This window comes from Hippopotamus amphibius, chromosome 12 (assembly GCF_030028045.1).
Source record: "Hippopotamus amphibius kiboko isolate mHipAmp2 chromosome 12, mHipAmp2.hap2, whole genome shotgun sequence".
NCBI classification, from domain to species: Eukaryota; Metazoa; Chordata; class Mammalia; order Artiodactyla; family Hippopotamidae; genus Hippopotamus; species Hippopotamus amphibius.
The window spans coordinates 75,304,003-75,433,256 of record NC_080197.1 but is presented as its reverse complement, the minus strand read 5'-3'; the positions used below and the strand labels follow the sequence as shown (position 1 = coordinate 75,433,256).

The 129,254-nt window shown below is 51.3% G+C and overlaps 9 protein-coding genes across 16 annotated transcripts in view; 7 read left to right on the top strand and 2 right to left on the bottom strand.

Moving 5' to 3' along the window:
• Positions 1-17,112: 17,112 nt before the first annotated feature.
• COPS7A (COP9 signalosome subunit 7A) lies at positions 17,113-23,517 on the top strand. 2 transcript variants are annotated; one of them, XM_057703478.1, is made up of 8 exons: positions 17,113-17,222; positions 17,695-17,899; positions 19,746-19,821; positions 20,060-20,148; positions 21,225-21,427; positions 22,087-22,192; positions 22,354-22,505; positions 22,651-23,517. In XM_057703478.1, exons 2-8 carry the CDS (start codon positions 17,738-17,740, stop codon positions 22,688-22,690), a joined length of 828 nt encoding a protein of 275 aa, XP_057559461.1. In that variant the 5' UTR covers positions 17,113-17,222; positions 17,695-17,737; the 3' UTR covers positions 22,691-23,517. The 2 variants fall into 2 exon arrangements, with proteins under 2 accessions (XP_057559461.1, XP_057559460.1); XM_057703477.1 differs by having other exon boundaries at positions 17,188-17,335.
• A 15,539-nt stretch (positions 23,518-39,056) lies between these two features.
• MLF2 (myeloid leukemia factor 2) lies at positions 39,057-43,698 on the bottom strand. Its single transcript, XM_057702839.1, has 9 exons — positions 43,491-43,698; positions 42,837-42,914; positions 42,459-42,585; positions 42,169-42,204; positions 41,466-41,519; positions 40,945-41,073; positions 40,618-40,777; positions 39,845-40,060; positions 39,057-39,595 (listed from the first exon to the last, which is right to left on the bottom strand). The coding sequence occupies exons 2-8, from the start codon at positions 42,884-42,886 to the stop codon at positions 39,873-39,875; spliced, it is 744 nt and encodes a 247-aa protein (XP_057558822.1). The 5' UTR covers positions 42,887-42,914; positions 43,491-43,698; the 3' UTR covers positions 39,057-39,595; positions 39,845-39,872.
• Positions 43,699-55,445: 11,747 nt separating this feature from the next.
• On the top strand, positions 55,446-60,675 carry PTMS (parathymosin). Its single transcript, XM_057704145.1, has 6 exons — positions 55,446-55,610; positions 55,945-56,517; positions 59,428-59,499; positions 59,672-59,750; positions 59,891-59,952; positions 60,117-60,675. The coding sequence occupies exons 1-6, from the start codon at positions 55,446-55,448 to the stop codon at positions 60,165-60,167; spliced, it is 1,002 nt and encodes a 333-aa protein (XP_057560128.1). The 3' UTR covers positions 60,168-60,675.
• Positions 60,676-62,051: 1,376 nt separating this feature from the next.
• Positions 62,052-68,213, top strand: LAG3 (lymphocyte activating 3). The gene is made up of 8 exons (XM_057702604.1): positions 62,052-62,441; positions 62,744-62,891; positions 63,279-63,538; positions 64,165-64,428; positions 64,815-65,090; positions 67,069-67,311; positions 67,601-67,728; positions 68,009-68,213. Exons 1-8 carry the CDS (start codon positions 62,384-62,386, stop codon positions 68,147-68,149), a joined length of 1,518 nt encoding a protein of 505 aa, XP_057558587.1. The 5' UTR covers positions 62,052-62,383; the 3' UTR covers positions 68,150-68,213.
• An 8,924-nt stretch (positions 68,214-77,137) lies between these two features.
• CD4 (CD4 molecule) lies at positions 77,138-100,672 on the top strand. The gene is made up of 11 exons (XM_057702282.1): positions 77,138-77,203; positions 83,332-83,437; positions 83,571-83,735; positions 87,286-87,288; positions 96,136-96,294; positions 96,708-96,941; positions 97,942-98,280; positions 99,035-99,235; positions 99,801-99,922; positions 100,271-100,338; positions 100,642-100,672. Exons 2-11 carry the CDS (start codon positions 83,389-83,391, stop codon positions 100,670-100,672), a joined length of 1,371 nt encoding a protein of 456 aa, XP_057558265.1. The 5' UTR covers positions 77,138-77,203; positions 83,332-83,388.
• Positions 100,673-103,020: 2,348 nt separating this feature from the next.
• On the top strand, positions 103,021-108,724 carry GPR162 (G protein-coupled receptor 162). 2 transcript variants are annotated; one of them, XM_057704293.1, is made up of 5 exons: positions 103,021-103,119; positions 104,683-105,985; positions 106,707-106,896; positions 107,495-107,652; positions 107,956-108,724. In XM_057704293.1, exons 2-5 carry the CDS (start codon positions 105,119-105,121, stop codon positions 108,505-108,507), a joined length of 1,767 nt encoding a protein of 588 aa, XP_057560276.1. In that variant the 5' UTR covers positions 103,021-103,119; positions 104,683-105,118; the 3' UTR covers positions 108,508-108,724. The 2 variants fall into 2 exon arrangements, with proteins under 2 accessions (XP_057560276.1, XP_057560277.1); XM_057704294.1 differs by lacking the exon at positions 103,021-103,119 and having other exon boundaries at positions 104,966-104,980.
• Positions 108,725-109,482: 758 nt separating this feature from the next.
• P3H3 (prolyl 3-hydroxylase 3) lies at positions 109,483-120,040 on the top strand. Of its 3 annotated transcripts, XM_057704289.1 has the most exons (15): positions 109,485-110,072; positions 110,990-111,142; positions 111,493-111,691; positions 111,768-111,899; positions 112,374-112,510; positions 112,915-113,004; positions 114,054-114,106; positions 114,227-114,294; positions 114,409-114,533; positions 117,406-117,507; positions 117,809-117,959; positions 118,178-118,295; positions 118,371-118,446; positions 119,226-119,366; positions 119,511-120,040. In XM_057704289.1, the coding sequence occupies exons 1-15, from the start codon at positions 109,575-109,577 to the stop codon at positions 119,664-119,666; spliced, it is 2,199 nt and encodes a 732-aa protein (XP_057560272.1). In that variant the 5' UTR covers positions 109,485-109,574; the 3' UTR covers positions 119,667-120,040. The 3 variants fall into 3 exon arrangements, with proteins under 3 accessions (XP_057560275.1, XP_057560274.1, XP_057560272.1); XM_057704292.1 differs by lacking the exon at positions 111,768-111,899 and having other exon boundaries at positions 109,483-110,072; XM_057704291.1 differs by lacking the exon at positions 114,054-114,106 and having other exon boundaries at positions 109,484-110,072; positions 114,237-114,294.
• A 148-nt stretch (positions 120,041-120,188) lies between these two features.
• GNB3 (G protein subunit beta 3) lies at positions 120,189-126,812 on the top strand. Of its 2 annotated transcripts, XM_057704295.1 has the most exons (10): positions 120,189-121,214; positions 121,474-121,560; positions 121,829-121,867; positions 123,203-123,309; positions 123,397-123,460; positions 123,577-123,739; positions 123,823-123,889; positions 123,974-124,175; positions 125,213-125,429; positions 126,216-126,812. In XM_057704295.1, the coding sequence occupies exons 2-10, from the start codon at positions 121,504-121,506 to the stop codon at positions 126,320-126,322; spliced, it is 1,023 nt and encodes a 340-aa protein (XP_057560278.1). In that variant the 5' UTR covers positions 120,189-121,214; positions 121,474-121,503; the 3' UTR covers positions 126,323-126,812. The 2 variants fall into 2 exon arrangements, with proteins under 2 accessions (XP_057560278.1, XP_057560279.1); XM_057704296.1 differs by lacking the exon at positions 120,189-121,214 and having other exon boundaries at positions 121,362-121,560.
• Positions 126,813-128,916: 2,104 nt separating this feature from the next.
• The window catches only part of CDCA3 (cell division cycle associated 3), a 2,118-nt gene continuing 1,780 nt past the window's right edge, over positions 128,917-129,254 (bottom strand). For all 3 annotated transcript variants that reach the window (XM_057704300.1, XM_057704298.1, XM_057704301.1), the window contains one exon: positions 128,917-129,254. This exon is cut by the window's right edge and continues 18 nt beyond it. In XM_057704300.1, the coding sequence (XP_057560283.1) occupies positions 129,117-129,254 (138 nt within the window). In that variant the 3' untranslated portion in view covers positions 128,917-129,116.

Genomic DNA, 129,254 nt, shown 5'->3' with positions numbered 1-129,254 from the left:
TCTTGGAGAATAACAGGGGAGTAAGGTGGGAGAGTCTGGGGAAGGGATTGGGGAAGTGGGCTGTGGGGAGAGATGTGAAGGGGTGATGGCCTGAGAGGGGGAAGGCTGGTGAGGCTTGAGAAGGGAGGAGAAAGGTGAAGAGGAAGCGGGTGAGGGGGGCTAGTCCTGAAAGAATGGCTGGGGGCGGGGCGCAGAGAGGATGGGCAGCTGGTGGATGCCAAGGGTGAGAGTAAAGGTCAGGGGGGGAAACTGAGAGGGTGAAGGGGTCACAGGAGCCAGAACGAAGGAGGAAGGGCAGGAGGGAGAGGAAGGAAAGGTCCAGGCAGGACGGGAAGTGGAGATTGTGGAAGGGGAAGAGAGAAGAGGGATGGAGGGGACCAGGGCTGGGGAGGAAAGAAGGGGTAAAGGAGAGAACATGGTACTGAGGACAAAATGACACAAGGAAGGGACAAGGAGCGGAAAACGGATACAGCAAAGATGGAGGAGTTGTAAATTGTTTCTTCCAACATAAAGGGATACGGAGCTACAGAGAGAGGCAAGGATGAGGGCCTGGTGGGAAGAAGGGAGAGGAAGCCGGGAAGAGAGCGAAGCTGCGGGGATGGAGGAAGGAGTGTGAGCCAGTGGAGCAGAGAAGGGCTCATCAGGGACATCTGTGGCCAGCTGACTCGAGGACCCACTCGCCTCTCCGCCTGTGCATCCCCCCACCCCCACCCCCGCCAACCAACGTCAACTCCAGTCCCCGGACCCCGCACCCCTTAGTCACCCCCTCCAGGAAGCCCGCAGTCCCCCGGCTGGCGCGACACCCCCACCCTCCCCTCGCTCCTCACCGACCTGTTGTGCGCAGGAGACGAGCTGGGGGTGGGGCGGGAGCCTCGGGCTGGGGGAACCGGGCCCCATCCCCAGCGCTGCCACGAGCCCAACCCTCCCACAGGCCCGCGCTCCCCGAACAGGGCTGGAAAGAGTGGGGGGAAACGAGGACCAGGAGGTAGGCGAGGGGACTCCGTGGGTGGGAGCGCCGAGAGCAGAACGGGAAGCCGAGGCAGGAGGATGCAAGGGGCCCGGGGCTGAGCCAAAGGCGGGATGAAGGCAGCCGCGGGGACGGTGACCGCTGCGCCAGGAGGGCAGGATGGAGTCGGGACCCGCGGAGGGATGGAGAACGCGGTGGGGAAGGCGCGCTTAGGGGTTGGAGGCTGGAGCCGGGCTAGGGACCACGCCGGGAGAGGCGGGGGGCTAAAGGCGCGGAGTCGGGGAGGGCAGGGCCGGGCTCCCTCGGGTGGGGGCGTGGGGGTCCCTCTCGCTCACCTGCATGCCTGGCGCGGCGGCGCGACGGCTGCGGGCGCTCGGGACTGCGCCGGGCGGGGGGGTCGCGCGAGCGGGTGGCACACGGGGCATGATCGGGGGGTCTGCGGGCCGCGGGGTGCTGGAGAGGGTGGGGGGCGGGCGCCCGGGGCGCGGGGTGGCGGCGGCGGGAGATGCTCGGCTCGGCTCGGCTCGGCTCGGGCTGCGCTTGGTTCGGCTGGGCTCGGCGCGGTAGCTCTGAGCGCTCGGTCTCCGCCTCTCCCCCTCCCGCACGGTTTAACCCTCCCGCTGCCGCGCCTCAGGAGCCGAGCCCCGGCCGCGTCCCAGGTGGAGGATGGGATAGGGTAGCGGAGGGTGAGCACCATCCGATTCCCAGGGTTCCGGAGGTGGACATCTCCACCCTTCACTCCAACTCCATGGACACCCATGGTTGCCCCAGTCAGTCTCTGAGATCCTGAGTCACCCAAAGCTCTGTGTCCCCAACTCTGTTTCGACCCTGCTGAAGAGTGCGGAGGCATGAGGTGGGGGTGAGGGTGGGAGTGAAGACCTTGAAGTTTCCCAACAGCTTGATCCCTTGATTCCATTCTGGTCCTGCTGCAGTGCATCCTCCCCAAAGCAACCCAAACGATCTTTCAAATAAGTAGACCAAGTTGCATTACTCAGCTTTTCTAGCACTCAGAATATGCAAACTCCTGACTGACTTACAAACCCCTGTATAACCTGGCCTCCAGGTAGCTCTCTGATTTCCCCTCCTAACACTTTTCATGCCCCAGCCACACTGGACCTGATCTATGTTCCTAGAATTAGAGGGTCTTAACCTGCCACAGGGCCTTTGCACTCCCTGTTTCCATTGCCCGGAATGTTTTCCCTTGGCTTTTCACAATGACTCACTCGTTTCATTAAAATTTCACTTAGATCCAATGTCTCCTCCTCTGGGAGGCCCTCCCTAATCTATCTAAATGCTCTTGCCCTGCCCCCATTCTTACCCTGTCATACCCCACCCCTCTCTTTCAGGTTACCCTGTTTTATTTGGGTTGCACTTCTCAGACACCACACTCTTCTAGTTTCCCTTCACCCTTACTGGCTCTTCCTTCTGCTCGACCTCTAAATGTTAGAGCTTCCTAGGGCTTAGTCCTTGGCCCCCTTCTTGTTCCACATTTTCTGTCCAGTGATGTCATCCAGTCCCAGGGCTTAAATACTATGTAAATGTCAGCGAGTCCTAAATTTATATCCAGCGCTCCAGACTCATTTATCCAACAGCCTACTTGACATCTCCACTTGGATGTCTAACAGCCATACAAAGCTCATGGGGCTAAAATAGAAGTCTTGAATTACCACCCCTGTCCCCCCCGCCAATCCATTTCTCCCCCAGTAGTGTTCCCCATCCTGGGATGTGACGGCTTCTGTTCCTTCAGGCTACAAACCTAGGAAACATCCTTCGTCCCTTTCCCTTTTCTCACTTATTCCCAACCCTGTATCAAATTCATCATCAAGTCCTGTGAGTTCTGCATCTAAAATATGTCCTGAACCCATCTCCTCTCCATCATTGTTGCTATCATCTTGGTCCCAGCCATCATCTCTCTTTGGAATACTGCAGTGACTTCCTAGCTGGTTCCTTGCTTCTGGCCTCATCCTTTACAAACTAGTCTTCACAATATCTAGCAACGTTTTGAAAATCTAAGTTATATCATATTCTTGATCACTTAAGAATGGCTTAAGCAGTGGCTTTTCATTGTACTTGGAGTAAATCTGAACTCCTTCTTAGGAGAGGCCCTCCAACTGGTCCTCCTCAATATTCACACAATGTGCCAGAACGGACTTCTTGATGGTCTAAACATCTGAAATAATCCTCTTGGCACCCCTGTACATTTCATTCCCTCTTCCTGGAATCCTTTGCACCCCCTCCCCCCACCATCATCACCTCATTGGCTCCCTCTTGACATTCAGCCACCCACTCTGTCTCATTAGTATGTTTCACTGTCTTTCCAATTCATCACTCTCTGAAATGATCTTCTATTTGTTTACTGTTTATTGTCTGCCCCCACCCCACCCCCACATACACTAGAGAACAAAGACCTCATTTGCCTTGTTCACAAGGTATCTTTTCTTGGCACCTGGAAAGTAGTAGATGCTCAATGTTTATTGCTTAGTGAACTTCACCTGGGACCCCTGACCACTCTGAACATCCTCTCTTCTGCTCTCCACCTGCCTTGCGGGTCTGTCTGCCTGCTCTCCCTGCTCTCTGCCCTGTGCCTTAATGCTTCAAGCCAAGTCTCCGCTCAAACTACCACCCCTGCAGACTCTTATCCTTCATCGCCTGTGTTATTACTATCATTAGCCTGACATGCTTGCCTGCCGGAAGGAAACCTGCTGTTCTGACCAGCATCTGCAGTGGCTGCCCTCCTGCTTGTCTGTCCCTGACAGCCCTTCATTCCGAGATCAGAAGAGTGAGCCCTCCTCCTAGTGTCTCCCAGTGGTCCAGAAAGACAGTGCACATTGGATGCAAACCAGGCCCTGTGAGGCAGGGTGTGCAAATCATACCATGTCCTAGGCCCCAGTGAGCCCTGGCTGCATGCTGAGGATATGCTGTAAGAGGACTCATTTTATGAGGGCCCCTATACTGCACCAGGTAATACAGATGGGTACTTGAGATATAGTTAAGGGAATAAATTTAGCCTTTAAAGTGTTTAGAATTCAAATAAGCATAGGTCACATTTATCAAGTGAATATTCACTACAAGTGTAAGTGCCTTTTACACTGAGGACTTTGGGTCATTATGAATTCTCTCTCATATTCCTGATTGATTCATCCTCTCAGTGACTTTTTGAACACCTACTACATGCTCAGTACTGTGTTACAGCCTGGGGCGTGGTGGAGAGCAAGAACAAAGTCATCACTGTCTTCATGGAGCTTAGAATGGAGCCAGGGAGACAATGAAACACAGAGTGATACATGTGTCTTCAGATGAATTCGAGGACTTTCCCACACTCCACAGTCTATAAATTGTCTCCTCCTGTCTGGCTCTGCTGATACCTTTATCATTATCTCTGGGCTCACTGGGGCTTCCCAGTATTTGTCAGGGTAAATTTCTGTCTGTTTCCTGTCCTCAAACGTCTGTGCTTCTGAACTCTTCTCACTCTCAGCTGATGGTCTCGCTTGTTGCTTTTATGAGAAAATAGAAGCAGGCAGAAGAGAACTTCCCCACTTGCACCACCACGTCCCAGCCCCACCTCTCCTTTGGTGGGGGATCCCAGGACTTTTCAACCAGCCAAAGCCATTTCTCCAGCAACTGTCCCTCCCTCTCCTGCAGTATGTAAACAACTGTAACTTCTCATAGCTTAAGCTTGAAATAAACCCTCTTTAGCTTCAGCGTCTACTCTTCTCTTCTTGCCGTTACAGCAGAGGTCTCAGAAGATGCTCTCTGTTCACCAGCTCTTCCACTTCTCCTCCCATCCCTTCTCTTCCTCTTTTATGAACGTAAACTTTTATTTTTGTAATTTGTTATTTTGAATTGGTAATATATTCCCATGGGCAAAAAGTTTCCAATATACAAAAAGGTATGTAGTGAAAGTTCTCATTCTTACCCCGTCCACCATCTGTCTAGTTCCCATCTTCTGCCTCCTGCGTGACTAATTTCCAGACATTCTTACAGAGTCTTTTTATGCCCACAGAAGCAAACAATAATGCAAGTTCTTAATCCCCCATGTATTTGACGTAGAGTTGCCATACTGTATACGCTGTTCTACATCTTTCCTTTTTGACTTGGTATATCTTTGTTATCTTGGTGTATCTCGTTATCAATGAATAGGGGGCCTCATCATCCTTTCACACAGCTCCATAGTATCCTGACATACGGACATCCTCCCAATCTCTCTTGAACCCACTCCCATCAGGCTTCTCCCCAAAGCATTCTGCTGAAACACCTCTTGTCAAAGCTACCTGTGACCTCCATGTTTCCAAATCGAGAGGTCAGTTATCAGTGTCATTTTACTTGGTGACCAGCAGCCTTTGATACAGGTGATTGTGTCCCGTTCTAGAAGCACTTTCTTATCTGACTTTTATGATACCGCACTGTCCTGATTTTGTGCTACCACACTGGTTCCTGGTTCTCAGTCCCCCTTACTAGTTCCTCTTCGTCTCCCTGACAACCACGTCCTGGCTTCCTCCTCCATCCATGGTCCCCCCCACCATGGGCTCTCATTACAGTCTCTGGCCTTTAAATATCATTTCTACTGATGACTGCTGAATTTCAATCTCCAGCTCAGCTCCTTCCCTTCTCCCAGACTTTTCTGTTCAACTGCAAACTTGCCCCTTCCTCCTCTCTTAGTAAATGGCATGTTCTTTCTTCAAGTCATCCTTTTTTTTTTAAGTGTCTATAACTGGCCAGTATTTTTAAAATTTAGCTTTATTAGATATATATACACATAAATATATAATGTTTACACTATATATAAATATAATTATGTATATAATTTGATACACAAGATAAAATACATATGTTAGTTTTAAAGCAGGAAAATAAAATAAATATCTGGGAACTCACCACCCAACCCAAGGACTAGAAAGTTACCAATAACTTGAATCTATGTAATTCCCCATCCTCCCATCCCCCTGCCTCCTCCTCCATTTAAAAAATTATCCTACTTTTTAAAATTTTAAAAATTGAAGTATAGTTAATTTACAATGTTGTGTTAATTTCAAGTGTACAGCAAAGTAATTCAGATAGATAGATAGATAGATAGATAGATAGATAGATAGATAGATGATAGATAGATGATAGATTTTTTTCAGGTTCTTTTCCATTATACGTTATTACAACATATTGAGTATAGTTCCCTGTGCTATACAGTAGGTCCTTGTTGTTTACCTATTTTATATATGGTAGTGTGTATATGTTAACCCCAAACTCCTAATTTATCTCCCTCCATGCTATTCCCTTTAGTAACCATAAGTTTGTTTCCTATGTCTGTGAGTCTATTTCTCCATTGTTTTTTAAATATTCTTTTCTCACAAAATGGATATAAGCTTAAAAGTATGTTTTCTAGTCTTGCTCCTTTTCAAGCTCTATAAAAATGGTGTTATATTTTATGTAGTTTTCTAATACAAGTTTGGTTTTTTTCACTCAGTATGATGTTTCTAAGATTTGTCCATATTGTTGCATGTGGCTGGAGTTCATATATTTTCACTGCATATAACGTGCCACTGTATGAATATATGAAATGAATCATAATTTATCTATTTCCATGTTGATGGATTTATGAATTGTTTCCATACTTTGCTATTATAAACATTGTTTCTATGAACGTAACTGTGTCTCCTGTATATGCACAAGAATTCCTCTAGAGTATATATCTAGTAGTGAGGCTTCTAGGTTGTGAGATGTAAGAATAATCATCTTTGAAAAAGAATGCCGAATCGTTTTTCAGTTGGTACTCCTACCATCATTATTTGAGTTCCCATTGATCTACATTCTCTCCAACACTTGTATATTTGGACTTAATTTTTGCCAATCCAGTAGATGTATAATAATATCTCACTGTGGTTTTATTTGGCATTTCGCTAATTACTAATGCAGTTGACCATCTTTTCATATACGTATCACCCTTTTGAGTTTCCTTTCTGGGAAATGCCTGATCATTTGGGTTGTTTATGCTTTTCTTATTGATTTGTAGGAGATGCTTATATATTCTGGATACTCATCTTTTGTCAGTTTTTTTTTTTGGACGGGGGGAGAAGCAGCAGTATCTTAGCTCCCCCACCAGGGATCGAACCCAGGCCCCAGCAGTGACAGTGCTGAGTCCTAACCACTGAACTGCCAAGGAATCCCCTTTTGTCAGTTTTATATGTTGCAAATCTCTTCTCCTTTGTGAAGGTATTTGTGACCTGTCCTTTCACTCTTTACATGATTATTTTGATTATCGAAAGTTCTTAATTTTAATAAAGGCACGTCTATCAACCCTTCATTTTATGATTATGATTTTTGTGTCTTTATAAAAAAAATTACTCTCTGCCCTTCTGGTCAGAAAGGTGTTTTCTTACATATTCTTCAAAAGATTTTAAACTTTTGCTCTTTAAACTTAAGTTCTAAATCTACCTAGGATTGATTTTTGTGTGTGGTGTGTTCTAAGGGTCTATTTTTCATTTTTTAATATGGAAAGTCAGTTCTTCAGCCTCATTTATTAAACAGTCCCTCTTTTCTGCCTGATCTGCTTTGCTAACTCTGTTATATATACATGAATCTGTTTCTGGACACTCTATTCTGTTCCACTGGTCAACTTTTAAAAATGCGCTCAAGTAACACACTTTCTTAAAAATCTAGATATCTCCTAGAGCAAACACCGCTTCACCAATATATTCTTCTTCAGGAGTTATCTTGTCATGTCTTGGCTCTTGCTTTATTTGAGAGTCAACCTGTCAAGTTCTACAGGATTTTGATTAACATTGCATTGAATACAAAGTCCAATTCAAGACAAATTGGTATCTTTTTGATATTGAAACTTCCTATCATGGATTTGGGATATCTCTCAATTTATTTAGATCCTTAATGTCTTTCAATAAACTTGTATCATTTTCCGCATAGAGATAATGCCCATCTTCTGTTTTATTTATTCCCAGGTACTTTATTGCTTTTCTGTTATGGTAAATGGTATTTTTTAAGACTGCACTTCAAATTGCTTTTTGCTGGTATATAGAAATGCAATTGATTTTCAGCATTGATTTCAAAGCCAGCCACCTTAATAAGCTCTCTTTTATGTATATTAATTTTTCTATAGACTTTTGGAATTTTCTACAAAAATGAGCACGTCACCTGCAAATGATGGCAGTTTGCTTTTTCCATTCCAATACTGTGCCTTTAATTCCCTCTGCTTGTGCTGTCAGGGACATTTAGTACAATGTTAAATACAAGCTCTAATAGCTGGTTTCTTTCTTTTGTTCCTGGTTTTAAAGGAAACACTTCCACTGTTTTCCCAAGAATGGTGTTTGCTATAGTTTTTTTTTTTAATTAAATTTTATCAAGTTAAGGAAGACCCCTTCTATTCCTAGTTTGGTAAGAGTCCTGTCATTTTCAAGGCCAGTTTTCATTGTGAAATATAATACAAAGACAAATGCAATGGGCACATAAAGTATATTGAATATTTATAAAGGGAATACTTATCAAGGAAATACTCATGTAACAACCATCCAGGCCAGCTAAAAGAGTCTTGCCAGTACTCAAAAAGGACGTCTGGGGACTTTCCTGGTGGTCCAGTGGTAAAGAATCCACCTTACAATGCAGGGGATGCGGGTTCAATCCTGGGGCGGGGAACTAAAATCCCACATGCTGCAGGGCAACTGAGCCCTGCACGCCACAGCTAAAGAAGAGAAAACCAACTACCACAACTAGAAAGAAGCCCGCGTACCACAATGAAGACCTGACGCAGCCAAAAATAAATAAAATACATAAATAAATAATAAATAAGCCTTAAAAAAAAAAAGGACCTCTGTGTTCTTACTCCATCATATACTATTCCCTCCTCACTGCATATAAGTCTTATTTTGACTTTTATGGCAATCGCTTCCTTGATTTTCTTAATAGTTTCCCTGTATGTGTGTACATGCCTTAACAATATAGTTTCTTTTGTCTGCTTTTGAAGATATATATATATATAATAATACTAAAAGTATTTGTTACATTTGTAGCAGTGAATTACGGCATCACAGGGCAACTTCCACTTTATTAGATAATGCTAAACGCTTTTCCACAGTGGTTTAACCACTTGTCCTCTCATTAGCTGTGTATGAGATTTTTCTCGTTGAAAACTTGTCAACACAATATTTTCAGGCTTTAGTTTGGGCTATTTTGGTGTATACAGTGATATTTCATTATGGCTTTAATTTGCATTTGTCTAATTATTAGTAAGGTTGAGCACCTTTTCATATATTTGCTGACCTTGTGGATTTCCTCTTGTGAAGTGCTAGTTCAACTCTTTAGTTCACATTTATAATTTTTATTTTTAGCATTTTTTTCTTACTCATTTGTGGGAGTGCTTTATAAATCCTTTGTCCTTTGTCCTGATAATGTTACAAATGCTTCCTTCTATTCTGTGGTTTGTCTTTTGATGAACAGATGTTCTTGATTTTAATGTAGTCAAATGTATCAATCTTTTCCTTTATGGTTAGTGTATTTGAGCCTTAAGAAAGAGTTCCCTGTCTTGAATTCATGAATAAATTCTTCTACACTTTTTTTTTCTTTGGCCATGCCACAAGGCATACAGGATCTCAGATCCCCGACCAGGGATTTAACCCTGGGGCCTGGGCAGTGAAAGCCTGGAATCCTAACCACTAGGCCACCAGGGAACTCCCCTACATTATCTTCTAAAAGCCTTTTTTTTTTTAATAAATTTATTTATTTTATTGGCTGTGTTGGGTCTTTTTTGCTGTGCATGGGCTTTCTTTAGTTGCGGTGAGTGGGAGCTACTCTTCGTTGTGGTTCATGGGCTCCTCATTGCCGTGGCTTCTCTTGTTGTAGAGCATGGGCTCTAGGCACATGGGCTTCAGTAGTTGCAGCACATGGGCTCAATAGTTGTGGCTCACGGGCTCTAAAGCGCAGGCTCAATAGTTGTGGTACACGGGCTTAGTTGCTCCGCGGCACGTGGGATCTTCCCGGAGCAGGGATCGAACCTGTGTCCCCTGCATTGGCAGGCAGATTGTTAACCACTGCGCCACATAGGAAGCCCTAAAAGCCTTTGAATTTGCCTTTTACATTTAGTCTGTAGCATAGTTGGGAATGATTTTTGTATGTGGCTTCAGAGAGGGGTTCAGTTTTATTTTTTCATATGGATACCCAGTTGTCACAGCAACATTGAAATGTGTGTCCTTTCTCTCCTGCTCAAACATGCAAATCTATCATAAATCATGTCTATATATGTGTGATTTTTATTTATGAGCTCTGTATTGTGTTCTAGTGGCCAATTTATCTGTCTTGTGCCATTACTACACTATCTTAATTATTATGACAGTAATTATATCCTGGTATCTGGTAAAGCAAGTCTTGTTCCTTTTCAAGAGGCTATTTTTGGCCTTTTGCGTTTCCATGTAAATTTTAGAATCAGTTACTTCATACACTCACAAAAGAAACCTGTTGGGATTTTGATTAGGATTGTACTGAATCAGTGAACCTCTTTAGGGAGAACTGACTTTATGGTATGGAGACTTCTAATCTATGAATGTGAAAAGCTCTCCACTTATTTTAGGTCTTCGGTGTCTCACATATTTTATTACATTTATACCTTGATATTTGATATTTTTCATAGTATTACAAGTGGTAACTTTTAAAATAATTCATCATCTGATTGTTGTTCATATATAAATATATTAATTGATTTTATGTTTTCTTAAGCAACCTTTTTAAATTCTTTTTTTTTATAAATTTATTTATTTTATTTATTTATTGGCTGCATGGGGTCTTTGTTTTTGCACACGGGCTTTCTCTAGTTGCTGTGAGCGGGGGCTACTCTTCATTGCAGTGCGCAGGCTCCTCATTGCAGTGGCTTCTCTTGTTGTGGAGCACGGGCCCTAGGCGTGTGAGCTTCAATAGTTGCAGCACATGGGCTCAGTAGTTATGGCTCATGGGCTCTAGAGCACAGGCTCAATAGTTGTGGCACACGGGCTTAGTTGCTCCGTGGCATGTGGAATCTTCCCAGGGCAGGGCTCGAACCCATGTCCCCTGCATTGGCAGGCGGACTCTTTACCACTGTGCCACCTAGGAAGTCCTTAAATTCTTATTCTAATAATTTATTTGTAGATTCTTTTGAATTTTCTACATATGCAATCACATTTTCACATTTTCTGTAAGGGATAACTGCTTCGTTGTTTTTAATTAATTTTTAAATTTTTTTTTAAGATTTATTTTACTATTTATTTATTTAAATTTTTGGCTACATTGGGTTTTCGTTGCTGCTCATGGGCTTCCTCTAGTTTCCGTGAGTGGGGGCTACGCTTCATTGTGGTGCATGGAGTTATTGCTGTGGCTTCTCTTGTTGCTTAGCACAGGCTCTAGGCGAGCGGGCTTCAGTAATTGTGGCTCATGGGCTCTGGAGCACAGGCTCAGTAATTGTGATGCACAGGCTTCGTTGCTCCGCAGCACATGGGGTCTTCCCGGACCAGGGATCGAATCCGTGTCCCTTGCATTGGCAGGCAGATTCTCAACTGCTTCGCCACCAGGGAAGCCCTTTTAAAAAAAAATAATTTATTTATTTATTTATTTGTTGGCTGTGTTGGGTCTTCGTTGCTGTACACGGGCTTTCTCTGTTTCTGTAGTTGCTGCAAGCCGGGGCCACTCTTCATTGTGGAGCACGGACAGGCTCTAGGTGTGCAGGCTTCAGTAGTTGCGGTGCATGGGCTCAGTAGTTGTGGCTTGCGGGCTATAGAGCACAGGCTCAGTAGTTGTGGCACACGGGTTTAGCTGCTCCGTGGCACGTGGGATCTTCCTGGACCAGGGATGGAACAGTGTCCCCTGCATTGGCAGGCGGATTCTTAACCATTGCGCCACCTAGGAAGTCCCGCTTAATTTCTTTTTTAATCTAATCATTTTATCTTTTTTTTTTTTTTTTTTATTCTTACTGCTCTGGCTAGGATCCCTGTCATAAGGCTAAACAGAATTGGTGGTACCAGGCATTCTTTTATCAGATTTACAAGTTCCCTTCTAGTTTACTTTCCTTTTTTTTTTTTTTTGTTTGACCACGTGGTGTGGCTTTCAGTGTCTCAATTCCCCGACCAGGGATTGAACCCTGGCCTTAGGGCAGTGAAAACCCAGAATCCTAACCGCTAGGCCACCAGGGAACTCCCACAAGTTCCCTTACAGTTTTCTAAAATAAAAATTTTGTTTTAACCACAAATGGATGTTGATTTCATCACATGCTTTTTATGTATTTATTGAAATGCTTGTGTGATTTATTCCTTTAATCTATTAAAATGATGAGTAAAATGAATATATTTCCTACTATTAAGCTACACTTAAATTCCTGACATAAATTCAAGTTAGTCTTGGTGTATTACCTTTTTTGCACTTTGCTGGATTCAGTTTGTGTGTTTTGGTTTTGTTTTGTTTAAAAATTAAGCTCTTTATTGGAATATAATTGCTTTACACTCTTGTACCAGTTTTTGAGGTACACCAAAGTGAATCAGCTGTATTTATACATATATCCCCATATCCCCTCCCTCCCGCTACTCCCTCCCACCATCCTTGTCCCGGCCCTCTGAGTCATCACCCATCATTGAGTTGATCTCCCTATGTTATACAGCAACTTCCCACTTTTGCTAGTGTCTTATTGAAATTTTTGTATCTCTGTTAATAAGTGAGATTGGCCTGCAATTTTTCTTTCTATTGGCCTGCAATTGCCCTTTTCTGGCTTAGTTTTCAAAGTAATTCTGGCCCCATAGGATGAGTAACAGACTGTCCTTTCTTTTCCTAATTTCTGGAAAAGTTTATGTAAGGTTAAAATGATATGCACTTTGAATGGTTGGTGCAACTTGCCTGTAGGATGTAATCTTTAACTCTTTCTTTTCCTTTTACACCTCATATCTCACCCATTTGCAAATTCTGTTCACCTTGGCTTTTTTTTTAATTTTTATTGGGTCAGCTTTAAATTAAATTCAGAATGTAACTACTTCTCACCTCTACTATTACCGCCTTCATCTAAGCCACCACCATCTCTTGCCTGGATCACTGGAGTAGCCTCCTAAATAAACTCGTTGTTTCTGTCCATGCAGCCATCACAATATTTTAAACATATGGGTCAGTTCCTGTTGCTCCTATGCTCAAATCCTCCACTGGCTGTCCATCTCACCCAGAGTAAGAACCAAAGTCCTTAAAATAACCCCAAAGGTCTGATATGACCTGGCCACTATGCTCTCTCTCCCTCCTCAGCTGCTATTTCTCTCCCTTCTCACTATGATACTGACCACGGTTCCTGGCCTTCTCCAATCAGAAATTGATCAGAGTCCAGACAAGACATTCAGGCAACACTTTATTGGGGCTCCTGTAGCTGCAGGAGGGAGTGAAAACAAGGAACAACTTCCCTTGCTCGCTCCCCTAAAGGGGGCGTGACCTTGTTCCTTATATGAGGTGAGGGTAGGGGTGTGTCCAGAGGTTGGGGAGGCAGGGTGGCTTAGGTGTTTTGCCCCCGCTTAGATGGTGTTGTGTGCAGAGGGCGTGCGCAGTACCCTGTTTTTGCTTTTGCTCCAGGCTCTTCAGAAGTGGCAGTTGAGTTTTTTGGTCTTTTTGTATCTCTTTGTTCATAATTTGCCCCAAGTGCGCATGCGTGCAGTTATTTTTAGTCCCTTATAGTTTCTTTGTATTTTGTAGCTCGAAGAGACCTGTGTCCAGGTGCAAGCCTTGCAGCACTGCAGCAAAGGCTCCCATGACCCAGCCTGTGTCAACTCTGCTCTAGCCACACAGACCCCCCCTTGCTGTTCCTCAAACTCATCAAGTATGTTCTCATCCCAGAGGTTTGGCACCTGCAGTTTGCTCTGCCTGGAATACTGTCCCTGCAGAAATCCATATGACCTGCTCCTTTTTCTTTTTTAAAAGTCTCTCTTCCATTGTCACCTTATCAGAGAGGGTTTTCCTTGCAACCATATACAAAAAAGCAAATGTCTCTTGCATTCCCCATCCCCCCTCCTTGTTTTGTTTTGCTTCACAATTTGCTCCTGACCACTTATGTGTGAACCAATGTATTTATTGCCTGAATCTCACCACAAGAATATAAATACCAAGAGGGCAGGTAGGTATTTTGTCTATATCCCTAGTAGTTAGAACAATGCCTGACAATAAGAGGTGCTTAATATATTCTTCTGAATCAGTGATTAATATTTTATTATGTGTCTGACTCCCTAGATGTCAGCCAGCCTCTCTAGCTTTATTTCAGTGCATCTTGTTTTCTACCCTTAGCATTAAAAACAGCACCTGGCACATGGCCATGTATATAACTGTTACTTAGTAACAGATGAATGAATAAATGTTACATCCTAGGTTTTGCTTAAGTTTAATTGGCTCCCATCCTCTCTGTGGAGATCTTTACTTTTCTTCCCACTTTCCCTTCTTTTCTCTTTCCTCATTTCTGTTCTTCTCTTTCTCATATCTACTGCTTCTCTTCTCTCTCTCTGCCCTTTCTAATCTCACTACTTTAGTCCACCCCCCTCTCCTTTCTTTCTCCAAGTTCTCCTTTTCTACTTATTAATTGTCCCCTCATTTTCTCCTCTTATTCCTCATTCTTTCTCATAAAACATCAGAATCAGAATTGGCCATAATCTCTTGCTTTGCAGATACGGAATAGGAGCTACCACAAGATGGCACAATTTGCTTTAAGGTCATAGCTAGTATAAAGCTGAATGAATCAGGACTAGATCTGATTACCTCTTTCCCCCTCCTCTCTTCTCTCTTTCATTTCTGCTTTTTCTTCTCTTTCTTAGCATAGTGTTGGAGTCAAACTTCCACTTTAATCTTAGTTCCATCACTTATACTAGTGACTTTCAGCAAATTATTTAAATTCTGTGATCCTTAGTGACTTCACAGGTTAACTAAGATATTAATGTGCACCTCAAAGGGTTGTAAAGATTAAATAAAAAGTTGAACAACCACAATATACACAGACCAAAAAACCCTACAGCTAACATCACACTTAATAGTGAGAAACTTGAAGCTTTCTAAGATCAATGTCCTTCAGTAGGTGAATCTATAAACAAACTGTGGTACATCAGACAATGGAATACTATTCAGAATACTAAAAAGAAGTGAGCTATCAAGCCATGAAGAGACATGGAAGAAACTTAAAGTGAAAGAAACCAACCTGAGAAGGCTACATACTGTATGATTTCTACTCTGATATTCTGGAAAAGGCAAAGTTATGGAGACAACAAAAATATCAGCAGTTGCCAGGGATGGGAAGTGGGGAGAGAGAAATAGGCAGAGAACAGAGAATTTTTAGGGCAAGGAGAATACTCTGTATATTATAATTATGGATATATGTCATTATACAGTTTTCCAAACCCACTGAATATATGCCACCAAGAGTGAACCTTTAGGTAAACTATGGACTTTGGATGATTGTGATGTGTCAATATAGGTTTATCCTAGGTAGAAAATGTACCATTCTAGTGATTTTTTTTTTTTTTTTTTTTTTTTGCCATGCCAAAGGGCATGCAGGATCTTAGTTCCCCTACCAGGATTGGAATCCATGCCCCCTGCAGTGGAAGTGTGGAGCCTCAACCACTGGACGGACAGGGAAGTCCCTGGTGACTGATGTTGATAATGTAAGTTATGCATGTGTGGGAGCAGGGGGAAATCTCTGTACTTTCCTCTCAATTTTATTGTAAACCTAAAACTGCTCTAAAAAAATAAAGTTTTTAAAACATTGAACAAATAAACACCTGGTACCTAATGGAACATATGTTGGCTCTTGTTCTTTCCTCATATTTTGCTTTTTCCTTCCCTCTTTAATGCATAAGGTTGGACTCATTCTTTGGTTCCTTGAAACTTTAGATGTTTTATTATACCTTTGATTCCTCCTCCTCATTTTCAGGTGTCAAAACTTTCATTTATTTCTTCTTCTTTCTCCTTCTCTGCCTCTTCCTCTCTCTCTCCTTTCCCTGTTTTTGTTTCTCATTTTCTATCATGAACCAAGCCATGTGGACCATAAACTTTGGGCTTAAAGTCCCTTCAGCTCCAGCAGTCTACCACTTCTAAGATTATTTTTCTTAATGTATGTTCTTTTTCCCTTTCTCTTTCCATTACTTATAAGTTACTTAACTTCTCTGGGCCTCAGTTTTTCCATTTGGGAAATGGAAACAATAATGGATTGTAATAGGCATCAAATGAATGAAGCAAAGCCGTTAGCTCAGTGCCTCGCACAAAGGCTCCAAGACGTCATTAACTTTGCTCTCATTTTACCTGCTGCAAGCCCAGTATGAAATATAAAACATTATAGAAATGTTATTTATTTTCTTTCCCCTAAATATCATGGTGAATTGGAAAGACGGCTCCAGGTTCGAAAAGACATGGGTTCCAGGGAAACCTCATAATTTTTATGACCCTCAATTTTCTCATCTGTTAAATGAGAATAACAATATATGCCTTCCCTTCACCTAGGGTTTTCTTCCTTCCCCAGGAATTAAAAGAGCCAACATATAGGAGAGCATCACCCTATAAGTACATGTTGTAATCATGATAAGATGGTTTCCTGGAGTCACAATGGGTATGCTGTATAGTTATGAGGATTCAATGGGGTAAAATTTTAACTTTAAAAGATGCCTGACCAATAGTAAGCATTCAATACATGCTAGCCATTACTGTTTCCTTTCCCGTTTCCACTCTTTTCTCTTGCTCCTCCAAAAAAATGAGTGGTTGCGATACCCAGGTGATCTCTGCAGCTCAACTTCTATTATTGTCTGCTTCCTCTCTCCTCCTCATCCCGTCCCCCTTTTTTCCTTCTCTCCCTCTCTTTGGATCACAGCTTTTCTCTCGCCTCAGGCACCCCGTGCAGCCAGATGTCCACATCTCAGGGAACTTAGAGCTGACACGGAACCAGCCGGGACCTGCCTGAGACCAGGAGTTCTCCCCGCATTTAGCGTCTAGCACTCGTCCAACAATAAAGTTTTATTGAAACAAAGCAGGAAAAAAAAAGGCGCCTGTCATTCTTTCCTCAACAGCCAATTAGAGAACAGAATGTCCGCGTCGCTCAGGGGAGCTTCAGCAGTCGGAGGCGAGGGCGGGGCATATCGCGCCGGAAATCGGCCCCGTAAGAGCGGAAGTACGGCCGGAAACCAGCCATAGAGTTTAGGGGCCAGAGCGACCCTGCAAGGAGGTGGCAGGAAACGCTAGGAACAGCTGCCGGAGGTGACGGAGCGGTAGCCCCGCCCGGTGCGCTGGAAGACGGAGCTTCCAGGTAGTGGCCCGCAGAATCTGACCCAGAGTACGACGGGGCAGCCGGCGGGAGCCCACGGTCCTCGGGCGGCCTCTTTAAGGGAGTGGGCGGAGCCACGTGGAAGGAATCCGAGGGTGAGGTCACGTGGTGCGCGGCACGTGCGGGGCACCGTGGAGATTTGAGGGAGCGTCGTGGTTGGGGTGCACGCTGTGTGACACCCTCCCTCTTTGCGACCTGTGCCTTGGGGTTCAACGGGGTGCACGTGGTGGGACTCTTGATAGGCGCAGGACTGGGGGAGGTGGGCGTGGCAACCTTGTGTCATCCGGTCCACCATCTAGGATTTTAAGTTTCCTAGATCCAGTGTTAGACTGCTCCATCTCTGATTCCTCGTTGTGAAAGTGACTCAGTGTCCCTGCAATCCAGCCCCTAGGCCTTGTGCTTTCCATCCTCCCCAGTTTAGGAACCTTCAGCTTCACATCCTTTTTCCTTGCAGCTCCAGACTTCCTGAGCCCAGGTCCTTCCAGCTCAGTGCAGCCATGAGTGCCGAGGTGAAGGTGACAGGGCAGAACCAGGAGCAATTTCTGCTTCTGGCCAAGTCGGCCAAGGGGGCAGCGCTGGCCACTCTCATCCACCAGGTGCTGGAGGCCCCTGGTGTCTACGTGTTTGGGGAACTGCTGGATATGCCTAATGTTAGAGAGGTGGGTTTCTGGCCTGGATAGCCCCCAGGGAAGCTTGGGGCTAAAGGTTGAGTTTCAGAACGGGTGGGAAGGGCTCATTTTGCAACCGCATAACCATTCATTTGAACAGGAATATGGTGATAATTAACCTACTAACTTCTGCAGTTTGCAGAAGTAAGTAGGCAAGTAAACCTCTTAATTCCCCCTTGGAGATGAATGATCTGTAAAACCCAGTATTTTTCATTTTTAAGCACAAGAGCCTGTGATTCAGAACAGGAGACCTGATACCAGCCAGTCTCCATCAGTGTCATATCTCTTTATAATCATATTACCTTGATCAGGTCACTTTTATTTTAGGGCCTAAATTTTCTTTTCTTTTTTTTTTTTTGTGGCACATGGGCTTAGTTGCTCCACGGCATGTGGGATCTTCCTGGAGCAGGGATCGAACCCGTGACCTCTGCATTGGCAGGCGGATTCTTAACCACTGCGCCACCTAGGAAGCACCTAAATTTTCTTTTTTAAAAATGAACCTGATGCTGCTCCTCATTATTGTTGTAGAAGCCAGATGAGGTTATAGGAAAGTGTAAAGTCTGATACAAATGGAAGGAATGAATGTGAAATTGGTATGACCTGTCCTCTCCCCTTTGCACCATATGCTAATTCACTTACGTTAGATAAGGTAGAAGTTATCTTTTTCCCAAAGACAAATGCGAAGATGCTAGGAACACAGCAGAGAGAACTGTTCACACGGAAGTGGCAGAGTTAAGAATTTAAAGTCTAGAGTGAGTAGGTTGACAAGATGTATGACAACAGCCCAAATCCTGAGATGCTATGACAGTGGTAGGTGGGCACTGTGAGTTAAGTTTTTGAGGGCCACCAATTGAGTCAGTGGATTTAGGCTTTCGGGATCCTTCTGGTCCAAAGAAAACAGGCTGCCTTCTTTCCCTGCTTCCCTCTGCAGTGGAATTATAAGAGAATCAAGGTGAAGGAAAAGAAGTATGTTTTGGGTGCCTGTTTAGCACTCTGCTAGTCATCTGGGAATATCAGAAAAGTACAAGACACAGTGCTACCCTTCTGTAACTTACATTACAGTTGCAGAGATAAGATGAATGCATATCCATGTGTAAATCATTTATTTAGCAAGTATTTATTGGCAAAGCCAACTACGTGAACAGCTCTGCTAGACCTAAGTGGGATACCGGAGTAATGGTATCTTGTTGAAAGAAAGATCTATAATCTTGCTGAAAAGAAAGATATTCTTAGGTAACAACCTTAGGTGGGCTTTGATTGACTAAGTGGGTAATCAGTGGTAGGAGGAGAGGAGGTCTGGCAGGACTGGCTTGGGTGATGGAAGCTCCCGAGTGAGGCCGGTCTGAAGCAGAGCCACAATCCCAGTGCCTGCCCAGATCGTGCAGCTGTTCAGAGAGTGAGACTGAGGTAGAAGTCTTTCATGAATTGAGGAGTACAGCAGACTCCCTAAAGATATTCAAAGTCCGAAATACTAAATACGTTCTAAGGACCAAACAACACAGTTTGCAATGTCTGGTGTGTGGTGTGTGTGTATGTGATGTTAGTTACTAAACACTTAAAGTATTCAGCTCTGAATTTAGGGTAGGAATTGGAGGCAGTTGGAGCAAAAGGGCATTTGGATTGGGAGGATGGTGTAAACAAAAGCCTGGAGGTGGAAATGAAGCCTTCCTATGGGGAGAGTGATCAGAGAGGCAGAGAGTTCCTTTTGGTGAGCAGGGAGAGCTAATGTTGGAGGGGAAAGCTGAGGCCAGAAAGTGGAGTTCAAACAAGGTAAGGTTGGAAGGGTGGAGAGAGAGGCCCTTCTTGTCACCTTTTTTCTTCCCTCATGTTCTCGCAGCTGGCTGAGAGTGACTTTGCTTCCACGTTCCGGCTGCTCACGGTGTTTGCTTATGGGACATATGCTGACTACTTAGGTAACAGGAGGGGCTGGAGGTCTGGAGACTGGAGGTGGGAGAAGGGCAGTTTACGGAGGGACTTAGAAGAAATTCCTGGGATACCTGACTTAGCTCCCTTAAGTATACAGGGTCAGGGTCAAGACCTGAATTGGCATGGAAAACTCAAAAAAAAAAAAAAAGGCAACGGAAGGAGGCTAGGGCTTTCCACAGAAGCGAAATCAGAATTCCCTACACTTTGTCTTTTTTTTTTCCCTAGCTGAAGCCCGGAATCTTCCCCCACTCACAGAGGCTCAGAAGAATAAGCTTCGACACCTCTCAGTAGTCACCTTGGCTGCCAAAGTCAAGGTGAGTGACAGTTCCCCCAGTCCTGAGCAGCAGAGCACCCTTCTGTATCTCCCTTCTCGAGGGCCCATCTGAAGGGAATGGCACTTGGACAGCCTTTGACTACCATGTTGCTTCTTCCTGCCCCACCCTCCACGCCCCTCCCAGGTCCTTATCCGAACCCCATTACTTGCGGTCTTTAGGGCTGAATATTATTCTGCTAGTTTTCTATTTTGTTTTTGTTTTCAGCCAACTTAAGTTCTAAGCAAAACACCTTTTGTGTTTGGGGTCAGAATAGCAAGTAGAAAGACGCTCACTGTCATTCAACAGCCCCCTCCCCACCCCCCATAAAGTCCCCTGCAAACAGCCTCGGCGTCCAGAGCTGGAACGAAGCTCACTCTTCTGGTGAAGTGCCAGCTTCTGCTCGCTGGAATAAGAAATACATAACCCAGGGAGTCCCCTGGTGGTCCAGTGGTTAGGACTCGGTGCTTTCACTGTGGTGGCCCGGGTTCCATCTCTGGTTGGGAAATAAAATCCCGCAAGCGGCACAGTACGACAGAAAAAAAAAGAAGAAAGGAAAGATATAACTCAGAAGTGTCATTGTATATCCTGTTGGGTTCCGTTTTTGTTAACTGTCCCTCTCCGTCCATCGGCATCACCTCCCTGTTACCTGACTGCCCGTCGTGTTCCTGGTTGTAAACTAGACTTTCTGCTGGAGACGCCTATTTGGGGGTAGAAAGAGTGTAGATAGTAAATCGAGTAGCCGCAGACCCCTCCCACACCGCATCCTCCCGTTACGTCAAGCTTGCCTTGACCAGGTCCGTGTGCTGAGCCAGAGGGTGGACATCCAGGCAGATGTCACCCTGTGGTGGGGGAGGGAAGAGAGTAGGGGCACACGTCTTTTAAGGTTGTCCTTCTCCTGTTGTTGTTTCTCAAGTGGGAATACTTTTATCTATTTTGCCTTAGAACCAGCCTCGCAGAGGAAATGATTTAGGAGTAGGAGTGGAGGGTGGGCAGTGGGGGAAGGAGGGAAGAAGAATCTTGGAAGCCCTTCCCTGCTGCAGAACCTCACAGACCCCAGCCTGCCCTCTGGGCCACAGTGTATCCCATATGCAGTGCTGCTGGAGGCCCTGGCCCTGCGGAACGTGCGGCAGCTGGAAGACCTCGTCATCGAGGCCGTGTACGCCGACGTGCTGCGCGGCTCCCTGGACCAGCGCAACCAGCGGCTGGAGGTCGACTACAGCATCGGGCGGGACATCCAGCGCCAGGACCTCAGTGCCATTGCCCGAACCCTGCAGGAGTGGTGAGACCTGTGTCCCAGCACTGCCCCTTCTCTACTCGCCCCAAGAAAGGGAGGGGTGCTTTGGAGGGAGGAGAGCTGGGCTGGGTGGCATCGGTGGAACCCAGGAGGATGAAGAGAAGTGAGCTCGTTCCTCCAGAGGCTTCTGAGGGAAGAACGGAGTGGAGGAGGGCCTGGGGGGCAGGAGGCGGGAGGCACGTCCTCTGTATAGTGAGTGGGGGAACGAGGGAGATGGTACTCTTGAGCGCACCCCTTGAGGGGTGGGTCGCCTCTCTCAGGCTGGATGTTGCCTCCTGGTCTGTGACCAGCACTGTCCACAGGCCACGGGCCTCTCCCACTTCTGCTTTCTCTGTGTTCTTGTCTGACCAGTTCATTAACACACCTTCTTTTTTCCCTCTTTAGCCTCTCCCGCCCTGTTTCAGTTATAGTTCTTACTTCGTTGCACATCACCCCAGGCACTTCTTTCTCCTCCCTTATCCTCCCCGAGTGTCCTTCTGGGTCCTGGGAATTGCGTCACAGGTGGTTTCCGGGTGCCCTGGCGAGGCTTCTAACTCCGACAGGGATCTGGACGCCAGGACCTGGGGGTCTTTCCGAGTCTATTTTCCGTGAGTCTTTGGTCCCGGCGCTCCTCTGCTGACCCTCCTCCCCACTGATTCCTGCAGGTGTGTGGGCTGCGAGGTGGTGCTGTCAGGCATTGAGGAGCAGGTGAGCCGCGCCAACCAGCACAAGGAGCAGCAGCTGGGCCTGAAGCAGCAGATTGAGAGCGAGGTGAGCGGGCAGGGGAGCGGGACAGTCCGAGCTCCTGCAGCCTGGGCCGCTTGTCCCGGGCAGAGGGCCGTGGACTGTGGCGGTCACAGACAGACCACGTGGGCAGGGACTGTCAGGTTCTGGAACCTCCCTAGTTTTCCCCACTCCTTTCATCCTGGCAGGTCGCCAACCTGAAAAAAACCATAAAAGTTACAACAGCCGCCGCCGCCGCGGCCACATCTCAGGACCCCGAGCAACACCTGACTGAGCTGAGGGAACCGGCTCCGGGCACGAACCAGCGGCAGCCCAGCAAGAAAGCCTCGAAGGGCAAGGGGTGAGCGGGTGCGGCGGGAGCCGCGCGCGTCCCGAGTGCCCTGCTGCTGCTTCCTGGTCCCGTCACCTGCTTGGGGGTTGGGAACAGGGAGCTTGCAGTGCTGAGGGCTTCCCTGCAGCCTCTCTCTCTCTTCCTCCCTTTCCAGGCTCCGAGGGAGCGCCAAGATTTGGTCCAAGTCAAACTGAGGGACTGTCGTTTCTTCCCGGGCTGTGGGGTCCTGGCTGCCTGCCCGCCCCTTAGGAGTCCTCAGAGAGCCTTCCTGTGCCCCTGGCCAGCTGATAATCTAGGTTCATGACCCGTCACCTCCCTTCTTTCCCCTGTCCCCAAGCATAGATCACACCTTCTCTGGGGAGGAGGCAAGTACAAGTCATGTTTTTGTTGGTACTTTTTGTTTCATGTGACTTTCTTCTGTGTCCCATCGTTCCCTCCCCCTCCCTGCCATGCTCTCTCCCCTGTTTCTTTAGGAGTCAGCATCTGCCCCTGTTTATTATATGTCCCTGCGTGAGTGGGGCTGCTGCGTCTCCAGCATAACCCACACGTGTTCCTCCCCCCACCGCCCCTGCCCTGCATGCCTCATCCCCGGCCCCCGCCCCCTGCCCCCAGCCTATTTGGGCAGCATCTGAAGAGCCCTTGGGCTCCCACCTTTATTCCCACCCCGAGAGTTGTGGGAGCCAGCCTGCCATTCTAGGAGTCACTGGACACTCGCATCCTAGAATCCTGGCCCTCTGCAGTTGCTCCCTGTCCTCCCTCCTCCCCTTGGGCCCTGGGAGTGCTGCTGCTTCAATGACCCCGGAGCCTCAGGGCAGCTGTTTCTTGAGCTGTTGGGAGATGGTTCTTTCTTGGCCGTGGCTATCTTAGAGTGCCTGATGGCAATCCTGGAAGGATTTATGCTTCCTTTTGTGGGTTTGGTGGGGAAGGGAAGGGGCTATAGATTGTATAAAAAGAGTATATATACATATATCTATATATAACATGACACAGAAATAAATCTATAAGAAGTCTATCTGCAAACACGCCCTGAACTGGTTTTCTTCTGTCTTTGGTATTTGTGGACCGGAAGAAGGCTCACTCCCAGTCCACTGTAAAGCAAAGTGCTGGAAAAAGAAGAGAACTGGGTACTATGTGCCGAGTCCTGGCCGCGGAGCCAGGAGAGTGAGATCCTGGGCCATTTGACTTTGGACAAATTGCTCAGTACCTTGGCGTCCATTCAGAAGCAATGGATGCTCACCGAGGACCAGCACGTGGTAGGTGCCGGAGATGCAAAATGATGGTCTCTGTCCCTGCTCTCTAGGAGCTTCACTTCAGCCTGTTTCCTTCCACTTTACAGAATGGTAGGGGGAAGAGTTGATAGTAAACTTCAGTTTTTGCATCAAAACCCCACAGGTCTCTCAGGTCTCAGTAAGAAGCAGCAGTCGGGCTCCTGTCCCGTGTCCGAACAGTGTCCTGGGAGGATTGGTCTCCTTGGCTCAGTGTGTTGCTGCACACGCCCTAGAATTGAGAAGCTCTAGTGTAAGGGACAGTTGGTCCCCCTTGTGCATGAGAGGCCATTGGCTCCTGAGGGTCCTGGTGTTGCCCGAGCTGCTCTCCTGAGCTTATGCTGTCCTCTAGGTGGAGATGTAGGACAGACTACTCTTTACTGGTCCTAAAGGTGTCAGTTGTAGAATTGAAAGTGGGGGTGGATCCTGAGTTTTTGGTTAAAAGTGGGCTGGGTGAGCCTGTTGTGTTGAGGGGCAGTGGAGACTTAATGGGACCAATCCAGTGAGCTCTGCCTCAGGAACTGACGCTTGTGGCCTCTTGTTTTAGTTTTGGCCTAGGCTAGCCTGTAGAGCCTTTTGCATCTTGATTCTAAGTCTCTACCTCTGAAATAAACCCCTTCTTCCTCTCATACTGTCCACCGTAGAAATCACTAACTCCTGTTGCTTCGGACCTGTGTCCCCTCCCTCTGTCGAGGCCCCATTTTTGTCTTGCACTTTAGTTTCTCACTTTCCTGCAAGCTGCTTCAAGAACTGCCCTGATGCCTCTATCTACTTCCAGCCTTTAGCGGGTGGCTCTGCAGCCTGGTATGGGCTGGGCTGGGACTGCCTGGTCCTACACCCAAAGAGGGAGGAGGGGCCGTTCACAGCCCCAGGGACATGGAAATACAACTTGCCTTTAATTTACGAACACTGGGCTCTTGGCTGCCAAGGCTTGGAGGTGGGGGAGTGGATTATTTGTGGGCTGTTTTTGACCATGGAATTTAGTTCAGGATTTAGGGATTCCATGCATAACCAAGTCTAGGGCACCAGGAGAATTCTCTGAACCAAAACATCTTATCACCACTTGCCCATTCTTACACACTGATCCCCACTGTACAGCAATCTCAGAGGAGCTTAGGGCTGGACCACTGTAGCAGGAGGAGGAAGAAGAGAACTTTTCTTCCTGTAAATTCAGAGGTCGTGCACATGGAACAGATGACACTTAGACGGTTAAGCCAAAGTCTCTGGAGCTAAAAACTGCAGTTGGACTAAGGCGCACCTTTATACACAAGAAGAGCAAAGACAATGTCTACAGTCATATTTCATGCGACCGCGTTAAAGAGGGGTTAGAAATTCTCTGCTTGGGTGCATCATCCAACCTGGGTGGAGAGAAGGGAGTTCAAAGGGGCGAGTCTAGGCAGTGTGTGAGTTCTCTGGCTGTATAACAAATTACCCTAAAACCGAGTGACTTAATGCATGTTTATGATCTTGGTTTCTGTGGTTTGGGACTCTGCACAACTAAGCTGAGTTCTCTGATGAGTTTTCAGGGTTGTTCCCAAGGCTACAGCATGGTGATAGTGAGTGCGTCCCATCTCAGGCTTCCAGTGGGAAGGACCTATTTCCGGGTACAGCCAGTGACTGTCAGCAGGATTCACTGCCTCTAGGTGATCAGACTAAGGACCTCATTCTCTGGCTGACTAGGTCAGAGGCCACCCCCTTCATCAGAGCAGCAAGAGCCAGAGAGACCGTATCAACAAGGGGAAATCACAGTCTTGTAACCTAATCATGGGAGAAACATCCCATCACTTTTACTAGTCACCAGGTCCAGCGAGCGTAGTGACTCTCAGAAGGTGGGGATCATTGTGAGGCGTGTCAGAACTTTCCTAGCACAGGCAGTGGTTCTGTGGCCCACCGGAATCATCAGGGGAGCTTTTGAAAATGCATACTCCTGGACCCCAGTTCCTGGTGAATTAGAATCTCGGATTGGACTGGAAGTGGGACTTCACCTCTCTGATTGGCTCAGCTCTGAGCTGTGATGGCCCGTTTATGTAAGCAGACTTGCCCAGGTTAGTGGCACCTCGGATCAACTGAGAAGGCTTCTTGTCTACTGCAGGGCCTTGGAGGATGTGTGAGGAGGCCCGGGGTCACCATCCGGGATAGAGGGATGCGCAAAGGTGAAACGTTGAGTATAGGGCAAGAGAGAGGACTTGTCCTGTCCTCTGAGATTCTTAAGTATATGGTTATATAATTGAAAGTGTGATAAACACTAAGAAGTATAGGGTGACATGAAAGCACTTACCAGGGGATCTACTTCGTGCCTGGTGTCAGGAAAGCCTCCTCTGAGGATGTGACCTTTAAACTGAAACTAGAAACCCAAGTAGCAGTTAACCTGATAAAGGGGAGGGAGGGTGAGCATTTTGAGTGGGGGGAATAGTGAGATGAAGGCCTAGAGGCAGAAAGGTTTCATCCTGTGACCTAGTGTGACTCCCCTAATATGAAATGCATAATTTGGGGAATGGGGTGGGGAATACCATCCTATACTTTTATTTATCGTTCATCTGTCCAATCAATTGGTAAATATATCTTAACTGAAAAATCTGAAATAATATAAACCATAATGCATATGTTATACATCCTGGACACTGGGATTTGGGGTGATTTTTGTCTTTTTGCCTGTCTCTATTTTCTAATCTTTCTATGATAACTGCTAATAATAGATAATATTTTTATTATCTTTTAAAATTTATTTTTGGCTCTGTTGGCTCTGTTGCTGTGCACAGGATTTCTCTAGTTGCGGGGAGCTGGGGCTACTCTTCATTGTGGTGCGCAGGGTTCTCATTGTGGTGGCTTCTCTTGTTGCAGGGCACTGACTCAAGGCATGTGGGCTTCAGTGGTTGTGGCACGTGGGCTCAATAGTTATGGATTATGGGCTCTAGAGTGCAGGCTCAGTAGTTGTGGCACATGGGCTTAGTTGCTCCGCGGCATGTGGGATCTTCCCGGACCAGGGCTCTAACCCATGTCCCCTGCATTGGCAGGCAGATTCTTAACCACTTTACCACCAGGGAAGCCCAATATTATTCATTATTAACAAATAATATTTATTAAGTGCTGACTGTGGCCAAGCACTGTTCTGAGTGCTTTATGTATATAAACTCATTTAATACACCAACAATCTTCTGAGGTTAATATCACTATTTTCCCCTTCTAAAGATGATGGAAGGGACTTCCCTGGTGGCACAGTAGTTAAGAATCCGCTTGCCAATGCAGGGTACATGGGTTTAATCCCTGCTCCAGGAAGATCCCATATGCCTTGGAGCAACTAAGCCCGTGAGCCACAACTAATGAGCCCATGCTCCGCAACTATTGAAGCCCGTGCACCGAGAGCCCGTGCTCCGCAGCGAGAAGCCACCTCAGTGAGAAGCCTGCGAACTGCAATGAAGAGTAGCCCCCGCTCACCGCAACTAGAGAAAGCCCACGCAGCAACTTAGACCCAACACAGACAATAAATAAATAAATAAATATTTTTAAAAATAAATAAAAATAAAGATGATGGAAGTGGTACAGAGAGATTATGTAACCTGCCTAGGGTCATACATATTACAAGTGGAGTAGGCATACCCCACTCTGTCTCTCTTAAGCTCCTGGACAGAATGCACGGAACAGTGATCCGAGATCTGTGATAAACAGTAAACAAAGTAGGGAACTCCCTGGTGGTCCAGTGGTTGGGACTCCACACTTTCACTGTCGAGGGCCCAGGTTCAATTCCTGGTCAGGGAACTGGGATCCTGCAAGCCAGGCGCTGTGGCCAAAAAAAAAAAAAAAAGGTAAATGGCAGCAGGGAGAAAGACACCAGAATTCAAAGTTACATTAAACCAGTGGTGAGTTTATCATTTCCCCGCCTCCAGTATTGCCCAAATTGGACTCAAAGGCAGCCCAAAACCTAGAAGTGTACACAGAGTGTAAACTGAAACAGCTCCCCTTGGAGCCCTCTGTTGCACATTTAGGGAGCAGGAAAGGGACTCCTAAGGGTCAGAGAGTGGAGAAATCCCATTTTTCTTTTTCCCCTCTCCCACCCCAGCCCCAGGGAATACTATGGTGGTGGTAGCTACAGAAACACAATGACAGCAACAGTGGTCTGGCAGGCATTTAAAACTCTAGGGAGGAGAACCCTTCTCTCCAGCCACAGGAACTCTGGTCCCAAAAAAGTGAGGCAAATCCCCTCAGCTTTTTTCTTTCTCTGCTCTCTTGGTACTTGGCCCAGACACATAGTGAGAAATGCCCCGCAGAATAGAGAAACTAAAGCCCCATGTTTTGGGCCAGAGGATTGGGAAGGGAAGCCCCAGAGAACCAGAAAGTGTCAAGAGATTGCAGAAAGGAGGGAAATCAAGAGAACAGCCCCATACAGCTCTGTGTGAACTCCTGGGCTCACCTCTGAGCTGCACAAACATGAATCTGACCCTGAACAGTTTAACTGAAGCCTTGTGAACTGAGCTACAGGATGGGCCACTGTCCAGGTCTGACTGGCCACTGGGTGGCACACATGCAGGACTGATCCAAATAGCACTGCGAGCTGAAAATTAAATTGACATTGGAACCACAATGCCAAGAAGACAGGTTGCTGTCTGAACCTAACCTGGTCGGTTGCCTGCAGAAAACAAAAAGATACTCTCTTTAGTATTTCCATAAGACCCAGAGTCTCAAAACAATATTAAAAAATCCAGGATACTATCTAAAATTACTCAGCATACAAAGAACTCTCCAGTAAAAGACAGCCAATCCGAAGATGACAGAGGTTTTGGAATGCAAAGCAAAGACTTCGAAGCAGTTAGTATAACCATACGGGAAGAAGAAAGGGAGAACGCTCTTAAAACAAATGGAAATATAGAAAGTTTCGGCAAAGAAGTAAAGGGTACAAAGAAGAACCAAATGGAAATTTTAGAACTGAAAAATACAAATAACCAAAATAAAATTGCTTGATAGGTTTAGTAGCAGAATAAAGATGACAGAGCAAAGAGTAAGTTTGAAGATAGATCAATATAAATTATGCAATCTTGGGAATTCCCTGGTGATCCAGTGCTTAGGACTTTCACTGCCAGGGTCTGGATTCGATCCCTCATCAAGGAACTAAGATCCTGCAAGCTGTGCAGTGCAGAAAAATATAATTCAATCTAAACAACAGACATAAAAAGGTTAAAAAATTATGCAATCTAAGCAACAGAAGAAAAAAGATTAAAAACACACACATATAGGGACTTCCTAGGTGGCGCAGTGGTTGAGAATCCACCTGCCAATGCAGGGGACACAGGTTTGATCCCTGCTCCAGGAAGATCTCACGTGCCACAGAGAAACTAACCCCATGTGCCACAACTATTGAGCCCATGTGCCACAACTAACTACTGAAGCCCACTCACCTAGAGCCCATGCTTTGCAACAAGAGAAGCCATGGCAATGAGGAGCCCGTGCACTACAACAAAGAGTAGTCCCTGCTCGCCATAACCAGAGAAAGCCCGTGTGCAGCAAGGAAGACCCAACACAGCCAATAAATAAATAAATAAATAAATAAATTTAAACACACACACACATCAGAGTCTCAGGGACCTGTGGGACAGTACTAAAAGGTCTAACACTTGTGTCAACAGAGTCTCAGAAGGTAAGGAGAAAAATATGGAACAGAAAAATTATTAGAAGAAATCACAGTTAAAAATGTCCCAAATTTGCCAAAGACAAACATACAGATTCAAGAAGCTTGGTGAGAGCGAACAGGATATACTCAAAAGAAATCCATGACCAGACACATCATAATCATTGCTGAAAATTAAAGAAAAATATTCTAAGAGCATCCAGAGAAAAACAGTGCATTTCATACAGGAAAACAATGACTCCAATTACTGCAGATTTCTTATTAGCAACTATGGAAGCCAGAATAAACTGGAACAGCACTTAAAGTGCTGAAAGAACACTGTCAACTCAAAATTCTGCATGCAATGAAAATATCACTCAGGAATGATGTAAGATAAAGACATTCTTAGGTGGAGGAAAAGTATGAGAATTTGCTACCACCAGATCTATATAAAAGAAATGCTAAAGGGTGTTCTTGAGACAGAAGAGAAATAATAACAGCAGACACTTGGGACATCAAGAAAAAAGGAAGAGCAACAGATGGTGAATACAGATTGTTTTCCTCTTCAGTTATTTAAAATGTTTATTACTGTTAAAAGTAAAAATGATGAAGCCATCCAACAGGGTTTTCAGTCTCTTAGGTGTAATACATATGACAACTACAACACAAAGGAGTGAAAGTAAAGGGACCTGGGTGATGGTCAAGTTTCTACACTTAAAAGGAATTGGTGAGATACTTGTTCTCAGCAGACTGAGCATATGATATTTTATAATCCCCAGAGCAGGGGTTAGTACACCATAGTCCACAGGCCAAATCCAGCCCACTGCCTGTTTTTGTAAATAAAATTTTATTGGAACATAGTTACAGTTAATTCATTCACATATCATGTGTGACTGATTCCACACTGTGGTGTCAGAATTGAGTGTTGTAACAGATACTGTGTGGCCTGCAAAGCCCAACATATTTACTATCTAGCCCTTTACTGAAAAAGCTTGCCAATCCTGCCCTAGAGCAACCACTTAAAAATTAGTGAGGGACTTCCCTGGTGGCATAATGGTTAAGAATCTGCCTGCCAATGCAAGGGACACGGGTTTGAGCCCCTGGTCAGGGAAGATCCCACATGCCATTAAGCAACGAAGCCTATATACTACAACTACTGAGCCTGTGCTCTAGGGCCCAAGAACCACAACTACTGAGTCCACGTGCTGCAACTACTGAAGTACGCATGCCTAGAGCCCATGCTCCATAACAAGAGAAGCCACAGCACTAAGAAGCCCACAGACTCCAATGAAGAGTAGCCTCCACAAGCCACAGCTACAGAAAGCCCACACACAGCAACAAAGACGCAATGCAGCCAAAAATAAATAATTTTTTTTAATTAGTGAAAAAATCACTAAAGTGGAATAGTAAATGGTACCCAAATAAACCAAAAGAAGGCTGGAATGTAGACATAGTGGAAATATAAACAGAGGACAAAGCAGAAACAAAGAATAAATGGATAGAAATAAATCCAAACATAATTATATTAAATATAAGTAGCCTAAGTATACGAATTGAAAGACAGAAATTATCAAAATGGATTTTTAAAAAACAAGGTACAACTATGTGTTTCATTCAAAAAAAAAGTTCTTAAGTATGACATGGGTGGTTTAAAAGTAAAAGATGGGGGCTTCCTAGGTGGCACAGTGGTTGGGAATCCGCCTGCCAATGTAGAGGACATGAGTTCAATCCCTGCTCCAGGAAGATCCCACATGCCGCGGAGCAACTAAGCCTGTGTGCCAAAAAACAACAACAACAACAACAACAACAACAAACAAAAAAAAACATTAAAAAAAAAATAAAAAAAAAAAGTAAAAGGTGGGAAAAGATGTACCATACAAATACATTAATCAAAGGAAAGCTGAAGTGACTGTAGTAATATCAGACAAATTAACTTCACAGCAAAGAAAATTACCAGGGATAAGGAAGAACATTGGAGAACATTGATAAAAACTTCTGTTTTCCAAGAAGATATAATTCTAAATGTTTCTGCCTCTGTAGAGCTTCAAAATACATGAAGCACAACCTGATAGATATCAAGGATAAAGTGGACAAGTCCACAATTATAGGGGAAAAAATGTCAAAACTGCTCTTCCAGTAATCAACAGAACAAGTAAATAGAAAATCAGCAAATACATAGAAATATATAGAACTGAATGATGCCATCAACCAAAAATAGGAACTGAGATTTATAGAACACTCCACCCACACAGCAGAATACACTTTTTTCCCCCAAGTACACGTGGAACATTTACCAAGATAGACTATATCCTGGGTCATAAAACAAACTCAACAAATTTAAAAGAGTTAAGGTCACACAAAGTATGTTTTCTGACCACAATGGAATTAAAACTAGAAACCAATAATAGAAAGATAGCAGGGAAATTGCCAAACACTTGGAAACTAAACAACAGACTTCTAAACCCATAGATCAAAGAGGTGGTCTCAAAAAAAAAAAAAAAAAAAAAGAAAGAAAAGAAAAGAAAATATTGTGAACTTAACAAAAAGGAAAATACAAAATATCAAAATATATGAGATGCAGTTAAAGAAGTTCTGAAGTCAACAATCTGCATTTCTACCTTGAGAAGGTACTTAAAGAAGAGCAAAAATAGCAGAAAGCAAGTAGAAGGAAATCACAAGCACAGAAAATAATGAAATTGAAAACAGAAAAAGAAAAAAATCAGTGAGACAAGAAATGGATTCTTTGAAATGATCAATAAAATCAATAAACCTCTAGCCATACTAAGCAAAAAGAAAAAAAAAGAGAGAGAAAGAAAAGAGAGAAGATACAAATAATCAATATCAGGAATAAAAGGAGATATGACTGCACATACCACAGACATTAAAAGGTTAGTAAGGGAATACTACAGATAATTCTATACAAAATTCAACAACTTAAACGAAATGGACCAATTCTGAAAAGCCACAAGCTACCAAAACTCAACCAAGAAGACAGATGTAAATATAAATGTACAACTATAAAACTTTCAGAAGATAACAGAAGAAAAGAGTAGTTACCAGGAGTTAGGCAAAGTGTTCTTAGATATGACACCAAAAATATGATTCATAAAAGAAAAAAGTGGTAAGTAGGACTTTATCAAAATTCAGAACTTTTGTATGAATTAGATGACTAAGAAAAAAAATATCAAATTGTACACTTTAAATATATGCAGTTTATTGTATGTCAACTATGTCTCAATAAAACTCTCTTTAAAAGAAAAAAAATTCAGAATTTTTGCTTTGGAAAAAATACAAAACTTTTCCAACATCGAGGAGGAAGAAAGAGAAAAACAAATATCATTTATTAACACAAATGTGCGGAATATAGAAAAATGGTACAAATCAACCGGTTGGGAGATTGGGATTGCCATATGTACATTACTAATAAGAAAAAAACTATCAAATTGTACATTTTAAATATATGCAGTTTATTGTATGAAAATTGTATCTCAATAAAAGTTCTCAAAGAAAAAAAAAAGAGGAGGAAAAGACGAACCACAGAATGGGAGAAAATATTTGCAAATCCCTATCTTACAAAAGACTTCTAACCAGAATATACGAGGAAATCTTAAAACTCGACAATAAGAAAATATGCACCCCAATTTTGAAAAAATGGCTGAAAGACTTAGACACTTCATCAAAGAGGCTAAAATGATGATAAATAAGCACATGAAAGGATGTTCAACATCATTAATCATCAGAGAAATACAAATTAATACCATGGTGAAATGTTTATAAATATCTCACTGTGAGTAAAAGGATACCCACACATCTAATAGGATGGGTAAAATAAAATAAAAACTGACAATACCTACTGAAGGCAAGGACACAAAGCAACTGGAAGTCTTCCTACATTGCTGATGGGAAAGCAAAATGGTGCAGCCACTCTGGGAAACAGTTTGACATTTTCTCACAAAGTTAAATATGCACTTACCATGTGACCTAGCAATCCCGTGCCATTTTACTCCTAAAGAAATTAAAACATGTCCACACATGTGTGCATGATTGTTATGGCAGTTCTGTTCATAATTGCCAAAAACTGGAAAAAACTGGAACTTGAACATTCTTTGACAAATGAATGGATAAACTATAAACACACAGTAGAATAGTACTCAGCAACAGGAAGGAGTGAACTATAATACACAACAACGTGAGTGCATCTAAAAGGTATTATGCTGAGTGTTAAGAGCCATTCTCGAAAGGCTATATACCACAGGAAATATCTTTATTCCCGGTTCCAGAGCGAGTCACATGAATTTTATAGTTTCCCAGTGCATATAAAAGTTATGTTTACACTATACTGTTGTCTATAATATGTGCACTGGCATCATGTCTAAGAAAATGTACATACCTTTAAAAATACTTCATTGCTAAACAAACAAACAAAAAACTTCATTGCTGGGACTTTCCTGGTGGCCCAGAGGGTAAGACTACAAGCTCCCAATGCAGGGGGCCAGGGTTCCACCCCTGGTGGGGGAACTAGATCCCACATGCATGCCTAAGAGTGCATGTGCCACAACTAAGAGTCCGCCTGCCACAACTAAACATGCTGCAACTAAGACCCAGCGCAGCCTAAAGTAAATAAATATTTTTTAAAAAATCCTTCATTGCTAAAAAATGCTAACCATCATCTGAGCCTGTAGCAAGTCATAATCTTTCTGCAATAGTAACATCAAAGATCACTGATCACAGATCACCGCCACAAATATAATAACAATGAGGAAGTTTGAAATATTGCCAGAATTACCCAAATGTGACACAGAGACATGAGCCAATTCTGTTGGAAAAATAGTACTGATGGACTTGCTCCGCGCTGGGTTTCTACAAATGTCCAATTTGTAAAAAAAAAAACCCACAGTATCTGTGAAGTATAATACAGAAGGCACAATAAAACAAGGTATGCCTGCGTATGATTTCTCTGTGTGACATTCTGGAAGTGGTACAACTATAGCAATGCTGAACAAAGCAGTGGTTGCCGAGGGTTAGGACTGGAGGGAGGGGGTGGCCACAAAGGAGCGGCAGCAGGGGGTGTGGGGGGGGATGGAACTGTTGCGACCCTGATTGTGGTGGTGCTCACACAAATCTCATATGTTCAGACTCATAGAACACACACACACAGCAATTTTATTGTGTGTTAAAAAAATATTGAGGGACTTCCCTGGTGGCGCAGTGGTTAAGAATCTGCCTGCCGATGCAGGGGACACGGGTTCGCGCCCTGGTCTGGGAAGATCCCACATGCCGCGGAGCAACTAAGCCCGTGCTCCACAACTACTGAAGCCTGCGTGCCTAGAGCCAGTGCCCTGCAACAAAAGAAGCCTGTGCACCACAACAGAGAGTAGCCCCAGCTCCCCACAACTAGAGAAATCCCATGCACAGCAAAGAAGACCCAACGCAGCCAATAAATTTAATATATATATATACACACACACATATATATATAGAGAGAGAGAATAAAACAGACATTCTGGGCTACTGGCATCCATCACTTGAAACACTATGCTGTTACTTGGGTAAATGTTAATATAAATTTGAAATTTTAAAATCTCATCAAAAGGGACTTCTCTGATGGAACAGTGGATAAGACTCGGTGCTTCCAATGCAGGGGGCACAGGTTTGATCCTTGGTCGGGGAACTAAGATCCCACATGCTGTAAGACAAAAAACATCAAGGAACTTTCTATTTAAAGGCCCCCCACGGTGAATCATGCCATACGGCACATTAGTATCAGTCTGGACTTTGAGTCCTGGCTCTTGAGTGCTGCTGGGTAGTTGTATGATATTCAACAAGTCACCTGTTACTTAAGCACTGAAATAGGAGCGGGGGGGTTGGATGGCATCTGTAATTGTTGCTAAGCTGCATTGGAATCCTCTCCAACCTCATGATTCTGCGTTAGTGGGTCTGGGGTAGTGATTCTGCTCTGCTGCCACTTTGGGGAACGTCAGAGAAGGCGATCTCAAAGGTCTATTTCAACTCTCAAATTGTTATTTATATCATATACTGGGTTTGCTTGAATTAAGGTCTATCTGTATTGAGAATCAGCTTCTGTCCTTGTGTGCCACGTTCCCTGTGAATTGGGAATTCCTCCCACCCCAAATCTAGGATATCTTTATGTTCGCCAGTGGTTTTCTAAGAATCTAGCTTTGTTTACTTTCATCAAACCACTTCCCACCTCCCTATTACACTGACTTTTCCTAGGGTATTTCTGCTCCTTCTGATAGAGACTCAATCCCATCTCTGCGGCCCTTTCCCATCCTCCAGCTTCTTGTGTCCAAATGTCTTGGCTGCAGACCCTCAGACACTTAGTTGGCCTCCCAGCTGGAGGACACTGACATCCTGGGGATAATGGTTCAGAACCTGCAAGCTGTCCAGCTGGCAGGTGACAGAGCAGCTGAAGAGGATGGGAGGGATGCTGGGAGAAACCAGGGCAGCACCCAATTCCTACCTTCAAGATAATTCTTCAGGGAAGAAGAATCACAAAGGGCAGAGAAAGCTGAAGGAACACTGACTGCTGACCCAGCTCATCTCAGGGATGGTCCAGGGGGTCGGGGTGGGGGGCAGCGGAGCCCGTAGGGGAAGGACTCCCTGCTTCTCCCTGTCTCCCTGGAGATACAATTTAAGGCCAGACACTGAGGCTGGGAAGGCTCACAGCCGTCAGCACTCTCTGCACAGGGGGGCTTCAGGCCCAGCTTCTACCACAGCTCTGCCAGCCTCTGCATCCCAGGCCCCTCAGGTACCCTTCCCTCGAGCCACTCCAGCTCTGTGCCCACCACCGCAGGCTCTCCCTGGGGACGGAGGGTAGTTGGGAGGCTCCTTTGGGGAAGCAGCTACGCCAGGTCTCTCCCTGTGCCCCGTCTCTGCACTGGTTTCTTACCTCTCGGCCCCTCCTGTGCCTAACTGTGCCATCTTCATCTCTCCTCCTAGTGCCACCTCTCCTGGCTCCCGCTTCTCCTGTCCGAAGACCTCACTGATGTCTGAGAGAGGGAGAGGTAAAGGCTACATTTTTCTTATGCCTGGCCCACTGTAGTGGCCTGGGAGAAGGAATCCTTGACCTTCGCTGCTCCCTCAGCCTAGGAATGACCCATTCCCAAAACTCAGAGCCTCAAGGCAGGACAGGTCTATGGAGTTAAATGGACTTGGAATACGGGGGACGGGAGGCTGGACACTGGGTTCTTCTTGTGGATCAGCTCCTGGTTCTCTGGGTAACCTGTTTATAGAACTTGGGCACTGGGCAGAGGAAGGGGACACTGGGTAAAGGGTGTTACTAGGACTTGAGACCCTGTGTTACCCTAAGAGGGGAAAACTCCCAAACTGCAAGCAGGGCTGGCTCAGCGCGGCCCCGAACATTTCTACATGTTGGTCATGAAAAGGTGAAAGATAACAGTCGGTAGCTGGGAGAACCGAGGGCTGGAGGCTGATGCAAGGCCGGAAGGATGATTTCCAGGCTACATCTGGAGGTATTTCCGGCATCCTGAGGATGGAACTGGGCATGAGGGCCACCCGAAAGCAATGAAGGTGCAGGACAGGGGCCGGATAATGGAGCAAAATCAGACATCTGTATCCCATGCACTGTGTCAAATGCCTCCTCTGTACTAACTTACCTCATTCTCATAATTCTGAGATATGAATCCACGTCCCCACTGCCACCAGCACCTGGGAAAAGGTCCATTTTACAAAGCAGGAAACCGACCCTAGATTAAGACTCTTCCCCAGGGTCAGAGGTAAGCAGTGGGGCCTAGGCTTGCTGGTGCCGGTCTATAGTTGTAATTTCACTCCTCTCCCTCACAGTCTCCCTCCAAGTACCAGCCTCTCCCAACCTGTAATTTTCTGGGGTGGAGGAAGTAGTCCAAGTGAGTCTGGCCTTGTCCTCTGGACACCTGTCAGGCCGAGGACTGGGGGTGGGGATTGAGGGGCCATTGTGAAGGAGACTGGGCCATTCTAGAGAGCGGACCCAGAAATAAAATGTTAGCATTCTTCCTGAGAGTCCTTTCCTGTGTCTGCTCCCTGGCCCTCACCCCACATTGCGGACACGTCAGGACCGTGCCTGGGGCTGCTTCTAGAGCATCTCTCTCAATTTTGCTAACACCCAATTTCCCACCACGTACCCTTGCTGAAAAATACCATCACAGGCCCTACGACTACGTGCTGGGTTGCAGGGTGGTCCTGACTCAAGAGCAGGGAGCAGCGGTGGAAATTGATTGATTCATGTGTCTGAAGCCAGGACCTAAATGGGAAAGCTTGTGAAACACTGGATGACTCACCTGGATTGAAACCAGGGCAACCCTTGCCCTGCTCCAGCCCCCACTCAGAACTGTGCCCAGAAACGTGGGCACTGGAAGTGGAGTCCAGGTTGAGAGGTTGGGCTTGAGCTGTAGCCTAAGATTTTGTAGTGAGAAGGGACCCCCAGAGCTGACATCCAGGTATGGGAGGGACCTGCTCAAGGCCACATGGCTGGGCTGGTGGCAGAGCTGAGCTGAGGAGCCGCCTCCTCAGGAGACTGACGACAGCTCCTCCCACTCCCAGAGGAAGGAATTCTGTACAATCTGGACAGAGCACACGTTACACTGGAGGCTGAGGTCTGTGGACGCTTTGATTTCTGTCATCTACAGTTCAGGGGCAGGTGGAGGTGCATCCTCTCTGCCTGTCTGACTTCTAGGATTCCTGGATTCTTTTAGCCCCTTGGTTGGTTCCGTTGACCCTCATGGTGCACCTTCAGTGGCCTGTTTACTGAGACTCAGCACCCGCCCTGGAGAGGATGTCAGTGCCTGGTTACCGAGCTCACCTGTGTCTCTGCTCGTTGAGCGACTAGACAAACCCTCTTGAATCTGTTTGTCCTTCAAGGACACAGGGAAATTCCTCTTCCCTGAGAGGGCCCGGAGCCTCGGGTGGGCTGTTTCTGCCTTTGATTTACCAACTGACAAGGACAGATGTTTACAAAGCAGAAACTGCCCTCTGACTCTCACAAGAATTTGCCATCACTGATGAGTCCCCAGGAGGGACAGGGAGACCCATTTGCTGAGCTGGGTTGAGCAGGAGCAAGTGTCTTGAGAAATTTGAGCAACCTGTGCCCGTCCAGTGCTGCTCAGGTTCCAGGCTAGTTTTCTTCTCTGGTCTCCTTCCCCAGGCTCAGGTTCTCAACAACGGGGGCTGCAGGGTTTGAAGGATGCTGCTGACCCGACTTCCTCCCCTTTGAAGACCTGAGTGGGGTTGTTAAGGCTCCTTCCTGCTCTGCACCACACGTGTTCCCAGCCACAGTCCGGGCCCGAAACAAGCCCAAGGGACAAGGGGCAGAAAACTCCTCCGGTGCCTACAGGCGGGCCCCACAACCCCCGTGATGAGTGAAGGTACAGTGAAAGCGAGGTAGGTGGCAGGACAACTGCCGCCGGTCTCACTCCCAGCCCAGCCTGGCCGCGTCCACTGTGGCTTCTCACCCACCAGAGCTCTGACAGCCCCACTGTGCTACCACTGAGGTGCTGGGCTTGAACTTGAGTTAAGAAGGCCATGCACGGAGACAGGGAAGGGAAGGTGACTAGAAGGAGACAGGAGGGTTGAAATGGAACAGCGAAAAGATCAAGAGTAAAGCCAGACATGACTCTACATCAACTATACTTCAATAAAATAAACTGATGAAAAAAAAGTAAAGCCAGAATCCTATTTGGTCTTTTTTCCATTCTCCTTTATTCCATAAACACCTAGTTACAAGTTGCACAAATCAAAAAATGAAGGCAGAGAAGGGTGTGGGGAAGATTTTTGTGATGTGTAGCGGGTGGGAAGGGAAAAAGGGTTGGGAACCGGTCCTCTCCCTCCACACACAGCCCTGGACCAGGGCTATGGCCCCTGCGGCAGGGAATCTGAGGAGGAGGTGGGCAAAGATCCAGGGTCCCTGAGGCCCCTAAACCCAGAGCTCACCCCAAAAGCTCCTTCAATGCATGGCAGGGGTGGAATGGGGAAGGGAAGGAGGTTCAGAGATGGAACAGCAAAGTGAAAAATCAAGTTAGCGGATAAGGAGGAAGTGGACTCACCATGGGAAGGAGAGTAAAGGAGGAAAAACTAGGTAAAGGGGCAGCGAAAGGTTCTCCCTGAGACCCCCAGGGAGAGGTGGGGGCCAGCTGGCCTGTTAATTTAATATTACATTGGGAGTGGGAGTTGAAGAGGAAAAGCTATTTCAGGGGATGATTTCTCAGCCTCACAGCCTGTACCTGGAGGGGGAAAAGAGAGGAGCGCAAGTCAAAAGGAAAACAAAATATCAAAGCCGGGGTTCGGTCCCATTCTCTCTTCCAGTGAGGGCATTCTTCTGTCTTTCTGTACCAATGAAAACTTCTGCTAGCAAAGGCGCTGTCTGCCGGGCGCCCGGGCTGCTTGTGCCTCAAGGCTGAGGGATGTGTGTGGTCCACCCGCCACCCCTCCCGCGCCTGGCACCTCAGCCGCCCCCACCCCGCGGTACTTACAAGAAGAGAGGCCGAGGGCCCAGGGCCCTCACCAGTCGTAGCGGCGGGACTGTCGGGAGGGGGAGTCCTCGGGTCCCTGTATAGCCAGGCGGGGAGGCCCCTCCGCCCTTCGTCCCCCACCCCCTGAAGCCTCGTGCCTCCGAAATTCCAGGGGGCGCTGCTGCCGGAACCGGGAGGTCTCCCTCCGCCACTCATCATCAAAGGCTGCGGCCTCACCTGAGGAGGACATGGAGCCCACACATGACACCTGGGTGACGCCTGGCTTCCCGAGGCAGACGCAGGCCTGAGCCACAGTCTCTAAGACCACATCCCAGGGCAAAGGCTGAAAGGCTTGGGGCGGGGGGGTGCTGGGGGAGGGAGGCAACTTATTTAGCAACTTTGGATTCAACATGGTTCCTGGAAACCCTAGCAGGAAATCAGGAATGGGATAATTACTTAGCTAAAGAGCACAGTCCCGTGCACACTGTATTTAATAAGTATTCGTTGATTTGAAAAACATAAGTAAAAAGAAAGGAAAAAAACAGATCCAGATGGAGACAGGTAGATTACTATCAATATCTGACTTAGGTAAAAACGTATGCCCTCCTTGATGAGGACGCTGCCAGCACTGACTTAGCCCTAAGCTGACAAAAAGGCTCCAGGTAAGTTAAGAATGTGGGGCTTGTCCATAGCCTTGCCCAGGAAACATCTAGGGAGGAAGGGAGAGAGAGCTGCTACCTCCTAGCTCACGGGACCGGGACTTGGCAGGCTGAGGAATGGGAAGGAAGGCTCACTTTCATCCAGGTTGATATAGTCCTGCCGTTCCTCCTGGTCCCCCGTGCGGTGGTTTCGGGAGCGCTGAAGGATATGAGCCCGGTCTCGGATGTGATGCCCGATGGACATCTGCTCCAGCCCACTGTCCGAGTCCCGCACAGTCCTCCGAGTCTCCCGGATCTGGGGGGAGGCAGAGCACAGCACATTCAGCGGCTCCTTCCACAGCCTGGCTACGCCAGCCCAGAAAGACCGCCCAGGACCCGATCCTGAAAAAAGCAGCCAGGTTTTCTATAGGAACTATTTGATCACACCTCCTCTGCATAGGAGGAAAGAGCCCTCCAACTCACCCCGCCTGGGGCCGAGCGCATCTCTGAAGTCTCTTGGTAGACCTTGGGGGCGCCGTCACCCGTATTGGAGTAGGAGATGACCGTGGAGGATGAAAAGGTCTGGCAGTTGCCTCCGGCTGTCATGTGCTCCTGAGGAGAGAAGGGAAGAGCAGGGCTGAGCGGGGAGCAGTTCGCCTCTGGAGAAGGGATCCCTCCCTTCAGCTGCCTCTGCCTGCCCATACCTTTCTCACAAAAAGTGAGAACTGAGAAAACACCGGGACTCATCATTACCCCCTAAATTCCTCTGAGTTCAACAATAAGCCAGAAGGACATGAAGAGAGGGAGCCTTAACTGCAGCCTTCATAAGATACACTGCTGCTTCCCACTCAGGACCCCACGCTCTCCGGGTCCGGTGGCCTTATCCAGCTTGCACGCTTCACAAGCACGCCCTTCCCCACTCCCGCCTCCGGGGACTCAAGGTGTCACCAGCCATCACTGGGAACAGGGCCGGGGAAGGGGATGGGACGGGGCAAGAATCTTACCATGTTCCCAATCATGTCGTTCATCATCCCAAACATGTCCATGAAGCCGCCCGACTGGAGCAGAGATGGAAAAGAGAGTCGGGAAGCAGGGCCACGCTCAGAGCAGGCTGCACTCAGAGGTTACCGTGTTCAGGCTTCCACAGGCTATGTGGCTAAGCGTTCCCTCTCTCCCCTTCCTTCACATCTGGCAGCTGCTAGTCCTCATTCCTCGTGAACAGGACGAGAATAGGAGCGCCTCTCTCCATGCTTCTCTTCCCATACACCGCCGCCCTCCTCCTCAGTCTCTGTGGCTGCTAATCAATCCCATTTTCCTTTTCTCCTGGCTGCCCTACTTCCTCCTACCTTCAGGAAGCAAACCAGCGTTACTGAATTCTAACCTATAAAGGGGTTGGTTCTGAAGCTGTAGAAAAATCTTCTACAAACCATCTCTAGTTGGGCCTTCAACAGCACCTCCTTCCTTAAAAGAACACATTTTGCCAGATAATTATATCTTTCTAATGGCATGGCTCCTAGAAGTACAGAAGCTGGGAAGTTACATCGTGAACTCATAGGACTCCGCACACAGCAGGCCCAGAGCTCTGTGAACACTATGTGAGGATTCTAGGGTTACCCATAAGGCTATCCAGAGAGGCACATTTGGAAATAATATCTAAGGGTATAGAGCGGGCCTGAGATGGAAGGAAGCAAGGAAATGAGGACTCACCATTCCCAGCATCCCGAACGGAGAGACAGTCCCAGCCTACAGGAACAGGGAAGGAACAGAAATGAGAGACCATATCCTATCTCATTATCATCCCAAACCAAGCTGATGGCTTTCACTGCTTTTCCATCCTCCTCTCAAAAGGATCACAAAGCCTGTTTTTCCAGACCCCTTTCCCCACTCCTAGAAGGCACTCCACTTGCTAACTTGGCCATTGTGCAAGAAAAATCAAGGGCTTTACTAACCAACCTGTAACCTTTTTTCAGGTCTCAGGTCTGCTGCAGCACCATTACCTGCATTCTGCGGCTGGCAGGCCTGGTCCCTGGCATGTTGCCATCTGTGATGCTGAGGAAGGGGCTGTATCCAAAGCCGCCTGACAACATCCGGTTCATGTGCTGACGGTGAATGGCAAAGGGGTCCCTGCGCAGGGAGTATACAGTGTGGGTGGCAGAAGGGCCAGCAGTCATCACCCTCCAACCCCCCTCGCAAAGAGAAGAGGCACAGGGAACCAGGGGCACAGATTTCCCCCTTGAAGTCTGAGCTGGGGCTGAGTGGCTACCCAGTAGGTGATCAGTGTCTGCGACGGGAACCCAGATGTCTGCCTCAACTACTCAGATACCTGAAGTGGAATGGGTGCGTGCTCTAGAGCAGGAGGGGGAGGGGATACTCACATCAGGAACATGGGGTCCTCGGGCTCCACGTCCCTCATGAAGCGGAACATCCTGATTTTAGCTCCAGGGGGCTCCACACTGTGAAGATGTGGAGGCTCAAATGTTGGAGGCAGCAAGGCTTTTTGCACACCCGCTCAGGGCACGGACTCTCAGAGCACTGTCCCTTCCAAATGCTGTAACTGGACCCCTAAACTCCAGGGAGACCCTTCTCCTGGGGTTTACCATCATCCTCTAAGGAGAGCAGAGCTCTTCAAACCTCTCTTCGAAGGACCACGGAAAATTTTTCTAAGCCTGTTTTCTGCCTCCCCCACTCAGAGCCATCCTCTTCCCAAAGCCCTGGACAGAAGCGCACTCCCCCTCCCCCGACGCCACCTTTCCGGATACGAATCCCAAGTGCCGGCCCTCCGCCCCATTAATGACCCCAACCACCCCGCCCCCTCCTCACACCCGGCCGCTGCCAGGCCTCCCCCAGGCGGGCCTCACTGTCCCTTCCGCGCCTGGCGGCGGCCCCCCCGAACCCTGCCTCCCTGCCGGGCGAGCAGGAAAGGCGGGCCTGACCCGCTCCCCTCCCCGCATCCCCAGGCTCCCGGGGACCCTGCAGACCCGCGGGCCGCTCCCGCCCCGGACCGGCTGCCCGCTCCGCTCGAGCCTCACCGGTCCCCGATCCGGGCTCAGCGGCCCATCCGGCCGGTCTCGCCTCTCGGTGCGCGGCAGGATCAGGGATTGCGGCCCGAGACGCGGGATTGGTCCGGGCGTGAGCTCCTCGGCCTCCCGCACCGCCTCCTCGCACAGCTGCCACCTCCGTGCCCCCCCCTCGGCCCACGGAGCCCGAACCCCAGCCAGGCCCGGGCGGAAGTGACGTCACGATGGGACAGCCCACCCCGGGGCCGGGCCTGCGGAGCTCCGCCTACCGGCGGGCGTGGGACGCAAGCGAGGCCGGCTGCCGGATGGCCGAGCTGGGGGCAGCGGGGTCCTCCGGGACCAGGGGAGGGGAGGCCTCGTTAGTAACCTGGATCTGGGTCCCGTGGCCCGGAGGAGGCTCCCTGTAAGGGTGTGGGGAGGAGCAGAGGAGTCCATCGCCGAGAGGGGAGGAAGAGGGAAGAGGACGAGGGCAGATTCCCATGGGGGAGGGCGGGCTCCCCGTGGGCGACGAGTTGGGGCGGATCCCTGGGGGGGGGGGGGAAGCATTAAGCAGATTTCTACCCGGGAAGCGTTCAACCCGAGAGGGAGGAAGGGCGGCAGTTCTGCGGGGGAGGCGCTAGGGCCAGTCCCCTCGGGAGGAGGCGCGTTCCAGGCAGGGGCGGGGTCCTCGGAGTGACGTAGGGGAGGAGGTGACAGTTCTGCCCAGGTCTTCCTCTGGCTTCGAGAATTCGGGCTGGGGCAAAGAGAATACAGGTTGGGGGGCCGGCCGCCAGGTGGCGCTCTTCGGCCAGGCTGGACCTGCAGCCCCCTTGGGAACTGGCGTTGGCGAGGCTCCCTAACCCCCCCTCAGTTACCCTGCTGTGAGGGTCAGACTGGGGAGAGGCCCTAGTTCTGAATTCTTTTCGTTTAATGCCAGTCTCCCATTTATTTTCTCTAACTCCTGTATCCTCAGAAGCTCCTAGTCCGCACTGATCTTTCTTGCCTCTAGTCAGGTAGGTAGGTAGGTCAAGGGTCCAACGTTTGGGAGGAGAAAGTGGTGGAGAGCTCCACTCACCAAGCTTACCCAGGGGCGGAGTTGCAGGCAGGCCTAGGAGACCTGACACGAAGGCCAAAGACTGACACTTTGACATACTAAATGTCTTGCATAAAATCTGACCCAACTGGAGAGAAGGGCCCTCCCCCTGGGTGTCAGGGGATTTGAACTGTCCTGGGTGGACTTTAGAACCAACTCACCCAGACTCCAGCTTTCCTGGTTCTTTACACTGGCCGCTGGCCATGTTAGTGCTCTGTGGGCCTGACACCGAGAGAGACTTGGGCCCATCCCCAGCACTTCCGGGGGGGGGGGGGTCCCTGGTGACTCAGGAAAGGGTGACTGGGAGTGGGGCTTCTCAGGTTTCTTTGGACTTGATCATTATTAAAGAGGAAAAACACAATAGTGGAGACAGAGGGGAACAGAGACAGAAATTAGAAGCTAGCACACTGGCAAAGCCAAAGCCAAAGACAGAATAAAAGAAAACGTGTTTCCCATTGATATTTCTGGGGAAGAGACTTAGCAAAATTTTTTGTCTTCCAGATGCTCTATCTCTGAACGTCCTGCCGTGCAAGTGGCCCTTTTCTTTCCTCTTGCTCCCAAACAAAAGCAGTTTGACATGTAATCAAGAGTTGTCTCAGGGACTTCCCTGGTGGCACAGTGGTTAAGAATCTGCCTGCCAATACAGGGGACATGGGTTCGATCCCTGGTCCGGGAAGATCCCACATGCGATGGAGCAACTAAGCCTGTGCACCACAACTACTGAGCCTGTGCTCTAGAGCCTACAAGCCACAACTACTGAGCCCATGTGCCACAAATATTGAAGCCCGCACACCTAGAGCCCATGCTCTGCAGCAAGAGAAGCCACTGCAATAAGAAGCCTGCGCATCTCAAGAAAGAGCAGCCCCTGCTCGGCACAACTAGAGAAAGCCCACGAGCAGCAACGAAGACCCAACAAGCCAATAAATAAATTTTTAAAAAGAAATAGAGTTGTCCCAGTGAGAGTTCTGCAGCCCAGACTTAATGAAGTGTGGGCCTCACCTTCTAGCCTCTGCCTCCTCATTTCATGTCCAGCCTTCAGCAGAGATGGATAGGAGATGCAGCTTAGCTTCTAACCTCCTCTTTTGGTCTTTTTCCATGACCTGGTATCCTCTACCTACTGCATTTAGGTGTCTAGAGCTCTTTCCCTTCTTCCTTGCAAGACTTAAGAATCTGATATCAGGGACTTCCCTGGTTGTCCAGTGGTTAAGACTCTGTGCTTCCTCTGCAGGGGGCACAGGTTCAATCCCTGGTCAGGGAACTAAGATCCCACCTGCCGCATGCTGCAGCCAAAAAATAACATTAAAAAAAAAATCTGATGTTAGTCATTTTTACCTTTGCATGATTTTAAATCAATTACCTCTCCTAGGAATATATACAAATGACAGTTTAGCATCTAACTGTGACACAAAGCTCCAAACCTGGGCTTTGTCTCAGGTTAAAAATCGATCCTTGAACAGGTAGGGTTGAAGGAGGAGATGCAAGAGCTCATTTTTCAGAGTGCTCAGCCATGGACCATATAGGTAGCCATCCACTTCAGGAATGGAAGGAATGTAATTTTACAAGTAATCTTTCTGTCCCCCAGACAGAGTTTGTGTCTGTCTTCTTTCTCCATCACCTGCCCATCCCTCCCCTTGCCTCCCTCCCTCCCCTCCTCCCACCCCTCCTCTCTTCCTCCCTCCCTCCCTTCCTTTCTTTCTTCCTTCCCTCCCTCCTTCCCTCTGTCCCTGCTTCCTTCCTACCTTTCTTACATCTCTGTCCAGTAAACTCTGATGAACACAAGTTCCTCAGTCATCAGAGTTTCCTGTAGATGATAAGATGTAGGAGGGAGGGTGAACCCTGCCAGGGGTGAAGCTGAACTCAAAGGGGATAAGCATTGTTGAGAAGGAAGAGAAAGTTTCTCTTCACTGCTTTATCTGATGGAGCCAAAGTCAGGAAGTCCTTGAGAGAAGTAGAGCTGGGTTAGAGAAGGAGCCCTTGCTAGATGTGAGCTCACACATCTGGAGCAATACCAGGGCCATTGGCTATTGGAGCAGAGTGAGGATGGAGCGATGATGGAGTTAGGGGAGACTGGATTCCAGCCTGAGCCAACGTGAGTGGATGTGACTGAGTATATATGTGTATGTGTATGTGTATGTGCACGTGTATTGGCGAGGGTGATGAGCCCTGACAATTAGCACTAAGTTGCCCCAGAGAGAAAGAGTAAGTTGTGTAGTGAACACCAGATCAGAGTGAGATTGAAAAATGACTCAGGAACATTTTCTTTTTTAAATCCAGCTTTTCAGTTTGTTTTATATCCACAGCCATTCAACAAATATTTATTGAATGCCTACTGTGTCAGGCACTGTTCCTAGCTCTGGAGATATAGTGATATACAGAGAGAAACATAAAGCAGAGTGGAAGTGGGGTAGAGGAACAGGCAAGCTGCTGGGAGGTGGTGATTGATTTTTAGGGTGACTAGGGATGGCCTCAATGATCAGGTGACTCTGAACCAGTTCAGAGACCTGAACCAGGTGAGAGAGAGCTGGGGTGAGGGCATTCTGGGCAGAGGAAAAAGCAAGCTCAAGGGCCCTGAGGCAGAATTATGCTTAGTTGTGTTCAAGGAACAAAGAAGCCGATGTGCCTAGACTGATGTGAATCAAGGGAAGAGCAGTAGTGAGAAACAAGGCACAGAGCAAGAAGGAAGACAGATTCTGTGGGACTTTGTAAGACCTACAAAAGGACCACTCTGGCTGTCGTATGGAGAATAGAACGTTGGTGGAACCACAGCAGAAACAGACGGACCTATTAGCATGCTGTAGCCATAATTCAGATGCCTTAGAGTGGGTTAGAAACAGTGGAGGCAAGGAGAAGTTGTCAAATTCTGCGGGGGGGGGGGGGGGGGGTTGTTTTTCTAATTTTTTGGCCGTGCCTCAGTGCATGTAGGATCATAGTTCCCTGACCAGGGATCAAACCTGCGCCCTTTGCATTGGAAGTTTGGAGTCCTAACCTCTGGACCACTAGGGAAGTCTCTCTAGGTATATTTTGAAGATGGAGTTAACAATTTGCTGATGGTTGGATGCCATATGAGGGAAAAGAGTCAAGAATGACTCCAAGGGCAGTTCCCTGGTGGTCCGTGGTTAGGATTTGGCTCCTTCACTGCTGTGGCCATGGGTTCAATCCCTGGTCGGGGAACTAAGATCCCTGCAAGCCTCGTGGCACAGCCAAAAAAAAGAAAAAAGAAAAGAAAAAAGAATGACTCCAGGGTTTTTTGACCTGGGCAACTGAATGAGAAATAAATGACCATTCTGCTTGCCACACTGTACTGCATACATACAGATGGGCTTGAGGACATATGAAAGTTGTGTCTGGCTGAAATTGTGATCCTGACCATGTGGTTACACAGAATAACTGAGTGGACAGTCTTCCCTTTATTTCTTTATTTAAAATGAGCACCACCTATTAATTAATTAATTATTGCTGTGTTGGCTCTTCATTGCTGCATGCGGGCTTTTCTCTAGTTGTGGCAAGCGGGGCTACTCTTTGCTGCGATGTGCGGGCTTCTCATTGCGGTGGCTTCTCTTGTTGCAGAGCACGGGCTCTAGGCATGTGCAGGCTTCATGCACAGCTTCAGTAGTTGTGGCTCGTGGGTTCTAGAGTGTAGGCTTAGTAGTTGTGGTGCACAGGCTTAGTTGCTCTGCAGCATGAGGGATCTTCCTGGACCAGGGATCGAACCCATGTCCCCTGCATTGACAGGCAGATTCTCAACTACTGCGCCACCAGGGAAGTCCCAAATGTATACTTCTTCTTCTTCTTCTTCTTCTCCTTCTCCTTCTCCTTCCCCTTCCCCTTCCCCTTCTCCTTCTTCTTCTTCTTCTTTTTTTTTTTTTAAGATTTTTTTGATGTGGACTATTTGCTTTAAATCTTTTATTGAATTTGTTACAATACTGCTTCTGTTTTATGTTTTGGCTTTTTGGCCACTAGGTATGTGGGATCTTAGCTCCCTGACCAGGGATCAAACCCTACCCCTGTATTGGAAGGCAAAGTCTTAACCACTGGGCCACCAGAGAAGTTCCAACAGTCTTCCCTTTAGAAGCTAGCCACCCAAAGCAGGAGGAGAACAACAGGAATACGTGAATCCTGTGCCAAGTTCAACCGTAAGATATTAGATGTCAGACCACCTTGGGCAGATAGGCTAATGTTAATGCTTGGCATTAACACTGGAGGTTTAAATCTTAAGAACTTCCTGTTGCCCATTGATCATGTCAGGAAGACATCCCCAGGGAGGTAGTATGTCTCATGATTAACCTGGGCTTTAAGGACTGAAATTTGTGCTACCTGTGTGGTAGTTCCTGTTGGTAAACATTTATGGAGCTTCTCCTATGCGCCAGGTACAGTGAAAGATGCTGGGGATGAAAAGACAAGTAAGACATGGTCTCTATCCAACAGGGTTCAAAGCCCAGTGAGGGTGGCCAACATGGAATCCATGATAATCCTGGGTTGAAGGCCGCCATAGGAAGATGTTTATTAAAAGGGAAAAAGTGGTTCAGAAGAGGGAGTGAGTGGCTTGGGGGGTGGGAAGGAAGCTAGGAGAGCATTTCAGGTGGAAGGGGAGACTAGTGCAAAGGCGCAGAGGCAGACCCCATTCGGGAGGAACTATGAAGAGTTAAAAAAAATACTGGAAAAAAAAAACTGAAGCAAAACTTTTGCAGAAACCTTGGTGAGAGCTAAGGCTACAGAGGTTAAAAGGGGCCAGAGACTGGAATTTACATATATCCACTACTATGTATAGAATAGATAACTAATGAGAACCTACTGTATAGCACAGGGAACTCTACTCAGTACCCTGTGATGACCTGAATGTGAAGGAAATCTAAAAAAGAGGGGGATATATGCATACGTACAACTGATTCACTTTGCTGTACAGCAGAAACTAACACAACATTGTAAAGCAACTATACTCCAATAAGAATTAATACAAAAAAAAAAGGGGGACCAGACCTTGAAGAGCTGGGTTTGCTTCCAGACTTTATTCTCTAGGCCCGGGGAAGCTATCAGAAGGTTTTATGGAGGGAGATGACAACAGTCTATTTGTATTTTAGGTAGAAAGGCAGTTTACGTACCTCAGCAAACATTTTCGACCTTCTACACTAAACCAGGTATAGACGTAGGTGCTGAAGATACAAAAATTCTTAAATAATGATTGACAACCCTAATTAATTAAGCTTAAAATCAGTGAGTGGTGTTGACCCCAGGAGCAGGGGCAGGACTGGGCTTGGAGAGAAGAGGAGGCACTCAGGGAATCTTTATAAAATGAAATATGAGGGATCTGGGGGGGGGGGAAGAAGAGGCAGTGTCTCAGATGACCCCCTGGTGTGAATGAAGGGGTGGGGGACAGGACCTTTAACTGTAATAGAAAAATGGGGGAGTTGCAGTCGGCAGGTGTGGGGTTGAGGCCCTCTGGAGGATCCAGGGAGAGAAGACAGAAGGGAACTGGGGTCGTGACTGGTGCTCAGGAAACAAGCCGGTGCTGGGGATATGGGGTTGAGAGTCATCACGGTTTGAGATAGTTGTTGGCGGTGGGACTTGAACCACTGGACATGCGTGATGGAGTCGCTTAGGGAAATGCAGTGAGAACAGGACCCCTGAGACCTAAGCCACCTGGAAGTGTTCAGTTGGCACTGCCATTCCCTCTTCCTGGTTATTAAGTCTTCCCTCGGCCTTTTACCTTCTGGGCAAAATAAGCCTCTAGCTGTCACTCCTGGTTCCGTCTCCCCTAGCCTTTTCATTTTCACTTTCCTCTCCTCTGGGTCAGCCACATAGTCTGTTTCATTTGTGAAAATGTGGAAATCCTGAGCAAACATGCAGCTGTGGTAAAGTACTGTCAATACATGACAAGAGCGGCCCAGGTGACCTTCCACCATGGCAGCCAGAGTTGCTCTTGACTTTCCATGTACAGAACACTAGGGATGGAAATGGAAAACGAGATTGAAAAAAAAAGGCAGTTTGGGGCCAAGGTCTGAAATGGTGCTGTCCAATATGGTAGCCACTAGGCACAGGTGACTATTTAAATTTAATTAAAATTGGGAATTGCTGTGGCCTGGGTTCAATCCCTAGTCAGGGAACTAAGATCCTACAAGACGTGCAGTACGACCAAAAAAAAAAAAAGAAGAAATAAAAAAAGAATGAGGTAGCCTTCTATTTAAAATAAATAAGTAGGGGCTTCCCTGGTGGTGCAGTGGTTAAGAACCTGTCTGCCAATGCAAGGGACATGGGTTCGAGCCCTGGTCCGAGAAGATCCCACATACTGTGGAGCAACTAAGCCCGTGCACCACAACTATTGAGCCTGCACTCTAGAGCCTGCAAGCCACAACTGCTGAGCCCGTGTGCTGCCAACTACTGAAGCCCTCGGGCCTAGAGGCTGTGCTCTGCAACAAGAGAAGCCACCACAATGAGAAGCCCATGACCAAAACAAGTAGCCTCCGCCTGCTACAACTAGGGAAAGCCCACATACAGCAACAAAGACCCAACGCAGTAAAAATAATAAGTAAATTAACTAATTAATTAAAAATAAAATAAATAAGTAAATAAATAAATTTAATTAAAATTACAGTAAAAAAATGCAGTTCCTCCATTGTACTAGCCACTAGCCAGTGGCTCGTGGCCACTGTATTGGAAACTGTAGATATAAAACATTCCCATCATCACAGAAAATTTTATGACAGAGTCAGAAAATATCTCTATATATTATCTTCCTTGTGGACTCTTTAAAAATATTTATTTTATTTTTATTTGTTTATTATTTGGTTGTGCCACGTCTTAGTTGTGGCAGGCATGCTTCTTAGTTGTGGCTCGCCAGCTCTTTAGCTGTGGCATGCGAACCCTTGGTTGCGGCATGCATGTGGGATCTAGTTCCCCGACCAGGGATGGAACCTGGGTCCCCTGCATTAGAATCATGGAGTCTTAACCACTGTGCCACCAGGGAAGTCCCCTTCTGGACTTTTTTGAAGACCTGTGAAGGCTTTTTGAAAAGAATGGTGGAGGGGAAATTGAAGGTAGTCAAAAAGTATAAACTTCCAGTTATAAGATTAATAAATATGAGGATGTAACATGCAACATGATAAATATAATTAACAGTTTTGTATGTTATATATGAAAGTTGTTAAGCGAGTAAATCCTAAGAGTTCTCATCACAGGGAAAAACATTTTTTTTTCTATTTCTTTACTTTTGTATCTGTATGAGATGATGGATGTTCACTTAACTTCTTGTGGTGAACTTTTCATGATGCAGGTAAGTCACATCACTATGCTGTACACCTTAAACTTATACAGTGCTGGATGTCAATTATATCTCAATAAAACTGGAAGGAAAAAAGAAAGGAAAGCACGCACAAGGGGGAGAAACTGAAAGGAGGGGAGTGGAGAACTGGGCAACAGCAAACTTTAAGTGTAAAAGTGAAGGAGATCATGAAGGATGGCACAGAGAATAAGAAAAGCCAATCGAAGAATCTGGAAGAGATGTACGATGGTAAAACCAATGATTTTTGCTGGGTAGAAAGTTCATGAGAAAGTAGGAAAGCCACAGAAATTGTGGTTGTGATGTTGCGTACCATAAAAGACAGACAGTGACCAACAGGACACCAGTGGTTACTGAGGAGATCCCAAGTCAGAGAGAGGCCACTCCTGCAGCATGCCCCATGCTTCTCCCACCTGCTCAAGGAAAGAAAGTTGAGAGGCTCTGAGACATAGTCTAAGGTGGGGTGTCGGGGCCAGGAAGCCAATGATGTATTGAGCTCTACCTCTTGGATGCCTAGCCTCGTGCTAGGTATCATGCCCAGGAGAAGGACGCACCAGTAAGGGTGGGGGAGTAAGGAAGGCAGTTTACTAGAGGGTTTTTTGTTTGTTTGTTTTTTAATTTTTGGCCTCACCACACGGCATGTGGGATCTTAGTTCCCTGACCAGGGATCAAACCCGCACCCCCTGCAGTGAAAGGGTGGAGTCTTAATCACTGGACCGCCAGGGAAAGTCCCTGAAAGGCAGTTTGGACTTGGGAACAAGGGACTTGCAATCAGGAGAGATGGGGAGGCACTCCAGAACAAGAGCACCCCTGGAGATGGGACAGGGTGCTGTCCAGCAGGAGAGAGTGCTTGATACCTGTCCCTTTTCAGATTGTACTTTGAATGAGCTCTCCCATCTCTTCCTGGAGGGCAGGGACCGGGTCTTTTCCATTCGGCTTTGTGTCTCCACCACACAGCACTGGGGCCCATCATCTAGAGGAAGCTCAATAAAAGTTTGTTCAAGCGCAAGAGTCCAAGCTTGCTATAGAGGCCAAAAGAATCTATGTCGTTTACATAGATGCGAGTAGAATACGATGATGGAGACAACCTGACGGGGCGTGTTCATGACAAACGTGGCTTTGTGTTGTCACGAGGATGATTTCTTTAGGAACACTCCTGTGGGTAACATACTCAAAGCAAACTTGATCCAAGTTAGGCTGGTTGAAGTCTCTCTCTAGGAATTCACCTCCTCTCAACTCTCCACTGACTTGAGTTTTGAAAAGATTTTTTTTTTTTAAAGCAAAGGAAAAATGAGGAACAGCAAACGAAGTCATTGGGAGTGGAATGGAATGAAGAGTGTAGTGAAGAGTGGAGAGGCCCAACTTTCAGGTTTCTGTCCTCCCATCCTTGAATGATAGCTAACTAGGCCTTCCTTAGCACTTTATGTATCCGACAAATAGGCAAACTGAAAAAGACCAGGACGCTGGAGAAGGGGAAGAATTTCCTTAAGAATGAGATGGAAATAGAGTTGAACATCTTCCACACAGTAATGAGGGAATTGCTAGGATGTCAGAAGTCATGGTTTCCAGGGGGCCTGGGCCTCCTCTCTTCTCACCTGGCCTCCCTTTTCCCACCTCCAGAAAATGTGTAAGAAGCATAGGTTTCTCCATTCAACCAGTGGAAAATTCAGTTGAACCGTAGACTAAAAGAACTCTAGGAATAGGCAAGCCTCCACAAGGCCTCAGAAATTTTTCTCTGGAAAGGAGCAAACACAGGCTGGCATCATTTAACACTCTTGGCCCCAGAGACCAACCCCAAGGAACAGGGGATGCCCTTTCAGCATCCCACTCATTCCAAATGCATCCTAAGTGTCCCGGCTGGCTTTCTTCTCACGAAGCCAAGACTTCAGGAGACTGATCTGTCGTCCAACCAGGCAGTGAGGGTTAAGGGGTGCTTCTCCCATGCAGGAAGGAATTAGATCCAGGCCTCCTGCTTCCTAGATCTTTTTCCCCTGGTCCCTAAGGACCCTAGTGTCCAAACTCTTAGATTCTCTAGGCTCTCCCTTGGGCCTTGGGGCAGGATTCCCATTCTCTGCCTCTCCATCTCCCTGGAATTTTCCACTGCAGCTGCCTCCGCTCCCAGACACCCCTCCCTGGGCAAAATTCCCGGCTCCCTCCGCCTCCCCTTCCCTAATCACACCTCATTCCCACCCCCGGCCCTCAGGCCCAGCCCACAGTCCAACCCACAGCCCACACTAACGCCGGTGGTCCTAGCTAGGGAAATGGGAGGCCAGACCCTTATAGAAGGGTGAGAGGGAGGGTCCCAGGCTCTCTCTAGGGCGGGGAGAAGGGACAGTGGAGGGGCTGGTCCCCTGTGGGGCTGGAGTGGGGGGAGTGGCCCTCCTCAAATCCCCATATAAGGCAGGGCAAGCAGTTAGGATCCTGGATTGGCTGATTCAAATGAGCATTCCACCTGGCAACAGGGTTTCTATTGGCTCTCAGGAAAAAATAGGAGGAAGGTGGATGGAGGTTGTTGGTGGCGGAGATTGGAGGGGGGGAGGGGAGTGGAGGTGACCGGAGTGGGGGGCGGTTACCAGGGCAACAGGGTAAGAGCCCAGCAGGGTGTCCGAGACAGCAGGCGGGGCTGGGGGGTGGAGAAGGGGGGAAGAGGAAAGGAGGGTGGGAGGGAGAGGAAAGAGACTGACGGGGAGGGAGCGAGACAGGGAGACTGGGGGGGGGGGAGGTAAAGGAGTGGGGGAGAGGGAGATAAATGAAGCAAGAGAGTACAGAGATGGAGAGGGTCAGAGATCGCTGAAGACATGAGCGAGTGTCTCAGAGAAACAGAGAGAGAGAGATGGAAAGATCTCAGAGAAAGATGGACAGAGTTCGGCAAGGAAAAATCTGGGTGGGGCTCCAAGATTTTTGAGGAGATAGAGACTGAGAAACTGATGGAAGAGTCAGAAAGAGAGACTGGGAGGTGTGGACACCAAGGGACCAAAAGATAGGGGTATTTAAGCACTCAAAGACTAAACGGTGATGATGGGTCAGTTGTCTTTTTTATTAAGAAAATGAAAATGATAAGAAGATGAAGACTAATGATAGCCAAATACAGGAGTGCACATACACCAAAGATATCTTTTTCCAAAGCCTAGCTTTCCATCCCATCCACCTTCCTGACCTTTGCTACACACCCCAGGCCTCCTGTGCCCTCCTGAAACTCCAAGCTTCTCAAAATGACCCAAAGATACTGAGAGTGAGGAAGAGGAGCTGAGGGTGTGTGGAACGGTGTGGGCTGGAACCCCCTGCAAAGGAGGCAGATATCCTCCAGAAAGGCTGGGGAAAATGGTACCAGAGGAAAGAGGCACACCAAGAGAGGGGAAATGTGGAAAATAAGGATGTGAAGAAGAGTTGAGGAAAACCAGCTAAGGATATAGGTCCGAGTGACAGACTCAGATGAGACAAGAACAGTGTTGCCTGGAGAAAGAGGGAAGGCAGAGATGGAAGGTAGAAGAGGGCAAGTGAGAAGAGAAGGGGTGACAGAAGAAGAAGAGAGATGTGAGACAGAAATGGACGAGGAGGGATGAAGATAGAAGGACCAGGCAAAGAAAAGTGAGGTAGGATGGGCAAATAAGAAAGGTCGAAGATGGAAAGGGTGAAAGGAGATTGGAGGGCCTCTGACTCCACTCAGATCACAAGCGAAAGCCAGGAAGGGAGGAACCCAGCAGGGGTCACAAAAGTCAGCCTCGGGCAGGACGGGGTGGGCGGCCCTTTCTGCTCCCTCAACCCCTCCCGAGGCCACCCAGAGAACGTAGTGCCCGAGAGGGGAAATCCAGCGAGATGTGGAAGTAGCTCCCGCCCTCTTCCTCCTCTTGAAGCTTCTGGTTTCTCAAATACCTGCCCGGCCTTTCCATCTGCTTCCCCCCACCCCATCCCTTGGCAAAATCCCAGGGCTTTTTAGGGAAGGTCAGTAGGATCCAGGCCATCCCTCCAGTCCGCCCCCAAAAGATAGACTCCCCATTCGCAGGCAGTAGGTCGGGATTCGGGGAGGTCCCTCCCCGCAGGAACCCCACCCCTTCCCACCTCCTCGCCCCACTCCTTTCTCCGCGCGACCGTAGTCTCTCCATTTCCCCCTCCTGGTCTAGTCCTCCCTCCCGCCTCTCGCGCGCTCCCTCCCCTCGCTTTCATCCTCCTATCCCCACCTCTCCAACCTCCGCTTTCATCCCCCTCCCCTCTCCTCTCCTCCCCGCTCCCGCCTGCCCCACCCCTGGGAAGCCCCTCCCGTCGGGCAGCGCCGCTTTATAAGCAGGTTCCCTGCCCGGGGGCGGCAGCGGCTGGTCGGCGGCAGCTCTGCGGGTGCGGGGGCGGCGAGCCGAGGACCAAGCGACCGCGGCCGGAGCGCGCCGGCCACCGCCCGCACCGCCCTTCCGCCCGCCCTCCGGACGGCCGCAGCCCTGCGGGTCTCCGCTCCGGACCCACCCCCGCCCCACCCCGCGCGCCTCTGCCGCCTCTTCCTGAGCCCCAGCTTGCCGAGCGGCCGCCGCTGCCGCTGTCGCCGCCGCCGTCGCCACCGCGCCAGGTTCCGGCCGCGGCCACCCTCCGCCGTCCAGGGCCCTTCCGTCCCGGCCCCGGGACCCCGACTCCGCGCCAGCCCCGGCCCCGGCCCCGGCACCATGTCGGAGAAGAGCGTGGAGGCAGCGGCCGAGTTGAGCGCCAAGGTACGGGCGGGGCCGGCGGCGGCCCGGCCCCCGCGCGCCCCCCGGGCTCCGCGCGGTCGTGCGCCCCGGGCCGCCCCCGACGGCCCCACGCTGCTGCCCGGGCTCGGGGTCCCGGCGGACCCCGCTGCGCCCTCCCCCCGCGCCCCAGCCTGGCGCTGCCTGCCCCGCTCCGCGCGGCTCGCGCCAGCGCCCTCTAGCTTCCCGAGAGCCGCGCGCCCGGCTCCCCGGCCTGGCCGCTCCGGCCCCGCGCGGTCCCCACCCCTCTCCGGCCGCGGCTCGTGCGCTTCCACCCCGGCCGGTGCCCGTCGGAGCTCTGCGCGTCTCATCTGCCCCCTCCCCCGCGCCCCTCTCCGGCGCCCCGTCCCCCGTCTCCCGTCTCCCCTTCCAGTCTGACCTCACCGTTCCTCTACTGAGCGGTTTGAGAGCCTCCGGTGTAAACAGGACTCTCCCGGGAGGCTGCTCCTCTCGGCCCCTCCCCTCGAGGCCCGACCATCTCTCGCTTCTCTCCACCGACAGCTACTGCCTCTATTTTCTCCTTTCCTCCTTTCCTTGCATCTGCACCCATTCCTGCCTCCACTGGCCTTCCGCTTTTTTATTCTCTATAGCCCTCCTCCAGCGTCTCCCCCCACACGTGAAGAATCTTGAAATCCTAAAAACCAGGAGGCCGGGAATAGCCTTCGAAAAAGCTGGGTCTCAGCATTGCATGGCATTGCATCGTGCTGCCCTTGCTCCTGTCAGCTCCCTTCCTTGGCTCCATCCCTTCGCCCTTGCCTCTCTTCCAGCCTTTCTCTAATTTCCCTAGGGAACCTGCTGAGTGTCGCTTGGGGAAATTAATTCGGCCAGGGTTTGGGGGCTGGGAGCCCAACCTTGGGTGGGGGTGGTTGCTGGAGGTCACAGAGGTCTCCCGGAGGCCGGTGAAGTGAAAGGGGGAACCAATGGGATTCAAAGCAGTGGGAGAGAGGGGCTCCCTGTGAGATCTGACAAGGTGTGTCAAGCGGCCCTCCGGTGGGCTGTGCGGTGGCATGTGACTTCACTGAGTAGGTGTCTTTGTATGTCTGAAATCCAGCGAGTGTGTGGGACTGCCCGTGTCAGTTACATGTGTGCATGTAGAGACATAGCTGTTCTGAAGCCATGTTGCCGCTTTGTGAGTGCCGGGTGGCTGTACTGTGCTCTTGTGCTGTCTCAAGAGTGTGTGCCAGAATGCCCAAACACCGGGCCATGTGTCTCTGGATCGCGTGGGCGCCCCTCTGTAGCTGTGTGTGTGAATCGGTGTCAGCCTGTGTCAGTGTGTGTGCCCGTGTTGAGTAAATGAGGCCAGAGAGCTGCTTAGCACAAGACCCAGGTCACATACTCTCCTGGAAAAGGGATCATGGAAGGACAGTGACCAGACGGCCAGGACCGGACAGGGGAGGAGAGGGCCCTGCCCCTTGGACTTTGGCCTCCAGTAGACACCCTCCCTCCCTGGCACTCACTCTCCCTCCCTCCATCAGCCCCGATGAGAAACTCAGGCCAGGGCCACGCAGACCTGACACTGGGGTCCCCAGAGAGAAGCTGACGATTGCCTGGCTCTCCAGGCCCAGAATGTAGGGGAAAGCCCACCAGGTAGTAGAAATGCCATACCCACCAGGTGGCAGAGAAATGAGGGCAGCGAAGTGGCATGAAGAAACCTAGCTGGAGTGAGAGGCGCAAGCGTTTTGCGCTCCCCATAAAGGGAGAAGGGAATTGAGCGTCCCTGCAAGCCAACCGCCCCGCACCAAACCTCTCCGCTGTCCCCAACCCTGTGCCAGAAAGGACACACCCTCCCAGGGTGATGCACTCACCCAGAAAACTTCCATCCACACGGAATCAGATACACAGAGTTGCACACCAACACCAGATCCGATCCGATCACTCAGAGACACCACAGTGCCTGCCAAGGGGTGGGGTGGTGAGAGGACTGGAATCTCAGTTGGAAGGGCCATGTGGTGTCCCTAGAGAGGGGACTCTTGGGAGCACCTCCCTGGGCCATATCACATCAGGACAAGACATCAAAGGTGTGCCAGCTGGGGTCTTGGGAAGGAGAGAGGGGCCCTGTGGAGGGAGGGGACTCTACACAGGTACCTTCCCCACTACTTTCCCATCCCGTCCACACACACCTTGTCTGTCTCTTCATCTACCAAGTCCCAGAGTCTTTCCTTTATCCTACTTCCCCCCTGGGAGTGGTTACTCCTACTCTTCTCCCACACGAATGCACACACCACACCAGGACACACACCATGGGTGGTCGGGAGGAGGAAGCCACCTGCACTGTTTTGGGCCAGGAGTGGGCAGAAGTGAGAGGGGGCCCAGGGAATCATTCTAGGGGGCTCTTCCTATTCCTGTAGTGTTGGGCCAGGTAGGAGCCTGAAGAGGAGGGGGGCACACAGACAGAGAGAAACAAAGGCTTTCGCAGCTGAGGGGGAAGCTGGGAGGGATGCCCAGGAGAGAGTACTCAGGAAAAGGCCCCAGAGGTAGACAAAAGGCAGAGCAGGGCCGGCAGTGGGAGGGGGCAGGCGAAGGAGGGACCTCAAGAGGGGGTGGGGCATCAGGGCTGCAAGCAGATGGAGGGGATTTGCTTTGCTGAGCTGAACTCTTCAGCCGGTGAGGTTGGGCAGAACTTGGTGGGGGTGCTGAGTGATTACCTTGACTGCCTTTTCCCTGGCTTCATCGCTTGTCTCCTCCATCGAGTCTTGGGGAAGGTGTCTGGTCTCAGCCCCTCTGTGGCTGTGAGGACCCTGGGACCTCTGTTTGGTCTCTAAGCTGCCCTGGCCACCTTCTCCATCTCCCACTCTTCTACGCTCACTGCAGAGGGAGAGTCGCAGCTGGAGGGACTTAAGGGCTGCAGATCATTTGTAGTGAGAGGAAGGTGACCTCTCTCTCTCTCTCTTGCAGGACCTGAAGGAGAAGAAAGAGAAGGTGGAGGAGAAGGCGAGCCGGAAAGAGCGAAAGAAAGAAGTGGTGGAGGTGCGGAGGGGTCACCTGCCCACCGTGCCCCCAGCTCCCTTCCTGGGGGCCCGCCTTTCCTTGATCCCTCCCACCCCCGCCGCCCCGCCCTCGGGCCCTCCCAGGCCCCTCGCCATTGGCCGTGACGGTGGGTGGAGGCACAGGGCCAGCCTGACGCCTCCCTCTCCCGCAGGAGGAGGAGAACGGAGCTGAGGAGGAGGAAGAAGAAACTGCCGAGGACGGCGAGGAGGAGGATGAAGGGGACGAGGAAGGTGGGGAGGGGCAGGGGAGGCTGGGCTCAAAGGAACAGTCAGGGTGGGTTTGAAGAGCTGAAGCAGGGCTGAGGGCCGCCACAGGGGGTCTCTGCTGGAGCTTCCGGCCCTTCCCCAATGACCCGTTTCTGGCTCCTCAGATGAGGAAGAAGAAGAAGATGAGGACGAAGGGCCCGCGCTGAAGAGAGCTGCTGAAGAGGAGGTTTGGGCTGGGTTGTGGGCTGAGGGGCTGTCAGGGATGCAGCAGGGCCGGGAGCCCTTTGGATTTGGACCCAGAGCCCGGTTGTGCAGGGCGGGGGCTGGAGCAGGACAGCGGGCGGTCCCTCTCCCTGTTGACAGCTACCCCAGCTCTTTCCCTCTCCACAGGATGAAGCGGATCCCAAGCGGCAGAAGACAGAAAATGGGGCGTCGGCATGAGCCCCCTGCCAGTGGGCTGGGGGTGGGAGGCCCCGCGGGGCCTGGAGGTGGGGGTGGGGACAGCCGAGCGCAGCCACTCTTCACCTGGCTCTCTGCTCTGGGCCCCGCGCCAGAGCTGCCACCCTCTCTCCCCAGCCTTGTCCTGCCGCCCCTCCAGACACTTGCCCCCTCCATCCTCACTGCCACCTTCCACCTCCTGACCTGCTCCATCTGAGCTCCCCAGCTGGTCCCCAGTTGCCCCCTCCCTCTCCCTCCTCTCTTCCTCCCTTCCGCCCCCCAGCCAACCCCACCCTCCTCTGGGAGCCTCTTCTTCCTAACGTCTGCATCCCAGCCTCACATCCTGCCCAGCCCTCCCCTGCCTGATCCCTGGGTCTCCCTCAGATCCCCTTCCTTCAAGACAGCGCCAGGCCGGGGTGGGGCCAGGGTTGGGGCCGAGCCCCGCAGCTGCCCCCCTCCCCTCCCCTTTTTGTATAATTTAATAAAGAAACGGTCGCGCTTCTGTTTTTAACCTGTCTCCTGCTTTCCCGGGGCGGAGCGAGCAGGGTGGCTGATGGCACATTGTGTCAGGACCCTTCCCCTCTATAAACACAGAGGCGCCTTCCTACCACCCACCCCTCAAGAAGACAAGAGCAGCGCTCCAGGGTGCACAGGGGGCGCGGTGTCTTTGAGAGCTGACTTGGGTCCTGGTTTTGGATTCTTGGGGATGCTCCTCCCAGCCATACACACACCCTTCCCTGCCAGCCCACACTAGGCTAGACACTGCTGAGCCCAGTGGAAAGCTACCAGCCCTATTGTGCTGAACCAGGCAAAGAAAGAGCCTCAGAAACAGGAAGTCCCGCCTCTGAAGTGGGAGAGGGCAGAAGGTCTGGGTCTCAGCCTCCTTGGACGGAGTGAGAGTTGCCTGGCACTGAGGAAGTGAGCTCCTGGTTGCGCAGGGAGAACTCCAGGGCCTCTTGTGGTTCCTCTGGCCTTGTCAGCCTCCGTTCCCTAGTTCTGCCTCAGTCCATCCTGAGTTTGATCTCTACTGCAGGATTTCTGCATTTATCCTCATCACCCTGCTTGCCCTCTCTTAGTTCAGAACCTCTGGATTGGGAGCGCCTGCTCATTGCACAGAGGTCTGAGCTAGAGAGGGTTGTGTGTGATTCATTGATACCATTCACCCCCAAAGATGAGAAGACAGCTGCAACTCACCCCCCGGGGGCAGGATCACACACACACACACACACACACACTCACAGCTTTTGTCTTCACACTCCCTAACTGATCTTGACAAATTGTTGAATCTCTGAGCCTGCCTCATTTTCCTCATCTGTACAATGGGGGATAATATTACATTTCATGCGTTACTGTATGCAAAGTGCCCACTGCAGTGCCCAGCACATAATGAAGGCACAATACAGTGTAGCTATTTTCCCTGTTGCAGGGGGTGCCCTTCTTCAGACCCACCATCTTTCAGGGTACAACAGAGCTTCTCAGAGTCCCTGGATGGTTGGGGAGGCAGGTGAACAAGGGTAACGAAGTCCCGGGAAGTTCAGGGAGTAAGGGAGGGGATGAGTGCCAAGGAAAGGGCTTGCCAAGGAAGCGTGTCTGTGGGACCTGGGGAGGCAGCTCGGGGTGAGCAAGTGGGTAGTCTGAGGCAGAAGAGAAGGGCAGAAGTTCCCCAGGAAAGAGAAGAGTCAAGAGGGTGGGGGAGGAGTGGAGGGGGCGGCGGGGACACCCAGGCCTGAGGAAATAAACAAGGGGAGCGCCACCACAGGGGTGGAGGGTGACGCTGCTGGGAATCAGCCCCCTCAGACTTTCCACTGCGAAGCGAAACCGTGAGCCCTGGGGTGCTGGGGGGGGCCAGGGGGAGGGGGAAGTGGGGAAGGTGGAGGGAAGGCAGAAGGACAGGGGCCAGGGCCCTGGGAGCAGCAGAACGGCCTCCAGCTCAACACAGCCACTTTGCCTCCACTCTGCTCTCCGCCAGCGCCTTGCCCCGTTCCCGGGGACCCCCACCCCACCTCACCCCCTGACCCCACCCTCCGGCTGCCTGACCTGGCCCGCTTTCCTCTAGATTCCAGCCTTGGTTCCTCCCTCTCTCTCCAGGCCTCCATCCGTCTTCTAGATTCTCTTCCTCCAACTCCCTCTTTGCAGAACCTCTTTTTGGAACATCACTCCTTCCCCACTTTCTGACCTCTTCCCTTTGGAGGGCTGTGTGGCCCAGACCTCAGGGGGAGATGCAGGAGGCTCGGTTCCCGGTCTGGCTGCTTCTGCATCTGCTACGGGCGGTGGCAGGTAAGGTGGGGACCACCCTCTGGGAGGATTGACCTCCAGACCCACAGCAGGGGGTCAGCAGGGAGCTCTCCATGACTGCGCAGATGCCAAGGTCCTTAGATTGGGTGGATTCTTCTAACACCTTTCTTGGGGCAGTCCTTCAGCCCCTCAAAGCCTCTCTTTGGTCTCCCGCTTGGCAGGAAAGGGGTAGAAAACCAAGGTCTCCCTCAGCCCTGTTTCTCCTTCGGAAAACAGTGAGGCTCCTCTTCTTTGAAGTCTCTTGGCTCATGGCCCCTCCCCTTGGCCTCTCTTTTCCTCCCCAGTGGAGGCTCCAGACCCTGGGGCAGAGGTCCCGGTGGTATGGGCCCAGGAGGGGGCTCCTGCCCAGCTCCCCTGCAGCCCCACAATCCCCCTCCAGGATCTCAGCTTTCTGCGAACAAGACAAGTCACTTGGCAGCATCTACCAGACAGGTATGCACCCCAAACTGTGGCAACAGGACCCCCAAATCCGGCAGTAAAGGCATTCAGATTTACAAAGCCCAAGCCAGCCCTCTGTGTTCTCCCCTGAGCTGTCAATACCTCTGAAGCTAATGGCTCAGCTTCCCCTGCCGCCCCCCACTTCGTCCTTCCTCCGCAGGCTGCTCCCCTCACACCTGCATCCCCCAGCACCCCTGCCTCTCCAGTAGTGGATGGTGCTGGCCCAACCGAGGCAGGGGACCAGGGGACTGCACAGTTAGCAAGCAGTCCAGAGAGCTTCCCTTTGGGTGGGCTTTTTCATCCTCAAAGTGTGGTTGGACTGCCTCTCCCCCCGGGGCTTCTTCCCCTCGGATTTCTCAGTCCCATCTCTCTCCCACTCAGTGACCCCGCGGAGCCCCCGCCATGGGGCCCGGGGCCCCGCCCATACACGGTGCTGAGGCTGGCTCTCGGAGGCCTGCGCATCGGGAGGCCGCCCCTGCAGCCCCGCGTGCAGCTGGATGAGCGCGGCCTCCAGCGCGGGGACTTCTCGCTGTGGCTGCGCCCGGCGCGACGCGCCGACGCCGGCGAGTACCGCGCCGCTGTGCGCCTCGGGGACCGCGCCCTCGCCTGCCGCCTCCGTCTGCGCGTGGGCCAGGCGGCGGGTATGTGGGAGCGAGACGAGGGGAGCAGGGCTGGGAGGAGGGCGCCCCATATCCCGCCGCCTCGGAGGCAGGAAGGGCTGGGCAGAGGCTGCCTGTGCTTCTAAGGATGCGCCCCCGGGGCCCTGCCGGAGAGCCCGAGCAGAGGGGCGGAAGGGGGTGGAAGGTGCCCCCAGAGAAGCACGTGTGTTGGGGGAGGGCCCTGTGGAGCGATTTTATCACCCCTTGAGCTCCCCTTCCCCCACTCACAGCAGGAGTGCCAGGGTGGAGGAGGGGAGGCACCCCTTGGAGGGGAGAGTGCGGGGCTGGAGTGACTCAATTCAGACATCTATAGCTTAGGAGTTGTTGGGCTTAGTGAGAATCCTCAAGCAAGTCCTGGAGAAGGGGAAGGGTAGACCAAGCCCGTTAAACTGGAGGCAGGGGCAGGGGAGGTAGGCAGGGGACTCCTGGGCCTGCATTTTAAGCACCTCCAGAGGGCAGGCACTGGGCTGGGTCAGGGTGCGGAGGAGGGTTGGGAGGGAGAAGACAAAGAGGTCTACAGCCAGGTGCCTGTTTCCAGGAGCTTCCAGCTTAGTTAGCCTGATGTATTGGGAAAGTGGGCCTAATCAACCTTCTCTGTCCTTGCCCAGTGACTGCCAGCCCCCCGGGGTCTCCGTGGACCTCCAAATCGGTCATTCTGAACTGCTCCTTCAGCCGCCCTGACCTCCCAGCCTCTGTGCACTGGTTCCGGGGCCCAGGAAGAGTCCCTGTTCAGGAGTCCCCCCATCACCTCTTAGCTGGAAACTTCCTCTTTCTGCCCCACGTCAGCCCCTTGGACTCTGGGACCTGGGGCTGCATCCTCACCTACAGAGATGGCTTCAATGTCTCCATCACGTACAACCTCACGGTTCTGGGTAACTCCTCCACTCTGCCTTCACACTTGACCACAACCCCTTCCTGCCCCCTGTCACCTCCCCCTGACTTATGAGCCCCCAAACCAAGCTGATGGCACCTGTGATTGCTCTGGGCCTCACTCTCCCACCGCTTTCTCTTTCCCTTTGCAGACTTTCAGCGGCTTCTCCACTTCTAGCTTTTCCCTTGGCCATCCAGCCTCATTTGCCGGCCACTGGTCTGCTGGCCCACCCACATTCGGGGGTTCTGAGCATCCTCAGTTCATCCACCGTATTGTGCTCCTTAGCTCTCTTCATAGCTGGACCACCTCCTTCACCCTTTTCCCTCCCTTCCCTGCAGACCTAGTGCTCCAGCCCCTCTGTAACTTGGGGTTTCCTCTTCTCTGCAGGTCTGGAGCCCTCAGTCCCTCTGACAGTGTACGCTGGAGCCGGTTCCAGGGTGGAGCTGCCCTGCCGCCTGCCTCCGGGTGTGGGAACCCAGTCTTCCCTCACTGCCACGTGGGCCCCTCCCGGGGGAGGTCCCGACCTCCTGGTGGCTGGAGACCGTGGCAACTTTACCCTTCGACTAGAGGCTGTGGGCCAGACCCAGGCTGGGACCTACACCTGCCATGTCCACCTGCAGGGGCAGCAGCTCAGTGCCGCTGTCACTTTGGCAGTCATCACAGGTCAGCCCCAGGTGGGAAAAGACAGGAAGGGAAAGCTGACTGGGCAAAGACTGGGCAAGTCTGCCTCAGGATGCCAGGCCACTGGGCACAAGTTGCAGGGGCTGCCCCTCATGGCCTCCTCTTTTCTCGCCCCCATATAATGAAGAGAAACTGAAAATCTCCCCTGAGTCACTGGATGAATGTTCCACTCTTTTGTAAGGGACTCCCCTGCTCTGAATCGGGGGGAGGGTCGGAGAAGTTAAAAGGAGAGGTGGCAAAAATTTGAGTGGTTCAAGAGAGGTAGCAAATGATTCAAGAATCCCTGCCTGCTTTGGGGCCAGGGCTTGGGTTAAAGTTGCAGGAAGTGACCTGATTGGGGAGGAGTTCATGAATCAGTCCCTTAGTCAGCAAATATGTACTGAGCGAGGGCTTTTCAAGACAGTATAAAAACAAACAAACAAACATAGAAGAAGAAACCAAATAAACTCAGAAAGCATGTGTTTATTGATCGGTAACTATCACAGCTTGGCTGTGTCTGCAGTGCTCACCTGTGCCACTGAATGAATAGTAGTGCCACATAGTAGGCGCTTAATAATGTATATTGGTTGAATGAATAAATGAATCCGCTAACAAATAACACATCTCCCGAAGACCAGTGCTGGATTCCATCTGCTCCCCATGTATCTCTACCTAGATATGGTACCCATGCCTCAGCTTCACTCTGAACCCTGTCTTTTCCTCACACCCAATCCTCTTGCTAAGTCACCTTCCATCAGTAACTCCACTCATGTCCTACTCATTCTGAAAACCTGGCCTCCTCCTTCCCAGTTGGTTGCCACAGCCTACCAATTCTTTCTGTCCAAGGTCTTCTTGAAGGTCAACTGTCTTGAGTCAGTTTTCTAAGCTATCTGCATGGGAGCTCAATGGGAGAGGGATTGTTGTCCCTGTTTCACAGAAAAGGAACTTTCCCAAAGTCACATAGTTGGGAAGTGCCAGACTTGGGGCTTAACTCAGGTGTCTGTGCCACCAAATCTTCAGGGGCCTGTACACCATGCTCAGCTCAAGGCCCTTCATTGATTTTCTCCTCCTACCACACTGCCTCCTGCCCCGCTTCCCAAACTGCACAGCTTCAAGATGCTCTTTCTCTAGACGGGTTAGTCTGTTCTCTAGACATTCAGAAATGGGGATGGAGTTCATCGGGGGAACACAGATGTGAGCCACAGCAAGGAAGCAGGAAAAGTGCAAGGTCTCCTGGGGGCCAACTCACCTGAAGGGTGGGGGTTCTGATCATTTGAGTAGTAAGTCATGAAAATGAATCTGAAATATTTGTTCTGTGATCCTTCGGACCAGTTTGAGTTTGAACAGTCCCCTGAAGGCAGTAGGGAGCCTGGAAAGTTTGGGGGCAGTAGAGTGATCTGACCAGAGCTTTGTCTTTTTTTTTTTTCTTCCAAATTTTGGCAGCAATGACTTTTTTTTATTTTTTAATTTTTATTTATTTATTGTCTGTGTTGGGTCTTCGTTTCTGTGCGCAGGCTTTCTGTAGTTGCCGTGAGTGGGTGCGGGCTACTCTTCATTGCAGTGCGCTGGCTCCTCATTGCCGTGGCCTCTCTTGTTGCGGAGCATGGGCTCTAGGCGCATGGGCTTCAGTAGTTGCGGCACATGGGCTCAATAGTTGTGGCTCACGGGCTCTAAAGCGCAGGCTCAATAGTTGTGGCACACAGGCTTAGTTGCTCTGTGGCATGTGGGATCTTCCTGGAGCAGGTAATCGAACTGGTGTCCCCTGAATTGGCAGGCGGATGCTTAACCACTGTGCCACCTAGGAAGTCCCCAGAGCTTTGTCTTGATAAGATTAATTTGGCCAGGACCCTGATCTCCTCCCCTCAGCCTCACTGAATCAGAGCCCAGATGAGTCAAGGCCATTGAGACGTGGGAGCTGAACCTATGCTTTCAGTTAAGGGGGCCAGGGCCCCCAAAGATCTCTTCCCTCCAATTTTTTCAGTGACTCCCAAGTCCCACGGATTATCCGGCAACCTGAGAAAACTGCTTTGCGAGGTGACTCCGGCATCTGGACAAGAGAGCTTTGTATGGCGCCCCCTGGACGAGCAGTCTCAGAGGAGTTCCCCGGGTCCCTGGCTGCTGATGCCAGAGGCCAGACTCCTTTCTCAGCCCTGGCAGTGCCGTCTGTACCAGGGCAAGAGGCTTCTCGGGACCGCGGTGTACCTCACTGAGCTATCTCGCCCAGGTCTGAGACCCCACAGCGCCCCAGCGCCAACTCCCGACCAGTCACCTCCATCTCACCGCCAGACCCCCGCCCCACACGCCACCCCATCCCCGCCCTTTCCCTTCCAACCAGGGAGCTGACTTCTAGCTCTTGTCTAGGCCTGACCCACTTCTGCCACTAATTAGAGGAGTGAACTTGCACGAGTCCCTTAAACTCTCTGGGTCTCATTGTCTGCAAAATATGGGGGTTTGGCAAGACGTCCTTCCAGCCGAGACCCTATGCCTGTTCCAATCCTGTCTTCTCTCCGTAGGTGCCCAACGGTCCGGGAGAGCCCTGGGGGCCCAGAAAACAGGCCACCTCCCTCTCCTCATCCTTGGTATCCTCTTCCTGCTCATGTTGGTGACTGGAGCCTTTAGCTTCCACCTTTGGAGAAGACGGGTGAGCTGGGAACCCGCCTCCCCAGTCCTCGGTGTGCTGTCTGGCACCCGTCCCTCAGGAAGATGAGCAAGGTGGACCCCTAAACTTGCCCTCAGAGCCCCCTCTTCCTGAGCCTCTGCACTCCAGGGACCTCTTGTACCTGAGGGACCCAAGGGAAGCTCGGAGGGGCTGAGGGAAGGCTTGGGACCAGATGGGCTGGGAGGGGGCCAGGAAGGAATAGCTTATTCCCTTTCCCTTCCCCTTCCTCTTCCTCCTACCCTCCATGTCTGTCTTCCCACAGTGGCGACCAAGAAAATTCTCTGCCTTAGAGCATGGGACTCACCCACCTCAGGCTCAGAGTAAGATAGAGGAACCAGAGCCAGAACCGGTGCTGGAGCTGGGGCCGGAGCCCGAGCCCCAGCTGCAGCCGGAGCAGCCCTGACATGGAGCCGGGCAGCCCCCGCATCTCCGCAACTCCGTGCAAATAAACTCCCCATCAGCAGCAAGCCTGAGTCTGGCCCCTTCTTGCCCAGGGAAGGTTCTGTCTCTCCCCAGCCTCTGGGGCTCCCTTCTCACACCCCGGCCTTCTGACCTACTTTCCCCAGCCAGTCTCACATCTTCCTCTTTTCCATTCCTGGTTTCTTCGTGATTCTTTCTTCCTGGTCTCTCTCTTGTGTTTTCTTTCTCCTGGGCAGTAGTTTTCCTTAAGGTCCGAGAAGCCCTCCCCGCTCCGGCGCTCTCCTCCATCCTTTTGCTCACGTCGCGTTGGCTGCCCTGGTTTCCCTTATATTTTGCTCCTCTGGCCCACCCCACGCGGGCCCCACTTCAGCACCATCCTTGGCCCTCTGGCTGCACCGCACGCACGCGCACACACGCACACACTCACACACGTTTGGAGCAGCCCAGCCGGGTCAAGTCCTCCCGTAGGTGGGGTCTCGCCACATTTCTGGGTGGCAGCCTCCGCCCCACCCCCACATTCTGCAGCCCTGGGCGACCTGTCTGGGCCCAGGCATGAGAACACACTGCCACCCAGTGGTCTCTGTTTGTCACATACCACCGGAGGTCACAGGGCAGGCTGGGGCAGATTAGCAGTATGGGGACAGGGGACCAGGCGGCTCAGATACCCGTGGGCTGGCTCTGCCTTTGTGGCCGCGCTCTCTGTGGTCCGCACACGAGCACGCACCCAGCAGCTGTCTCCTGCCCTGTGCACCCTCAGGACACGTCACCCTGGCCCCGGCAAGGTTATGATCCAAGTCTGACACAGGGGAGTCCTGGGAACAAAGGCCCCCACGTGGGGAAGAAAACACCCAGCCAGACTCTGGCTGCCACTAAAGCCTCAGGAGTCAGGAGACCTGGCTTCTGATCCAGGCTGTGCTGATGTGACCAGAGCTGGTCTCTCTGAGCCTCAGTTTCCTCACCTATTAAATGGGACAAGGATGATAACGCACCCAACGAGGTGGTTGCGAATATTGGATAATAAAAGGGCTTTGAAGACTGATATGTGCTGAGCATCCATTGGTGAAGGAGGAGAAGACCCATGAGCCTGCCTGCCCCCCTCACTCTGTCTGTCTGCTGTCTGTCTGTCTCTCTAGGAGGGAACATTCCTCTGGGCTGGGCAGACGGTGCTTTAGCAAGCGCACGCGTGCGTGCACACACACCCCCAGAGGGACCGAGCCCTCCGCCTGCAGTGTTCGCAGGGCTCTGGACTTGGGCTGAGGGAGCCGTCACCCTGGACTGGAGGGAGAACACACTGCAAACGGGTGAGAGTGAGTCTGCAGGCGTGGAAGCCGTGGTGCACAGACACGGGCTGTGGCAAAGGCCCTGCTACTGTCCCCCTGAGCCCGTGTGCTAGGCGCAGTGACACAGACACAGACCATGAAGTTGATGACCTGTGCCGTGGAGACACAATGGCCAGAGACTTGGGGACAGAACAGAAAGGGACACCTTTGTTCTGTGCAGAGCCCTGGTGGGGAGGGGCGCCCTCTGAGGCCTGAATAATGACCCACTTGAGGCAATCGGACGTTCCCAGCCTTAGAATGGTCGGGACCCTTACCTCAGCACAGGCAAGGACACAGGGGCGCAGAAAGGAGGCTCTGGGGCTCACCAGGGATGGTCGCACTGTAAGGAGAGGCCTGAAGTCCCTTTGAGCAGCCACCAAAGCACATCCCCAGCCTTTGCCGTGGGCTGGGGGGTGCTGCCTGGGAGACTCCGCATCTCTGCCCAACCCCTGCTCTCCACGGCTGTGGTGGAAGTCAACACGTTTTCACAGGGTAGGGGTTTCCTGGAAAGTTCTGTGGGTGACATTTTTCCTCTCTGCGCGTTGACAGACTCTGCCCTTTGGGCTTCTTAGAGGAGTCACTGAGGATTCACGGGCTCTGTGCAGGGACTTCCCCATGCTCCTGCACAAAGGGGACAGGGAGGGGACAGAGGCCACCTGTTCCTCCACCCACTGAGGAAGAGCAGAGCAGAGCAGAGGGCGGAAGGAAGAGGGGGCAGGGGGCTTGTGTATGCAGCCCTCCTTTGATTAATTCCCGGCCCCTGTCTCTGTGGGATCTCTCCTGGTGGGGTGAGTTCCTCTGGCCCCAAGCCCTACACCCCATCCAGCAAGATAACCTCCAGCTCTTTTCTGTCCTCTTAGGGCCTTCCAAGGGAGCGAGGTAGATTCATCCTGTATCACCAAGTTTATCTGCAAACCGACATCCCATGCTGGGGTCCTGGAGGGGAAGGGGCATCAAGGAGGCAGGGAGCTCATGAGGGCCGTGGGGGGAGGGAATCATCTTAGGTCCTTGTTAAAAAGGAAGCGGTGGCGGGGTGGGGGGGGGGGGGGAACTTCCCTGGTGGCGCAGTTGTTCAGAATCCACCTACCAATGCAGGAAACATGGGTTCGAGCCCTGCTCTGGGAAGATCCCACATGCCATGGAGCAACTAAGCCCGTGCGCCACAACTACTGAGCCCGTGTGCCTAGAGCCTGTGCTCCGCAGTGAGAGAAGCCACTGCAAGTGGGCAACGAAGACCCAATAAAGAAATAAATTTATAAAAAAAGGAAAAAAAAAAAAAGGGAGGGGAGCTCCCTGGTGGCCTAGTGCCGTAGCCTGGGTTCAAGCCCTGGTTGGGGAACTGAGATCCTGCCAGCCACGCAGCACAGCCAGTGGGGAGGTGGGGGGGTGGGGGCAATGGGGGAGAAAAAAGGAAGGGGGTGTATTGTCTACTGCCACACAACAAATCACCCCAAAACTCAGTAATTCAAGACAATAAACATTATCTCACAAGTTCAGGAATCTGGAAGCAGCCTGGCTGAGTAGGTCTCTTATGGAGTTGATGCTAAGATTTGGGCCAGGGCTGTAGCATCCAAAGGCTTGGCTGGGCTGGAGGATCTGGTTCCAAAAAGGCTCCCTCAGGTGGCTGCCGGCCAGAGGCATTGGTCCCTCCCCACATGGGCCTCTTCATAGCGCTGCTCGTGACATAGCCAGACGAAAGCTACCATGTCTTTATAACCATCTGCAGGGTGATATGCCATTCCTTCTGCCGTTTTCTGTTGGTTACAGAGTCCACGCTGGTACAGGGCGGAAGGGGACGACATAGGGGTGTGAGTTAAAGGAGACAGGAGTCGTGGGGGCCCTCTTATACCCCGCTATCATAGTGGGGAACAGTGCCTGAAAGAGAAATAGGCCAAGACAGGGAAGAGGCCTCTCTGAGTACCTACACCCCCGGCCCTGCCAGGGGCCTGTTGAGCTCCTCCAGGTCTATCAGCCAGAAGCTCTGGAGGCCAGATGAGGTCCAGAGCTTTGCCCAGTCAAGTGTGTCAGGCAAGAGGCCATACTCTGCTCCTTCAGGTCTGTGGTCCCATTTGCCAGTGTGTCCCCCACCCCGATCTGGTCTTCTCATCTCCATGGGGCAGGGCGGCTCCAGAAAAGTCCCTTCCCCGCCTCCCCCACCAGCTGGATGTATTAGGGTTTAGGTCCAGGTCCCTGCTGTTACCCCTTCCACAGACGAGGTGAGCTTAGGGTTCCCTGCTGGGGCCCACCCCAAGATGGGGTTCGCCCTTTGAAGGGAATGAGGTTGGGGTGGGGATGAGTTCTATCTGCCCCACTCTGTGGCTGACAGTTTCTCCAGGGGCTGCAGGTGCCAGCTGGCTGAGCCCAGGCCGGGCTCTGAAATCTGCCTGTTCATACCTCCCGTGCGGCAGGAGCCCTTGGAACCACTCTCTGAGAGTTGCAGAAAGTGGCGTGGAGCCAGGGGGAATGTGGCCTGGGTGGAGGTAGCTCAGCCCCGCAAGACTCCGCTTCCCAGAGAACAGCCTCTGTGACCCCTCCTCCCCCTCCCCCCTCCCCAAGCCCTGCCCCCACCCGCTTTGCGGAGGGTGTGGGTGCAGCTGCAGCTGTTCTGGTGAGGATGCCACCACAGGACTGCACCTGGGGCTTCCAACCTCCCTGCTCCACAGGCAGTCCTACCCCTTCTCCCAGAGCCTGGTCCCCGACACTGGCAGCAGCTTGGGTGCTGCCTTCCCTCTGCCTCCATCTCTTGCTTCCACCTTGGCCTCCCTGCCCCCTCCAGCCTGGAGATAAAATACATTCAGCAAAAATAGCTTTGTGTCAGGAACCAGGAGACTTCTGGAAATCCTGATGCTTCATGCCTACCGTCATATGATGGGGCAGAGAGCTTAACTTCAGTTTCTTCTTCTGTAAATCGAGGATAGTAATATCTGCTAAGAAGGTCTGGCATGTGCTAATGTACGTGAAAGTGCTTTGAAAATGGAAAATCTCTCTGTAGATGTCAGGGAACTTGGTGACGCTGCTTGGTGACGCTGAGCCTCACAAGCCCCAGATGAGATCATTGGCCTCCTACCCCCTCCATGGCTGTGGAAAAATAACCTCCCTCCGCCTCATCCTGGCCTCTCTTTTTTTTTTTATATTGAAGTATAGTCGATTTACAGTATTTATTAGTCTCAGGTGTACAACATAGTGATTCAATATTTTTATAAATCATACTCCATTTAAAGTTATCACAAAATGATGGCTATATTTCCCTGTGCTGTACAGTATATTCTTGTTATTTATTTTACACAGAGTAATTTGTATGTCAACCCCCTGCCCCTACCTTGCCCCTCCCCCCCTCATCCTGGTCCCTTTTGTATTTTTTAAGTCTTTATCGAATTTTTTATAATATTGCTTCTGTTTTATGTCTTGTTTTTTGTTTTGTTTTGTTTTTTGGCCCCGAGGCACATGGGATCTTAGCTCCCCGACCAGTGATCTCTCCGACCAGGGATCGAATCCGCACCCCCTGCATTGGAAGGTGAAGTCTTAACCACTGAATCGCCAGCGAAAGTCCAATCCTGGCCTTTCTTAATGCAGAGGAGAGGCAGTAGGGTGAGGGGGAGCATCCAGGGACTGGGGCCCAAGCAGGTGAGTTCAAATCCTGGTTCCATCAAGTGTGGTTACTAGCTTTGTGTCTGTCAGCAGTTCTCTTAAAACTCTTCACGCGTCAGTTTCCTTACCTGTATGGTCTGGAAAATAATACCAGCCTGATCATTGTTGTAAGGATTAAATAAAATACACAACCATAGAAAGCACACAGCAGTTCTAAATATTCAATAAAAAACGTGTTGTCTCTTCCCCTTTTCTCTTCCTGTTTGAAAACTGCAGAGGGAGAGCCAGGTTCTTGGGGCATTGGTTCCTGGGAACCCATCTTCACAGGCAGTCACAGACCACAGACCCAAGAGCTGGGAGGCATCACACTGTCCATCTGGTCTTTCGGTTGCAAACGGGTGGGCCCTGAGCTAGATCCAGCCCTTGGAATGCTTTCTGTGATTTATTCAGTGTTAGAACAAAACACAAAATTAGTTGCCAACATTAAAATTAGGAGATATTACATAAATGTCTGGTTTTCCACCTTCTCTTGAAATTTTGGCAGAGCTGTTGACTCCGGGTTCATGTTCTGGTACAACCTCTGCTGCCAGCTCAGCTGGAGCTGTGTGGTTAGCAGCTGCCCTCATTAGCTGAGGCAGGGTCTTTGTTGACCTCGTTCCCCACCCCTCCCTATTGTTTACTACCAGCCTGCTTTTCTCAGTTATAGCACATAGCAGGCTCCTAGAGGCATTTAAGTCTGTGACCCCTGCTCTAGCCCCTCTGAATTCATTCATTCAGAAAGTATTCAGGGACTTCCCTGGTGGCGCAGTGGTTAAGAATCCACCTGCCAATGCAGGGGACATGGATTTGAGCCCTGGCCCGGGAAGATCCCACATGCCGCGGAGCAACTAAGCCCGTGCATCACAACTACTGAGCCCATGTGCCGCAACTATTGAAGTCCACCCACCTAGAGCCCATGCTCTGCAACAAGAGAAGCCACTGCACTGAGAAGCCCTCGCATAGCCCCCACTCGCTGCAACTAGAGAAAGCCCGCGTGCAGCAATGAAGACCCAACGCAGCCAAATAAATAAATAAATAAATAAAGTCTACAAAAAAAAGAAAGTATTCAAAGGCCAGGGGCTGGAGGGAGGGCAGACCAGGGAGTTAGTGTTTAAGGGGGACAGAGTTTCAGTGGAGGAAGGCGGAAAGATTCTGGGGATGGATGGTGGTGAAGGTTATACAATAACAGGAATGCACTTGGGCTTCCTGGTGGCGCAGAGGTTAAGAATCTGCCTGCCAATGCAAGGGACATGGGTTCGATCTCTGCCCTGGCAAGATCCCACATGCCGCAGAGCAACTACGCCCATGTGCCACAACTACCGAGCCTGTGCTCTAGAGCCTGAGAGCCACAACTACTGAGCCCGTGTGCCGCAAACTACAGAACCCACGCCACAACTAGAGAGAGAAAACCCACATGCCTTCAACGAGAGAGAAGCCCATGGGCCACAGCAAAGAGCCCGCTCACCTCAATGAAAGATCCCGTGTGCTTGCCACGACTAAGACCTGATGCCACCAAAAATTAAATAAGTAAATAAATAAATCAGACCCAACTCAAAAAGACTTCAAACAAAATCAGAAAACAAGTATTAAAGGTCTACCAGGCCCAAGGTACTCTGAGTGCTAAGTGAGACAGGCGTGGTCATCCCTGTAGCCTGTGAGACAGACACTAAATAATAATTTCATCATTGTTTTGCTTGGACAAGTGCCTCCAAGGGAGAAGCCACACGGGGTGCCGGGAGAGCTCACCATAAGGGAACCTTCATTCGACTGGGGTGCCTGAGCAGCCTTCTCGGACTATGAGGAGGGGTCATGTGGCGGGCGAGGGTGTGGAGCAAGATACAAACAGCAGATCCTGCTGCTGGGCTAGGTGTGCTGCTCCCCCCGCCCCTACCATCACCTCTGGACCATCCGCCACCAGGCTTTTTTCAGGGGAGAAATCAACCTCAGTCTCATTTCAGCCTCCGTTATGTTGAATTTCCTTTCCCTGATAGCAGAGCCCAGTGGTTACCAATATACGCTGCCCGCAGAAGCCTTTCTCAACCTCCCAGCTGAAATAAGGTTCCCTGTGATAAGCTGTCCCAACATTCTGTGCTTTTCCCTTTGTAGCACGTATCCAGTTGTAATGGAATTATTCAATGTTTAGTGACCATGTCACGGGCTGGAGAGGCCACCATGTCTAGCTTACTTAAAGTCACATCTCCGAGCCCCAGCAGAGTACCATGGGCTGGTAAACACGGCACACTTGTTGAATATACGGATGACTGGGGAGAACTGGGCCGGGTCAGGGGTTATAATCTTAAATGTCTACAGGAGCCTGCTCGGTCATGTAAATGAGAAAAGCAGGCAGGCTGTACAAGGGAAGGATGTTTGCATTCCTGCTGGAAGGAGGACACACACTCTCCTTTGAGGGATATGCCTTAGCGGTTGCACCTAACACTTGGCGCTTGTATCCATTAACCAAAAGTGAGTCATTTAGCCATACCCCGCTGCAAGGGAGGCTGGGAAATAGAACTTCAATCTGGACAACAATAAGCTCAGGGTTCTATTACTAAAGGAAGAAGGAGAAGACAGATTTGGGGGACAACTAAAGGTTTGTGCAGAGAGAGAGCTAAGATCTGAAGAATGGATACAAATGTTTCAGACTGGTGGTTCTCAATGTGCGGCCCATGGAGGCGCCCCTGAGACCCTTTTGGGGAGGGGGGGTTGCCAGGTCAAGCCATTTTCATAAAAATAATAGGACACTATTTGCTTCTGTCACTATGTTGACATTGCAGTGATATTGCAAAAACAATCTGGGTTAGACCGCCGCCTTAGCACAAATCAAGGTCGTGGTGCCAAACCACGCTACGGTCACTGTGCTCTCCACCGCCAGGCACTTGCAGTGAAAAAAGACAAAAAAAAGTAATGCCAGTTTCACTTTAGAATGCACTTGATGAAGCAGTAAATATGTATTAATTGTATTAACTCTCAACCCTTGGGTACACTGTGTTATGAAATGAGAGGTAGCAGAAAGCACTTTGGCTGCAAATAAAGCACGATGGTTGTCTCAGTAGAAACACTTGTATTAGTAGTTGGCGTTGCAAACTGAGCTAGCCACTTTTGTTCACAGTAGGGGAATGCTGTGATGACACGCGAATATTGGAAGGACCACTCAGGCTGCTGTGCAGAGGATGGCCTGGAGGAAGGTAGAACGGAGAGGCCAGGAGACCAGTGAGGAGGCAGGAGCTGTAGTCTAGGCGAAGGGTGATGATGGCACCTTGGATTGGAGTGGTGGTGGTGGGGCAGACTTCAGAGCTGTTTAGAAGATAATGTGCAGGGGAATTGGTAAAGAAATACATGGGAGGGTTTGGGTGAGGAAGGAGTCAGAGATTATATCCAGTTTCTTGGGTTTGAGCAGCTTGGTGGTTGGTGGAGCCCTCATTGAGTGGGAAAACTTAAACAAGAAGCAGGTTTGGAGGGTAATAGTAAGCAGGTGATGAGTCTGGTTTGGGATGTGTTGAGTTTGCTATGTCTGGTGAACATTCAAATGGAGAAGCTCAGTGGGCCGACCGATACCCTCATCTGGCACTCATGAGAGATCTGGGCCAGAGAGAAACATTTGAGAGTCAGCCAGAGACAAAGGCCCAGAGGAAAGGAGCCTGATCCATGGTCACACTGGGTGTCTCAGATGCGTGCTCTCAGCCCAGGCTCTTCCTGTCATGCTACCGTAGGCCCTCCATCTGCCTCCCACTTCTGCCTTCCCCGAAGCCCAGGCCAGACTGTAGTGTCACTGATAAATCATTTTCTTGCCACCCAATGAGAAACATGGTGACACTCTAGGCCCCAGCTGAATTTTTTCCCTGACCTTGCCATTTTCATTTTGACATCTTCCCCAAGAGGCTGGGGGTGGGAACCCCAGCCCCAGGTGGTGACGTTGGGGGCTGGCCCAGGCCTGGGGCGTGGAGGAGCCTCACTACCGGGCTTCCTGTCTCTCCCTTTAAGTACGTCTCTGCAGATGTAACAGGCACCTTCCCCAGTGGGTTCCTGCTCCCATCCATCACATAGACACACCTGTGCAAGAAGCAGAGGGGAAGAGAGACCCAGGCCCAGAGGTAAGAGGGACAGACTGGGCTTTGTTCCTTCCCGAGGGTCAGGGAAGGGGAGGGGAATGTGGCCTCAGATGTGTTGGATTCCCAGATCTCTGCCCGAAGCTCTGGCCACTTTCTCCTGCATTTCGTGAGCAGCGATCTCCCCCTGGAAATGTGAGCTTGCAGAGGCCAGCGATTACGCCACACTTCTCTCCACATCCCCACTGCGCACAGCTCAGTTCCCAGAGCGGAAGAGTGTTGCCTCAGAAGGGTGACTCCGAGACCAGAGAAGGAATGGGGGCTCCAGGGCCCCGGGCTGACAAAGACCACTAGTCCTGGGGAGTGGAGGAGATGAAGACAGGGAATGGGGAAAAGAGGAAGAAAAGAGGGAAGAAGGGATGGGAAAGACATAGAAATAATCAACAAATATTAAGGAGGGAGGAGGTCCAGAAAAAAGAAAAGAAAAAAGAAAAGAAAAGAAAAGCAAGCCAAAGAGAAAGAGAAGCAGAACCTGGTCTAAAGACAGTTCTCCCCCAAATAAATTTTCCCAATGACTCAATCACCAAAAACTCACACCAGAACTCATACTTGCAGCATTTTTTAAGCCGTATGATTGACGTAGCCTGTTTCAACTCTCGTTCTGTTTACGTGTGTTTCTACACTTTTGTTGACTTTTGGTGCATTTTTAGGACTTTTGAACAATACTTCTAAAAAGGCACTTCCACTTTAATTAGCTGTAAAATGATTAACGAAACGGTCGAAAGCTAAAATTCTCAGAAAGGGTTGAAACTGAGCTCTTTGGTACAACACGCTGTGAAAGTGATAGATGAGTATTTTTAGGCCACTACCTCATTAGAAAAATCGGTTCTAAGGACTTGGTTTTAGGTGTCTCAGCTGCTCTGGAAAAGGAGGCCACTGGAGATTAGAAAAGGATTTGCAGACCCTGCATGGGCTTGGTGGGATGTGTTGAGGGGGGTGTGCAAGAGGTGATGCCCCTCAAGTGGGATGCCCTGAAGGACCCCAGCCTCCTGCTTCCATGCCCTCCGTCCTTTGCTCTCTCCTGAGGCCTCCCTGGCCTCTAGCCCTGTCCCCCGGGTGTCCTCTGCCTCCCTTCCTGGCTGGATTCTGGGCGATGGGCTTCCTCCCTATGGTCAGATCCCTCAGAAGGGAAAGGCCCCATTCTTGCTAACTCAAAGATTTCACTCTGGGTGGGGTAGCGCTTCCTGAATGTCTTGCTCTTGTGTGGTGAATTTTTCAGGGTGCGGGGCTCAGGGTAGAACCTGATGGGGGAGGTCACTGCACCTCATGTTTTGACAAACAATTTCTTGCACTGGGTAGAGTCTGGGCTGGAACAAAATGGCCGCCCTCCTCACCGCAGATGACGGGGTTCCCAGAGGACCGGGTCAGAGAGAACCCCAGCATGTTCCCCTCTTTTGGCATGGAGCCCCTGAGGTAGAAGAGGCCCACCTGAGATAAAAACGCCCCCCCCACCCCCCGCCACCGGTTCTAGGCAGAATCCCCTCAACCCTTGGGCTCTGATCTTGGCCATGGTGGTGTCAGCCAAGGAGCTGGGTAGACCAAGGGCCTGGCACGCTTCAGACCCTCCGTGAGTGTTGGTTGGATGAGTATCTTTGATGAGGGTGGGTGTGTGGAGGGGGCAGGCGGGCACCTGGGTTTGTGGGCTGCGAGGCTGAGGTCTGTTCTGCACCTTTCGGGGGATCGTGGTAGGAGGGGGGCTCCGCTCCCCCCGACGTGGGCGGCAGAGGCAAAGGAGAGGATGGTGGAGGTTGCAGCCACCGAACCACAAGGGTCCCTTCGAGGGACCACGTCTCTGGGAAGTTCGTTCTTGTGAAGCTGGGGAGCGGCAGCCAGACGCGTGCAATGGGAGGCACGTCCCAAGGCGGCTGGGCTGGAGGGGCTGCGGGGGGCCGTGGGGAGGAGATAAAAGTGCCTGTGGGACCACAGACTGTCACTGCGGTGGGGCTGTGCCCTCTCCCTCCCCCAGCCCGGGGTGGGGGGCGCTCAGGGCGCCCGGCGCGTTCAGTGCGCTGCCACGGTGGCCTCTCCTTGCCTCTCTTTGGGTCTCCTGCTCCCGGCGTGTGTCCAGTCTCCAAATTTCCTTCTCTTTCCCGCTGTCCCTGCCTTGTTTGTAGGACCCTGGGCTTTGTGTGTGATCATGGACTTGTGTGACGTGCAGCTGCTGCTTTCATGAGTTGCCCTCTTTCCCGTCCCATCCTCGCATCATCCTCTCTTGGGACTTCTGTGTGTTTCTCCGATTCTGTCCTTCTCCCTTTTTTTAAAAAAAGAAAAATTTCTTTAATTAATTAATTAATTTTGGCCGCACCAGATCTTCGTTGTGGCAGGCATGTTCATAGTTGCGGCGTGCGGGATTTAGTTCCTCGACCAGGGATTGAACCCGGGTCCCCTGCATTGCCAGCGAGGACCGCCAGGGAAGTCCCTGTCCTCCCTCTGTCCACCCTTCAGCCATCTCCTTGGAATCCACTCCTGGGTTCCAGGCTGTGTTCTGCAGGCTCCCTTCACATGAAAACTTGTGGAAGCCTGCATCCCTGCCAGAGGCCTGGATGCCAGTTTCCAGGCCAGAAGGGACTAGAGTGTAGTGGCAGCTGGAGAGAGGAGGGATGCCAAGGGAAAAGAGGCAAGGGGCACTCCAGGCGAGCCCAGGAGAGCCAGAATTGCCTTCTGGCATCTGAGGCACAGGGGAAGAGAGATGCAGATGCAGGGAGTTGAAGGTAGAGGCGTCAGCGTGGGGAAGCACAGGTGCAGGAATGCACAGATGTGAGCAGAGAGACAGGGAGAGAGAAAGGAGCCGAGGCCTCGGGGACCAGCGGGCCCTCCCAGCTGCTCTCAGGGGCCTGTGCTGTACAGGATGCTACTGTACTGGGGCAGAGCACCTCTGGGGAGGCTGAGGATGTGGGAATCAAAGGCCAGCTCTCTGAGGCGGCAGCGGAAGTCCCAGGCACCAAAGCAAACAGTAGCTGGGAACCCAGAACCTCCTCCACCGAGCTGAGCCCTGGGATGGGTTGGGGCAGCACAGGGAGCTGGGGGCAGGAGGTGGCCCTTGCACAGATCCCAGGATCATGGAGTGGGGAAGAAAAATGACTACCACTTGGAAAGGGGCCAGAATGTCCCCAGCCTTGCTCAGGCATCTAGGCTGACTTTGGACCCCAGGGAAGGGCTATCCTATACAGAAACTCCTTCACTCTCTGCTTACCAAAGACACGGTGAATCTGGGTCGGGGTCAGTGGGACCCACTCTCAGATGTAAGGATGCCCCTGCCCTAGGCTCTCACCCCAGCTCTCCCCTAGGTGCCTCCATGGCCCAGGCCAACTTGTAAACAACTTCACCCCTGACTAGCCTCCCTCTTCCTTTCCTGGAAACTTTCTTCCTGACCTCTTCTCTTCCTAGTTCCCTGGTTTAAAAAAATTCTGTCAGGACTTCCCTGCTGGTCCAGTGGTTAAGACTCTGCACTTCCACTGCAGGGGGCACAGGTTCCATCCCTGGTCAGGGAACTAAGATCCCGCACACTGCACAGTGCAGCAAAAAAAAAAAGATTCTCTCAAATTCCTACCATGCCTTAAGCCTTGGATAGTTCCTCTTTCAGGCAGATGGAGCAACAGGAGGGGGCTTTTCCCCCTCTTCAAACCTCATGAGGAGAACCAAGCCCTCAGCACCCATCTGAGTGCTACACCCTTATCACAAATCAGTGCCCAACAGGAAACGGAATGTGTCTCAGGTGGTTCAAGACCACCTGCAGAAAGAAGTGTGCACAGAGGCCCAATCAGCACATTGCGGCACCGTACCAGTAGCAACAGGCAGAGTCCTGAAGGGGAAAGGGCCAATCTGGTGTTTCTGCAACCCAGGGAGGGTTTGTGCTGTGGTTAGGGGGCCACTTGGCAGGAGCTGTAGTCGCCAGGGGAAGGAGTGGGGAGAGAGGGAATACAGCCATTGCCAGAAAATATGCCCAGAGCCAGGAGAGAGTAAGGATAAAATACCCCAGCCTTTCTCCCCAGCCCTCCCATCTCTTGTGAGCGCTTCGCATTGGCCAACCCCAACCAGGAGCTGGAGCGCGAGGGAGCCTGGGTGACACGGTGGGTAGAGTGGGTAGTGGTCAGCCTTCTTGTGGAGAGCAGGGCAGAGAGGGGTCTGCAGCGTGGATGTGGATGACTTGGTTTCATCCAGGCCAGGCTTGGGTGTGTATAGACCCTTAAATGACCCATTTTAGTAACAGAATTAGAGTACAGAAAAAAGTAATCAGTGATTTCCCCTCTTCCGTTCAACTCAATTTGGTTTAAGTTAACCAAACACATGCCAAGACCCTTCTCTGTGCTCCAGCTGGTGCCAGTGGTGACATTGCTGGCTGGACCATCATCTTCATCCCAGAGGAGATCAAGGTGGTGGAGGAGAGGTGGGAACCCAAGTCACTGCGCCAGAAGGTAGAAGGCGGGACGTGCCCAAGGGGGTGTCAAATTCAGAGTGGGAGGCTGTGGGAGTTCAGAGTGGGCAGATCACTGCAAAGCTGGTCTCAAGGGAAGAGAAAGACCAGGCTGGGGGGAGAGAAAAATAGGTCTAGATGCACAAGCTCTGGGCCAGGTGTGTGCCAACACTGCCCCCAAGGCCATCAGTGCTCTGAGGCTCGCTTACAGCCTGGGCCCAGAGTACAAAGACACTTTTTTTTAAAATTGAAGTATAGTCTATTTACAATGTTGTGTTAGTTTCTGCTGTACAGCAAAGTGGCTCAGACACACACACACACACACGCACACACACACACACAAGCATATGTATTTATACTTTTTCATATTCTTTTCTATTATGGTTTATTACAGGATATTGAATATAGTTCCCTGGGCTACACAGTAGGACCTTGTTGTTTAACCATATACGTTTGCATCTGCTAATCCCAAACTCCCAATCCAACCCTCCCCCGCCCCCCTCGAAGACACTCGAGCTTGCCCCCACCTGCCTTCTAGGCACTGTCTGGTGGCCTTCCTTTGGTCTCTACTTCCTCTGTGTCATCTGGTCCCATTACCACGTCAAACCTCCTAAAGCTCTGCAGAGACCACATCACACCTCTGCTAGAAAAACCAGCAGCAGCTCCCAGTGGCCTGCTTGTCAAGATTCAATGTCAGGCTCCGCGCACCTTCACACGTCACCCCACACTGCGTCCTTCCACAGCTTCCCCCACCTTGCACACAGCAGGGGGATGCCCCCCCCCCCTTTCCTTCCCAGCTGCTTGGGGTTTTCAGATTTGAGCGTGAATCAGTTGCCCAGAAGTTTGTGAAAACGCAGGCAGCTGGACCCACCCGCAGCTCCTGATTCAGCAGGTCTGGGGTGGGCCTGAGAGTTTGCCTTTCTCGCAAGTTCTCAGGTGAATGGCTGCTGCTCCTGATCTGTGACCACACGCTGAGAATCACTGCTCCAACCCAGTGCCGCCCATTCCTCAAGCTCCATTCAGAGCCTCTCTGCGACCCCATCCCCCACAGCCTTGTCTGTCTTCCAAGCCCACAGAAACTCTGAAACATGATCTTTCTGCCTGTCCCACTCAGAGACCTCATAGCATCGGTCTGACAGTGAGCGGGGAATGACCCTCTGCTCTTTCTCTGGATCTGACTGCATCCCTCACACTGGAATCAGGCCCCAAGTCCTGGGAGTTTTAATTCAGAACTCCTCCCTCAAGTCCATCTCTCTGAATTCCGGCCAGAGAGATTCAGGATCTGTAACTCACCAGGGTTCTTGAACTCCGGCCTCCTGTGCTTGACCTCTTCCAGCTCATCTTTTGCTCAGCAGCTGAAGGGCTCCACCTTGTAAAGCTACTCCTGTCCTTCTCTGAGTAAAGCTCGCTAGTGCCCAGGGTCAAGTCCCAGCCTCCCAGCATGGCACTCAAGGACCTTCATGACCTGGCCTGGCTCCCTGGTCCCAGTGCCTGACAATTTGCTACCTTCTCCTAGAATCCTCTTCTGATGCACCTGGCAGAGAACCCAGCCCTGGCCTGGGCACAGCATATGTGGCCCTTACCAGTGGGTGTCTTCTTTAGAGGTTGGCACTTCTAGGTCCCGGCCTGGCTGTCTGGGTCCTGAAGGGGAGCCAGGCCAGCTGAATGTCTGCTGACTGATAAGTGGTGTCTCCCCTAGGACCTGCCCTTTCTTCGGGGGAAGGCTCAGACCCCTGCCTGCCTCAGCAAAACCGCAATGGGCCCCAGAACCTCTCTTAGGCACCTGTGCCTGGTGCTGCAACTGGGTGAGTTGTCAGACTTGGGGTCTGGGTGCAGGTGGCCTGGGAGGCGGGGCAGATTGGGAAATGCAAAGGAGGGGATGGGGCAGAGGCAGGACAAGCACAGCCTTGAGGCCTGACCCCCTGTATTTCCACCTAGCGATGCTCCCAGCTGGCACTCAGGGGAAAGAACTGGTGCTGGGTGAGGCAGGAGGCATCGCAGAGCTGCCCTGCCAAGCTTCGCAGCTGAAGAGCACAGCTTTCAACTGGAAAAACTCTCAACAGACCAAGATTCTGGGGGCTCATGGCTCCTTCTGGCACAAAGGTAGGTTGGCCCCGCTCCCCCTTCAGAGAGGAAAGCCCCAGGGATTGAACACCCCTGATGTCAGAGCCCAGCTCCTAGCAAATTCTGGGATCTCAGAGGGGTCCAGCTGACAGAGCCTCAGGGACCCTCCAAGTCCAGAGCCTCCCTCTGCCGGATGTTGCTGGGCAGGGAAAGGCCTCTGGTAGTCTGTTATAATTTCATTATTTTAACACTGATGGCCTTATTTTAATGGATTTTAGAAAACTAACCATCATATAAACCCTATGATTTCACGAATATTGTTGCTACAGATCTGTGATGATACTTTGTTTACTTCCATTAAAAGCAACAGGGTGATTTTTTTTCTAGCTTTTAAAGTGGAAAGAATTAAGATTTCAATACTTCTTAGGAACATTATTTTACAATAAAGGAGATTATTTTTTCACATAAAATTTACCCTCATGCTCCTCTTTAAATAATTCTTCTTGCTTCTGTGTATGGCCTCTAATATTCAACACATTATTGAATGGGCGTGTCTTATGAGTCAAAAGTAGAAAAATGCCACCAGCCTGAAATGTATTTTTGTAAATGTATTTTTATTTTATAAGGTTATTCTATTTATTGTTTGCATTTAATTGCTTATTTTTTAAATATTTATTTATTTATTTATTTAATTAAAAAACACTTTTGGCTGCACTGAGTCTTCGTTGCTGCGCATGGGCTTCCTCTAGCTGCTGAGAGTGGGGGCTACTCTTGGTTGCGGTGTGAGGGTTTCTCAGTGCGGTGGCTTCTCTCGTTGCGGAGCACAGGCTCTAGGCCCTCAGGCTTCAGTAGTTGTGGAGCACAGGCGTAGTTGCTCTGAGGCACACGGGGTTTCCCTGGACCAGGGATCGAGCCTCTGTCCCCTGCACTGGTAGGTGGCCTCTTAACCACTGCGCCATCAGGGAAGTCCCCTTCATTGCTTATTTTTAACATTTTCTTTTAATTCAAACACATCTAAAAGTCGAATAATCATATATGGGTGTATATATTATATATATATATATATATATATAGGGAGAGAGAGAGAGAAAGAGAGAGAGAGACACTACATGTTAAGTAATTAGATAATGTTCTAGGTGCTGGGGATATAATATAGTAAAGCACAAAAGAAAAAAAATAAAGGCTATTGGGTGGGAAAAAAAAAAAAAGAACAAAAGAGACATTCAAGCAATGAGCACACCAAAACAATGCACCTGGTTCTAACCGTGGGTGTCTTTTTCTTAAAATTATGCAGATATTTTGAAGATTGTTCTATTTTCAATATGCATGTGCATCTATATATATCTGCATCTCTCTCTCTCTCTATATATATATATATATATTTCTACCTCATTTCTTTTCGGTGACTGCATAGTTCTTTTGTATAATTATACCATGATTTATTTGACTAATCCTATGTTGCTGGACACTTCGGGTATTTTCAGTTTATTGCTCTCACAAACAATTCTTCAGTGAATCAAACCTGGTATCTTTGGATACGTGTGCAAATGTCTTTGTAGGATGAATTCCTAGAAGTGAAATCAGTGGGCCAGGTCAGCTTGCTCTTTAGATATCTTTTTTATGATATGAATTTTGCTGAAGTGGCATCTGCTATAGTAAGATGTGACTGTATATTAATGTGCACTTCTCAATATGTTACTTCCTTTATGCAAATTTTATTGATGTTACTGTTTTTTTCTCCAGATTTTTAAAGTATCACATGCTCATTATAGAATATTTGGCAAATGCAGAAAAGAATAAGGAAGAAAATCAAATACACACATAATTCCACCACTCAGAGATATCTGTTGTTAATATTTTCAGTTATTTCCTTCCGATCTTTGTTTAGTGTGGAAAATATCTATTATTTACATTGGTGATATCATACTATACATATTTTTAACTATATTTATTTATTCATTTATTTATTGGCTGCGTTGGGTCTTCGTTGCTCACAGGCTTTCTCTAGTTGCAGTGCACGGGCTTCTTATTGCAGTGGCTTCTCTTGTTGCAGAGCATGGGCTTTGGGTACTCGGGCTCTAGGTACACGGGCTTCAGTCATTCTGGCATATGGGCTTAGTTGCTCCGTGACATGTGGAATCTTCCTGGACCAGGGTTTGAACCCACATCCCCTGTGTTGGCAAGTGCATTCTTAACCACTGTGCCACCAGGGAAGCCCTATACATACTTTTTATCCTACTCCCTCAGAACATTATATTATGATGGGACAATCAATTATTAGACTAATATTTTAAAGTAATCTGTCAATGTTTAATAAATACAGAGTTCTAAAATCTTTTTACCTAGTAATAGCTATTCTAGAAAATCCATTTTTTAAAATAGTTTTAATTGATTAATTAATTAATTTGGCTATGACACATGACTTGTGGGATCTTAGTTCCCTGACCAGGGTTTGAACCCCTGCCCTCGGCAGTGAAAGTGTGGAGTCCTAACCACTGGACTACCAGGCAATTCCCAAGAAAATCTATTTGACAGAAATAAAATTGGGACTATTTGATGAAACCTGTGCAAGGATGTTGTTATAAGCACTGCTTATAATATGAAAGCATAGAATTCAAACTGAAAACCCATCAATGAGGAAAGGGTTGAACTATGGTACAACTGTGGGATATTATGCAGATAGTAAAGAACAAGGGCTTTCCAGAAAATTGAGTAGACATACATATTAGTCTGCTTGGGCTGCCATAACAAAATACCATAGTCTTGGTGACTCAAACAACAGAAACACATTTTCTCACAGTTGCTGAGGCTGGTTGTCCTGAGATCAGGATGCCAGCATGGTCAGGTTCTGAAGAGAGCTCTCTTCTGGCTTGCAGATGGCCACCTACTCACTGTGTCCTCACATGGCAGAAAGAGAGAGAGAGAGCTCTGGGGTCTCTTCTTCTAAGGGCACTAATCCCTCCAGGAAGGCCCCACCCTCATGACCTCATCTAAATCTTATTACCTCCCAAGGCTTGTCTCCAAATATCATCACATTGAGTGTTAAGGCTTCTACTTATGAATTTTGGGGGAACACAGTTCCAACCATAGTAACATACTTTTCACTCTTCCTCTCATTAAATACAAATTTATTGCACTGCACATATGTATTGCATATAGAACTAACATAAGAAGATTCTGAAAGGTGTTGAGAAGAAGGCAGACTGGTAAGGACCTCAGGGCCCGAAGAACAACAGGTTGGTGAGTTTTCTTTTGTTTTGAATACCCCAGTCTTGGAGCTGAAGAAGCCAGCAACCTGGAAGTTCTGATGAGCACAGACAGAAATAAGCATCACAGAAGCCTGCCCTCTTTAGTCAAAGGACCAGGAAAGAAGCAACCCAGCAAGACAAAAAACTTCAAGATAATGACTGCTCTACTTTAGCCAGCCACCAGAGGAAAACTGTGGCCTTACCCTATCCCATGCCAACAAAGGCTGAATGGGAGCCCAAACTTCCATCACCCTCCTTAAGGCTGTATAAGGCACCCAACACCCCCACTGAGATGGGATCAGAGAATGCAAGGTAGAGAATGGAGCTGTGCATCCCACCAGCCAGTGACAAGGCGCCTACATCCCCTGTAAAGTCAGTGGAGATCACAGGAGGTTCCTGGACTTCCACCCCACCCAGCAGTCAGAAGGTACCCCTCCCTGCTGGGGTGGTGTCAGAAGAGTTCCAGTGGAGGGTCAGGACTTTCACCATCAGCCAGCAATAACCAGGGCACCTCCACCACAGGCTCTGTGGAGACCATGTGGGGAACTGGAACTTCCATCCCTGAGCAGTTATGAGGAGCATCCCCTCTAGCACAATGGAGGATGAGAGGAGAACCTAGATTTCTTCCTCTACCTGGCAGTAATAAAAGTGGTATCAATTGTGTTCCCCCAAAATTCATAAGTAGAAAGTCAGTTAAAACAGAAGGTTTAAATAAGATCCAGAATCTCATAACACTCAAATATCCAGTTCCAACTGCAAATCACTCATGATACCAAGAACCAGAAACATCTCAAACTGGATGAAAAAAAAGAACTAACAGATGTCCACACTGAGATGAAAGAGAGGTTAGAATTATCTGACAAATGTTTTAAAGAAGCCATGATAAAAAGTCCTTCAGCAAATAAAGACACTGAAGCATAGAAAGTTAAATAGCCTCAATCAAGTCACAAAGCCAGAAAGTGGTGGAGCTGAGATTCAAACCCAAGCAGCTTGGCTCCAGAAGAGGCATGCTCTTCATCACTGTGCTACTTACTTATGGGGTTCAGGACACGCTACCCCAAAATATGGCACCTTGACATATTGAATATTTTAAGCTGAAGGAGTTTGAGAAAACAGGAAAGTCATTCTGACCTCCTCATTTTAAACCCCTCCCTTCTCCCATGAAACAGGTCACAAAACCCTCAGGTGAGAGGGTTTTAGTATACCAACCCTAGTATACCAAGAGGAAAGAGCATCCCTTATCTCCAAGGGACTTCTCCAAGGACTCAGAGACTCTGAGAAGAATTCTAATGAACAAGCCTCGCTAAATTCCCCCCAGATTACTACACTTACCTCATACTCTTTAACCTAGCATAAAAATACTCAGCTTTAACTGTTTCTTCTGGTCTTCATTTCCTTGTGAAGGCTCGCATGTCAGGTAAAAACCTACATTAAATAAATTTATATGCTTTTCACTTTAAAAAAAAAAAGATTCCTTCAGCAAGCAATTACAGATATGCTTGAAACAAATGAAAACCAGAAAGCCTCAGCAAAGAAAATGAGAACATTGGAAATTCCCTGGTGGTCCAGTGGTTAGGACTCAGTGCTTTCACTACCAGGGCCCAGGTTTGATTCCTAGTTGGGGATTTAAAATCCACCCCACCAAAAAAAGAATATAAAAAAAAAAAAACAAATGGAAATTTTAGAACATAAAAATATAATCCAAATATGATAACCAAAATACAAGGGATCACTGAATGGACCCAACAGCAAAATGGGGGGGACAAAGGAAAGAATCAGTGAACTGCAAGGTAGAACAATAGAAATTACACAGTCTGAACAGCAGAGAAAAAATAGACTGGAAAAAATGAACAAAACCATAGGGAGGGCTTCCCTGGTGGTGCACTGGTTAAGAATCCACCTGCCAAGGCAGGGGACATGGGTTCAAGCCCTGGTCTGGGAAGATCCCACATGCCACGGAGCAACTAAGCCTGTGTGCCACAACTACTGAGCCCACATGCCGCAACTACAGAAAGCCCATGTGCAGCAAAAAAGATCCAATGCACCCAATAAATATAAATAAATAAACTAATTAATTAATTAATTAGAGTGTACTCTTTAAAAAAAAAGCCATAGGGACCTGTGGGACTATAACAAAAGATCTAATATTTGTGTCAATGAGTGAGGGAGAAGAAAAAGAAACTGAGACTGAAAAAGTACTGGAAAAAATAATGGCTGAAAAATTTGCAAATTTGGCAAGAGATATTAACCTATAGATTCAAGAAGCTGAGCAAACCCTAAGCAGGATAAACCTAAAGAAATCCACATTAAGACACATCATAATTAAACTTCTAAAAACTAAAGACAAAAAAAAATCTCCAAAACAACCAGAGAAAAATGACACCTTAGCTATAGAGTGTTAAAAAAATTCTTTTTAATTGAATATAGTTGATGTACATTATTATGTTAGTTTCAGGTGTACTACATAGTGATTTGATATTTGCATACATTGTGAAATGATCATCGTGATAAGTCCGGTAACCATCTGTCCCCGTATAAAGTTATTACAATATTATTGATCATATTCGTTATGCTGTATACTACATTCCTGTGACATTTATTTATTATTTATTTATTTGTACCTTTTAATCCCCTTCAAATATTTCTCCCCTCAACCTCCCTCTAGGAAAACAATTTGAATAACAGCAGATTTCTCATAGGGAGCCATGCTGGCTGAAGGAAGTGACATGATATTGTTCAAATACAAAAAGAAAAGAACGGTAAACCCAGAATCCCATACCCAAAGAAGATATCCTTTAGGAACGAAGGAGTCAAGACGTTCTCAGATCAAAACAAACAAACAAACATACGAATGAACTAGAAATTTGTTCCCAGCAGACCTGCCCTAAAAGAATGGTTCAAAGAAGTTCTTTAAACAGAAAGAAAATGATGAAAGCAGGAATAGAGTATCAGGAAGGAAGAAAGAACAAAGTAAACAAATATATGGATAAAGACATTAGGCCTTCCCTTACTTCTTGAGTTTTCTAAGTTATGTTTGATAGTTGAAGCAAAAATTACAACATTATTTGTGTAGTTCTAAATGTATGTCAAGGAAATCTTTAAAACAATTATATTATAAACAGGGAGGGTAAAGGGATGTAAAGGAAGTTAAGGTAAGATGATAACACAAGTAGACTGTGATAAGTTATATATACATATAATGTAATACCTAGAACAATCAATAAAAGATACAAACAGATATAATCAAAACTGCTATAGAGGGACTTCCCTAGTGGTGCAGTGGTTAAAAATCTGCCTGCCAATTCAGGGGATACCAGTTCAATCCCTGGTCTGGGACAATCTCACATGCTGCAGAGCAGCTAAGCCCATACACCACTACTACTGAGCCTGTGCTCTAGAGCCCTCGAGCTACAACTACTGAGCCTGTGTGCCACAACTACTGAAGCCCATGCACCTAGAGCTCGTGCTCTGCAACAAGAGAAGTCACCGCAGTGAGAAGCCTGTGCACTGCAATGAAGAGTAGCCCCTGCTTGCCACAACTAGAGAAAGCTCTTGTGCAGCAACAAAGACTCACGCAGCCAATAAATAAATAAATTTATTTTTAAAAAAAGAAAATAGGCAAGAGACATGAATAGATATTTCACCAAAGAGGACATAGAGATGGTAAATAAACACATGAAAATGTGTTCAGCATCATTCGTCATCAGGGAAATGCGAATTAAAACCACGATGAGATATCACCTATCAGAATGGCCAAAATAAAAAATAGTGACAACACCTAGTGCTGGTGAGGATGTAAAGACACTGATTTACTCTTATATTGTTGGTGGGAGTATAAAATGGTACAGCTGCTCTGGAAAACAGTTTGGCAATTTCTTTAAAAAACTAAACATACAACAAAGCAGCAATTGTACTCCTAGACATTTACCCCAGAGAAATAGATTTATGGTGACACAGAAATCTGTATAAAATTTTGAACAGTAGCTTTATTAGTAATAGCCAACAACTAGAAACAACCCAGAGTCCTGTAATGGGCGAATGGTTATATACATGCTATGGACTGTTTTTCAGCAGTAAAAAGAATGAACTACAGATTCAGACCACAACCTAGATGAATCTCCAGAGAATTATGCTGTGTGTGGGGGAAAAAAAAGCCAATCCCAAAATGTAACATACTGTATAATTTCATTTATATAACAGTCTTAAAATGACAAATTATGACAAATTATAGGGGACTTCCCTGGTGGAGTTAAGACTCCTTGCTTCCAATGCAGAGGGCCCAGTTTCGATCCCTGGTCAGGGAACTAGATCCCACATGCATGCCGCAACTAAGGAGCTGGGGAGTCACAACTAAGACCAGGTGCAACCAAATAAATAAATAAATAAATATATCTTTAAAAATGACAAATTATAGGGGCTTCCTAGGTGGCGCAGTGGTTAAGAATCCGCCTGCCAATGCAGAGGTCATGGGTTCGATCCCAGCTCCAGGAAGATCCCACATGCCATGGAGCAACTAAGCCCGTGTGCCAAAAAAAAAAAAAAAAAAAGACAAATTATAGAAATGGAGAACAGATTAGTGATCCCCAGGAATCGGGGGGAGGGGTCTGGGAGGGAAGGGGGTTTGGCTAGGAAAGGGAGAAAGGTAACATCTTTATGGTGCTGGAAATGTTCTGCATCTTGATTTGTATCAATACCAATATCCTGGCTGTGATATTGTGCTATAGTTTTGCAAGCTGTTATCTTTGGGGTGACCTGGGTCAGGGGTACTCCAGATCTCTCTGTGCTATTTCTTACAATTGCATGGGAATCTACGATTTTCTCAGAATACAAAGTTTAATTAAAAAAATCATCAGAGTATGAACCCAGTGGCAGGGCAAGAATAAAGACGCAGATGTAGAGAATGGATTTGAGGACACAGGGAGGGGCAGAGAGGGGAAGCTGGGATGAAGTGAGAGACTAGCATTGACATATATACACTACCAAATGTAAAAAAAATGCCTAGTGGGAAGCTGCTGCTTAGCACAGGGAGATCAGCTTGAAGCTTGATGACCTAGAGGGGTGGGATAGGGAGGGTGGGAGGGAAGCTCAAGGGGGAAGGGATATGGGGATATTTGTATAAATACAGCTGATTCACTTTGTTGTACAGCGGAAACTGGCACAACAGTGTAAAGCAATTATGCTCCAATAAAGATCTGCAGAAAAAAAGTTATCAGAGTAAAAAGATTAGCTTTCACAATTTCAAAACAAACAGAATGAAGACGCTCCACATACACATGCTTAGAGGGATGTCAAGCACATTCTGTTAAGTGGAAAGTAAGCTATGTATGTATCAATAATATAGTCCCATTTTAATTTAAAAATTCAATGTGTGTGAATATATGTCTGCATGAGCAAGGAAAAAAACATGGAAGAATCCACACCAAGTGGTTCATAGTAGCATTAAGAGGGTGGGCAAGGGAGAAGTGTTGAGTCTGTATAATTCTGTAGTTCAAATAACTAACTGAAAAAGTAAAGATGATCTTAACGCAACTTTAAAAATGCATATTATTAATTTCCATTTCATTAAAAACTATTTATAAATATCATTTTGGGTGCCAACCTAATAGCCCCTCAAGTTAATATGCTGTAATATACAGCCATTATCCTTTTATCTAGTGTTGTACCCTATGAACAGCACAGTAATTATTATTTTTGTACCTACATTTTGGCTTGCATTTTAAAATGATCATTTTAAGCATAAAGTTCTAGAAATGAAATTAAGGATATGAGCTTTTAAAAATAGTTGGTATATACTGCAAGATTGCTTCCAGAAAGGTTCTATCCATTTACAATAAGTCTAGATAATAATGTCACTGTGTGCCTCTCTCACTAGCACCCTTGCTGGCACTGAATAGTAATATTTAAAACTTTCTCCTTTTTTTTTTTTTGGCTAATTTGATAGTTGAAAAATATATCATTGTTGTTTTAATTTGCATTTCTATGATCGCCTGTGAGATTGAAACAATGTGCTCCTTTCTAAAAATTCTTACCTCCTTTGTGTGGATGTTTTTGTTCGGTTCCCATGATTTGAATTTCCTCCAGAATATCTCCCCTTCCCAACTTCTGGAACTCTGGTCCTGGCAGTATCACTCTCCTGACTCCCCAGTTTCTGAACCACAGAGTCAATTTTTTTTCCCTACTTCAATCCCTGATTTCCCATCAGTCACCACCCATGGCCATTCCTTCCCGTGGAAGTGCTTTTCTGTTTCGTCGTCTTCGTTCTCATGGGAATGCCACCCTCGTTAGCCAAGATCACGTACCCCTCCCCTGGATGACAGTGGAAACTTCCTGGCAGTTCTCTGCTACTAGTTTCTCCTACTTTGATTCTCTTCCTCCTGCAGCAGCATTGAGTCCCAAGGCAATGCTCTGCACGTGTCAGTCCTTAGTCCATTAGACTAAGCTTGGACACCTCTGCCTGACATTCATCCCCTCAGCATCGCTTCCTGCAGCTCCCCAGTCAGAAACCTCACGCCCAAGTGTCTTCCTCACTGCTTTAAGGTGATTGCCTGTACTTTCCTGGAACTTTTTCCCCTTCCTAGATGTCCTTGCTGCAACCCCTTTCTCTAGCTTACTGTCTATACTTCTTTTAAGGCTCGGTTTAGTACTGGTTTCCTCCATGAATTGATCCCAGACTCACACATAATCTTAGACCTTTCACAAAGTAGAATCACTTTTACAAAGTATGGAACAGTCTGGATAAGGGGGTCATGGTGAGGCTCGGAAGAGGTTTTAAAAGGGAAGCAAGGAGGAAATGTTGTTTTAGGGAAAGGGTGTCATGTATCATTTGGAACCAACTGAGTTTTGGGTGACGGTAGGACATCCAGATTAAAGCCATCCCTTGGGCCACTGGAAATGCGGGCCCAGGATGAAGGTGAGAGGTTGGGGCTGGGAGTCCTCCGCAGAGCCAGCCAGGGATGCAGTGGAATTTAGAATATGTACAGAAATGGGGAAGAGGGTGCAGAATAGAGTCCGGGGTAACACCTAAATGTAGATATCAGAACAGGAGTCCAAGATGAAGAAAAGGGAAGGGTGCTTAGATGTGGAGGAGAGAATCAAAAGAAGTGACAAGGGGACAGAACCAGAGGAGGCTACCCCTTCAAGAAGTTTGGTAGATTGTAAAAGGAATGTAGTAGGAGTTCAGCAAAATTGGGGAGCATTAGATCCAGGGGAGAGAGCAGGTGGGGTAGGGACTCCTGCAGGAGAAACGAAAGGGGAGGTGGGTAGGGCTGGAGGGAAAGCTGGGGTGGGCGTGAGCCCAGAGCTACAAGTTATCTGGAAAGGTCTCCTGGAGATGGTGGGCCTGAGCAGCGGGAAGGGGCTGTGAGGTCTGGAAGAGGAGAGAAGGGAGAATGATGGCCGACTTTACAGACGGTCTCCTGCACCAAGGCCAAAACAGGGAGAGGGCCAATGCCAGCTCGGGGAGGCCGAGGTGGTGCCCAGGGGAGTTGAGGGGGGAGCTGTATCTCAGCCACCTTCCGCCCATCCCTCCCAACATGCACTCTCTGTAAAGAGCTGTGTTCGCTATGTAAACTTAGCTTCTAGAGCCCTTCATTACAGGGGTTCTGGAGCTGTTGCTGCACCCAGAAAATGGTTAGCTAAAGAGAAGAGCTTCCTCTCGGTGATGGTTGTTAGTTCTGAGGCGTGTGGAGGAGACCACGTGTCCATGCCTGTGGAACTTGCCGGAGACAGTACTGCACAGTGTACCCAACAGCCTGAATTTTAATCCTGGCTCCACCACCCACTGAAGTCAAAATTCAAAAGGCAGAAAAGGGGGCTTCCTAGGTGGCACAGTGGTTGAGAATCCGCATGCCAATGCAGGGGACACAGGTTCGATCCCTGCTCCAGGAAGATCCCACATGCCGCAGAGCAGCTAAGCCTGTGCGCCACAACTATTGAGCCTGCACTTTAGAGCCTGTGAGCCGCAACTATTGAGCCCACGTGCTGCAACTACTGAAGCCCACGGGCCTAGAGCCTGTGCTCCACAACAAGAGAAGCCACGGCAATGAGGAGCCAGCGCACCACAACAAAGAGTAGCCCCCACTCAACGCAACTAAAAAGAAAGCCCGCGCACAGCAAAAAAGACCCAACACAGCCAATAAAATAAATAAATAAATTAATTAATTAAAAAAAAAAGGCAGAAAAGGGCATAAAGTGAAAAGTCCTCCCATACCTGTCTCATGGGGATTCACTTCCTCTCCCCAGGGTCTATCAAGGCGACCATAGGCTAGCTAGCTAGCTAGATGATAAATAACTTTCCCCCTCCTTTTCAAACAATGGTAGCCTGCTTAATATCTTGCTTTATTCAGTTAATGATGTTTCTTAGATATTATTCCATCTCAGAATATAAACAGCCTCCTCATTCTTCTCTTATCGAATTCCACTGAATATGTGAAGTCTAATTTATTTAACCTCTCCTTTCTTGGTGGACACTTAGTTCTGCATGTACATTGGTAATTCTGGTAGATATTACAAATTGCCTTCCGGGGGAAGGGATACATTGGAGATTGAGATTAACATATACACACTACTATATATAAAATAGATAACTAATAAGGACCTACAGTATAGCACAGGGAACTCTTCTCAATACTCTGTAATGGAAAAAGAACTTTAATAAGAGTGGATATATGGATATGTATAACTGATTCACTTTGCTGTATAGCAGAAACTAACACAATGTTTTAAATCAACTCTATTTCAATAAAAAATTTAAAAACAAAAACAAATTACCTTCCAAAGAAATTGTACTGGTTTACGTTTCTGCCAATAATGTGTAAGCAAGAGTTTGGGCAACTAATTAATTTCTCTGAGCCTCAGTTTCCTTATCTGCAAGATAGGCAAAACAGTACCTATTTCCCAGAATTATTGTGAAGATTACTCAAGATGATGCGTGTAAAGTGTTTGGTGTGTAGGAGTTGGTGCTCTCTAAAGGAGGACACGATTTTGTCTTGGGTTAGTGAGATGTTGTCCTGGCCAGGTAAAGGAATGTATTTGGACCTCCTCGCCAGTCTGGGGTTCTCAGAGTAGGACCAGGGGCAGATTCTGCTGGAAATTAGCAACTCAGATCAGAAGAGGTGTGGGCACCGCCCTTGCCATGGCGTGCCATGGCTCCAGGGTACCCCAACCTCCTCAAAACAGCATTCTACTCCCAGGTACCTCCAGCATGAGCCATCGAGTTGAATCAAAAAAAAACCAGTGGAGCAAAGGATCATTTCCTCTGGTCATCAAGGATCTTGAAGTAGCTGACTCCGGGACTTACATCTGTGAAGTGGGGGACAAGAAGATGGAGGTGGAATTGCAGGTGTTCAGATGTGAGTGGGGGTGATGAGGACACCTCCAGCCAATCTCTGTTCCTCCTCAACTCCCATCCCTGCACCCAAACCAGGGCCTGAGCTGGTGGCATTTCAGTAGTCCAGAGACTGATCAGACAGTCTACCTCATCTCCTCAACCACTCCTCAGGCCTTGGGTCAGGCAGGGGGAGATGGAGAGACATGGGAGTGGGGGTGAGGGGGGCAGAAAGGCAGGAGGCCAAGGAAGGAGTGAGATAGATAAGGAAGAGGTGAGAGGGGGAGGGGAGAGGGAAAGCCTGCCTTGGGCTGGGCATGGGCAGAAGGGAGATGTTGAGATGGGGGTGATGGAGAGACACCCTTGGTTTCCTAGCTTCTTTGCTTCTCCTTGGGGATGGGGTGTCTGTGTGACACAGCTGGCCTGCTCTCCCAACAGTGAATGCCAGCTCAGACACCCGCATGCTGCTGGGACAGAGCCTGACCCTGACCTTGGAGAGCCCCTCCAATAGTGACGCTTCAGTGCAATGGAAAAGTCCAGGGAATGAAAGGAAGAATGAAGCCAAGAACCTGTTCCTGTCCCAGGTGGGGTTGCAGGACAGTGGCACCTGGACATGCACCATCTCCCAGGGCCAGCAGACACTGGTGCTCAACAAACACATCCGGGTGTTGGGTAAGAGGAGCTCCCCTCCCCAACAGGCTCCGCCTGCCTGACAGACCCTCCCTCTGCTCTCACTGCTGTGCTCCTGGGTCTGGTGTGGGGGGCGGGCAGAGGGAGGCCAGCGCGCGGGCCCCCTGGAGCAGAAGTCTGCCCTGAGGGACACACAGGCCCCACTCTTCCTCACGATGCTGATTTACAGCCGCGCCTCAGGGCAGTGGACACAGAGGAAGGAAGGGGCAAGGGATGTAAGGATGGGAGGGACCCCAGGGACCCAGGAGGAAGCCCCAAAGGAGGGCGATCAAGGGCGTCCATCCTCTCCACTGCCTCAGCGCCCCCTCCTACCAAGCTGGCAAATCCACTAACTCAGGGACACTCATGCAGCAAGCCAGCCCTTCGGAATCCTGAGCTAGGCACTGGGAGGGAAAAAAAGAGCCCAGAAGGCAGGCGCTACCCCGGACCCTGGCCTCCAGGTGCTTACATGACACAGGGTAGGGTAGTGTGGTGGTGAAGTGCATGAACTCTGGTTGAAGTCCTGGCTCTGACTTAACCGCGTGGCCTTGGGCAAGTTACTGGACCTCTCTGTGCCTTAGTTTCTGCATCTGTAAAATGGGGATGATCTAGTCTCCCTTGTCATGTTATGAGGACAAGTAATGGATGGAATGCATTTAGCCGATATCTGCTCATCTTGTGAAGGGTGATAATTTATGTACCCAAGAGATGCAAGCCACATGCCCTCTGTGCTCCAGGATCCTGAGGAGGGAGAGGCCCCCCGTAGATGGGCTGTTCTAGGAGGGCTTCTAGCAGGAGGGGGCCCTGCCATGGGACCTCCCTGGGGTGCAGAGCTGAGACTGCAGAGGGGAGGTAGATGGGAATTTAAGCACCCGGAACGGCAGCCTAGGTGTTTGGACTCACCTGGTCCCCTCCCATCTCTTGACCACCCCCACCACGTGCCTACTCCCTGCCCATCCCCCACACCCCGTATGGACCCAGGTTCTCTCCCTTCCCCCTCCAGCTTTCCAGGAGGTCTCCAGCACAGTCTATGCGAAGGAGGGGGAGCAGGCGGAGTTTTCCTTCCCACTCACCTTTGAGGATGAAAATCTGAGAGGGGAGCTGAGTTGGCTGCCTGTGAAGGGGGCTTCCTCCCCCCAGTCCTGGATCACCTTCACCTTGCAGAGCACGAAGGTGACTGTGGAAAAGGCTCACAAGGACCTCAAGCTCCACCTGAGGGAGAAGCTTCCGCTCCGCCTCACTCTGCCTCGGGCTTTGCCTCAGCACGCTGGTTCCGGAAACCTGACCCTGAGTCTCACCAAGGGGAAGTTGCATCAGGAAGTAAACCTCGTGGTGATGAGAGGTGAGGAGCTAGGCTGAGAAGGCGAAGGTCGGGCCAGGGGTGGAGGGACCTGGCCCAGGGCTCCTCCAAGGCAGGAATGGCCCCCAAAGGGGTGCCTAGGCGCTGGCTGTCCAATGCAGCCGATCAGGAGCCCTCTGGTTTGGGGGCTGGTTTTGAACTGAGGTTGGAATCCTCTGTCCTTCCCTGACATCCAAGAGCCTGCCTAAGGTGGGCTCCACTAGAATTCCCAAGGGCCCCGCTGAGAACCAGGCTCTAGTTCTGCCTCTGCCTGATGCTCTGTGACCCTGACTAAGCCCCTCCTCTCTGTGGGTTGGCTTTCTCCTAAGGAGAATAACAGTATGACAGCGATGGTGACAGTGTCAGGCGCCACACTGAGTCTTCCCATGCTTAATCATCATAACAGCTTCACAAATGATAATGGCTAATATTTGATGCTTCGTACATGCCAGGCCCCATTCAAGAGCTCTACATGTATTTCTCCATTTAGTTATTGTCCGGGGCTCAGGTTGGTAAATAACTTGTTAAAGGACTCACGGGTAGTAAGCAGTGGGGTTGGGATTCAAATCTAAGAATGCTGGACCTCAAAAGCTGTGTTTCCTCCACTATAACTCCATCAAAATGTGCTCTGAAGGCTAAAAGAGGGGCGCCAGTGTAAAACATTATTTTCATTGTTCTGTGGAATCCCCTTAGAGCCTGCAGGTGCCAGGAACTCAGAGGTCCAGGCTCCCAGCCTCAGGTTCTTGTCCCTCTGCAGTGACTAAGTCCCAAAACAATTTGACCTGTGAGGTGCTGGGACCCACCTCTCCCAAGCTGACGCTGAGCTTGAAGATGGAGAACCAGAGTATGAGGGTCTCAAATCAGCAGAAGCTGGTGATGGTGCAGAACCCTGAGGGAGGGGTGTGGCAGTGTCTACTGAGAGACAAGGGCAAAGTCCTACTGGAATCCAAGGTTGAAGGTGAGTCAGGGTCCAGGTTCCGTGGCCTAACCCCGAGCCCCTGCCTCCTCGGCTGCAGGACCCTCCCAGGGCTGGTGAAGACCACCCAGCCTCCCAGCTGCTCTGAGATGGGTGGGTTATAGGTATGGTGCCTGGACACAGGGGTGATGAGGTGAGGTGGGGTGTGGTCCTGGGCTCTGCAGTCCTATAAGTTCCCACCTCCCTGAGGCCTACAGCCCAGGAATGGGGCCGACCTGACCAAGAGCCTCAGCCCCTTCAAACCCAGACACAGACAGACAGACACACAGACATTCATGCGCATGGTACACGGCCTAGACCACTGCTTCTGGCTCCCCAGAGCGCAGTGTAAAACCCTTAAACTCTTAAAGCCCCTTCCCCAGTGTTTCCCTTCCAGCCCTGGTAGCCCCTGAGGGCCCTGTGCACTCTGCCCTGCTCTCCCAGCCCAAGGACCAGACCCAAGTGTGGCTGGGCAGCAAGGCCCTCCCTCCTCGGTGCTCCCCCCCACCCCACGTGCCCTGTGCCCTGACGGTGGGCAGGGAGCTGAGCATAGCTCTCTCTCTTGCAGTGTTGTCCCCAGTGCTCGCCCAGGCCTGGCCGAAGCTTCTGGCCATGGTGCTGGGGGGGATCTCAGGCCTTCTGCTTCTCGCTGGGTTCTGCATCCTCTCTGTTAAATGCTGGCACCGCAGGGTGAGTGAGCCACCCCAGCCCCCCTCGCGCCCCCACAGGGCACTCAAGCACAGAGCACAGGGCACAGAGCACCTGAGGCCTGTACAGCAGCAAAGGTATCCTACATCCGTGACCTGCTCCTGCTCTGGCTCCCTCTGCCCACCGCTCAGCTCCTTCACTGCCTGCTGGGCCCTGTCCCAGATCCCACATGAAGGGAGAGACAGGGAGGTGCAGAGTTAATTCTGAGACAGATGGCCTCAGCCACGGTCACTCCCTCTCCCCTCCCAGCTTCCCCACGCACCCCTCCGAGGGGCAGCTCCCTTTCAGAGGCCTGGGACCCTCACGACTCCTCTCCTTCTCCCTGGACAGCGCCAGGCAGAGCGGATGTCTCAGATCAAGAGACTCCTCAGCGAGAAGAAGACCTGCCAGTGCCCCCAGTAAGGAACTGGGGGGCAGAGAGGGAAGTGGGGAGAAGAGAAGGAAGGGAGAGGGAGGAGGGTGGAGGGGAGGAGCCGGGGGCTAGAGGGAGATAGTGGAGAGGAGAGAAGTGGGCAGGGATGGCCCAGGAGGTAGGAAGTGGGCAGGAGGTGGAGGGTGAGGTGAGAGGCAGGGGGCCTGGATGTGTCCGGACGCCATCACTGCGCTGGAAGAGAAAAGCAGAGTCTAGGAGCCAGGGAGGGCCTGGAAAGCAAGGAGCTGGGGAGGAACAGACTTTCCCCTCTTATTCTTCATCCCTCTAGCCGGCTCCGGAAGACCTGTGATCTCACTTGAGGCCCCGGTCAGGAGGAACTTCCCACCTGCAGCCTCCCCAGCTGGCTCCCCCTGCATCTCCTGTTGGGCTCCTGGGCCTGCAGACCAGATGAATGTAGCTGACCCAGCGCCTCTGGCCACCTCCACCCCTCTCTGTCCAGTGCGCCTTGGCTCTGCTCTTCGAGAGGCTCACTCACAACCCTTCTTCCCCATTTCCTTCTCACTCAAACCCTAGCCCTTCTTTGATTTCTTCTCGACTCTCTCCCTCCCTCTCTGCTCACTTGGATCCCAGGGGAGTACGTGGGATCAGCCCTGCCTGGCCTGAGGGTGAGGCTGGCTGTCTGAAGCACGAAGCACAGGACTGTCATTGTACGGGAGAGGACTCTGGGACCAGAGAAAGCAGAGACTAGCCCAAGATCACACAGCCAGTCAGGGACAGATCTAGATCCAAAGGCTCCTGACTTCCAGCCTGCACGGCTTCATTCTGCCTGTGTCTCATCTGGTGTTGGCAGAACCACAGACTCACATCCTGACCTGAGCACAACCAGGCACCTTGGGCACACCTGTGCACAGACACAATTCCTTATCACCCAAGCAGCCTGGCTCTGCTCACAAACCAGTTTCACATCCTTTGTCTATTTGAAAATCCTATGAGGCTGGTAGTGATAGGACCAAGAATAGCATCTCCAGTTTATCGACCAGAAATGGAACACAGAGAGGTCAGATGATTGCCCAGGTTCACACAGCTAGTACGTGGACTAGCCCAGGTCTCTTGACCACTAGTTCCACTGCTGTCTCTTGAACACAGGGACAAATAGCCCACAGAGCTCTGCAGCTGGCTGGGCATAGATGCCCGGTATGTACCTTGGATTCACTGGAGCCCTTCACCGCAGGGAGGTTGCCTCAGAGAGTTCAGGGCCTCCCTGCCTAGAATCTCTCCTTCATCACCTGCTGGCAGCAGAATCCTGTTACCAGAGAACAAAACCTACAGTTCTCCTAATCAGGGCACAGGCTGGGAGCACAGGCCCTGTGGGAGAGAATGTCCACTGACCAGCCACTCACCCTATCAGAACCTTCTGGGAGGTGAGCTTTGCCAGAGGGAGGGGGTGGTGAGCTGGCCAGAGAGTGAACCCTCTGAGGGCACCTCCTGTGAAGGGTGATACTCCTGGGCCTCAGTTTCCCTGCCCTGCACCCCTCTTCAACCCTCCCCCAAATGATTCAGAATACAAGAAAACTGGTGTTACAAGGTTTCTTCTTCCTCCTCTTCTTGATCCTTTTCTCTCGGGATGCCCAGCCTCCTCTGCCTCTCTCTCCTCCCTTCCCTTTCTCACCACCTCCCGCAGTCCCTACCCTTTCCCCCTTTTCCTTTCCTTCCAGCTTGCCTCTCCCAGGAAGAACACCCGGCTGTCACCAGGGCTCCCCATAGCTTGCCTCCTGTTCCTTTGTATTCCCCACCCTGCTTCCCTGAGCTGGCAGAAAAATACAACAGATTGACTTTAAGGAAGATGCTCTTCTTCATTTGTGTGTGTGTGTGTGAGAGAGAGACAGACAGAGACAGAGAGAGGTGGGCTCTTTTTTGGGAACCTGGAATCTTCTGACCTGTGGGGTCAGACACAGAGTAGAGGTTGCCAGGCCTGCCCCCGAGAAGGAGATGAAGTTTCCCTGGGGTGGGAAAAATCTTTCGGCGGCGGATTACCCAGCTGCCCACCGCAAAGGGCCCTGAGTGTGCCGGTCTGTGATACACCGAGGGGGAGAGGCTGCAGGGGCTGAGTGTGGCTACACGTGAGAAATGTGAAGTGTGCGGGAGAATTGTGTGTCCCCCGCACAAGTGTGAGTTTGTGTTCCTGGAGGAGGAGGCCATGTGTCCTGGGGGCGCTGTCTTCCAGCCCTGTGTACCCCGCAACCCGCCAGCAGCCCCGCCGTGCTCACCACCGCCCCTCACTCCACAGCCTCCAGCACACGCCCGCCTGAGCGACACCCCGGGCACAGCCCTTACAGATACACACAGTGACACCCGGTGACACAAGCGTCCTCCTCCCCGAACGACACCAGCTGCCTCTTCGAGCTTGAGTTCGTGTTGAAAACCGGGTGGGGTGGGGGCAGGACACGAACCCGTTCGCCAATGAAGCCTGTTCCCCGCCGTCCTCCTCGCCCCCTCCCTCCCGGCGCCCTCCTCGCCCCTCCCCCTCCGAGTCCCCACCGTCCGGTCCCCCGCCCCGCGCTCGCCCCCGCCCAGCAAGGCTCGCCTCCATCCCAACGCGGGGCTGCGGGCAGCGGGGCCCCGGGAGAGAGGGGCTCGGAGGGACGTAGGGGGCCGAGCCGAGAGGCCGGGACGGGGGGGAGGAGGGAGGCCCGGAGGGAGGAGGGCAGAGGGAGGCGGGCGGCGAGCTGGAGCCGGCAGGCGGCGGGAGCCCGGCCGAGCCGCGTCGGGAGTGCAGTCTGCATGGCCGTGCTGGGCGCAGCCCGAGGTAAGGCGACCCCGGCCCTGTCCCCCGCGGTCCCCTCCCCTCTCCCCCCACCGCCTCCTCTCCCCTCGGGCCGGCCCCTCCTCCCCAGCCACCTGCTGTTTCTGCCCGGGAGACCGCGGTGGGGGGCAGGCAGGAGGGAGGAGCCGCCTGACCTTACCCCTTCACCCCGAAGGGCGAGGGACCCCGGTCTGCCCGGGAGTCCCCCTGACATCCTCCCACCTCCCTCTGATCTCTCTCCGTCCTTCACCTCCTCTCTCTGTCCTTCACATCCTTCCTGCCTCCCTCCCTCTCGGAGTCCCCAGCTCTTTCTTCCTTAGCCCACCCTCTGGGCCTGGGTGGGGGTGGATGGGAAGGGGTCCAAGGCTGGAGGGGAGGGTGGAGGGGTGCTCCTGACCAATTCCCTCCACCTCCCTCTGGCTGGCCATTGCCATGGCAACTAGGGTGTACTGGGCTCCGAGGGAAGACAAAGGTGGGGGATGGACTAGGACCTCTTGCGGAGGGCAAGGGTCTAAGGGTCTGCTATAGGAAACAGACCCTCCCACTGATGTGCCCCATTTTTATCCCAAAGCCGTTATGCCCATCCTTCCTGCCTCTACTCTGTTCAGGGTTTCACCCCATTTCCTCTTAGCCCCCTCCCAAGGGCTCAGCGAAGCTCAGAGTCACCAAATTCAGGACATCCTCCTTCTCATCAGAGAGAAACTGAGGCTTAGGGCAGGGGAGGAAAGAGTGGGGGTCTCTGGGGTACAGGGAGTCCAAACCTTATTGAACACTAGGCTTTTCTTCTCAGCCTCCCTTATTCCCTGCCCACCCCCCCCCCACCCCCGCAAAGCCTCCTCTCCAGGGGTCTCTTGGCCTTTCATTCTATTTTCAGATACTATCACTTTGCCCCCTCTTTCTCTTCTGCTCAAACTCTCCTCCTTCCCCCTAGTTCCCCCTCTTTCCATTTCTGGGTGCTTCTGATGTCAGCGGTTTCCCTGCCTTTGGGTTCCCTAGCCAGCCCCCCCCCCCCCCCCCGCCTCGGTCCCAGCCTCCTCTCTCCCATTTTCCCAGATCCCTGGTGAGTGGGAGGGTGATGGTGCAGGCTTGGGGAGATGGGGCTGAGCACCTGGACCCCTGGACCCAGGAGCCTGGAAGGTTGGGGAGGGAATGTAATACCACATCTCAGTTTCCAGTGAGCCCTCAAGAAACAAGTCATGCCTCTGCCATGGGAACTCTGAGGAGAGATTCAGGGATGTGAAGATAGCGGTTGAATAGTACTGAGCAGGGGACAGAAAGAGGGACCTAGGAGAGCCAGAGGGAGGAAAAATGGCTGACGAAGGATGGGAGACAGGAGGTCAGAGCACCTTCTTTCCTGGAGGTCTGGAAAGCAGGGCTCTTATCTGTGTAGGGTGTTGGAGTGACCATCTGGCTTAAGGCTGGAGAATGTTCCGAATGACCCCGTGACCCCTAGTAACCAGTAATTTCTATACTTTCGAGAGAAGGGGGACCCTTCAGTGCCAGTTGGAAACCAGCCTAGACCCCAGCTTCGCCCTCCCCCTTCCATACCTCATCTCTCCTTTGCAGTGTGTCCAGGCGGCTGAGCCCCACCCCCACACCCCTTGGGGCATCGAGACAACCCCCGACTGGTCAAGAATCAGAGGAAGAAGAGAGCTGGAAGTCCAGCCATGGGGACCAGGGCTCCCCAGCCAGCCTCCTAGTTGGAAAAGCAGCCAGCTTGCCTGCCCCATCAACTACAGGGATACTTCTGGAAGGGGCCCACCCAGCATGGAGGCTGAGGACCACCTCTGCTGACCCTCAGTCTCCTCCCCTGCCCTCCACACCTGACCTTAGCTGGGTCAGTCATGCAATGCTGAGCACTCGGGTAGGCCTAGGGGTGGCCTGCCTCACTCCAGGGCAAGGACTGTGGGCATCATGGGGGTGTGTGTGAGTGGCGCTCCTGGGTGAGACCCAGCCCCCACCCCCAGGAGTTCCAGGGGGGGTGGGGGGGGACGGAGGAAGGATGGCTCGGGGTGGGGCGGGGGCAGAGGAGGCCTCCCTCCGCTCAAACGCATTGTCCTGGCTGGCCTGCGGGCTCCTGGCACTGCTGGCCAACGCCTGGATCATCCTCAGCATCTCGGCCAAGCAGCAGAAGCACAAGCCGCTGGAGCTGCTGCTCTGCTTCCTGGCGGGCACGCACATCCTCATGGCAGCCGTGCCCCTCACCACCTTTGCTGTGGTGCAGCTCCGGCGCCAGGCCTCCTCCGACTATGACTGGAACGAGAGCATCTGCAAGGTCTTTGTGTCCACCTACTACACACTGGCCCTGGCCACCTGCTTCACCGTCGCCTCCCTCTCCTATCACCGCATGTGGATGGTGCGCTGGCCTGTCAACTACCGCCTCAGCAACGCCAAGAAGCAGGCGCTGCACGCTGTCATGGGCATCTGGATGGTCAGCTTCATCCTCTCCACACTGCCCTCCATCGGCTGGCACAACAACGGCGAGCGCTACTACGCCCGCGGCTGCCAGTTCATCGTCTCCAAGATCGGCCTCGGCTTTGGCGTCTGCTTCAGCCTCCTGCTACTTGGGGGCATTGTCATGGGGCTGGTCTGTGTGGCCATCACCTTCTACCAGACGCTGTGGGCCCGGCCCAGGAGGGCTCGGCAGGCCCGGAGAGCGGGGGGTGGGGGTGGGGCCAAGGGGGGTGGGCCAGGGGGGTTGGGCACCCGGCCAGCCTTCGAGGTGCCAGCCATTGTGGTAGAGGATGCCCGAGGGAAGCGGCGGTCCTCGCTGGACGGCTCTGAGTCGGCCAAGACATCCCTGCAGGTCACCAACTTGGTCAGCGCCATCGTCTTTCTCTATGACTCACTCACAGGGGTGCCCATCTTGGTGAGATTGGGGCTCCCCACTTGTTCTCGCCAATATCCAGACCCCAGCACGACCACCCGACCTCTAACTCCATCAGTCACACAAGTGGCTCCATCCTCCATCCTCCTCTCCTCTACCCAGCCCCACTTGCGAACCCCCATGTCCATCATCCTTCTCTTAGCTCCCATTACCCCAGCTCCATAGCCTGTTCTCCGGTGACCAGGACTCAGCTCCATCACCCGTCCTTCCATCCCACCTCCCTGTCTTCCGGCTCCATCCTCTATCCTGCTCCACTATTCAGCCCCCCAGACCTATCACCCAGCTGCCAAGCTCCACTCTCCACTCCTGAATTCCCTCTGGATACAACAGGGTCTTGAACACTCCTGGGTGGCAACCCCAGAGAGCTCATCACACCCGTCCAGTTTTCTGCACCCCCCCCCCCCCGTTCCTATTTCTGAATTTCAGTCAGTCTCCAAGTTTACTGTACCGCCTCTGCTCCTCTCCCTCTGGACCCCTGGGCTTTCTCTCCAGTACTCTCTCCTGATCTTCCTCTGAGTCAATCCTTTCCCCTCTGTTCAACTGTCTTCACCACCAGCTTTGCCTGTCCTGACCCTATGTGACCGGGGCCATCCCCTCCAGACTTCTTGCCCCACCCCCTTCCACTAGGATGGGAGATGTGGGATCGGGTGGGCCCCCTCGGCTCTGGGTCCTGACCCGGCGCCATTCCCCATCCTCGTGCTAGGTGGTGAGCTTCTTCTCCCTGAAGTCGGACTCGGCTCCCCCCTGGATGGTGCTGGCTGTGCTGTGGTGCTCCATGGCGCAGACGCTGCTGCTGCCGTCCTTCATCTGGTCCTGCGAGCGCTACCGCGCCGACGTGCGCACGGTGTGGGAGCAGTGCGTGGCTATCATGTCCGAGGAGGATGGTGATGACGGTCAGAGGAGGGACTGCGCTTTGGCTTTCCTGGGCATCGGCTCCCTTTCCTGCCCTTTTCTGGCAGCCCTTTTCCGTGTGGGGACGGGCTGCCCTGGAGTGCCCCCTGCTGGACAGAACCTGCCGCGCCCCTGGGTTGACTCCTGGCTCCCCTCTCCCCAGTCGTCACCCCATGCACACCCACTGCTTCCTCCACTAGGTGTCTGTTCCTCCTGGAAGCCCACACTACCCAGCTCTGCCTCCGCTGGGCGGAGAGCCCCAGACACAGTCCCGAGTCCTAACACAACCATAAAGGAAGGCTGTGGAACCAAGGGAAAGCTAAGCTTCCTGAGAGAGACTCCCCAGCTACAGGGACAGCTCCTGGGCGGAGGGGGGGATGAACTGGTAACTGTTTCAAAAAAGTGTGTCTATACATATGGATCGCTAAGGATTCAGCACTGAACGCTGAAGAAGTTATCCACTCTTGCTTTCCTCTTGGAGCTTACAGACTAATGGAAACAGGAATCTCCAGGGAGCTTATAAGGGGGTGCGAATCTTTAAAAGGAAAGGGGAAGTGGGTATTCCCTGCCTGTAACCACTCTGCCCCTTTTCTCTCCTAGATGGGGGCTGTGATGACTATGCAGATGGCCGAGTGTGCAAAGTTCGCTTTGATGCCAATGGGGCCACGGGACCCAGGGGCAGGGACCCCACCCAAGTGAAGTTGCTGCCTGGAAGGCACATGCTCTTTCCCCCTCTTGAGAGGGTCCACTACCTACAGGTATGGGACTAGGCAGGACACCTGCTATTCTGGGTATCCCCTCACGACTTTTCTCCAGTCTCTGTTATCCACCCCGACCCCCTATTCCCTAGCCCTGGCCTGCAGGGCACACGCGGAGTAGGTAAAAGGAAGGCATGGCAAGGGAGGCTCCCCTTTGGACCTCTTAGAACCAGGCGTGCCCATCAGAAGATGTTTTCCAGAAGTGTGAGCTGTGGAGCCATCTTGCAGAGTCCCCACTTTGGTTCCTACCCCTACCCTCTTTGTCCCTGCAGCACCTCTGGGTCTACTTGCTCTTCTCCCCAGGTTCCTCTGTCCCGCCGTCTGTCCCACGATGAGACCAACATCTTCTCTACTCCTCGGGCACCAGGCTCCTTCCTGCACAAGTGGTCATCCTCTGATGACATCCGTGTCCTCCCAGCCCAGAGTCGGGCCCTAGGGGGGCCTCCTGAGTACCTGGGACAAAGACAAAGGCTGGAGGATGAGGAGGATGACGAGGAAGCTGAAGGTGGGGGGCTGGCCAGCCTCCGCCAGTTCCTGGAGGGTGGGGTTCTAGGGTCAGGTGGGGGACCCCCACGGGGTCCTGGCTTCTTCCGAGAGGAGATCACCACCTTCATTGACGAGACACCTCTGCCTTCTCCGACGGCCTCGCCAGGGCCCTCTCCTCGCCGGCCCAGGCCGCTGGGAGTCTCACCCCGCCGACTCTCCCTTGGGTCCCCTGATAGCAGAGCTGTCGGACTTCCTTTGGGGCTAAGTGTAGGGCGACGTTGCTCCCTGACAGGAGGTGAGGGGAGTGCAAGAGCTTGGGGAGGATCCTGGGGCCCAGGTAACCCCATTTTCCCCCAGCTGACCCTGTGAGCCCACGTGGGCCTGCTGGTCACAGAGGAGGGGGCCTGGGTGGGTAACACCTTGTTCCATCCCTGAGCCTAAGGCAGCTGCCTCCAGGCTCTGGGGAGATGGGCTGGATCTGGGGCCCTGGAACCCCTGCTGTCTCCCATCCAAGTGACCAGATGCCTGACTCACCTTCCATCATCCCTAGCAAAATGTATTAAAGTCTGAAGTGTTACCATGGAAACCTCTGTGTCCAGTGTGCTGTGGTGGCAAAAGGGATGGTCAGAGTCTTGGGGGGTTCATTGGCTCATAGAGGACAAAACAGAGCAGGGGCAGTGAACAGAGGCACGGAAATATACACGGAGAGAGACAAACATGCAGACATTCACAGAGACAGGCTTATGAGAGCATCTCTGGCTGGGGGTGGGGGTGGGTCATGGGGAGACACTTGAGTTTGCTGGTTTGGGGTGTGAAGGATCTTTGTTGAGATTTGTGGAGGTGATTTTAGAGGATGTCTCTATCTCCCATGCCTCGGTTTCCCTTTTCCCAAATCTGTATGCGTCCACTTTCTGAGCAGGAAAGGGTTTGAGCAGACATGGTGTCACGGGACTGGAGTTTACCCTCCTCCCTGCTGCAATCTAAAGCTCTTTTTCCAAAAGTGCATGTGAGTGGGAGGCACCCACACTCCTTTTCCTGGACCCAAGAGTGGAGGGGAACACAGTGGCAGTAGCTATTTCCACCCGATAGGCCTCCGAGGTTGGAGTCAGGGGTCCGGAGTCAGGGGTCCTAGAGCCGGCCGTCTGCCCTGTTCTCCACGGTCGGCTTCTCGCTCCACACCATCCCGCTTGTCTTAAAGCCCGCGTTCTCCACGTTCTGCCAGGCGTCCTTTGACTCTTGTCTCTCTCTCACCCCGGCCTCTCCCAGGGTTGGGGCTCGGCCCCGTGAACTCCCATCGGCGCCGCTCACTCCTCCTCTGCTTCTCTCCTCCCTCCTCTCTATCTCTTCCTTTCCCCTCCCTCTTCCTTCCCCCTTTCCTCCCTCTCCCTCTCGGCTCCCGCAGTTCCCTCCGGCAGCCGGCCGGCGGCTCTAGCACGATGCTCCGACTCCTCCGGTGGCTGCTGCTCCTGCTGCTGCTGCCTCCCCCGGGGTCCCCCGAGCCCCCCGGCCTGGCCCCGCTGTCCCCTGGGGCGGCCCCCCAGGCCCCCGACTTGCTCTACGCCGACGGGCTGCGCGCCTACTCGGCGGGGGCCTGGGCGCCGGCGGTGGCGCTGCTGCGGGAGGCGCTGCGGAGCCGCGCGGCCGTGGGCCGCGCGCGGCTGGACTGCCGGGCGCGCTGCGCGGCCGAACCGGGGGCCGCGCTCCCCGCGCTGCTCCCCGCTGTCCCGGCGCCCGACTCGGGGCCGGCAGCCGCTCGAGGCGCCTGGGAGCCGCTGCTCCTCCGCGCCGCGCTCCGGCGCGCCGAGTGCCTGACCCAGTGCGGGGCGCGGAGGCTGGGCCCGGGGGGCGCCGCGCGGTTCCGAGTGGGGAGCGCGCTCCGGGACGCCTTCCGCCGCCGGGAGCCCTACAACTACCTGCAGAGGGCCTACTACCAGGTGCGCGGCGGCCGGGGCCCCGGGGGTCCTCCCTGCCCCCGCCACCGGCCTCCTCCAGCTCCTGGGAGGGGCGGCGAGCCAGTCCCCGGACTCGGGTGGGGCTGTGCCGATCGGACCTTGCCTTTGGAGTTGGTCCTAGGTCCTCTCAAACCGCGACAAGCACCCATCGAGGCCGCAGAGGGACTGCCCTGGGAGAGTGGGAGCGGAGCTGGAATGGGCGTCGTGCGGCGGGGTGGAAGTAAATAGGTCAAAGATGCAGGGCGGGGGCCTGGAGTTTTAAAAAGTCTTACTGAGACCTACGGGGGTGACAGCCGTCTCTTCCCTGGAATGAAGGTGGAGGGGAACAGGGGCGAGACCCGCCGCTGGGGAGAGAGCATGGGGGCGGGTGGGGGGGTGAGTGTCAGTCTTCACTTGGGGCAGGAGGGAGCTTCAGGAAAGAAAGAGGAGGGGGCCAAGGCTGAGGGGCCCGGTGTCCGGGGGCGGGGACAGTGGACACTGCTCGCTACTGGTGCGGTAGCTGTTGCCTACTAATGCCTACGTGGCTGGGGAAGGGGGGCGCTGGCCACACACACCTCGGCTCAGGGTCCTAGAGACCTGCGGCTTTTGCTGGTCGCTGGGGTCACCCCTGCTTCCACACCTCTCTTAGCCATCACTTCCACCTTGTCTCTCCAACGAGGTCCCTCTGCCCACATCCCACCCACTCCAGTCTTCAGACCCCGTTTCCGTAGCTACCAGACTCCTGAGAGTCCCAACATACTGGGGGTCTGGAGGTTGGATGGTGGGCAGTTCTCACCTACCAGTTTTCCAGAAGGCTATGGGGAGGTGCTAGGTGTGTCTGGGGTGAGGAGGCTGGGGAGGGGACAGAGCCTGACACCCCCGACCCCAGGGCTGACTCCCTCATCCTTCCTGCTTCTCAGCTGAAGAAGTTGGACCTGGCAGCAGCTGCAGCACACACCTTCTTTGTGGCAAACCCAACGCACCTGCAGATGCGGGAGGACATGGCTAAGTACAGACGGATGTCCGGGGTCCGGCCCCAGAGCTTCCGGGACCTGGAGACGCCTCCATATTGGGTGAGGCCCTCAGCACGACCCCTATTCTGCCCCCAGCATTTGACTGCCTGGATACACAGGCCTCGCTGGACTGTGCACTGTCTTCTGGGCATGAGGAAATCTGGGTACCGTCCTCTGTGACCCTGATGGGGAGTCCCTCTCTGGGTCTTAGTTTTCTTCCTGAGAGTCACAAAGTCCCATATTCTAACATTTGAATTCCGAGGCCTGTCCTGTATCCCCCAAGGTGAAGTGGGACCTGGTGTCCAGGCCCCAAATGAGACCAACACTGTCCCCTTCTTTCTACCTCCCAATCTAGTTTGGTAACACTTGTCCTGGGCTCTAAGGTGACTGACCACTCCTCTCCCCAACAGGCAGCCTATGACACCGGCCTGGAGCTGCTGGGGCGCCAGGAGGCAGGGCTGGCACTGCCCTGGCTAGAGGAGGCCCTGCAGGAGAGCCTGGCCCAGGTGGAGAGCTGCCGGGCTGGCTGCGAGGGGCCTGAGGAGCAGCAGAGGGAGGAAGAGGAGGAGGGGACTGGGCGCCAGGGAGGCCTGTATGAGGCCATTGCAGGTAAGGAGCTCGAGGAAGGGGGCTCCCGGGGGGAGGTGCGGCACAAGCTGAGTGGCTCATGTGTGTCCTTCCCCAGGGCACTGGATTCAGGTCCTGCAGTGCCGGCAGCGCTGTGTGGGGGACACGGCCACACGTCCTGGTCGCAGCTTCCCTGTCCCTGACTTCCTTCCCAGCCAGCTGAGGCGGCTGCACGAGGCCCAGTCTCAGGGTCAGTGGGGGAAGGGTGAGCCTGGGGGTGATGGGGCTTGGAAACGGGAGAGTGAAGGTTTGTCTCTGATGGTATCCTGAGCCCCATCTCTCCGTCCCTCCTTTGGTCTCTGCATCTGTAGTTGGTCAGGGATCCAGGGGGACTGTCACCACAGGAGGACTCTTGCTCTCCTTTGGTACCATTGTGGAAAGCTCAGGAGATGAGTCACAGGGCTCCTTCTGTCCTTGCTCCTTCTCACCTTCCTTTATTCTCTCCTCTCTTCCTCCCCTCTGAACTCTGCCCACGCACAGCTCAGGTATGTTCCAGTAAGCTTTGGAAAGAAGCAGTGGATGAACCTGTCTGCCGGGTGGGATGGGGCACTGGGAGACCACCTTCTCCGGCTCTGCCTCCGTCCCCCTGGCTTCTTCCTCTGTCCAGGGATCACTGGGGTGCTCGGGCTCTGGGCCCCACCCTACGCTATTGCTCTGTCTCCAGTGGGGAATCTGTCCCAGGCTGTGGAAAATGTGCTGAGTGTCCTGCTCTTCTACCCGGAGGATGAGGCTGCCAGGAAGGCTCTGGACCAGTACCGGGCCCAGCTGGGAGAGCCAAGACCCGGCCTCAGGCCAAGAGAGGTACCCCCTCCACCCTTACCCTGTGAGGTAGCCCAAATCAAATAGACATACTAGAGAAGTCACCTGGAGCCCACCCCCCATGCTGGCCAAAGGCGACCCTAAGTCCAGTATCTGACTTGTCTGTACTCCCTGCTCCCCACTGCAGGCCTTACTTCTGAGTCCAAGTGCCAGCCCAGCCCTCTTCCCTTAACCTCACCCCTGCTGGCCCCCACCTATACGTGCGCGCGCACACACACACACACACTGCCCCCCAGTCTGAGCCCCAATGCCCTGAAGCTGCTGAGGAGGAGGGTTGAGCCAAGGGGCACAGCCAAGATTAGGGAGCATATGGGCTGCCCTGCTCTCCTCCAGCCTTAACTTCCCTCCCCACCCACTGCCCCCGCTGTTCTGCCCCCCGCCCCCAGGACATCCAGCGCTTCGTCCTTCGATCCCTGGGGGAGAAGAGACAGCTCTACTATGCCGTGGAGCACCTGGGGGCCAGCTTCAAAGATCCCGTGAGTGACCCCACTTCTCCCCAGCCGCCCCAGGAGGGGGACAGCAGTAATGCCCTACGCAGATGTGCCACACGTGTTCCCAACAGCCTTTCCCATTTCTCCACAACCCCGCGAGGCTTGGAGAGGATTCTGTGGCCCAGTGTCACAGGGACGGAGGCAGGTGCCTGCACTTAAGGGCAGCTTTGGGGTCACGCAGGCCTAAGTGTTGGTCTCTCTGCCACAGACAAGCTCTGGACCTTCACTTGCCTCAGCCTCAATTTCCTTACCTGTAAAATGGGAACAATCACACTTATAGCCCCATTGAAGCCACATCACTTGCTACAAAGTACAGAAAGCTCTGTTGCTCACGCTTTTCTTACTCTTCTTTTTGTTGTAGTTATGGGAGGAAACTAAAAGGCAGAGGTTATTCCTGCTATTTCTACAGCGTAAGGCAGCCTTCCTCAACCCTTTTGGCACTATTGCTGTTTTGGACCAGATACTTCCTAAAGGGGAGAAGGGGCCTTTCTCTGCAATGGATGGAATAGGACTTTGTAGGCCAGCTTCCCTGGCCTCTGCCCAGTAGGTGTCGCTAGCACTCCCTGAGTCATAACAATCAAAGGTGTCCCCCTAAGGGGCAAATCTCCGTGTTTGGGAAGCTTCAGTTAAATCCCAGTTAAGTCTTCAGTTAAGTCCTTTATCAGCTGTGTGATCTTGGGCATATTACTTACATCTTTGTGTCTGAGAGTCCTCAACTGCAAAATGGGCACATGAATACTTCCTATTTGATAAGACTATTGTGAACTTTAAATGATAAATTCTACATCCATGTATAGAGTTCTTAGAATAGTACCTGGCAAACAGTGCTATGTGAGCTGTTGTTGTTGTTATTATTATTGCAGAGTGTGGCCCAGTGCCCAGTGCCCGAGGCTCCCGGCCATGAGTCCAGGGCTTTCCCCACCTCCACCTTCCCCTCTGGAAGCAGGAAGACCTTAATATGGTAGCTCAGGGTCTCCCGTCAGGGATTCAGGGGTGGACTTGATAGGTGATGGCACCTTTCCTGACTGTCCCAGGATCCCTGGACCCCAGCAGCTTTCATCCCTGAGGCCCTTAGAGAAAAGCTCAGGTAGGAGGTGCCTTGTGGCGGGAGGGGTGTGGCCTGAGCGGGGAGGGGAGGGGAGGGGTCCTGGGGGAGATGGGTCTGCACTGGCCTGTGCGTCTGCTGAGTGTGTCTCTCACCCCTGAGAGAGGATCAGGAGAAGAGGCCGTGGGACCATGAACCTCCAGAGCCGAAGCCCTTGACTCACTGGAAGGGTGAGTTCCTGGGACAGCAGGAGGCAGGAGCCTGGAGGGGCTGAGGGCTGCCAGCTACTGCTGGGCCTGCCCTCAGAGGACGCTCAGACCCCCTGCCCTCTGCCTTCCCTGCAGATGTCCTCCTCATGGAGGGAGTAACCCTGACCCAGGATGCGAGGCAGCTGAATGGGTCGGAGCGAGCGGTGCTGGACGGGCTGCTCACCCCAGCCGAGTGTGGGGTGCTGCTGCAGCTGGCCAAGGTGAGAAGCCCGGTGAGGGGGTGGCACGGCCGCTGTCTGGGGACCCTCGGGCACAGCTGCCTGCCCCCTGCGCTGCCCACTCTGACTCTCTAGCAGGGGCTGTGCTTTCCACTACCTCCCCGCTGTGGACAAGTTCCTTTTCCTCTCAACTTAGCTGGCCTGGGCTGGACATTTTACAAAAGAATTTTGCTAGAAACTGATAGGAAGAACAAAATACAAAACATAAACACATCATAAAGGGTGAGTGTGCAGGTGAAGATTCCTTGGTTGGCTGGGAGCTTAGTTATTGGCTCGGCAGACACCCAGGCTGCCTCTGCATCACAGCACCCCCTCCTAGGTCCGGTGGGGTGATCTGCATGCATCAGGTTGAGTCTGCCATTTTTTAAAATTTATTAATTTTATTTATTTATTTTTGGCTGCGTTGGGTCTTTGTTGCTTTGTGTGGCCTTTCTCTAGTTGCGGAGAGTGAGGATTCGGGTTCATTGTGGTACGCGGGCTTCGCGGTGTGGTGGCGTCTCTTGTTACAGAGCATGGGCTCTAGGCGCATGGGCTTCAGTAGTTGTGGCACTTGGACTCAGTGGTTGTGGCGCATAGGCTTAGTTGCTCCACAGCATGTGGATCTTCCTGGCCCAGGGATTGAATCTGTGTCCCCTGCATTAGCAAGCAGATTCTTAACCACTGCACCACCAGGGAAGTCCCGAGTCTGCCATTTTATGAAGCTTCAGTCTCACTCTGGGCTACTGCTCCTTTGACACACGCTCTTTGAGTCTGTGCTATATACTGGAAATGCCCAGGTTCCAGGGAGAGGTAGATGAACACAGACCATGCATTCGGGAGCTAACTGTATAGAGAAGGAATCAGATGTGGAGACATAATCACAGCAGGCAGTGAGTTTGATAAAATAAGTATGTACAGGGACTTCCCTAGTGGTCCAGTGGTTAAGACTCTGAGCTTCCACTGCAGGGGGTGTGGGTTCACTCCCTGGTTGGGGAACTAGGATCCTGCACTGAGATGCAAAGTCACGGAAGACTTACTGGATGGGGTGGCATTTGAGCTCAATCTTAAGGATGAGTTAACCAGACAGAGCGCAGGGGAAAGTCAGGCTGCAAGGCAGAAGAACAAGGTGGGTTCTGGGAACTGCAGTGGAGCAAAGGAGTTAAGAGCATGGGCCAGCCCCAATGGGGATTACCTATGTCCTTGGGCAATGTATTTTAACATCTGTGAGCCTAGTTTCCTTCTCTATGAAATGGGGCTAACTGCAGCGGTTATGTTGTAGGGTTGCTGTGAGGATTAAACGAGTTAGTACATGGTAAAGCTCCAGGAAGAATGTGGAAATACTCAGTGTGACCTACCGCTTTAACATCAGGGTGTACATTATCCAGAGGTGGTTTAGGGGTGGAGGCACAGGAGAGATGGGGAAGGGCCTCTGTACCCTACAAAGCAGTTTGGACTTTACTTGTAGATGGTGGACAGGTTACTGAAGGATTTCAGGAGGGATGGACTTTTGTCTTCCTGCAGAACCTCTAAGTGCAGGGTCTGGAGTTCTCATCCTGTAGAGCTCGGAGCTCCCTCTAGTGGCAATGTGGAGAATGCAGTGGGAGAGGGAAGCAAGGAGGAGTTTCTGGGGTGATTGCAAGAGTGCCACTGCCCTAGGGTAGGTGCTCATTTCAAGAGAATGAAGATAGGGACAGATGAGAAATATTTAGAAAATCAAAGAAAGAGACTTTAAGCACTAAATCTATGTGGAAGATGAAGAAAGAATGAAGTCAAGGATAACTCCCAAGTATCAGACCTTCTTTCTGTTGCTTGATTAGACTCATTCGGCCTCTGGACCTTTGCACTTGCTCTTTCTGCTGTCTGGAACATTTTTTCTCTCAGATACTCCTTCATGTCATTTGGTTTCAATTTAGATGTTACCTGGTCAATTAGCTGTCCCCTGACCCTTGCCAGGGCACACTCAAGGTTGTAACCCTGCTTTAATTTGCTGTGTAACACTTGCCACTGTCTGAATTGATCTGGTTTGTTTGTTTGTTTATTATCTCAAAATATAAACCCCACGAGAGCAGGAACTTTTCATGTTCACAGTTGCGTCCCCAGTGCCTAAAACAGGGCCTGGCACATAGTAAGTGCTTAGTGCCGAATGAATGAATGAAAGAGTAGAGGGTTAGATGGCTTGAGTGTCTAGGTGGCCTCTCAGAAATGAGGCTTATATATGGGGTAACTAGATAGTGGTACTCTGAGTTTCAAAAAGCAGACAAAACAGAAAAAAGAAACAAAAAGCAGACAGAGTAGGTGTCAGGAAAGGGATGCCCAGATACCAGGACATGCCCAGGTGATAAGAGTCGTGTAGGCAGCTGGGTAAGTGGGACGCAGCATCAAGAGTTCTCATGTTCTCCAAGAGCACGTCAGGTGAGAAGGGATGGGAGAGGGACACCTCGGCGGATGCCACGTCCCTCAAGTGGGGACCTCGAGTCAGCCAGGTCCTGTCCCTACTGTCGAACCTCCTGCCAGGGTCCTGTTCCAGAAAGACCCGTCTATTCTCAGCCCCTTGGGATGAGTGATCCAGCCCCTTCTGCCCCCTTCCCCAGCTGTCCTTACCTCTCACAGCCCCTTCCCCACTGCAGGAAGTTCTCCAGAGGTCTGGGCACAGTCCCCCTAAGCGCGTGGGATTCTTTACCAGGAGTGACAAGACAGACATGGAGACAGTCATTCTCTGGGAAAGAGCAGCAGCTGAGAGAACTCTGGGAGCTTCTAGCCTCTTCCAGGGAGTGGGAGGGTTGGAGGGAAGGTGGTGCAGCCCTGTGAGCAGTGAGGCGGGCGACAGCCTGGGGCCGGGCGGGGTGACTCCACAGCCAACTCCCTCCCTGCTTAGGACGCGGCTGAGGCTGGAGCCAGGTCTGGCTATCGGGGACGCCGTTCCCCGCACACCCCCCACGAACGCTTCGAGGGGCTCACGGTGCTCAAGGCCGCACAGGTGAGTGGAGGCACCCAGGCCCTGATCTGATGCCAGAACTGGAGAAGAGGACCTGGCATCGCCTGTGGAGGGCTCTCCTGGGACTGCGAGTAGCCGAGTCCTTGGCACAGGGCTAAGGACGAGTTCCATACTGGGGGGCCTGGGTTGTTGTCACGGAGCCCGTGGAAGGAGCAGTTTGGGCAGATGGGTAGCTGGCTGCTGTGCCCCCAAACCATGGGTGGAGGGCAGTGGAAGTGGGGCAGAGGCTGGGACCACCCTTCCAACGCCTCCCCCTTCCCCGCCCTTCCTTCTCTGCTGGCAGCTGGCCCGGGCCGGGACTGTGGGCAGTCAGGGCGCCCAGTTGCTTCTGGAGGTGAGCGAACGCGTGCGGACCCTGACACAGGCCTACTTCTCCCCCGACCGGCCCCTGCACCTCTCCTTCACCCACCTGGTGTGCCGTAGTGCCATAGAAGGTAACTGTCAAGGACCCTGCCGCTCCTCCCCCACCTCGGGGCCCCATGGTGGGGGCACTGCACACCCTCTGCACCCCCAACCGTGTGGGTTTCAGTCTTCGCTGCAGGAAAACTAACTCCCCTGCCCTGGCAGGGGCCCGGCTCTAATGCCGGAGCTGCAGGGTGGGTGTGGGTGGACGCCGGGCGCGGGGTGCCCACCAGGCCCCTTCGCTTCCCAGGAGAGCAGGCACAGCGCATGGACCTGAGCCACCCGGTGCACGCGGACAACTGTGTCCTGGACCCCGACACGGGGGAGTGCTGGCGGGAGCCCCCAGCCTACACCTACCGAGACTACAGGTGGGTGGCCCTCCAGGGGTCGGCCGTGGGGCCTGGGCGGGGGTCTCACTGCCTTCTGTCTTTCTCCCTCCCCAGTGGACTCCTCTACCTCAACGACGACTTCCAGGGCGGGGACCTGTTCTTCACAGAACCCAATGCCCTCACCGTCACGGTAAGTGGGGGGATGGGGGGGAGTGACAGGAAGCCCAGCTGTGGGCTCAGGATTCAAAACAGAAGGTTCCTAGAGGCAAATGCAGGGAAATGGCTGGGGCCATCCTAACCCTCTCCTTTCTCGGCCTCCGCAGCACCTCCCACCCCTTGTCTATTCAGGGGCTCTCCTAGCCTGTCCCAGGAGACCTCCAGGCGGCCCCTCCAGGCCTTGCCTTCAGCGTTCACCTCACCTCCTAAAGGAGGGTGGGTGGAGCACAGGACCCCAAGCCCCTGTTCCAGGCAGAAGCTCAGGGCTAGGATCGGTGGAAGGAGCGGAGCAGTGATCTTTTCATCATGTACTGCTCTGCCTCGGCCAATTACTTCCTTCTCTGTTCCCCACCACCAGCTCCCTGGAATCCAAGCCCGCTTTGGGGTGGAAGAATGTCCCCAAGATCCTTATGCCCAGAACCCAGAGTCTGGTACTGCGCTCATACCTTCAGGTTGCTTCACACCTCGTACACCTGGTACAAAGCGTTGGCCAGGAAAAGTCAGGGCACCAGGGCAAACGGAGGTCCCTTCTCCCTTTGGCTCCAACTCCTCTAGCCTCATTCTGGCATTTGTGCTCCCCAAGTGGAGATCTATTTCCCCTTTTGCTCCAAGGTATTCCCTGAATTAAGGAGGAGAAGCAGTGGGCAAGAGAGATGCCCTTTCTGGGCCCCCTGCCCCTGGCCTGCTCTAGGGAGTCAGGGCCACGTTCTGTGAGGTTCTCTCCCCGGAGCTGAATCTGCCATCACCTCCCAGGCGCAGGTTCGTCCTCGCTGCGGACGCCTCGTGGCCTTCAGCTCAGGCGTGGAGAATCCGCACGGTGTGTGGGCCGTGACGCGGGGGCGGCGCTGCGCCCTGGCGCTGTGGCACACGTGGGCCCCTGAGCACAGGGAGCAGGTGAGGAGGAGGGGCGGGAGTAGCCGTGTGAGGGGTGGGCAGGCTGGCAGGCGAGGGGCAGGGGCCGCGATGACCCAGGGAGGGTCCTTGGGGCAGGGCGGAGGCCGGGGATCAGGCCAGACCCCTCCTCCCCACCCCGCTCAGGAGTGGACAGAAGCCAAAGAGCTGCTGCAGGAGCCGGAGAAGGAGGAGGGAGAAGAAATGCCTGGCAGAGACCCCGCCCCAGAGCCCCCCAGCCGCAGGCTTCAGCGGGTCCAGGACAAGGCTGGGAAGGCGCCTCGGGTCCGAGAGGAGCTGTGAGGGGCTGAGCCAGCTCTTTGGGGATGTGGCCACTTGACTTGTGGGGTTCCGCCTTGATGCCAGGACCCCTGAGAAGCCCCCATGTGACAGGAGCCGAACAGCGAGCTCTCTGTCCCTGCACCACCACCGGCTTGGGGATTGCAAGGGCCGTGCAGCCCTGGACTCAGAGGACACTGCACAGAGGAGCCTGGGGAGCCAGGCCCGAGCCCAGCTGATGGACCTCCGGCCCTAGGACAGACAGAAGACGTGATGCTGCCACCGTGGAAAGAAATGGCAGGGGGTAGGGCCCAAGCGCTTTAAATGAGGAGGATGTGAGGGAGGATCACCCCACTGCCCGCTCCCAGCCTGTTAATAAAGATCGTGAAGATCCCTCAGCCGGGGCCCAGTCAAGTGTATCGCAGTTTCCGTGGCAGCTGGAGGGGGCAGAGGCTGAGGCAGGTATCATCGCCGGCCTCCCAGCGGCGGGGCCCCTCCAGCCTGTGGTTTGTCAGGGAAATCTCGGCCACCTGCTCCCCTCATGCAAATGAAGCCTAACCCCTGACAGCTGCTCCTTGGGCCTCCTGCTCTAAGCCTTGTCTTCCCTCGCTGAGCTTGGCCGAGACTCAGGGCAGCCCGATCCCTCTGGTTCTTGCCTTCACAGCCCCAGCAGGACCCCGTGAGTCATGGGGGCTGGGCGTGGGCCCAGCCCCAGATGGGAGCCGGGGACGGGGTTGCCCTCCACTTGCCATTCTCTCTCCACCCAAAGCTGGGCCGGGCCCGTCCATCCTCCCCTTTGGGTCCCTTGGACCTCCCCCCACTCCACCAGGATCAGACCCTGGGGGCAGCTGGTTGGGGTGTGTCCAGAAGAAGGATTATCCAGATCAGTCCCTTCTAATCTCAGCTCCGGGGCTGCAGCCTCCCCACGTTCACCACGACCCTCTTCCCCCACCACCCTGAGCTAAAGAACACAGTTCTGGGTATGGACAGTGGGCCATCTCTCACCCTCATTCTCTGGGCTGGTCGCTAGGTGGGCCCTGACTGCCGAGGTCATCACCACTGGTGCCGGGGCCTGGGGGGCCACGGGAGCTGTGGCTGTGCTGCCCCGTTGCACCCCTCCCAAACCCGACCCCTAATCCTCACAGCTTTGCTCTAATCCCACGGGGCCTGATGCTCTGCTCTCTGCCTGCAGAGAGACTGGCCGGGGACGTGCCGCACCCCCTCCTCCCTGCAGGGCTTGTTGTGGGGGGGCTGCTCCTCCCTAGAGCCCCGCACTCCTGCTCCCACCCTCCCCCAGGCTGGGCCCAGGCCTCCCTGAAAGCCACACACCTCCCTCCCTGTCCTCTCCCCCCACCCCTGCCAGGCTGATTTCATCTGCCTGACGTCCTCGGCCCTACCCTTCCCTGTCAGTCCCCCCCCCGCCCCGCCCCCCTGCTGCAGTCGGGGCCAGGCCAGGCCAGCTCCTCTGGCAGCAGAGCTGGGGCAGGTGACAGGCGGGCGTCGCAGCTGAGGGAGTGAGGAGGCGTCTGGGACCTGGAGCGGGAAGCCTAAAGAGGTCCAGGCAGAGCCCAAGTAAGAGGGAGCTGGCCTGGCTCTGCCCTCTGGGGCTGGGGGCTGCGGGCGGGGCCGGGGCAGGGCCGGGGCAGGGCCGGGCTGGCCACACAGGACGCCAGACTGGGAGGGGCTCGCGGGGGAGGTGGTGCCGACCACCCAGTCATTTCCCTTTCTGGGGCGTGGGCTCCAGCCCTCGGGAGGAGTCTGGTGTAGGACGTGAGGGACACAAACAGGGCCCGGTGGGGACCCCCCTACACCCACCCCGTGTTCCTGGCAGGAGCCGGAGCCGCCCCTCAACCTGTCCACCATGGGGGAGATGGAGCAGCTGCGGCAGGAAGCGGAGCAGCTCAAGAAGCAGATTGCAGTAACCCCAGAACCCTCCCACCAGGGGACCCCAAGAAACAAGGAACCGGGCCCAGGCGGGAGTGTGGCCTGGGAGGAAGGGGGCTGGATTCACCCTTGAGTGACACCTGAGAGACCCCTGACCTGGAAGTGGCCAAAGACCTCCTGAACTTGGATCTCATATTTGAGATGCCTCCCCAAACCCTAGAGCCCCAAGCCCACTCACCTCAGATGCCCTCGCACACCCCCCAACCCTGCCCTTACCCTCCCGATGTCTGCTTTCCCCCCAGGATGCCAGGAAAGCCTGTGCTGACATTACTCTGGCAGAGGTGAGACCTCCTGTCCCCTGTTAGGGCTGGAGGGGAGGGGAGGGGCGGGGAGGGGATGGGGTGGGAGCCCCCTGACCAGCCATAGCCTCGTGCCCAAGCTCTAGTACAGCACGTCCTTGGAGTGAGGAATGACGTGAATTAATTCATTCGACAAACATTTTGTGAGGTCTGCCCTGGACCAGGCACCAAGTCAGAGACTAAAGAGGCAGACGCTGTCCTGTCCTCGTCCATAAAACAAGAGTGATTACCCCCCTCGCGGGGGAGCAAGGATGAAGAGGGGTAGGGTTTTGTAAACCAGAAGCCCTTCTAGACTCTAGTTACTAGCTGTCTAATACTGCAATCCGTCAGTTTTAAGATGCATTTTTTTCGCATTTTGACATCTCGGAAATTGAGGTGCATCCCACAATTGATGCCTTTACAGTTGTAATCGGCAGCATTTTCTCTTGCTTAGTGATCTGTCAAAGAATCGTGCTTCTTAGAGTTGGTGGCACCTTAGATTGGATTAAATGTTAATAATAAGAGTAAACACTTACTGAACACGAGCCAGGCACTGGCCTAAGGTGCTTAAATACATCATTTCATTTCATTTTCATGCAACCCCATAAGGTAGGTGCTATGAATCTCATTTTACAGATGAGGAAACAGGCTCAGAGATGTTAAGTAACTTGCCTGAGGTAACAAAGTAAGTAAATGGCAAGTCAAGTCTTTTGACTCTGGAGCCCCAGCCTAAGTCTAGAAGGTTGAAGGAGTTTCAGGGGCACAGGACCACAAATTTCAGGTGGTGCACTTCAGGGCCATGGCGCTGCTCTGGGAAGCCAGTCAGAGCTGGCCATGCAAGCAGCGGTGGGTGAGGGCAGGCTCCTAGTGGCTGGGTTCGGCTAAACATGTATGTCTCTTCCCAAGTCCCTGTGTGGTGGCCTCGCGTTTGCAGCTTGCATTGGCCAAGGTGGGAGTATTTACACGATGGAAACCCCCACTTCCCCCTCCTGCTCCAGCCCACAGAGGAGAGGTGGTGGTTAAACCCTTAGCAACACGCCTGGGTCTGTCTCCACATCAGCCTAAGCCACTCCTGGGCAGGCCCTGATTTCTCTGAGGCTGGGGCCCTGACCCCGAACCTGGCATGGAACAGAAACTTGTACAGATCAGTGGCTGTGACATGGACATGTGGTCATGTGCCCTGCTCACCCTGATTTCTTTCTTTTTTTTTTTTTTGTGGGATCTTAGTTCCCCAACCAGGGATCGAACCCGTGCCCCTGTATTGGGAGCATGGAGTCTTAACCACCTGACTGCCAGGGAAGTCCTCACCCTGATTTCTAATGCCCCCTTTTCCTGCAGCTGGTGTCTGGCCTAGAGGTTGTGGGACGAGTGCAGATGCGGACCCGGCGGACGTTAAGAGGACACCTGGCTAAGATCTATGCCATGCACTGGGCCACTGACTCCAAGTGCGCTTAAGAGGCATGGGCAGCAGGAGGTGGGTATTAGGGGGACACAGGAAGGAGAGTTGGGTGACATGAGTGTCCTCTCCCCAGGCTGCTGGTAAGTGCCTCACAAGACGGGAAGCTGATCGTGTGGGACACCTACACCACCAATAAGGTACCAGCCCTGCCTCCGGGCCCCTCCACCGCTCTCCTTCCTGGGGGTGTCCTGCTTCTCTCCTCTGCCTCCCCACCTGGGAGCTCAGCACAGGCCCCTGCCCTCGGCCCCGGCAGGTGCACGCCATCCCGCTGCGCTCCTCCTGGGTCATGACCTGTGCCTATGCCCCGTCGGGGAACTTCGTGGCATGTGGGGGGCTGGACAACATGTGCTCCATCTACAGCCTCAAGTCCCGGGAGGGCAATGTCAAGGTCAGCCGGGAGCTCTCTGCTCACACAGGTGAGTGAGAGACCGAGGGTCCCCGGAAGCCCCAGCCTGCAGGTGGCGGCCAGCAGCCAGGGCACTGTCCTAACCACCCCCAGGTTATCTCTCCTGCTGCCGCTTCCTGGACGACAACAACATTGTGACCAGCTCCGGGGACACCACGTGGTGAGGACCGAGCGCTGTGGGTGCTGGGGTTTGGGAGGTGCTTCTGTGCTGGCCTCTCTGTGACAGCCTCCCCTCCCCCCGCAGTGCTCTGTGGGACATCGAGACTGGGCAGCAGAAGACAGTGTTTGTGGGACACACGGGGGACTGCATGAGTCTGGCTGTGTCGCCTGACTTCAAACTCTTCATTTCGGGGGCCTGTGACGCCAGCGCCAAGCTCTGGGACGTGCGGGAGGGGACCTGCCGGCAGACTTTCACTGGCCATGAGTCGGACATCAATGCTATCTGCGTGAGCAGCCCCGCCCCCACCCGCTCCCCCCCCACCTCCCCACTCCCAACACACAGCCTTCATCCCCTCCCGAAGCCCCCTGCCCCTTTCCTTTTAACTTTCCATTTTGAAATAACTTCACCTCATAGAAAAGTTGCAAGAGTAACGAAAACCCCTCCCATCTACCCTTCACCCATATTCACTGTTACCGTTTTGCCACATTTGCTTTACCTTTCCCTCTCTGTAGAGGGAGGGAGGGATAGGTGGATAGACAGACAGACACACACAGCTAGATGTAGGTATAGATACGCTGTTATTAATTTTTTCCCTGGGTTTTTTGAGAGTAAGTTGCAGACCTCATGCCTCTTTTGCCCTTAAATACTTCAGTGTGTACTTCCTAAAATCAAGGCCATTCTCTTTCATAGCCACAGTCTAATTCTTCAAATCAGAAAATTTAAATTGATGCAATACTATAGTCTATATCCAAATTTCACCAATTATCTGAAAAATAGCAATGTTTTTATCTGTCCAGGAACATGCATCGCATTTCCTTTCCTTGTCTTTTCAGTTTCTTTTAAACTAGAACCATTTTTGCGCTTTCTCAGTCTTTCGTGACATTGACATTTTTGAAGAGGACAAGCCAGTTTTCTGTAGACTTTCCCTCCATCGGGTTATGTGACATTTCCTCATGATGAGATTCAGGATATGCATTTGTACTTGGCCCTGTGCTTACATGCTGATCCAGCCAACTGTAGTGCTTGGCGTCTGGGACAGCCTCCACCCTTCTGACCATGTGACTCTGGGCATGCTGCCCACCCTCCATCCCCTGCAACACAGAAATACTGTGGAGCAGGGAAGGGTGTGGGGAGCCTGGCTGCAGCTAGCACATGACAAACGTCAGCGGTGAAGAGCAACCATGCGGGCCGAGGAAGGGACAGGCAGAGAGGCTGAGGGAAACAGCTCGGCCTGGAGCCACCAGGGCAGGAGCAGGGAGAGGGCAGAAGAGGCAGCAGGCCGCCCAGGTCTGAGTCCTGACCCCTGGCCACCCACACCTGCAGTTCTTCCCCAACGGAGAGGCCATCTGCACGGGCTCGGACGATGCCTCCTGCCGCCTGTTTGACCTGCGGGCAGACCAGGAGCTGACCACCTACTCCCACGAGAGCATCATGTGCGGCATCACATCCGTGGCCTTCTCCCTCAGTGGCCGCCTGCTCTTCGCGGGCTACGATGACTTCAACTGCAATGTCTGGGACTCCATGAAGTGCGAGCGCGTGGGTAAGAGCCTGCCCGCCTAGGCCATCTCACTCCCCTCGTGGGGACCCTCTTACCGCTGCTCCTGAATTACTGGATAACTCTGAGTTCTACCCCTGGAAGCCAGCCCCCCTTGGTTTCCAATCTAGGACCATCTTCTCTCAAAGCAAAATTGCTCTAAGTGGCCCTTCTCCACCGCCCACCACCATAGCCATAGGTGCTTCCAGTCACAGAAGCTCCTTTCCGTCACCACCAGACCCGCAGACCTTGTGCTGGGTCTCACGGGCATCCACCCAAGGGAAGGGCCACCTCAGGGACTATGCAGTGACAGACTCAAGGGGATGGAGAGTGACCTCACGGCCCTGACCCCAACCTGGGCGCTTCTCTAGGACTGTCCTGGTCTGAAGTTGAATCAGATAGTGTGGCTTCTTCCCTTGGGAGAGACCAGGTGCACAATGAAGATAACACTGGCCAGAGTCAGGATCCCAATCTTAATTCCACTGCTTACTTCTGAGTGCCCTTGAGCGAGTCACTTCTCTCGGGGCCTCGGTCTCCATTTGGAAGCCCTTCCCATTTGCTAGTGCCCGTCAAGGTGCCCTTGCTTTTCTCTCAGTGCACTGAGACAGCCAGCACTTCCTGGTCCCTCCTCACCCCTCACCCACCCCAGGTTCTTGACTGAGAGATTGGCTTCAAGAGAGACCCCGCCCCTTAGGGCTAATCCTCTTTCCTCTTTTAGTCAGATGCCCCGCCTACCTAACCTAGGGGTCCTGCTTGCTCCCAGCCAGGCTGACTCCTCTCCCTTTTCTTCAGGCATCCTCTCAGGCCATGACAACAGGGTCAGCTGCCTGGGGGTCACAGCTGATGGGATGGCTGTGGCCACTGGTTCCTGGGACAGCTTCCTCAAAATCTGGAACTGAGGAGGCTGGAGGAGGGGAGGTAAAAGGCCACGAAGACACTCGGCTGCCCCCTCCCCTCCCGACTTCTTTTAAGATTTTCTCTTCTACACCCCAGCTGCTATTCCTGCCCAGCTTTCCCCTTTGAGGGCAGTGGGGAGTATGGGGACTGTGCCTTTGGGAGGCAGCATCAGGGACCTGGGCGGGGAACTGCCCATCTCCTCCCATGGCCTCCCCTCTCCATGGTCCTGACAGCTTCTCCCTTAATGAGCAAGGACAACAGGCACCGCCCCCCCCCCCCCCCCCCCGCCCCCCGGCAGGCCTAGCAGGCTTCCCGTCTGAGGCCGCAGGCCCTAGGATTCCTCCCCTAGAGCCACCACCGTTGTCTAGACCTGGGCGGCACAGGGTGCTCAGCCCTGTGACTATGGCTCTGGCCCCACTAGGGTCCTGACCCCCTTCTCCTTCATACTTTCTCCTTTGTCTACCTTCTTGCAATAAAGTGTAGTGCCCTGGTATGTCTGTGATGTCTGCCTCCAATCCCACTTCTGTTCCAAAAAGATGCAGGGCCCACTTAAGTAATAACGTGTTACAGGTGCAGTGATAAAGGCTGGGTACCAGCTAGCTGTGGGCAGAAAGGAGGGTGGAGGCAGAAGGCCAAGCCTCATGGGCAAGGCCTGAGATGGGGCAGGAGAAAGCGGCTGGGGGTGTGGGTGTGCACAACAATTCACCACCACCTGCCTTTGGTGCATATGTGTGTGTTTGTGCAGGAGGGTTATGTTGAGAAGGAATCAGATTATACAAGGCCTATAAGAAGCTAAAGAGTCTAGACTTTATTCTAAAGGCAATGGGGGATGATTGACGAGCTTTGAGTGGAGCAGTAACATGATCAGTGATGCTTCTCGGGAAGATCGCCCTCGCGGTATCGTAGGGTGATCAAACAGAGGAAGGTGAGCCTGGAGGGAATGGAGGGAAACAAGGTAGGAGGCAGGAGGTAAGAAATGCAAGAGCAATAGGACAGAGGGGCAAGGGAAGGGATGGGGAAGAGATTAAAGATGCAGAATCACCAGGAGGAAGTGACCAAGGGCTAGGATATGGGATATTCAAAGGGAAGGATTCAAGCTGATGGCCAAGGTTAGCGTTCGGCAACTGGGTGGACAGTGCTGTCATTCACAGGGAGAGAGAATAGGGGAGGAGGAATAACTTTGGGGGGAAGATCACACATTCAACTTTAGACAAACTGACTCTGAAGTGCCTCTGAGACAGCTGGGTGAAGGTCAGGGTGAGGTAGAGAGACCCGGATGTTACTGGAATACAGATGAGTAACACATGAAGCCCTAGCACCCAGGGAGACCAAGAGGAAAGGGCCAAGGACAGTGCCCTGGGGAATACCAGGATTTAAGAGAAGTGCATAAATGAGGCTTGGAGGCATCAGTGCGGGGACACTCAGGCCATGGAACACAAGCCCCCTCAGGCTGCCCTTCTACATACAGAAGACCCCGTGCATGGTTTAGGTATAACACTTAAAAACATCGTTTAAGTGGGAATGTAAAGATATAGCTCCTATGGAGAACAGCATGGAGATTCCTTAAAAAATTAAAAACAGAACTACCATATGAGCCAGTAATCCCACTACTGGGCATATACCCTGAGAAAACCATAATTCAAAAAGACACATGCACCCCAATGTTCATTGCAGCACTATTTACAATAGCCAGGACATGGGAGCAACCTAAATGTCCATCAATAGATGAATGGATAAAGAAGATGTGGTACATATATACAATGGAATATTTCTCAGCCATAAAAAGGAATGAAACAGGGTCATTTGTAGAGACGTGGATGGACCTAGAGACTGTCATACAGAGTGAAGTAAGTCAGAAAGAGAAAAACAAATATCGTATATTAACAAACACACGTGGAATCTAGAAAAATGGTACAGATAAACTGGTTTGCAAAGCACAAGACAGAGACACAGAGATAGAGAACAAACATATGGACACCAAGGGGGGAACGGGGGGTGGGATGAATTGGGAGATTGGGATTCACACATATATATATTACTACGTATAACATAGATAACTAGGGACTTCTCTGGTGGCACAGTGATTTAGAATCTGCCTGCCAATGCAGGGGACATGGGTTTGATCCCTGGTCTGGGAAGATCCCACATGCCACAGAACAACTAAGCCCGTGTGCCACAACTACTAAGCCTGTGCTCTAGAGCCTGTGAGCCACAACTACTGAAGCCCACATACCTAGAGCCCATGCTCTGCAACAAGAGAAGCCACCAAAATGAGAAGCCTGCACACTGCAACAAAGAGTAGCCCCCACTTGCTGCAATTAGAGAAAGTCTGCGAGCAGCAATGAAGACTCAACACAGCCAATAAATAAGTAAATAAATAAATAAATATATTTTAAAAAATAGGTAACTAATGAGAACCTACTGTATAGCATGGGGAACTCTACTTAATGCTCTGTGGTAACCTAAATGGGAAGGAAATTGAAAAAAGAGTGGATGTATGCACACATACAGCTGATTCACTTAGCTGTACAGCAGAAACTAGCACAACATTGTAAAGCAACTGTACCTCCCAATAAAAAAGAAAGAAAAAAGATCATTTAAAGTCACTTGCTTTAATATACAGAAACATATAAGACACAAAGAAAGCCAAGGAAGCTCTCAGTCCCAGAGTTGGTAGTGTAGGGGGAATTGAAGAAAACGAGCCTTTCCAGTCTCCCAGGGAAAGAAGGGGTGAGAGGATACAGAATAGAATATCACGAGGCCGATGGTGAGTCCAGTGCTGGGGCCGTGCACGGCCTAGTTCTCTACCAAAGGAAAGTGCTGATTTTCCTTGTCATGGCCCTGGCCTTGCTCCCACACTCTTCCTCCAGTTTTCAGAAGTTGTCCAGTTCCTAGAATGGCCCCTTCCTTTAGTTCCCTAACATTTTCACTCAG

Bases quoted from the DNA above. Each gene is read 5' to 3' on its own strand.
- COPS7A (XM_057703478.1), top strand. From the start codon at position 17,738: ATGAGTGCCGAGGTGAAGGTGACAGGGCAGAACCAGGAGCAATTTCTG. The intron at 19,822-20,059 runs GTAACAGGAGGG...TTTTTTCCCTAG, and splicing joins GACATATGCTGACTACTTAG to CTGAAGCCCGGAATCTTCCC. The intron at 20,149-21,224 runs GTGAGTGACAGT...TCTGGGCCACAG, and splicing joins CCTTGGCTGCCAAAGTCAAG to TGTATCCCATATGCAGTGCT.
- MLF2 (XM_057702839.1), bottom strand. From the start codon at position 42,886: ATGTTCCGCTTCATGAGGGACGTGGAGCCCGAGGACCCCATGTTCCTG. The intron at 42,205-42,458 runs GTAATGGTGCTG...CTGTTCCTGTAG, and splicing joins CTGCCAGCCGCAGAATGCAG to GCTGGGACTGTCTCTCCGTT. The intron at 40,061-40,617 runs GTGAGCCTTCCT...TGTCCTCCTCAG, and splicing joins CTATATCAACCTGGATGAAA to GTGAGGCCGCAGCCTTTGAT.
- PTMS (XM_057704145.1), top strand. From the start codon at position 55,446: ATGGAAAGGGTGAAAGGAGATTGGAGGGCCTCTGACTCCACTCAGATC. The intron at 59,751-59,890 runs GTGGGGAGGGGC...CTGGCTCCTCAG, and splicing joins GGATGAAGGGGACGAGGAAG to ATGAGGAAGAAGAAGAAGAT. The intron at 59,953-60,116 runs GTTTGGGCTGGG...CCCTCTCCACAG, and splicing joins AGAGAGCTGCTGAAGAGGAG to GATGAAGCGGATCCCAAGCG.
- LAG3 (XM_057702604.1), top strand. From the start codon at position 62,384: ATGCAGGAGGCTCGGTTCCCGGTCTGGCTGCTTCTGCATCTGCTACGG. The intron at 64,429-64,814 runs GTAACTCCTCCA...TCTTCTCTGCAG, and splicing joins GTACAACCTCACGGTTCTGG to GTCTGGAGCCCTCAGTCCCT. The intron at 65,091-67,068 runs GTCAGCCCCAGG...CAATTTTTTCAG, and splicing joins CACTTTGGCAGTCATCACAG to TGACTCCCAAGTCCCACGGA.
- CD4 (XM_057702282.1), top strand. From the start codon at position 83,389: ATGGGCCCCAGAACCTCTCTTAGGCACCTGTGCCTGGTGCTGCAACTG. The intron at 99,236-99,800 runs GTGAGTCAGGGT...TCTCTCTTGCAG, and splicing joins ACTGGAATCCAAGGTTGAAG to TGTTGTCCCCAGTGCTCGCC. The intron at 99,923-100,270 runs GTGAGTGAGCCA...CTCCCTGGACAG, and splicing joins TTAAATGCTGGCACCGCAGG to CGCCAGGCAGAGCGGATGTC.
- GPR162 (XM_057704293.1), top strand. From the start codon at position 105,119: ATGGCTCGGGGTGGGGCGGGGGCAGAGGAGGCCTCCCTCCGCTCAAAC. The intron at 105,986-106,706 runs GTGAGATTGGGG...TCCTCGTGCTAG, and splicing joins TCACAGGGGTGCCCATCTTG to GTGGTGAGCTTCTTCTCCCT. The intron at 107,653-107,955 runs GTATGGGACTAG...TCTTCTCCCCAG, and splicing joins AGAGGGTCCACTACCTACAG to GTTCCTCTGTCCCGCCGTCT.
- P3H3 (XM_057704289.1), top strand. From the start codon at position 109,575: ATGCTCCGACTCCTCCGGTGGCTGCTGCTCCTGCTGCTGCTGCCTCCC. The intron at 111,143-111,492 runs GTGAGGCCCTCA...TCTCCCCAACAG, and splicing joins TGGAGACGCCTCCATATTGG to GCAGCCTATGACACCGGCCT. The intron at 111,692-111,767 runs GTAAGGAGCTCG...GTCCTTCCCCAG, and splicing joins CCTGTATGAGGCCATTGCAG to GGCACTGGATTCAGGTCCTG.
- GNB3 (XM_057704295.1), top strand. From the start codon at position 121,504: ATGGGGGAGATGGAGCAGCTGCGGCAGGAAGCGGAGCAGCTCAAGAAG. The intron at 121,561-121,828 runs GTAACCCCAGAA...CTTTCCCCCCAG, and splicing joins AGCTCAAGAAGCAGATTGCA to GATGCCAGGAAAGCCTGTGC. The intron at 123,740-123,822 runs GTGAGTGAGAGA...AACCACCCCCAG, and splicing joins GGAGCTCTCTGCTCACACAG to GTTATCTCTCCTGCTGCCGC.